This window comes from Stegostoma tigrinum, chromosome 15, assembly GCF_030684315.1.
Source record: "Stegostoma tigrinum isolate sSteTig4 chromosome 15, sSteTig4.hap1, whole genome shotgun sequence".
Lineage (NCBI taxonomy): Eukaryota > Metazoa > Chordata > Chondrichthyes > Orectolobiformes > Stegostomatidae > Stegostoma > Stegostoma tigrinum.
Window position 1 is genome coordinate 69,271,507 of NC_081368.1, and position 120,935 is coordinate 69,392,441.

Sequence of the window (120,935 nt, forward strand, 5' to 3'; positions counted from 1 at the left end):
CCCCACCTCTTTGACCTGTTTGTCTCCTCTCCACCTATCTCCTCCTCTATCCCTCTTCTATCCGCCTCCCCCTCTTTCCCTATTTATTTCAGAAGCCCCTTCCCCTCCCCCATTTCTGAAGAAGGGTCAAGGCCTGAAACGTCAGCCTTTCTGCTCCTCGGATGCTGCTTGGCCTGCTGTGTTCATCCAGCTCTACACCTTGTTATGTTCACCTCACAGATTTACTTAACTAGTACCAGTTAGACCTCCGTTTGGCATATTGTAGCCAATTCTGGGCTTCATACTTTAGGAAGGATGTTAAGGTCTCAAAAAGGGTGTAAATGAAGTTTATTTGATTTGAAGTTTATTTGTACTCAGAAAGGATTTTTTTGTTATGTGCAATAGAAATACAAAGAATAAAAAGTAGTAGATTAGTTTTGAAATAATTGAGGACCGTATTAATTGTTTATTCATTTATTTGTATGTTGGTAGATGCCACATATTATTGGAGTCTTTCTATAAAAGAGGAACAGACAGAAACTATATTTGTTGAGTCAGGAGACATAGGTTTGTAATCTGAATCTTTGTAAATAAATGCTTACAAGAATAACTAAGGATTGGTTTCAGTTGTATCCATCAGCACCTGGCTTTCTGAACGGGCAGGTGATAGCAGAATAGTTGCCTAAAAATGAAGGTTAGGAGCTTTAAAAATATCCAAAAGAAAAAATAAATCCAGGTGGCCATTGTGTATAAAAAAAGGATGGAAAGGAAGAATAAATTGGTAAGATATGACCACCATCTGATATATTTAGGTCTTGTGGAAGAATGAGCTTGTTCTGTGGACATGAGTTGTGTTCCTGCTAAAGTAAAATTATGTCATTGCTGTTATCACTCAGGATAGGAAGTAAAATCAGAAATTGAGTATTTTGTCAGATATATTTCTTGCAATGAGATATGATCAATGTTTTGATCATTTGACCTCATGAATGAAATCTACAAGAATGATGATTGATTAAATACAGATGAGACTTGATCAATCATAGAGTCATAGTGCTTTTAACAGTATGGAAAGAGGTCCATTGGCCCATCATGTCTGCATTGGCCATCAAACCTCAATTATTTTAATGCCATTTGTCAGCACTCTATTTAGATTAACATAGCATACAAGGCTATGGACCAAGGGGCCCATAGCCTTGAATGCTATGTTAATCTGAATAGTTCTTAAATGTCTTGAGTGTTCCTGCCTCTACCACCCTTTTAGGAAGATGGTGACAGATACCTACACTACTCAGGGAGAAAAGTATTTTCCTCAAAGCCCCTCCAAACTTCCTGCTTCTTACCTTAAAATTCTGACTCCTAGTTATTGACCTGCTTACTAAGGGGAAAGGTTTCCTCTTATGTACCTGCTCAGTTCAATCAGATTCCCCTTTTGTCTTCTGTGTCCTAAGGAGAACAACCTCAGCTAAACTGCTCTCGCCCAAGCAATACCCTGGCGAATTTAGTTTACACTCTCTCCAGTGCAATTATTCCTTCCTATAGAGCGGTGACCAGAACAGCATAGAGTCCTCCAACTTACCTAATGTTAAATGCAGCTTTATTATAACCTCCTTGCTCTTGTATTCAATGCATTGACTAATAAAGCAGGAATCTCAAATCGCCTATTTCATCTGTCATGCTGCCTTCAAAATCTATGTACATGTATAACAAGACCTCTCCAATCCTCTGAAGTTCCAAGGGTGCTACCATTCACAGTACTCCCCTGCCTTGCTACCCTTTCAAAATGCATCACCTCATATTTTTCAGGATTAAATTTCATTTGCTGCTGTGCCGTCCATCAGGCAAGACAGTATGGAATTTAGGGCTTGCCTCCTTGTTATTTACAACCTCACCAATTTTTGTGTCATCTGTATAATTACTTATTATACCTTATACATTCATAGAACTTAGAACAGCACAGCACAGGAACAGGCCCTTCAGCCCATGATAATGTGCTGATAATGACACCTAAATTAAACTAATCCCTTCTGCCTACCCTAGGTCTATATTCCTCCACTCCTTGCATGTTCATGTGATTATCCAAAAGCCCCTTAAATGCCCCTATCATATCTACGTCCACCACCACTCCTGGTAGCATGTTCCAGATACCTACTACTCTCTGTGTAAAAAACGTGCCCTTCACATCTCCTTTGAACTTTCCCCCTCTCATTAAATGCATGCCCCCTACTATTAGACTGGGAAAAGGATTCTGACTGTCAACCTGATCAATACATATCATAATTTTGTAGACTTCAATCATATCTCCTGTCGGTCTCTGCCGCTCCAGGGAAAACCACACGAGTTTTTCTCGTATCTCCTTATAGCTCCTACCCTCTAATCTAGGCTGTATCCTGATAAACCTCTTCTGCACCTTCCCCAAAGCTTCCACTTCCTTCTTGTCTTGTGGCAACACAATTGAACACGGTGTGGCCTAACCAAAGTCTTATAAAGCTGCAAGCATGCCATATTCCTTCTTTACCACCCCATTTACTTTCGTGGCCACTTTTAGGGAGCTGAGGAATTGAACCCCAAGACTTCTCTGTACATCAATGCTATTCAGGGTGCTGCCATTAACTGTATACTTTTCCTTAACATTTGATGTCTCAAAGCACAGCATCTCACACTTACCTGAATTAAACACAGTCTGACATTTCTCCGCCCATATCTGCAAGTGATATATATCCTGCCATATGCTTTGTCAACCTCCTATGCGATCAACAACTCCACCAGTCTTTACATTGTCTGCAAACTTACTAACCCACCCTTTTACATATGAATCCTTGTTGTGTCACCTGACATGTCTAGGTCATTAATGTACACAAACAACATCAAGGGATTCAGAAATGAACCCTTTAGTATGGCAGTGGATGCAGGTTTCAGTCACGAAAGCACTCTTTCACCAGCACTTTCTGCTTTCTGTCTCTAAGCCAATTTTGGATCCAATTTACCAAATTTCCCTGGATCCCATTAGTTCTTAGCTTCTTAACCAGTCTGCCATGTAAAAAATGTAAAGTCACCATCGTGCCAGAGAGCTAGTGGGCTGTCTTATGAGAGAGATGACCGGCGGTGAGTTTAACCTGAGGGTCACCACACCTCCAGTGAGATAGAAAATAAGAAGATAGGATGTTCACAGTAACCTAATTTTACTATCATGTAAGACCTTGCAAAAAACCTTACTAAAGTCCACATAGACTTCATCAATGACTGCTAAAACCAGTAGTACCTCGTCTCTCTCAATGCTAATTTGTCAAAGTATATCGCAATCTCCTCCCTGATTTCTATACCTGCACTTTCCTTCTCTATAGTCAATACGGATGTATTGTACTCATTTAAAGTACTCAAAATGCTCATTTAAAACCACAGCAATGTCTTCTGCTCCACATACAAACTGCCATTTTGATCCCAAATGTGCTCTACTTTTTCCCTGGTCATTCTCTTGCCTCTAGTACACTTATCAAACACTTTTGGATTTTCCTTAATTTTACTCAACTGTTTATTCTTCTGTGTGAAGCTGGATGAACACAGCAGGCCAAGCAGCATAGGAGGAGCAGGAAAGCTGATGTTTCTTTTTTTTCTGAAGAAAGGTCTTGACCCAAAACGTCAGCTTTCCTGCTCCTCTGATGCTGTGTGGCCTGCTGTGTTCATCCAGCTTCACACCGTTTTATCTCAGATTCTCCAGCATCAGCAGTTTCTACTATCTCTTTTATTCTTCTAATTTCTTTTTCAAACAATTCCCTACACGTTTGATACTCCTCTCAGGCATTTGCTGCTTTGAGCCTTTGGATTCACCTTAAGCTTCCTTTGTTTTCCTTCTCCAATTCTGAACAACCCTTGTCATCCAGATTTCACTGGATTTGTTGGTCCACCCTTCACCTTTACACAAACATATTGGCCCTGCACTCTCATTATTGCCTTTTAAATGTTTCCCATTGCTCTGATGTGGATCTCCCCAAAAGTAGCTTTTCCAAGTCCCTTTTGGCTGGATCCTGCCTTATCTTCTTGTCAACCTTTGCCAAATCAGAACCTTTAGTTCTGGTCCATCTTTGTATAGATCAATAATGTCCTTAAATCTTACTGAATTATAGTCACTACCACTGAAATGTTCCCCCACTGCCACATCTACCACTTGCCTGACTTTGTCTCTAAAATTAGGTGTAGCACCACCAGTACTCTTAAAGAATTTTCTATGTACCAGTTTAAAAAGTATTCCTGGACTCATTTGAATTCTGCACCACCCACAAGCCTTTCACACTTTGTCTATCACAATTTTTATTGGGAAAGTTGAAATTCCCTGCTATACTATTGTTTTTACACTTCTCTGAGATTTAACAACATGTCAATCTTTCTACCTCTCCATGACATTTTAGAATTCTGCAGTATACCTAATAGATGATTTATCAAACACTACCAGCTGATATACTTTTTCATTTTTTTTTACAATAACTGTGCCATCCTCTGGCATTGTTTCTCAGGGCCGAAGCATTCTTACTGTCAGTTCTTAAGGAAACCAGTTGCTAAAACTACTTGTGTAGCATTTGTCAACATGGCCTATTTACAGTTTGAGAATAACATTATGTTAATTTACAATTCTCGCAAATATAGTTTCATTAAAATGAGATTTCTTTTTAACTGATCCTTGACTTAGCACAAATTATCTATAATTCTTTCCACAGATGATGCCAGATCTGATGAGTTTCTCCAGCATTCTCTTTGTTTGTTTCAGATTTCCAGCTTCCATAGAATTTCACTGAATTCAATCTCTCGTGATTTCAGCAGTAACTATCCTTCCACAATCTATAACTTCTCTGAAAAAAGTCACTATGTTTAATTGGTAGAATTGTATTTTTGATATATGTGCTTAATTATTCCAATATAAGACTGATCATCAAAAATTACATCTAACTCATTGAAGTAGACAATGGAATCACTGGATTGTGTTCAACAAATATTCAACAAGCCATGAAATGTATAATGCCTGTGGACAACAAGTAATACCCAATACAGTTTCAAAGTTGCAAACAGCTATTGTCAGTTGGCTCGAGTGAATTTTTTCATATTGCCATTTGAAAGATATTGTTTGTTTCCAACAATCCTTTTTCAGTGCTTTAAGAAATTCAGTTCTTGTTAACTCGTAGGATTAAAATCAAACTTGGCCACAGCTCACAAATAATGAACCCCAGGGACAGATATTGATAAGTGTGAGTGGGGAGGTCCAGAAATACTTATTAAAGAAGTTTTGTTCCCTCCAAACAGATATTCGAAAGATCAAAGCTATTATCTCTGATTGCCACCACAAACTCCATTCCCAAACTATTAACTCCATCTCCCTTATTAGCTACAGGTTGGAACAAAGTATCTTGCATTCTCCACAAAATGACCCTCATCCATAATTCTGCAGTTTGGTTCCCATCTCTCCAAGGCTAGTCACATATCAATTCTGTACTCACGAGTCTATACTCTGGTAATGCCCTGATTTTAAAATTCTCATCTTTGCTTCCAAACCCTCTATAACTTGGTCCTTCCCCTCTCTGTAATATCCGCCAGGTCTAAGGGATCTCTGCTATCCTCCAATGTTAAGGTCTGAAACATCCCCAATTTTAATCAGTTCATCATTGATCAGCACACCTTCAGCTTCACAGCTCTAGAATTCCCTCGCTCAACCTCTCACCCTCTTTACCATACTCTCCTCCTCCATAACAATAATAAGGAAGATATTCCCAGCCTGAAGGCTGAATAGCATTGTGAATTACATCAAAAACTCATATTTCATTTAAATAATCAGCTTTTAAAATATGCAAACAAACAAAAAACAAACAAACCGGACAGCTAACAAGGAAGTGGTAGATGGAATGTGAAAGAAACTGTAATTTTGACTTAAAATCACATTAAAATTACAAAATGATTCCTAATTTCTTTGCTTCAGGCATTGACATGCATTAAAAAAACATAATTTAAGCACCTCATTGAGAATGCAAACCAATAAAAGAATGGAGCCACATCAGAACATTTTTCCCCTGCATCTTATTAGGCTGAATTAAATCCACCTGCTGAGTTGACCTAATTGTTCAGTTCATTGTGAGGCATATATCTGTTCTGAAATTGTGGAAACAGCCTAAGGATTTTTTCGAACTTAGTACCAACTCTAAAAAGTCTTTGTCATATTCTTTGTCCTAATATCTGTTACGTGGCTTCAAAGTTTTAACCTTTATTTGATAATGCTTCTGTTAAGTGCCTTGGGGTGTTCCACTTCATTAAGGCACTGCACAAATATTCTTAATGCTGAGAAGTGGTTGTCTATTTCATCAGTCCAGAATGTAAAATTTATTACTTAGGCAGGTCTGTTCTAGCTCAGCTAACCAAACGCAAAGATAGCTTGCCTTCCTATCTTGGGATCCAACAATGTGTAGATAATTCCAGGGTGCTCATCTCTATTATTCTTCCCAGAAATCCATCTCATGCACTGATCACACCAAGTCAGCACCTCATAGGATTTGGAACACATTGCCTGAGATTTTGGTCAAGGCAGATTCATTTGTTGCTTTCATAACGGAGTTAGAGAATTAATTGAAGATTCTGCGGGGCTACAGGGAAGAGTCGGGAGACTGGCATGAGCTGAATCACTCTTGCGGAAAAACAGTAGAGCAATGATGGGCCAACTGGTCATCTTTTATGCTGTAAACATTCAATGACATTGATCTCAAATTTCTCTTCCAGTTCGAACCCACATCTCCATTTTCTGCCCCCAGATTTTCATTTGAAGTAGTGTTCTAGACCTTTCATATGCAATTTTGACTTGTACAATGGTCTAAAACTGGCAATAGCGAACAGTATTATGAAACACATAACTGTAGACACTTGAAATTGGAAAACAAAAACAAAAAATGTTGGAGAAACTCAGCAGGTCTGGAGGCTTCAGTGGAGAGAAAACAGAGCCCAGTATGACCCTTCCTCAGATGTGTACCTTTCAACAGGTTTCTCATACACTGGAGAAGTGCCACTAGTGATTTCTTTGCAGGATCCTCCAAGTCTTCTCGTGGCAAGGAAAGCATTCTAACAGTGTCCTCTCAAATTCTACATTATCCAACAGTGAAATGTGATCACACAGTTCTACTGGATGGATGGTCTGTCTATATTTCCAACAGTAGACTCCCGAAGCAATTGCTCTTACTCGGAACACAATGGCAGCAGGAGATTCCCAGAAATACTTTGGACACATCCTCCAAGAATCCATGAAAGAGCCAAATCACAGGAGATCCTGACTTGGACTGACCAAAATGGAGAAGGCACATTCAGAAAGGCACCAAACAGAGAAAACCGAAAGAACTGCAGATGGTGTAAATCAGGAACAAAAACAAAATTACTGGAAAAGCTCAGCAGTCAGCAGTTCCTGCAACATCTGTGAAGGAAAAAACAGTGTAACGTTTCGGGTTCGGTGACCCTTCCTCAGAATGTGGGTCGTTGGGAAAGGTCACTGGACCTGAAACATTAACTCTGTTTTTGCCCTCAAATATGCTGCCAGACCAAACAGAGAAACGTTATTGGGAACGTGCAGTGGCAATGTTAAGGGATTAGAGGGAATCAGACAACCTCTAAACAATTCATCTGCCCAACCCGACATGGGATAACTGCCTCATATGTGGGACAGCCAGCAGATTGCTCACTGGATCTATCAGTCAATTTACAAACTATTGAACCAGACAGGAAGCAAGTCATCCTATAATCTGAGGGTCTGTCTAAGAGAAAGATATTGAATCAGCTGTCCAATTTATGTTCTTCTCCATTTTAATTTACAGTGTTGTCAAAATAGGACTTACTTTCAAACTGGTGGAGCACAGATTTCAGATCAATATCATCTTGTTCAAGACAGAAGAATTGGCATACGGTGGGGAGGGGGGATTCCTGGTAGAAAAGAGGACAGAAAATCCTGAAATAATTTGAAAATGGTAGTGTCCTGAGATGGGGAGGTAGTAGCTCTTGAAAACAATCTGGATACAGAGACTCAGATGGAGCAGGCAAAGCCAGGATGAATGTTTAAACTTTGTGCAGATGAACAGTTGTTTCTCATTTTAAGTGCCAGATCCGTATTGCTTTGGTTTATGTGTGTCCACGTTTTTCCCCATGTTTTTCTAAGCAATTTGCTATCTTAACTATCGCTGTGAGTTTCTCTCTCATTTGCACAATTTCAAGGGTCAGTAGGCTAGATTTCAATAGTTCTTTTCTGACTAGACAATCCTCATGCATCAGGGATATCCTCCTTCACTCTTCTCTGAGAAATCACGTAATTAATATTTCTTTCATGGATATTTAAGTGCAAAAAGGTTTGATTGATCAAAGCCCTCTTTTGATTTGTACTCTCTTTCACAGCTATGGAGATTCAACTGGCATTTTGATTTACTGATTGTTGTACCTGTACACTCAGAGTGAAACAACAATGTCAAATCAAAGACCTGCAAACTCCCATGTGCTGAAAGTTGTTTCAATTGACCCAACAAGGAGGAAATAAAATGTGCACGTGAGTTCAGTCCATATTTCAATGCCCAGGTCATATCTGAATCTAGTAATTGGGTTAAAGGTTACCTGCCTCTAACAGAAATAGATTTGAACTCATTTCCATTTGATTTCAATGATGAAAACAAATATTGAGTGCAAGATTCATGCCATGTGTTATTTCACTGACAAACCTTAGCAGAAAAATGAAATAAATTGCAAAAATAGAAATAAAATTATTTAAACTCGCCCCGATACCAATACCATCCTCCACTCTGAGTACTTGACATTTTAATCATTCACTTTTTTGCTTTCCCTATCTCTGCTATCAAAGATGTCTTTCAGTGTCATGTTGATAATATTGTGTGCCTGTTAGAACAAAACTCTGTGCATTTTTATAGAAGTTTAAATATCCACACCGTCAATCAACATGCTTTGCCAAGAAATGTTGATGTTTTGCAAAATATGTATAAATTTATTTTTTTAAATCTGAAGGATGTTTATAGGGAAAGACTTTTTTTTGGTCTAGCTAGTAATAAGGGACCATAATTTTATAGCTGCATATTGGAGTGAGGAGAGGGCTCCGGTGAAATTTCTTTTATAAAGTGGTTTATTGCATGTTTGGGGACTGGCTGAGGTACTGACCATTCCATCTGTCGGGGAGAAGCTGACTAAGTATTTAACACAATGGAAAAAATTCACTTGCGCTAAGTTGGCACAGATGGGACAGACTACACATAAAACCTTTCTAGTTCTGTATATAAATTTTCTGTATTTAATAAACACTTTTCATTTAACATGGCAGGCAATAACAATTTACAAACTCAACAGGCTGTAAGTTATGACCAGAGATGTCACTGTGTGAACGCTTAATGTGTTTGCTTCAAGTTTCTTTGCTCAGTATGTTAGGAGAGGTGCTAATTCATTAATTTCAAATAGATTTATGATTAATTAAGAATGGAGGGTGGCATTTGTTACAAACATATTATGCCACAATGTTGCAGTGCTTACACTAATTTTCACACTAATCTTTCAAACTCATTAGTAGAATTTCTAATAAATCATAGTTCCTCTTTTAGAATTCTGTTCTACCCACATGTTTTCAAATACATCATTGTTCTATTTAAATAGTTTACGTATTTAACAAGAAAAAAAGCACAAGAGTGTATTTCCCAATCTATATTATACTTCATGTAAATGTTTATTGATTAATTTCTGTCTGGATTACCTTTACACAGGAATTAACCATTATAATACTAACAACACATACAAGTCACACTTAAAAAACACATCTAATATAGAAATGCATACTGAGGTGTTTCGCAGAGCCATTAACAGGAACAAAACAGACACTAACTAAGAGGAAAAAAATGAGCTTGGGTGACCAGAAATTTGGTCAAGGAGTTAGGTTTTTAAAGAGACATTGCAACATCAGGCTGAGGAGGAGAAGATTACAGCAGCTGGAAATAAGACAAAGCAATCTGAATTAAAAATGCAGGAGAAACACAAGCAACATTTGGCAATGCAGGTAGAAAAACAGCTCAATTAATGATGAAATGTAAGATAAAAATGAGTTGACAGAGAGTGGAATAGCTGAACACAGCACTGACTCAATTGATAATAAAGTGTGAAGCTGGATGAACACAGAAGGCCAAGCAGCATCTCAGGAGCACAAAAGCTGACGTTTTGGGCCTAGACCCTTCATCAGAGAGGGGGATGGGGTGAGGGTTCTGGAAAAAATAGGGAGAGGGGGGAGGCGGAATTCCTCTGCCTCCGCCGCATCTGCTCCCATGATGAGGCATTCCACTCCCGCACATCCCAGATGTCCAAGTTCTTCAAGGACTGCAACTTGTCCCCCACAGTGGTCGAGAACGCCCTTGACCACGTCTCCTGCATTTCCCGCAACACATCCCTCACACCCTGCCCCCGCCACAACCGCCCAAAGAGGATCCCCCTCGTTCTCACACACCACACCACCAACCTCCGGATAAAACGCATCATCCTCCAACACTTCCGCCATCTACAATCCGATCCCACCACCCAAGACATTTTTCCATCCCCACCCTTGTCTGCTTTCCGGAGAGACCACTCTCTCCGCGACTCCCTTGTTCGTTCCACACTGCCCTCAAACCCCACCACACCCGGCACCTTCCCCTGCAACCGCAGGAAATGCTACACTTGCCCCCACACCTCCTCCCTCACCCCTATCCCAGGACCCAAGATGACTTTCCATATTAAGCAGAGGTTCACCTGCACATCTGCCAATGTGGTATACTGTATCCATTGTACCCGGTGTGGCTTCCTCTACATTGGGAAAACCAAGTGGAGGCTTGGGGACCGCTTTGCAGAACACGTCCGCTCGGTTCGCAATAAACAACTGCACCTCCCAGTCGTGAACCATTTCAACTTCCCCTCCCATTCTTTAGATGACATGTCCATCATGGGCCTCCTGCACTGCCACAATGATGCCACCCGAAGGTTGCAGGAACAGCTACTCATATTCCGCTTGGGAACCCTGCAGCCCAATGGAATCAATGTGGACTTCACCAGCTTCAAAATCTCCCCTTCCCCCACTGCATCCCAAAACCAGCCCAGTTCGTCCCCTCCTCCCACTGCACCACACAACCAGCCCAGCTCTTCCCCTCCCCCTACTGAATCTCAAAAGCAGCCCAGCCTGTCTCTGCCTCCCTAACCTGTTCTTCCTCTCACCCATCCCTTCCTCCAAGCCGCACGTCCATTTCCTACCTACTAACCTCATTCCACCTCCTTGACCTGTCCGTCTTCCCTGGACTGACCTATCCCCTCCCTACCTCCCCACCTATACTCTCCTCTCCACCTATCTTCTTTTCTCTCCATCTTCGGTCCGTCTCCCCCTGTCTCCCTATTTATTCCAGAACCCACACCCCTTCCCCCTCTCTGATGAAGGGTCTAGGCCCGAAACGTCAGCTTTTGTGCTCCTGAGATGCTGCTTGGCCTGCTGTGTTCATCCAGCTTCACACTTTATTATCTTGGATTCTCCAGCATCTGCAGTTCCCATTATCACTGACTCAATTGAGCTATGAGCAAGGATACCAGAACACAAAATTTCAAGTGACAAAGAATCCACTCTCGTTAGGAAGAAATGAGTCAAAGTTCAACTCAATGAGTAGAAGAAAAGCAAAAAGAAATGTTTTAAAAATTAAAAATTCATTAAAACTTTCTTGGCTGAACAATGAATTTACCTTAACACTGTTCTTAAAGCTGCTAAAGTGTAAAATTAACTGATTCCATTAAAAAAAGGCAACATTAAAGCAATATCTCCTGGAAAAGAATGACAGAGGATTACATCATAAAAGCTGAAAGATAACGGAAATCCTGCATTTAAACAGAATGAGATGCATAATCATAATCATAATTCAAATGTTCAACTCGTTGAAATTTTTTTCACAGATTTAAGCATGAAAAACATGCAAACCTGGAAGAAAATGGAGGAGTTAAAAACTGAACATTGCGTGTCAGAAATAAAAACAGAAAGCATTGCAGAAACTTGGCAAGTCTGGCTGCGTTTGTACGAAGAGAAATAAAGATAACATTTTGCATCTGATATCTGGAAAGGGGAGGAAAGTAAAGATATCGTTCAGCGAAAGGCAAACAGGCTGCAAATAGTAGTAAAAAGGAGATATAGATGATGAGTAGGTTTTGAAATAGAAACTTAGGTCAGCTCTAACCCATTTTTCCTCATCTTCTAAGAATAGCTCCCAACACAGGAAAGGCAATAGCCTCGTAGTATTGTCACTGGACTGTTAACCCAGAGACCCTGGGGATCCGAGTTTGAATCCTGCCATAGCAGATGGTGGAATTTGAATTCAATAAATATCTGGAATTAAGAGTCTAATGATGACTCACAGCAATGTGGATGACTCTTAATTGCCCTCTGGGTAATTAGTGATGGGCAATAAATGCTGCCTCATCCCATGAACGAATAAGGGAAAAAAATCTCTTCAACATTCCATGTGGCACTTTCTCATGTAATCACAGAAAGTGTAACATTTGTACCAGTACTTCCTTCCTTTTTAATTTCCAAGTACCCAAGCGTACATCCCAGGTGAAGCAGCAATTTACTTCCACTCCTTTCAATGTGGTCCACTATTCGCTGCTCACAATGTGGCCTCCTTTACATTTGTGGGAACAACCACAGACTGGTGGCCACTTTCTGGAACACCTCCACTCTGTACACAAGAATGACTCTGATTTTGCAGTTGCTTGCCATTTCAATACACCAGCTTATTTTCATATAAAACTTGCTGTCCACACATGGTGCAAGTATTCCAGTGAAGATTTTTGCAAGGTGACTGAAGAGAACCTCATTTTTTTGCTTACAGCCTTCAAAACTCAACATTGACTTCAACAGTTTCAGATTATGTACTCTGTCCTCCATTTTGATCACCCCTCATCCCCAATCCTCCCACAAGTGTCTTGTTTGCAAGTGTTTGCTCTCAGAAGACCTTTTTTCCGAAAACCATTAAGACTTACTGTTCTTCATGCTACTTCTCTACAACCGTTGGCACGACCATTGCCTTTTGCTGTGAGGCGCCTTTACCATCTATTCCACTTGCTCCTATTCCCCCCTTCTCTATAGCATAAAACTCAACAATTTTCCAGACCCCTTCCGTTCCAAAGTAGGGAGACGGAGGTACAAAGTTGGTTTTCTAAAGTGAAAAGCTGATGACAAATTACTGTCTGGCTCTCAAGGAGAATAAAGCAAACCACTGAACCCTGAGAAATGACATGAAATGGTATTCCTCTTTTGATTCCAATTCACAGCCATCAGTACCAGAAGCCAGAAAGTTTGGTAGCAATCAGCCATACTGTTCTTGACAAAGATAAATAGACCAAGCAAATTTGGAGACAAACACAAAAATTGCTCAAAAAACTCAGCAAGTTAGACTGCATCTGTGGAGAGAAAGCAGAGTTAATATTCTGGGTCCAGTGACCCTTCTTCAGAACTATAAAATTTTTGGGCCATCAAGAACACTATCTCAGGTTCCATCTGTATGAAAACCATACAGATTTTTAAAAAGGAATGTACAGTACAATCTTTTAACCAAGGACATGAAAGATCCATATAAATGATGCAACGAGAAAAAGAAAATCTTTTGCAATAATTGAAACAGTGCAAATCAGCCAGTAGCAAAAGAAACACTAATTTGCAAGATTACTACAAAAATTTTTTTCATTTGTTTTGGATGGATAATATGAATGGTAGACTGTAAAAGTCAGTTATGTTTAAAATAACTCTTTTCAATTTAAGGTGAAACAGAACATTCTGGACTGGGATAACAAGGTTTAGAGCTGGATGAACCCAGCAGGCCAAGCAACATCAGAGGAGCAGGAAGGGTGATGTTTCGGGCCTAGGCCCTTCTTCAGAAATGTCAGCCTTCCTGCTCTGCTGATGCTGCTTGGCCTGCTGTGTTCATCCAGCTCTACACTTGTTATCTCAGATTCTCCAGCATCTGCAGCTCCTGCTAATTCTGGACTTGGATATGAGATGACACTGAACACTGGCAATTAGAGACAGGCCAATGTGATCTGGTTGCTATGGGGAAAGAAACTCAAACAGAAATCTCTTGATATATCAAATGGTAGTCTTCATACTTGCGACTTCTGCTATTTTAGACTGACGGAAAGACATGGCAGAGCAGGAGAAGCAAAGCAGCTGAGTCCAAGGGAAGAGAGAATTGTCTGATGTTCACCAAGCAGGATCTTTGTGAGGGTTGGTGTTCTTTTTGAAATGATGGAGAGAGAATTGATAAGGTATTTGGAGATTGAGGGAGCAACGAGTTGCCAAGGTGGGTCTTGCTAATGAAAGTCAGTTCTGAATTCAGATGGGTGGAGTTGTCTTTGGAAGTTTCAATGTGGTGCGGAAGAGAGAAATGCACCTGCTGGAGAGCCAGGAGTTAAGTCTGCCAACTCTCAGAGGAGGTACCAGTAAGGCTTTCACCTGAACCCTCCATCAGGTAAGGGACATGTACTTTCCTGTCTGGATTAGTCCCAGGAGCACAATATGGTGAGCACATCATTGATGTACCTCCGCATCTGATCAAAGAAGCAATAGTTAGGCTTTCTGACACTGAAAAGACTACTGGAGACCAGGCACCTGCTCAGCCCCAGCCAGAAGATGGGCCCATGGACTTGGATATTAGTGACTTTATCAAACACAGAAAACAGGAGCAGAAGTAGACCAGAGATAATGGGAACTGCAGATGCTGGAGAATTCGAGATAACAAAGTGTGGAGCTGGATTAACACAGCAGGCCAAGCAGCATCTTAGGACCACAAAAGCTGATGGTTTGGGCCTGGACCTTCATCAGTGAGCAGGATGGGGAGAGGGTTCTGAAATAAATAGGGAGAGAGGGGGAGGCGGACCGAAGATGGATAGAGGAGATAGGTGGAGAGGTAGGGAGAGGATAGGTCAGTCTGGGGAGGACAGATAGGTCAAGGGGGTGGGATGAGGTTAGTAGGTAGGAAATGGAGGTGTGGCTTGAGGTGGGAGGAGGGGATAGGTGAGAGGAAGAACAGGTTAGGCAGGCAGGGATGAGCTGGGCTGGTTTTGGGATGCAGTGGTGGGAGGGAAGATTTTGAAGCTGGTGAAGTCCATATTGATACCATTGGGCTGCAGGGTTCCCAAGCAGAACCTGAGTTGCTGTTCCTGCAACCTACGGGTGGCATCATTGTGGCACTGCAGGAGGCCCATGATGGACATGTTGTCTAAGGAATGGGAGGGGGAGTTGAAATGGTTCACAACTGGGAGGTGCAGACTGGGAGCTGTAGACCATTTGGCTCTTACTGCCTGCTCCACCATTCAATACAATTATGGTTGATCATTCAGCTGAGTACCCTGTTCCTACTTTCTCCCTATATCCTTCGATGTCTTCTAGGAACTATATCCATGTCTTTCTTGAAGGTCTTCAATGTTGTGGCCTCAATGGTTTCTTGTGGTAGAGAAGCACTGCAACAGCTTGCAGGTTTGTAAGTTGCAGTCAGTAAAATGGATCATAGGATGAAGGAGTTTGCCAACATTGTAAGTGCTGTGATGGTTCTGTCCTGTTATTTGTAAATGTTGTGGTGCAGAAATGCAGTTGGGCTACACACTGCTTCATTTGATAACTCAGCTGAGATTTCTGGCCCATTCTCTCTGGAATCATGGGTGCAATCTTTTGTGAAGCATCAGATTATTTAGCTACTCGTTACCTGCTCAGTTAACAGGCAAATATTTATGTTACATAATGCTTCTGAATACAGAGGGAATCAGCAGCAGCCAACAATTTTATTCAATGGACTATCTTGTGCCATCACCCTTCATTAAGAAAGTGCCACAAATCCTGTGTCATCTCATTGTTGCTAGTGTTGCACCACAAAATAGCTCTGTGCCATCTTATGATCGTATATGTTTGCCCGTGCGAAAAGCATTCTTCATGTGATGAAATTTAATTTTAAAAGAGGCATTATTTTTCAGACAAAGTATATTGTTTGGAGTAGCAATAACAAAAAAACTGTGCTGAAATGGTAGAACACAGTCACTGCAACATTGAATGTAAATATTGACTTAAATCACTGTATGTTTAATTGCGCTCTATAGTTCTGGTACATGTTGAAGTTTGTTCCAGAATTAACACCATTATTAGGTGATAAAACAGCTTTTATGAGCTAAAACCAATATATAGCCCAATTGAACTTACAAAATCCAAAAAAGTTACAGAAAATCATTAACGTTACAATTACCTTATTGTTAACATAATACACTGCCTGAAAAGGTTTTGAAGGTAGATTCAATCATTGCTTACAAAAGGGAATTGGGTATCTGCTTCTAAGGGAAACATTTGCAGTGCTTTCGGGAAAGAGCAGGTGAGGGGGATTACTTGGTTACTCCCAAAAGCCAGCATGATGGTCGAAATAGCTATCTATGCTATGTGGTTCAACAAGTTCTCACAGGAATACACAACTTATGAAAACAAAACTTGTTAAGTGTTAGATACACAAAACAAAGGCAGAAAATATTCAGGGAGAGAGGGGGAGGCGGACCGAAGATGGAGAGTAAAGAAGATAGGTGGAGAGAGTATAGGTATAGGGAGGGGATAGGTCAGTCCAGGGAAGACAGTCAGGTCAAGGAGGTGGGATGAGGTTAATAGGTAGATGGGGGTGCGGCTTGGGGTGGGAGGAAGGGATGGGTGAGAGGAAGAACCGTTTAGGGAGGCAGAGACAGGTTGGACTGGTTTTGGGATGCAGTGGGTGGGGGGGAAGAGCTGGGCTGGTTGTGTGGTGCAGTGGGGGGAGGGGACGAACTGGGCTGGTTTAGGGATGCAGTAGGGGAAGGGGAGATTTTGAAACTGGTGAAGTCCACATTGATACCATTAGGCTGCAGGGTTCCCAGGCGGAATATGGGTTGCTGTTCCTGCAACCTTCGGGTGGCATCATTGTGGCAGTGCAGGAGGCCCATGATGGACATGTCATCTAGAGAATGGGAGGGGGAGTGGAAATGGTTCCCCACCTGTAGGGGTTCTATGATGATCCCTTCCTCAGGCATAGTGTGTGAAAGAGGGTATAAGACATGGAATTTATGAGCAGAAAGGAAACAAGCCTAAAAGTGGCTGCCTCTTGGTGAATCTTTAATCAGTTAGGAAGAAGACTACAGATTAAAATGTAAAATCCAGATTCCTTTCAAGTCATTGTCCTGAGATAACTAAAGGTTTTATTAATGTATACAAGTGGTGACATCTCAGGTCAGACATTACATTTTAGGTGTGAGGTTTTAAAAAATCCCATTTAAAAGACAGATTCAAACAAACCAAGATAATAAAATGAGGCTGGATGAACACAGCAGGCCCAGCAGCATCTCAGGAGCACAAAAGCTGACGTTTCGGGCCTAGACCCTTCATCAGACCGTCAGCTTTTGTGCTCCTGAGATGCTGCTGTGTTCATCCAGCCTCACATTTTATCATCTTGGATTCTCCAGCATCTGCAGTTCCCATTATCACAGATTCAAACAAACCTGTTGGACTATAACCTGGGGAGGTTTGATTTTTGACAACGTCCACCCCAGTCCAACAACAGCATCTTCACATTTTGATTGAAATAGGGAAGCGAGTGGAAACTAACCATTTGCGTGAAGGTGTAGAGCTGGAGGAACACAGCGTGCCACGCAACATCAGCGGAGCAGGAAAGCTGGGCCTACTGCGTTCCTCCAGCTCGACACCTTGTTATCTCAGACTCTCCAGCATCGGCAGGTCCTACTATCTCTAACTGTTTGAGTGCTTTTTTTTAAAGAAGCAAGGTCCATTCGTAGAGCCCAGCCGAGTCAAGAAGCCACCAGCCACAAAGCTCCCCTAACCCGGACAACAGCACCCTCTCACACAACCGGACTGAAGGCTGCTCAGCACCTCCGATCCAACTCACGGCTAGAGAGCAAAGCGCATGCCCGTCTCCGACAGCCGGTTCTGCGCGTGTTCTTCCTTGCCACGGCTGTGAGTGCTGCGTGTGCTGGGGACAGGGGAGAGTGGGCAGTGCGCATGCTCTGGGCCTCGCCTGTCTCCGACGCGGGTTTCCGTCCCACTGTCTTCAGTCAACGGCTAGCAGCTCCGGGCTGGACCGGGAGGGTAAAATTGCCCTGTCTCATGTCAATGGCGTCCGATACCAGTGACGCTGAAGAGTTTTACGATGCGGCTGAAGATGTCCACGCGGTCCCATCGCCGGCCGCGTAAGTAGCGATAATGAGAGACTTAAGGGAGGGGGGCCTGACCCGGGGACAGTTCGTAGTGCCGCAGGGAGTACAGCCCCGGCCTGAGTAACCGTCTCTCCCGCTGTGCACTCCACCCTTCCTCTACTCACCCCGCGCACCCCACCTCCCTTCCTCTACTCACCCCGCGCACCCCACCTCCCTTCCTCGACTCACCCGGCGCACCCCACCTCCCTTCTCTTCTCCCGCCCCGACTACCTTTCTCTTCTTCTTCCCCACACCCCCCCCCCCAAACAACCGCCTTGCCCTTCTCCCACCCCGGGACCGCCATTGCCCTTCTCCCACCCCGGGACCGCCATTGCCCTTCTCCCACCCCGGGACCGCCATTGCCCTTCTCCCACCCCGGGACCGCCTTGCCCTTCTCCCACCCCTCCACCCCGGGACCGGGACCGCCTTGCCCTTCTCCCAACCCCGCCTTGCCCATCTCCCACCCCGCCATCCCGGGACCGCCTTCCCCATCCCCTTCACCCACCCCGCCATCCCGGGACCGGGACCGCCTTGCCCATCTCCCACCCCGCCATGCCCATCTCCCACCCCGCCATCCCGGGACCGCCTTCCCCATCCCCTTCACCCACCCCGCCATCCCGGGACCGGGACCCGCCTTGCCCTTCTCCCACCCCGCCGTCCCGGGACCCGCCTTGCCCTTCTCCCACCCTGCCGTCCCGGGACCGCCTTGCCCTTCTCCCACCCCGCCGTCCCGGGACCGCCCTGCCCTTCTCCCACCCGGCCGTCCCGGGACCGCCTTGCCCTTCTCCCGCCCCGCCGTCCCGGGGCCGTGGCCGCCTTGCCCGTCTCCCGCCCCGCCGTCCCGGGACGGCCTTGCCCTTCTCCCACCCGGCCGTCCCGGGACGGCCTTGCCCTTCTCCCACCCGGCCGTCCCGGGACGGCCTTGCCCTTCACCCACCCGGCGGTCCCGGGACGGCCTTGCCCTTCACCCACCCGGCCGTCCCGGGACCGCCTTGCCCGTCTCCCGCCCCGCCGTCCCGGGGCCGTGGCCGCCTTGCCCGTCTCCCGCCCCGCCGTCCCGGGGCCGTGGCCGCCTTGCCCGTCTCCCGCCCCGCCGTCCCGGGGCCGTGGCCGCCTTGCCCGTCTCCCGCCCCGCCGTCCCGGGGCCGTGGCCGCCTTGCCGGTCTCCCGCCCCGCCGTCCCGGGGCCGTGGCCGCCTTGCCGGTCTCCCGCCCCGCCGTCCCGGGACCGTGGCCGCCTTGCCGTTCTCCCGCCCCGCCGTCCCGGGGCAGTGGCCGCCTTGCCGGTCTCCCGCCCCGCCGTCCCGGGGCCGTGGCCGCCTTGCCGGTCTCCCGCCCCGCCGTCCCGGGGCCGTGGCCGCCTTGCCGGTCTCCCGCCCCGCCGTCCCGGGGCCGGGGCCGTGGCCGCCTTGCCCTTCTCCCGCCCCGCCGTCCCGGGGCCGTGGCCGCCTTGCCCGTCTCCCGCCCCGCCGTCCCGGGGCCGTGGCCGCCTTGCCCGTCTCCCGCCCCGCCGTCCCGGGGCCGTGGCCGCCTTGCCCGTCTCCCGCCCCGCCGTCCCGGGGCCGTGGCCGCCTTGCCGGTCTCCCGCCCCGCCGTCCCGGGGCCGTGGCCGCCTTGCCGGTCTCCCGCCCCGCCGTCCCGGGGCCGCCTTGCCCTTCTCCCGCTCCGCCGTCCCGGGGCCGGGGCCGCCTTGCCGGTCTCCCGCCCCGCCGTCCCGGGGCCGGGGCCGCCTTGCCGGTCTCCCGCCCCGCCGTCCCGGGGCCGGGGCCGCCTTGCCCTTCTCCCGCCCCGCCGTCCCGGGGCCGGGGCCGTGGCCCCCTTGCCCTTCTCCCGCCCCGCCGTCCCGGGGCCGTGGCCGCCTTGCCCTTCTCCCGCCCCGCCGTCCCGGGGCCGTGGCCGCCTTGCCCGTCTCCCGCCCCGCCGTCCCGGGGCCGTGGCCGCCTTGCCCGTCTCCCGCCCCGCCGTCCCGGGGCCGTGGCCGCCTTGCCGGTCTCCCGCCCCGCCGTCCCGGGGCCGTGGCCGCCTTGCCCGTCTCCTGCCCCGCCGTCCCGGGGCCGGGGCCGTGGCCGCCTTGCCCATCTCCCGCCCCGCCGTCCCGGGGCCGGGGCCGTGGCCGCCTTGCCCTTCTCCCGCCCCGCCGTCCCGGGGCCGTGGCCGCCTTGCCCGTCTCCCGCCCCGCCGTCCCGGGGCCGTGGCCGCCTTGCCCGTCTCCCGCCCCGCCGTCCCGGGGCCGTGGCCGCCTTGCCGGTCTCCCGCCCCGCCGTCCCGGGGCCGTGGCCGCCTTGCCGGTCTCCCGCCCCGCCGTCCCGGGGCCGTGGCCGCCTTGCCGGTCTCCCGCCCCGCCGTCCCGGGGCCGTGGCCGCCTTGCCGGTCTCCCGCCCCGCCGTCCCGGGGCCGCCTTGCCCTTCTCCCGCTCCGCCGTCCCGGGGCCGGGGCCGCCTTGCCGGTCTCCCGCCCCGCCGTCCCGGGGCCGGGGCCGCCTTGCCGGTCTCCCGCCCCGCCGTCCCGGGGCCGGGGCCGCCTTGCCCTTCTCCCGCCCCGCCGTCCCGGGGCCGGGGCCGTGGCCCCCTTGCCCTTCTCCCGCCCCGCCGTCCCGGGGCCGTGGCCGCCTTGCCCTTCTCCCGCCCCGCCGTCCCGGGGCCGTGGCCGCCTTGCCCGTCTCCCGCCCCGCCGTCCCGGGGCCGTGGCCGCCTTGCCCTTCTCCCGCCCCGCCGTCCCGGGGCCGGGGCCGTGGCCGCCTTGCCGGTCTCCCGCCCCGCCGTCCCGGGGCCGTGGCCGCCTTGCCGGTCTCCCGCCCCGCCGTCCCGGGGCCGTGGCCGCCTTGCCGGTCTCCCGCCCCGCCGTCCCGGGGCCGTGGCCGCCTTGCCGGTCTCCAGCCCCGCCGTCCCGGGGCCGGGGCCGCCTTGCCGGTCTCCCGCCCCGCCGTCCCGGGGCCGGGGCCGCCTTGCCCTTCTCCCGCCCCGCCGTCCCGGGGCCGTGGCCGCCTTGCCGGTCTCCAGCCCCGCCGTCCCGGGGCCGGGGCCGGGGCCGCCTTGCCGGTCTCCCGCCCCGCCGTCCCGGGGCCGGGGCCGCCTTGCCGGTCTCCCGCCCCGCCGTCCCGGGGCCGCCTTGCCCGTCTCCCGTCCCGGGGCCGTGGCCGCCTTGCCCTTCTCCCGCCCCGCCGTCTCGGGGCCGTGGCCGCCTTGCCCTTCTCCCGCCCCGCCGTCCCGGGGCCGGGGCCGTGGCCGCCTTGCCCGTCTCCCGCCCCGCCGTCCCGGGGCCGTGGCCGCCTTGCCCTTCTCCCGCCCCGCCGTCCCGGGGCCGTGGCCGCCTTGCCCTTCTCCCGCCCCGCCGTCCCGGGGCCGTGGCCGCCTTGCCCGTCTCCCGCCCCGCCGTCCCGGGGCCGGGGCCGCCCTGCCCTTCTCCCACCCGGCCGTCCCGGGACCGCCCTGCCCTTCTCCCACCCGGCCGTCCCGGGACCGCCCTGCCCTTCTCCCACCCGGCCGTCCCGGGACCGCCCTGCCCTTCTCCCACCCGGCCGTCCCGGGACCGCCCTGCCCTTCTCCCACCCGGCCGTCCCGGGACCGCCCTGCCCTTCTCCCACCCGGCCGTCCCGGGACCGCCTTGCCCGTCTCCCGTCCCGGGGCCGTGGCCGCCTTGCCCTTCTCCCGCCCCGCCGTCCCGGGGCCGGGGCCATGGCCGCCTTGCCCTTCTCCCGCCCCGCCGTCCCGGGGCCGTGGCCGCCTTGCCCTTCTCCCGCCCCGCCGTCCCGGGGCCGTGGCCGCCTTGCCGGTCTCCCGCCCCGCCGTCCCGGGGCCGGGGCCGCCTTGCCCGTCTCCCGTCCCGGGGCCGTGGCCGCCTTGCCCTTCTCCCGCCCCGCCGTCCCGGGTCCGGGGCCGTGTCCCCCTTGCCCTTCTCCCGCCCCGCCGTCCCGGGGCCGTGGCCGCCTTGCCCTTCTCCCGCCCCGCCGTCCCGGGGCCGTGGCCGCCTTGCCCGTCTCCCGCCCCGCCGTCTCGGGGCCGTGGCCGCCTTGCCCTTCTCCCGCCCCGCCGTCCCGGGGCCGGGGCCGTGGCCGCCTTGCCCGTCTCCCGCCCCGCCGTCCCGGGGCCGTGGCCGCCTTGCCCGTCTCCCGCCCCGCCGTCCCGGGGCCGTGGCCGCCTTGCCCGTCTCCCGCCCCGCCGTCCCGGGGCCGTGGCCGCCTTGCCCTTCTCCCGTCCCGCCGTCCCGGGGCCGTGGCCGCCTTGCCCGTCTCCCGCCCCGCCGTCCCGGGGCCGTGGCCGCCTTGCCCTTCTCCCGCCCCGCCGTCCCGGGGCCGTGGCCGCCTTGCCCGTCTCCCGCCCCGCCGTCCCGGGGCCGTGGCCGCCCTGCCCTTCTCCCACCCGGCCGTCCCGGGACCGCCCTGCCCTTCTCCCACCCGGCCGTCCCGGGACCGCCCTGCCCTTCTCCCACCCGGCCGTCCCGGGACCGCCCTGCCCTTCTCCCACCCGGCCGTCCCGGGACCGCCCTGCCCTTCTCCCACCCGGCCGTCCCGGGACCGCCCTGCCCTTCTCCCACCCGGCCGTCCCGGGACCGCCCTGCCCTTCTCCCACCCGGCCGTCCCGGGACCGCCCTGCCCTTCTCCCTCCCGGCCGTCCCGGGACCGCCCTGCCCTTCTCCCACCCGGCCGTCCCGGGACCGCCCTGCCCTTCTCCCACCCGGCCGTCCAGGGACCGCCCTGCCCGTCTCCCGCCCCGCCGTCCCGGGGCCGTGGCCGCCTTGCCCTTCTCCCGCCCCGCCGTCCCGGGGCCGTGGCCGCCTTGCCCGTCTCCCGCCCCGCCGTCCCGGGGCCGTGGCCGCCTTGCCCGTCTCCCGCCCCGCCGTCCCGGGGCCGTGGCCGCCTCGCCGGTCTCCCGCCCCGCCGTCCCGGGGCCGTGGCCGCCTCGCCGGTCTCCCGCCCCGCCGTCCCGGGGCCGTGGCCGCCTCGCCGGTCTCCCGCCCCGCCGTCCCGGGGCCGTGGCCGCCTCGCCGGTCTCCCGCCCCGCCGTCCCGGGGCCGTGGCCGCCTCGCCGGTCTCCCGCCCCGCCGTCCCGGGGCCGTGGCCGCCTCGCCGGTCTCCCGCCCCGCCGTCCCGGGGCCGTGGCCGCCTCGCCGGTCTCCCGCCCCGCCGTCCCGGGGCCGTGGCCGCCTCGCCGGTCTCCCGCCCCGCCGTCCCGGGGCCGTGGCCGCCTCGCCGGTCTCCCGCCCCGCCGTCCCGGGGCCGTGGCCGCCTCGCCGGTCTCCCGCCCCGCCGTCCCGGGGCCGTGGCCGCCTCGCCGGTCTCCCGCCCCGCCGTCCCGGGGCCGTGGCCGCCTCGCCGGTCTCCCGCCCCGCCGTCCCGGGGCCGTGGCCGCCTCGCCGGTCTCCCGCCCCGCCGTCCCGGGGCCGTGGCCGCCTCGCCGGTCTCCCGCCCCGCCGTCCCGGGGCCGTGGCCGCCTCGCCGGTCTCCCGCCCCGCCGTCCCGGGGCCGTGGCCGCCTCGCCGGTCTCCCGCCCCGCCGTCCCGGGGCCGTGGCCGCCTCGCCGGTCTCCCGCCCCGCCGTCCCGGGGCCGTGGCCGCCTCGCCGGTCTCCCGCCCCGCCGTCCCGGGGCCGTGGCCGCCTCGCCGGTCTCCCGCCCCGCCGTCCCGGGGCCGTGGCCGCCTCGCCGGTCTCCCGCCCCGCCGTCCCGGGGCCGTGGCCGCCTCGCCGGTCTCCCGCCCCGCCGTCCCGGGGCCGTGGCCGCCTCGCCGGTCTCCCGCCCCGCCGTCCCGGGGCCGTGGCCGCCTCGCCGGTCTCCCGCCCCGCCGTCCCGGGGCCGTGGCCGCCTCGCCGGTCTCCCGCCCCGCCGTCCCGGGGCCGTGGCCGCCTCGCCGGTCTCCCGCCCCGCCGTCCCGGGGCCGTGGCCGCCTCGCCGGTCTCCCGCCCCGCCGTCCCGGGGCCGTGGCCGCCTCGCCGGTCTCCCGCCCCGCCGTCCCGGGGCCGTGGCCGCCTCGCCGGTCTCCCGCCCCGCCGTCCCGGGGCCGTGGCCGCCTCGCCGGTCTCCCGCCCCGCCGTCCCGGGGCCGTGGCCGCCTCGCCGGTCTCCCGCCCCGCCGTCCCGGGGCCGTGGCCGCCTCGCCGGTCTCCCGCCCCGCCGTCCCGGGGCCGTGGCCGCCTCGCCGGTCTCCCGCCCCGCCGTCCCGGGGCCGTGGCCGCCTCGCCGGTCTCCCGCCCCGCCGTCCCGGGGCCGTGGCCGCCTCGCCGGTCTCCCGCCCCGCCGTCCCGGGGCCGTGGCCGCCTCGCCGGTCTCCCGCCCCGCCGTCCCGGGGCCGTGGCCGCCTCGCCGGTCTCCCGCCCCGCCGTCCCGGGGCCGTGGCCGCCTCGCCGGTCTCCCGCCCCGCCGTCCCGGGGCCGTGGCCGCCTCGCCGGTCTCCCGCCCCGCCGTCCCGGGGCCGTGGCCGCCTCGCCGGTCTCCCGCCCCGCCGTCCCGGGGCCGTGGCCGCCTCGCCGGTCTCCCGCCCCGCCGTCCCGGGGCCGTGGCCGCCTCGCCGGTCTCCCGCCCCGCCGTCCCGGGGCCGTGGCCGCCTCGCCGGTCTCCCGCCCCGCCGTCCCGGGGCCGTGGCCGCCTCGCCCCGTCTCCCGCCCCGCCGTCCCGGGGCCGTGGCCGCCTCGCCGGTCTCCCGCCCCGCCGTCCCGGGGCCGTGGCCGCCTCGCCGGTCTCCCGCCCCGCCGTCCCGGGGCCGTGGCCGCCTCGCCGGTCTCCCGCCCCGCCGTCCCGGGGCCGTGGCCGCCTCGCCGGTCTCCCGCCCCGCCGTCCCGGGGCCGTGGCCGCCTCGCCCGTCTCCCGTCCCGGGGCCGTGGCCGCCTTGCCGGTCTCCCGCCCCGCCGTCCCGGGGCCGTGGCCGCCTTGCCGGTCTCCCGCCCCGCCGTCCCGGGGCCGTGGCCGCCTTGCCGGTCTCCCGCCCCGCCGTCCCGGGGCCGTGGCCGCCTTGCCGGTCTCCCGCCCCGCCGTCCCGGGGCCGTGGCCGCCTTGCCGGTCTCCCGCCCCGCCGTCCCGGGGCCGTGGCCGCCTTGCCGGTCTCCCGCCCCGCCGTCCCGGGGCCGTGGCCGCCTTGCCGGTCTCCCGCCCCGCCGTCCCGGGGCCGTGGCCGCCTTGCCGGTCTCCCGCCCCGCCGTCCCGGGGCCGTGGCCCGCCTTGCCGGTCTCCCGCCCCGCCGTCCCGGGGCCGTGGCCGCCTTGCCGGTCTCCCGCCCCGCCGTCCCGGGCCGTGGCCGCCTTGCCCTTCTCCCGCCCCGCCGTCCCGGGGCCGTGGCCGCCTTGCCCTTCTCCCGCCCCGCCGTCCCGGGGCCGTGCCGGCCTTGCCATTCTCCCGCCCCGGGGCCGTGGCCGCCTCGCCCGTCTCCCGCCCCGCCGTCCCGGGGCCGTGGCCCGCCTCGCCCGTCTCCCGTCCCGGGGCCGTGGCCGCCTTGCCGGTCTCCCGCCCCGCCGTCCGGGGCCGTGGCCGCCTTGCCGGTCTCCCGCCCCGCCGTCCCGGGGCCGTGGCCGCCTTGCCGGTCTCCCGCCCCGCCGTCCCGGGGCCGTGGCCGCCTTGCCGGTCTCCCGCCCCGCCGTCCCGGGGCCGTGGCCGCCTTGCCGGTCTCCCGCCCCGCCGTCCCGGGGCCGTGGCCGCCTTGCCGGTCTCCCGCCCCGCCGTCCCGGGGCCGTGGCCGCCTTGCCGGTCTCCCGCCCCGCCGTCCCGGGGCCGTGGCCGCCTTGCCGGTCTCCCGCCCCGCCGTCCCGGGGCCGTGGCCGCCTTGCCGGTCTCCCCGCCCCGCCGTCCCGGGGCCGTGGCCGCCTTGCCGGTCTCCTCCGCCCCGCCGTCCCGGGGCCGTGGCCGCCTTGCCGGTCTCCCGCCCCGCCGTCCCCGGGGCCGTGGCCGCCTTGCCCTTCTCCCGCCCCGCCGTCCCCGGGGCCGTGGCCGCCTTGCCCTTCTCCCGCCCCGCCGTCCCGGGGCCGTGGCCGCCTTGCCATTCTCCCGCCCCGGGGCCGTGGCCGCCTCGCCCGTCTCCCGCCCCGCCGTCCCGGGGCCGTGGCCGCCTTGCCCTTCTCCCGCCCCGCCGTCCCGGGGCCGTGGCCGCCTTGCCCGTCTCCCGCCCCGCCGTCCCGGGGCCGTGGCCGCCTTGCCGGTCCTCCCGCCCCGCCGTCCCGGGGCCGTGGGCCGCCTTGCCGGTCTCCCGCCCCGCCGTCCCGGGGCCGTGGCCGCCTTGCCGGTCTCCCGCCCCGCCGTCCCGGGGCCGTGGCCGCCTTGCCCTTCTCCCGCCCCGCCGTCCCGGGGCAGTGGCCGCCTTGCCCTTCTCCCGCCCCGCCCGTCCCGGGCCGTGGCCGCCTTGCCATTCTCCCCGCCCCGGGCCGTGGCCGCCTCGCCCGTCTCCCGCCCCGCCGTCCCGGGGCCGTGGCCGCCTTGCCCTTCTCCCGCCCCGCCGTCCCGGGGCCGTGGCCGCCTCGCCCGTCTCCCGCCCCGCCGTCCCGGGGCCGTGGCCGCCTCGCCCGTCTCCCGCCCCGCCGTCCCGGGGCCGTGGCCGCCTCGCCCGTCTCCCGCCCCGCCGTCCCGTGGCCGTGGCCGCCTCGCCGGTCTCCCGCCCCGCCGTCCCGGGGCCGTGGCCGCCTCGCCGGTCTCCCGCCCCGCCGTCCCGGGGCCGTGGCCGCCTCGCCGGTCTCCCCGCCCCGCCGTCCCGGGGCCGTGGCCGCCTTGCCCTTCTCCCGCCCCGCCGTCCCGGGGCCGTGGCCGCCTTGCCCTTCTCCCGCCCCGCCGTCCCGGGGCCGTGGCCCGCCTTGCCCTTCTCCCGCCCCGCCGTCCCGGGGCCGTGGCCGCCTTGCCATTCTCCCGCCCCGGGGCCGTGGCCGCCTCGCCCGTCTCCCGCCCCGCCGTCCCGGGGCCGTGGCCGCCTTGCCCTTCTCCCGCCCCGCCGTCCCGGGGCCGGGGCCGTGGCCGCCTTGCCCGTCTCCCGCCCCGCCGTCCCGGGGCCGTGGCCGCCTTGCCCGTCTCCCGCCCCGCCGTCCCGGGGCCGTGGCCGCCTTGCCCGTCTCCCGCCCCGCCGTCCCGGGGCCGTGGCCGCCTTGCCGGTCTCCCGCCCCGCCGTCCCGGGGCCGTGGCCGCCTTGCCCGTCTCCTGCCCCGCCGTCCCGGGGCCGGGGCCGTGGCCGCCTTGCCCATCTCCCGCCCCGCCGTCCCGGGGCCGGGGCCGTGGCCGCCTTGCCCTTCTCCCGCCCCGCCGTCCCGGGGCCGTGGCCGCCTTGCCATTCTCCCGCCCCGGGGCAGTGGCCGCCTTGCCCGTCTCCCGCCCCGCCGTCCCGGGGCCGTGGCCGCCTTGCCCTTCTCCCGCCACGCCGTCCCGGGGCCGGGGCCGTGGCCGCCTTGCCCGTCTCCCGCCCCGCCGTCCCGGGGCCGTGGCCGCCTTGCCCGTCTCCCGCCCCGCCGTCCCGGGGCCGTGGCCGCCTTGCCCGTCTCCCGCCCCGCCGTCCCGGGGCCGTAGCCGCCTTGCCCGAGTCCCGCCCCGCCGTCACGGGGCCGTGGCCGCCTTGCCCGTCTCCAGCCCCGCCGGGCCGTGGCCGCCTTGCCCGTCTCCCCGCCCCGCCGTCCCGGGTCCGTGGCCGCCTTGCCCGTCTCCCGCCCCGCCGTCCCGGGGCCGTGGCCGCCTTGCCCTTCTCCCGCCCCGCCGTCCCGGGGCCGTGGCCGCCTTGCCCTTCTCCCGCCCCGCCGTCCCGGGGCCGTGGCCGCCTTGCCCTTCTCCCGCACCGCCGTCCCGGGGCCGTGGCCGCCTTGCCCGTCTCCCGCCCCGCCGTCCCGGGGCCGTGGCCGCCTTGCCCTTCTCCCGCCCCGCCGTCCCGGGGCCGGGGCCGTGGCCGCCTTGCCCGTCTCCCGCCCCGCCGTCCCGGGGCCATGGCCGCCTTGCCCTTCTCCCGCCCCGCCGTCCCGGGGCCGGGGCCGTGGCCGCCTTGCCCTTCTCCCGCCCCGCCGTCCCGGGGCCGTGGCCGCCTTGCCCTTCTCCCGTCCCGGGGCCGGGGCCGTGGCCGCCTTGCCCGTCTCCCGCCCCGGGGCCGTGGCCGCCTTGCCCGTCTCCCGCCCCGCCGTCCCGGGGCCGTGGCCGCCTTGCCCTTCTCCCGCCCCGCCGTCCCGGGGCCGGGGCCGTGGCCGCCTTGCCCTTCTCCCGCCCCGCCGTCCCGGGGCCGTGGCCGCCTTGCCCTTCTCCCGTCCCGGGGCCGGGGCCGTGGCCGCCTTGCCCGTCTCCCGCCCCGGGGCCGTGGCCGCCTTGCCCGTCTCCCGCCCCGCCGTCCCGGGGCCGGGGCCGTGGCCGCCTTGCCCTTCTCCCGCCCCGCCGTCCCGGGGCCGGGGCCGTGGCCGCCTTGCCCTTCTCCCGCCCCGCCGTCCCGGCGCCGTGGCCGCCTTGCCCTTCTCCCGCCCTGCCGTACCGGGGCCGGGGCCGTGGCCGCCTTGCCCGTCTCCCGCCCCGCCGTCCCGGGGCCGTGGCCGCCTTGCCCTTCTCCCGTCCCGGGGCCGGGGCCGTGGCCGCCTTGCCCGTCTCCCGCCCCGCCGTCCCGGGGCCGTGGCCGCCTTGCCCTTCTCCCGCCCCGCCGTCCCGGGGCCGGGGCCGTGGCCGCCTTGCCCTTCTCCCGCCCCGCCGTCCCGGGGCCGTGGCCGCCTTGCCCTTCTCCCGCCCCGCCGTACCGGGGCCGGGGCCGTGGCCGCCTTGCCCGTCTCCCGCCCCGCCGTCCCGGGGCCGTGGCCGCCTTGTCCTTCTCCCTTCCCGGGGCCGGGGCCGTGGCCGCCTTGCCCGTCTCCCGCCCCGCCGTCCCGGGGCCGTGGCCGCCTTGCCCTTCTCCCTTCCCAGGGCCGGGGCCGTGGCCGCCTTGCCCGTCTCCCGCCCCGCCGTCCCGGGGCCGTGGCCGCCTTGCCCTTCTCCCGCCCCGCCGTCCCGAGGCCGGGGCCGTGGCCGCCTTGCCCTTCTCCCGCCCCGCCGTCCCGGGGCCGGGGCCGTGGCCGCCATGCCCTTCTCCCGCCCCGCCGTCCCGGGGCCGTGGCCGCCTTGCCCATCTCCCGCCCCGCCGTCCCGGGGCCGTGGCCGCCTTGCCCTTCTCCCGCCCCGCCGTCCCGGGGCCGTGGCCGCCTTGCCCTTCTCCCGCCCCGCCGTCCCGGGGCCGTGGCCGCCTTGCCCTTCTCCCGCCCCGCCGCCCCGGGGCCGTGGCCGCCTTGCCCTTCTCCCACCCCGCCGCCCCGGGACCGTGGCCGCCTTGCCCTTCTCCCACCCCGCCGTCCCGGGACCAGGACCCCCTTGCCCTTCTCCCACCCCGCCGTCCCGGGGCCGCCATCCCCTTCTCCCACCCCGCCGTCCCGGGACCGCCATCCCCTTCTACCACCCCGCCGTCCCGGGACCAGGACCGCCTTGCCCTTCTCCCACCCCGCCGTCCCGGGACGCCATCCCCTTCTCCCACCCCGCCGTCCCGGGGCCGCCATCCCCTTCTCCCACCCCGCCATCCCCTTCTCCCACCCCGCCGTCCCGGGACCAGGACCGCCTTCCCCTTCTCCCACCCCGCCTTCCCCTTCTCCCACCCCCCCATCCCCTTCTCCCACCCCGCCAGTCCGGGACCGGGACCCGCCTTGCCCTTCTCCCACCCCGCCGTCCCGGGGCCGTGGCCGCCTTGCCCTTCTCCCACCCCGCCGTCCCGGGGCCGTGGCCGCCATCCCCTTCTCCCACCCCGCCGTCCCGTGACCAGGACCACCTTGCCCTTCTCCCACCCCGCCGTCCCGTGCCGTGGCCGCCCTCCCCTTCTCCCACCCCGCCGTCCCGGGGCCGCCCTCCCCTTCTCCCACCCCGCCGTCCCGGGGCCGCCCTCCCCTTCTCCCACCCCGCCGTCCCGGGGCCGCCTTCCCTTCTCCCACCCCGCCTTCCCCTTCTCCCACCCCGCCTTCCCTTCTCCCACCCCGCCTTCCCCTTCTCCCACCCCGCCTTCCCCTTCTCCCACCCCCGCCTTCCCCTTCTCCCACCCCGCCTTCCCCTTCTCCCACCCCGCCTTCCCCTTCTCCCACCCCCCCATCCCCTTCTCCCACCCCCCATCCCCTTCTCCCACCCCCCCATCCCCTTCTCCCACCCCCCCATCCCCTTCTCCCACCCCCCCATCCCCTTCTCCCACCCCCCCATCCCCTTCTCCCACCCCCCCATCCCCTTTTCCCACCCCCCCCATCCCCTTCTCCCACCCCCCCATCCCCTTCTCCCACCCCGCCGTCCCGGGACCGCCATCCCCTTCTCCCACCCCGCCGTCCCGGGGCCGCCATCCCCTTCTCCCACCCGCCGTCCCGGGGCCCGCCATCCCCTTCTCCCACCCCGCCGTCCCGGGGCCGCCATCCCCTTCTCCCACCCCGCCTTCCCGGGGCCGCCATCCCCTTCTCCCACCCCGCCGTCCCGGGACCAGGACCGCCTTCCCCTTCTCCCACCCCGCCGTCCCGGGACCAGGACCGCCTTCCCCTTCTCCCACCCCGCCACTCCGGGACCGGGACCCGCCTTGCCCTTCTCCCACCCCGCCGTCCCGGGACCAGGACCGCCTTCCCCTTCTCCCACCCCGCCTTCCCCTTCTCCCACCCCCCCATCCCCTTCTCCCACCCCGCCAGTCCGGGACCGGGACCGCCATCCCCTTCTCCCACCCCGCCGTCCCGGGACCGCCGTCCCCCTTCTCCACCCCACCGTCCTGGGACCAGGACCCGCCTTGCCCTTCTCCCACCCCGCCGTCCCGGGGCCGTGGCCGCCTTGCCCTTCTCCCACCCCGCCGTCCCGGGGCCGCCATCCCCTTCTCCCACCCCGCCGTCCCGGGGCCGCCATCCCCTTCTCCCACCCCGCCGTCCCGGGACCGCCATCCCCTTCTACCACCCCGCCGTCCTGGGACCAGGACCGCCTTCCCCTTCTCCCACCCCGCCTTCCCCTTCTCCCACCCCGCCACTCCGGGACCGGGACCGCCTTGCCCTTCTCCCAACCCGCCATCCCGGGACCAGGACCGCCTTCCCCTTCTCCCACCCCGCCTTCCCCTTCTCCCACCCCGCCATCCCCTTCTCCCACCCCGCCAGTTCGGGACCGGGACCGGGACCGCCATCCCCTTCTCCCACCCCGCCGTCCCGGGACCGCCATCCCCTTCTCCCACCCCGCCGTCCCGGGACCAGAACCGCCTTGCCCTTCTCCCACCCCGCCGTCCCGGGGCCGCCATCCCCTTCTCCCACCCCGCCGTCCCGGGGCCGCCATCCCCTTCTCCCACCCCGCCGTCCCGGGGCCGCCATCCCCTTCTCCCACCCCGCCGTCCCGGGGCCGCCATCCCCTTCTCCCACCCCGCCGTCCCGGGGCCGCCATCCCCTTCTCCCACCCCGCCGTCCCGGGGCCGCCATCCCCTTCTCCCACCCCGCCGTCCCGGGGCCGCCATCCCCTTCTCCCACCCCGCCGTCCCGGGGCCGCCATCCCCTTCTCCCACCCCGCCGTCCCGGGGCCGCCATCCCCTTCTCCCACCCCGCCGTCCCGGGGCCGCCATCCCCTTCTCCCACCCCGCCGTCCCGGGACCGCCATCCCCTTCTACCACCCCGCCGTCTCGGGACCAGGATCGCCTTCCCCTTCTCCCACCCCGCCTTCCCTATCTCCCACCCCGCCACTCCGGGACCGGGACCCGCCTTCCCCTTCTCCCATCCCGCCGTCTCTGGACCCCCCCCCCCCCCCCCCCCCCCGGACCGCCCTCCCCTTCTCCTGCCCTGCCGTCCCTGGACCGGGACCGCCTTCCCCTTCTCCCGCCCCGCCGTCCCGGGACCGGGACCGCCTTCCCCTTCTCCCACCCCGCCGTCCCGGGACCGGGACCGCCTACCCCTTCTCCCACCCCGTCCTCCCGGGACCGCCCTCCCCTTCTTTCACCCCCCCCCCCCCCCCCCAACCACCTTCCCCTGCTGCCTGCCCCCCAGCTTCCTTCCACTTCCCATCCCTACCTGCACTCTTCTCCCTTGCCTGCCCGCATCCTCCACCCCCGGACTGCTTCGTATGCTGCACAAATACTTGATTTCCTTCCTGTTGTGATTTCAGTCTTCCAAGTGCCATAGTAAATGTGAAGAATTCCTGCTGTTTTGGGGTACTTGTTTCTCTGGAGGGCAGGAAGTCTGTCCTACATACAAGTCCAGACCCATGGCAATGTGGTTGATCTTCAAGCACTGAAGGATAGGCAAAAAGTACTATCTTTAAGAGATAGTAGGAACTGGAGAATCTGAAATAACAAGGTGTTGCGCTGGATGAACACAGCAGGCCAAGCAGCATCAGAGGAGCAGGAAGGCCGTTGTGTTGGGCCTAGGATGGACGAGGCCTGTAACATTAGCCTTCGTGCTCCTCTGCTGCTTGGCCTGCTGTGTTCATCCTTGTTATCTCACTGTCTCTCAGGGCTGTGTCCCTGCCTCTGGGCCAGAAGGCCTGAGCTTAAGCCCCACTTGCTCCAGAAGGGTTAGGGTTTCATAAAATTCCAAATAGGTTTGCTTTAAAATAAAGTTCTGTCTTAAATTGTTGCGCTTGCGACTGAATTTTAAAAGAAATTCATGTTGAATCATTAAGACCAAAGTTATTTGCACATAGATTTTAGATGGAAGTGGGGAGCAAACTGTGCAACTTACTTTGTATGCTTGGACTTGAGAATGGATTTAGTGTTCCCTATATTCCTCTTTTGGGAAGAATTTGAATTTCAAAACAGGATTGGCCTTGGCACTTTCTTTCCTTGGATTGTTTCTGTGCATTATCTGGTCTCTGATTGTAGGATTGTCAGTTCATCTGGAGAGAACTGTATAATGGCAACAATTGAATTTCTCTTCCTCCCTTTTTGAAAGTAACGTATTTTAGTAATCATAATAACTTGACCTTAATCAGGGAGCTTTTGTTCCCAGCTGATATGATGAAAGAACCTATTTTAATGATGCTGTCAGATTTCCATTTCAGTGACTTTGTTGTACGAATTATTCAAGTTTAAACCTCTTAGTCCTTCAAACAGACTTGTGCTGGTGAAGCAAGAAGTCTGCAGAAAATGGCCAGTGCTTAAAGTGGATAGTCGGGGTAATGAAATGGGAATTTGAGTTTTAAATCAGTACCTTCGGCCCTAGCTTTTGCAGTTGTACTTTGGGATTTCTATTTACATTGCAAGCTTGTATTATCAGGAGGTAGGAAGCTATTGGCATGACTTAGGTTTTGCTCTGCCTGACCACAATTTCAACTTAAGAGCTCCATTTTGAAATTCCACCTCAATGCTTTATTTATGCAGGACGTTGTAGAGACTACATCTCAAATATTGTGCAGTTCTAGTCTCAAGGAACAAAGGATGTAAATGTGTGGGAAGCTTTTCAGAAGATGCCAACTAAATTGAAATCTTAAATGAGCAGACTGTCTTATGAGGATAGGTTGGACAGGTTAAACTCGTTTTCATTGAATTTATAAGGAAGGAATTCTTGACTTTGATACAGTAGATGTGAAAAGGATAATTTCTCTTGTAAGTCAGTCCAAAACACACTCTTAAATGTAGGGGTCACCCTTTCTGCACAGAGACAGGAGAGTATTTTTCCAAGGCTTGAGAGACTTTGGAACTCTGTCTTTGAAGACAGTAGAGGTAGGGTCGTAGAATATTTGTAATACAGGTGCAAGCTTGTCTTTAGGGAATCCAGGGTTACTGGAGGGAGCTGAAAATGTGGACTTCAACACAAACAAACCGGCCATGATCTTAGCGAATGGTAGAGCAGGTTTCAACCAGTAGTTTTATGTCTGCAATTCTGTATGTTTGCATTTCCCATTGCACAAATGAGTTAATTTCCATGAAATTACAAGATAACTATATGTTAGACTATCAAATTTAGCTGCCAACTTTGAGATTGGCTAGATCTATATAAATAAATTTAGTTGCAAGTTCCTTTCAGATGAATGCGCAGGAAATTTTCTATTTGGTTTGTGATACCTAAGGTCGTATAAGGTACTGTTTAAAGCCATGTTTGTTGATCTTATATGATTGCATTATGCTGCAGAAAAAAAATTATTCTCGTTGTATAGAAAGTCTGACCAGTAAACATCAACAGGTATTTCATTGGGGTGGAGGAGATTAAAGTGGAGAGATTTACAGGGATATCCAAAGGCTTGGCCACAGATGTGATTTTGAAGTAGCATTGAGGATTTAGGCATTTCCATGGAGTTAGAACTGAAGGTATGACCACTAATGATGGGATAAAGAGAAGAGTTTGGAAATGAGAACCATAATGGGGTGGATGAGATTACACTTTTTGTGATGGGGGAACCACATTGATCATGGAATAGGCAGTGCCTGAGTAATAGTTGGGTGGAGTTGAAGATAATTTTTCCGCAGCTGGAAGAAGTTGTAGTTAATCCATTCCTGGAAGATTTGAGGAGGTAACAAGGAAGGTAGATAAAGGAGAGGCAGTGTACGTAATTTTTGGATTTTCAGAAGGCATTTGAAGAAGTATTACACTGGGTTACTTAATAAAATGAGCACTTGGTATTGGAGGTAGTGTTGGTAAACTTAAAAAAAAAAGACAGAATTAGGACAAGAGAGCATTTCCAGGATAGCGATCTGCAATGAGTAGAGTGCTACAGTCATAGTTATTGACAATATAACTCTTTGTTTTTATCTTTTTTAAAAACATATGCACAGGTTTTGCTAAAACTAGACAAGGCACTAGTCAGACCAAAGGTGGAATACTGTGACCAGTTATAAGCTCTTCGTATGCAGAGTGATGTCACTGGCATTGGACGTGACCCAGTGCAGGCTGACACCAAATATGGAAGGACTGTCTTATGAGGAGAGGTTGAGTCAGTAGGGCTGAGTTGAGGTTAGAATGAGAGGTGATCTTATTGAAACATATTCGATTCTTAGTGGACTTGACAGGGCAGGTATGGTAATGGTGCCCAGGACCAGAGGGTATAATCTCAGAATAAGGTGTTGCCCATTTAAGACAGATGAAAAATTTACTGAGGGTAGTGAATCTATGGGATTATTTGCTGTCGAGGTCTATGGAGGTTGGATCATTAAGTTTATTCAAGGCTGAGGTAGATTTTTATCAGTCACTGAATCAAGGAATAGGGAGGAAAAGGCAGGAAAGTAGATTTAGGATTTATCAGATTAGCCATGATCTAACTGAATGGTGGATCAGTTGTGATGTACTGAGCTATTTCTGCACCTAAACCTTGTGGTCAGTCTGCCAGGGGAGTTTTTTTTATAATTGGCCAGTCCTTTGGAATTGTCAAAATATTACTGTGGACATAGTGTTTTGTTTCTGTCATTGAAAATAAAACAAAGATGGGAGCATGTGATAAACAAGCAAACTACAGGCTAGTCAGCGTAACCTTGATGGTGGGTAAACAGATGGAAGGAATTCTGAGGTACAGAATTAATTTGTGTTTAGTGAGACAGGGATTAACCAAGAACAGCCAGCATGGTTTTGTTAAGGGAAGTCATGTCTCGCCAAGTTGATTGAATATTTTTTTTGGAAGAGATGACCAGATGTCTCGGTGAGGACAGTGGTTTTGATGTAGTCTGCTTGGACTTGAGCAGTGCTTTTGACAAGGTCCCATATTGGCAGACTGAGAGAAACGATTAGAGCCTAAAGGATCCATGGAAATTTGACAGTTGGTTGAGTAGTAGGAAGTAGAGGGTGATGGCTGAGAGGTTTTTTTTCTGATTGGATGTCTATGTTCATTGGCATACCATGGAGATCACTGGGGCCCTTGTTAGTGGTTCAAATGAAATGATTTAGACTTGAATGAAAAAAGTTGACCATTAAATTTGCAGATGATATTAAAATTGGTGAGTGGTAAATAGTGAGGAAGGTGCCCTTAGATTACATGAAGGCATTGACAAGTTGGTCAGATGAGCTAACCAATGGCAAATGGATTTTTAATAATCGGGATAAATGTGAGGTGAAGCACTTGGGAATGGTAAACAAGGCAAGGGATTACATGATAAACTGGGTCCTGGGGAGAGCTGTGGATAAGACGGACCTTGTTTTATATGCACACTGTTCCTTTCAGATATCGGGAGTGGTGGAGAACATGATTAAGGTGTATGGTATTCGTGCTTTTGTTAGCCAAGCGATAGAGCTTAAGAAAATGGAGGGTATGCGAGAACTGTTTAAGGCATTGGTTAGGCTGCAGCTAGAATATTGTATGCATTCTGAAATTCACGTTGCTGGAGAATGAGCGGGCAGAGGAGATTTACTAGGATGTTTCTTGGGCTGGTGCTTTTTGGTTATGAAGACATTGGTCAGAGTTGGGTTATTTTTCTTAGACCAGAAGAGTTTGAGAGGGGACATGAATGAGATATAGAAAATTAAGGGGCATAGTTAGGATAAACAGGAATAAACTTTTCCCTTGATGGCAGAATCAATGACAACTATTTGATACCATCATGGCTGATCTTGCCTCAGCCTCAGATCTAACTTCTTGCCTGCTGGGTTTGTGAATTCCACATGATTCACAATCCTTTGAGAGAAGTAATTTTGCTTCGTGCTACCCCTTATCTAAAAACTGACCTCTAGATTGTAGACATGCTTGCCAAGGTGGTGGGTTTAGTTGCAAACTTTTCGTCATCCTGTTGTGCCACATCAGTGTGCTTCAGATGAAGCAGTGGTGTTCTGTTCCGCCTGTTATTTACATGCCTCAGTTTGTTGGGATGTTTGGGATACCATTTCCATTTCTGTTTCTCAGTGATTTGGACAAGAGTCTAATTCAATGCGTTTGATGGAGTTCTGATTAGAATACCAGGCCTCCACAAATTCCTAGTTGTGTCTCAGTTTGGCTTGTGCGATATGGCTGTGTTATCCTAAATTTGTGTCCCCCTTTTGTCCATGTCTAGTGAGACAAGTGAGAATTGGTCATGTCTCGTGGTGGTGAGTTGGTGTTGGTGTATCTGTATTGTCAATTTTCTTTCGGTTTCACCTACATAGTGTTTTTCTCAGTCCTTGCATGGTATTTTACCATGTCCAAGAACAGCAAAACCCGTGCAATATACAAAATACCATGCAAGGACAGAGAGAAACACTACCGAAGCCAAACTGGAAGAAAATTGACAAACACCAACTAGCCACCAAGACTCACGACCAATTCTCACTTCTGTCACTACACACAAATAATGAGGGACACAAATTCAACTAGGACAACGTGGCCATAATTGCACCAGCCAAACAGACATGCCAGGGAATTCCTGGAGGCATGGTATTATAACTGGAACTTAGACTTTGTGTACAAACTACTGAGAAACAGAACTGGGAGTGGTACCAAACTCCCTAACAAACTGAGGCATATAAATAACAAGCAGGACAGAACACTGATGTTACCTAGCAGGGTGACAAGTCATTTGCACCCAAACTCACCGACAACTGTCTACAACCTCATCCGCAAGCTGAGCTACCAATCTTCTCCAACTTTAAGCTATGACCTCTCGTTCTAGATTGCCCCCCGAGAGGAGCCATCCTTTCTATATCAACTTTGTCATTCCCCTTTAGCACCTTTTATGTCTCAATTGTATTTTCTCATTCTTCTAAACTTGAGAATATAAGTCTAAACTGCTCAATCTTTCTTCAAAAGACAAACCCCTCATCTGTAAAATCAATCCAGTGAACTGCTTCCATCTCCATCCCTTTTCAAGGGGACCAACATTGCACAAGACTGCATGTGTGGACTCACTAATGCTTTATACAGTTGCAGCAACACTTCCTGACTTTTATACTCTATTTAATTAGCAATTAACGTTAGAGTTCCATTTGCCTTCCGTATTACCTGTGGCACCTGCATACTCGTTGTTTGCTGTGTCTCCTACAAGTTTGTGTAATATTTTCCTATCCCTGGATCCAAGTCATTGATATAGAATGTAAATACTTGACACCCAAGCACTGAATACTGGCACCCCATTAGTGACATCTTGGTAAGCAAGAAAGGACCTACTTATCCCAACGATGTTCCTTTGGCTAGTCAATGCTGTATCTAAGCCAGTGAATTAACCCTAACCGTGAATTATGCACAGTTTCCCTTTCATTGAGGCATGTTAATTTTCAGCCATATTTTGACATCCAATTGCTCTGAAGCCCCAGTAGAATTTAGTATCCACAAGATGGACAGAGAATTTAGGCCCACAAGATGCAACAACTCAAAAATATCCATAGCCCTCTGGAAGCTTCTTCTGCCCCCTTCCCTCTGACTCTATCCCCTCCCCCAATCCCCCCACCTCCTGTTGAGTTTTCACCATCCCTCCTAACCTTCTGCTTTCTGATGCTAAACGCTCCATACTCAGCAAAGGCCTCAGTTTTATCCCTCTGTGCTCCCACCTTAACGAATTTTGGGCACTATGTGATGCTGAGCTCTTATGCTGTCTTTGCCTCCGTGCTCATTTCTTCAGACAAGAGTCTTCTTCCTATCTCTCAAGCCCGTTTGTCCAGTTCCAATGCTCTCCCTCCGGCCTTTTACCTGCACTCGGTCTGTTCATTGAGATCTGTCAGTGTGACATTAGTCGCCTCAATTTTGCTGCTCCTCACCAAATCCAACCTATCTCACTCCAAACTGACTGCACTCTGTGCACTCACATCCAGCCCTGACTTTGTTATTAAGCCAGCTGATAAGGGTGGTGCTATTCTAGTCTGGCATACTGACCTCTACCAAGCTGAGGCTGAGCGCCAACTCTCAGATACCACATCCTACATTCCTCTGGACCATGGCATATCAGGCCATTGTATCCACTACAGTTACTGTTCTCATTTCATCCAGTGATTACCACCCCCCCCCCCGCAACTCCGCTTCAAAGCTAATCGTCCCCTAACACTGCTCAGCTCATTTCTACCTCCTGTCGAAAATCCATAAACAGGACTGCCCGGGCAGACCCATTGCTTGTGCCAGCTTGTACCCCACAGAACTCCTGTCTTCCTACCTTGACTCAGTCTTCTTCCCTGGCCCTATCCCTATCCTCATACATCCATGATTCGTCTGATGCCTTATGCTGATTTCAAAACTTCCAGTTTATTATTCCAGCCCCCTACCCATTACCATGGGCGTGCAATCCCTTTACACATCCATTCCCCACCAGGAAGGCCTTAGGGCTCTCTGCTTTTCCTGGAGCAAAGACCTGAACCTCCACCACCGTCCACTCCATGTCCAAGCTTATCTTCACCCTCAACAACTTCTCTTTCAACTCCTCATTTTCTTCAGATAAGAGGGGTTACCATGGGTACATTCTTGGGCCCTAGTTATGTCTGTCTCTTCATTGGGTGCGTGGAAAATTCCTTGTTCCAGTCCTATTCCGGCTCCCACCCGCAACAGTTTCTCCGATACAGCGATGATATCATCGGTACTGCTTCCCTCTTTTGTCTGGAATTGGAAAACTTCATCAGTTTCGCCTCCAGTTTCTATCCTGCCGTCACCTTCACCTGGTCTATCTCTGACTCCTCCCTTCCCTGCCTTGACATTTCTGTTTCCATTTCTGGGGATAGACTGGCCACTAATATCCAATACAAACCCACTGACTCCCACAGCTACCTGGACTGTACATCCTCTCATCCCACTTCCTGCAAAGACACTCGGTTTCTCTCAGTTACTCCATCTCCGTTGCATATGTTCAGATGTGGCCAACTTCGATTAGGGAGCCTCCGAAACATCCACCACCTCCTTTATCCGAGAATCTCCCAGCTCCGTTGTCAACAGGCCCCCCAAACTCCTCTTGTTTTCAGCGGCAGCAGTGCAAGCCAGAGTGCCGACAGGAAGGTAAGGTTGTTTTTTCCCTCCAGTATAAAAGTTTACCTCGTGAAGTAGAGGCCCTCTTGGTTTTCAGCGGTCGGTGTATGGAGAGAATGTGGGCCAGGAAGGAACTGATATATTCGGGCATTGGCTAAACCCGAAACACTGCGCATGTAGTGTCTCCCACCCATCCTCTTCCTTAACCAAAACAAAAGACTGTGCGGAGGGCCGGTAAGGTAAGGCTCTTTTTATTCTTCTGGAAATCTAGAGTGGAGGGATTGGAAGCTAGGGCAGTTGCATGCTGCTCTTGCAGGATGTGGGAGGTAAGGGTCACTGCTGGTGTCTCCTCTGACTTCACCTCTGAGAAGTGGACCCAACTCCAGGTCCTCAAAAACCGTGTTAGGGAACTGGAGCTGGATGCATTTTGGATCATTCAGGAGGCTGAGGGGGTTATAGGGAGGTGGTCACGCCCAAGGTACAGGGAAAAAGGTAGCTGGGTGACTGTCAGAAAGAGGATTGACAAACAGTGCAGGGATCCCATGGCCATTCCCCTCACTAATAAGTATACCGTTTTGGATACAGTTGTGAGAGACGACCTACCACGGGAAGGCCATAGCGGACAGGCCTCTGGCACTGAGCCTGGCCCTGTGGCACACGGAATTGGGGAGAATAGGAGAGTAATTATAATAGGGGATTCAACAGTAAAAGGCACAGACAAGGCGGTTCTGTGGATGTGAATGAGATGAATGGATGGTATGTCGCCTTCTGGGTGCCAGGGTCCATAATGTCTCAGGTTGTGTCTTCAAGATCCTTAAGGGGGAGGGTGAGTAACCAACAGTCATGGTACACATCAGTGCCAATGACATAGATAGAAAAAGGACAGAGAATGTGAAAAATGAGTACAAAGAGTTAGGTTGGAAGCTGAAGTCCAGGACAACAGGGTAATTATCTCTGGATTACCACCAGTGCCACGTGATGATGAGTTAAGAAATAGACAGAGAGTACAGCTAAACACCTGGCTATAGGGCTGGTGTAGGATGGAGGGTTTCCATTATGTGATTAATTGGAGCACATTCTGGGGTAGGTGAAACCTGTACAGTCAGGATGGGTTGTGCCTGAACCAGAAGGGGACAAATGTCCTGGGAGGAGGTTTGCTCAAGCTATACAGGATGGTTTAAACTAGATTGGCAGGGGGTGAGGAACTGGATTTATAATTTAGAGGATGAGGTATTCAGCTTTCCAATGGGCACAACAGGGAGTAAGGTTGTTTATAAAGAAATGCGGTCGATGGAGCGTAATTATGGACACAGATGGTTTGAGGTATGTATACTTCAATGCTAGAAGTATCAGAAATAAGGCAGATGAACTTAGAGCATGGATCGGTACTTGGAACTATGATTTTGTGGCCATTGCAGAAATTTGGGTAACTCAGGGAGAGGAATGGTTGTTGGAAGTTCCAGGGTTTAAGTGCTTTAAAAGAAATAGAGAAAGTGGAAAATGAGGTGGGGGAGTGGGAGTAGTCAGGACTATTATAGCATATAGTATACCGTTTTGGATACTGTTGTGAGAGATGACCTACCACGGGAAGGCCGTAGTGGACAGGCCTCTGGCACTGAGCCTGGCCCTGTGGCACAGGGAATTGGGGAGAATAGGAGAGTAATTGTAATAGGGGATTCAATAGTAAGAGGCTACTGAAAGGCAGATCGAGAATGATATGCCTACAGAGTTGGTTTGGGTTGAGGTCAAGAACAAGAAAAGAGCAGTCAATTTGGGGTTTTTTCACATACCCCCTAATAGTTGCAGAGAAACAGAGGAGTGGATTGGGAGGCAGATACTGGAAAGGTGCAGAAGTCACAGGGTTGCCATCATGGGTGACTTCAACTTTTGAAATATTGATTGGAAACATTTTAATTGTAATAGTTTAGAAGGAGTCGATTTTGTTCAGTGTGTTCAGGAAGGATTCCTGACACACAATGTAGATGGACCCACACGTGGAGGGGCCACTTTGGATTTGGTGCTTGGCAATGAACCAGGCCAAGTGTTAGGCCTGTTGGTAGGAGAGCATTTTGGCGGTAGCGATCATAACTCTGTTACTTTTACAATAGCAAAAGGACAAGTACCTACAGCAGGGTAAGGTTTATAATTGGGGGAAGGGTAATTACAATTCAAGGTAACGACGCAGGGGATAGGGGGAATGTGCCAGATGGGATTCCGAATTGGCTGACCCTTAGACAACGGGTGGTAGTGGACGGAAAATATTCAACACTGTGCTCAGTTACGAGTATTGTACCATGATGATCTGTCCTGGATTCCCTTCTGTGATTTTTGTAAATGATTTGGATAAGGGATTGGAAGGGTGGATTAGCAAGTTTGCGCATTAAAAGAAGGTAGGTCGCATTGTCAACAGAACAGGGGCCTGTTGTAGGTTGCAAAGGGACATTGATAAGATGCAGAGCTGGGCTGAGAAGTGGCAGATGGAGTTTAACCCTGAAAAGTGAGAGGTGATTCATTTTGGAAGGACAAACTTGAAAGCAGGATACGGGGTTAACGGAAAGATTCTTGGCAGTGTGGAGGAGCAGAGGGATCTTGGGTTTCGTGTTCACAGTTCCCTGAAAGCTGCCACCCAGGTGGATAGAGTTGTTAAGAACGCATATGGTGTGCCACCTTTCATTAATAGAGGGATCAAGTTGAGGAACTGTGAAGTTATGTGCCAGCTATACAAAAGCCTGCTTGGGCCACATCTGGAGTATTGTGACCAGTTCTCGTCACCTCATTAAAGGAAAGATATGGAGGCATTGGAAAAGTTGCAGAGGAGATTTACCAGGATGTTGCCTGAAATGGAGGGAAGGTCTTACGAGGAAAGGTTGAGAGAGCTAGGGGTTTTCTCTTTCGAATGACGAAGGATGAGAGGTGACTTGATAGAGGTGTACAAAATGATCAGAGGTAGAATAGACAGCCAGAGACGACTTCCAAGGTGGACGTAGCTATTATAAGGGGCATAGTTTTAAAGTGAGTGGAGGTAGATATAGGGGAGACATCAGAAGTAGGTTCTTTACTCAGAGTAGTAGCGGCGTGGAATACGTTGCCAGAGATGGTAGTGGCATCGGCCTCATTAGGGACATTCAAGCGGCAATTAGATAGGCATGTGGATGACAGTATAAGGGAGGGGTGGAGGTTAGATAGACCTTAGAAATAGGGTAAGAGTTTGGCACAGCCTCGTGGACCAAAGGGCCTGTACTGTGCCATACTGTTCTGTGTTCTAACAGTGATAGCATTGTCCTTATCCTCACCGATCATCCCACCAGCACCCACATCCTGAAGATCATCAGACGCCATTTCTGCCACCTCCAGTGTGATACCACCCTTCACTCCTCTGTCCGCCTTCCGCAGGGACTGTTCCCTCCGGGACACCCTGGTCCACACTTGCTTCATCGCCAGCACCTCCCCACAGCCCTACAGCAACTTCCTCTGTAACTAGCGAAAGTGCAGCACCTACCCATTTACCACCTCCCTTCCCAGTATCCAAGGGCCCAAATGTACCTTCCGAGTGAACCAACACATCACCTGCACTTCCCAGAATCCAGTCTACTGCATTTGCTGCTCACAATGTGGTCTCCTCTACGTTCGGGAAACGAAGCATAAACTTAGCAATCGCTTCTCAGAACATGTACATTCTGCTTGCAAAAAAACCCTGAACTATCTGTTGTCTGTCACTTTTATGCACCACCCTGCTCCCTGGCCAACATTTGTGTCTCTGGCTTGCTGCAGTAATCCAGCGCAAGTTGTAAGAACAGCACTTCGTTTTCCACTTGGGGACCCTACAGCCTTCCGGACTCAATATTGAATTCATGAATTTTAGGGCCTAAACTCTCCCATGTTCCAGCCCTTTACCCCACACACCAGGCCTAGTTATCACATGGCCTGCCATTACACTCCCCTGTTGTTCGTCACTAACAGTCCCCATTAATAACTATTCACCCTCCTCCTCTGAATGTTAGCAACTCCCTTGTCCAACTGTCATTTTCTCTCTCGTTGGGCTCTATGCTATTGTTTACACCCTACCCCACCCACCTCCCTGTTTTCTGCATATAAACTGACTTTTTCCCCAGCCACCATCAGTTCTGAGGAGTGGTCACCGGACCCAAAACGTTAACTCTGTTTTTCCCCTTCACAGATGCTGCCAGACCTGCTGAGCCTCTCCAGCAATTTTGTTTTTGTTTCTGATTTACGGCATCTGCAGTTCTTTCAGTTTTTGTTTAGAATTCAGTGTTTTCCCCTGTAATTTCAGAATCACTGGACGAAATTTGCCTGTTTTTGCTTTTCACCCTGCTTTCTTGAATACAAGGGTTACATTTACTACCTTCCAACCTAAATAAGCAAGTCTAGAATCTAAACTGTTCTAGAAGTTTGAAACCAATGCATCCACTACTTCTGAAGTTGCCTCTTGTAAAACCTGAGGATGCAAGTAATCAGGTTTCAGGGATTATTTTAATTAACTTGTTTCAACATAGTACATTTCCAGGGCATGGTGGGAGTTGAGCAAGATATTTGGGCTGATTGGTAGACATGCTAGCACTGTCACAGGAGCCCCTCAGTTCAGTGGATTTGTCTATTTTTAGGTCCAAAATAGTGTCTCTTTACTGATATCCTAAATTTCATTATTTCACATGACCGTTGGCTCACTATTGTCTTGGAAATGTTTTTCTTTCTTACATCCATCATGAAAATATAGAAACATAGAAAATAGGTGCAGGAATGCCCACCCCATTGTTCAGTATGATCATAGCTGATCATACTATTGCAGTATCTAGTTCCCGCTTTCTCTCCATATCCCTTGATCCCTTTTGCTGCAAGGGCCACATCCAGCTGCCTCTTGGATGCATCTAACAAACTGACCCTAACAGTTTTCTATGGTAAAAAATTCTACAGCTTCATAATTTTGAAGAAGTTATTCCTCATCTCTGTCCTGAATGGCTTACCCCTTATTCTTAGACTCAGAACCCCAGTCCTGGACTTGCCCAGTATCAGCAACATTCTTCCTGTATCTAGCCTGTCCAGCCCCATCAGGATTTTCCTGTTTCTGTAAGATTTCCCTTCATTCTTCTAAATTCCAGCGAGTACAAGTGTAGTCAATCAAGTCTCCCTTCATATGTCAGTTCTGCCGTCCTGGCAAACAAGTCCAAGTTATCCTGCAATAATGGGAACTGCAGATGTTGGAGAATACAAGATAACAAAGTGTGGAGCTGGATGAACACAGCAGGCCAAGCAGCATCTCAGGAGCACAAAAGCTGATGTTTCGAGCCTAGACCCTTCATCAGAGAGGGGGATGGGGAGAGAGAACTGGAATAAATAGGGAGAGAGGGTGGGGTGGACCGAAGATGGAGAGAAAACAAGACAGGTAGAGAGGAGAGTATAGGTGAGGAGGTAGGGAGGGGATAGGTCAGTCCGAGGAAGATGCACAGGTCAGGGAGGTGGGATGAGGTGGTAGGTAGGAAATGGAGGTCCAAGGAAAGGATGGGTGAGAGGAAGAACAGGTTAGGGAAGCGGAGACAGGCTGGGCTGGCTTTGGGATGCAGTGGGAGAAGGGGACGAGCTGGGCTGATTTTGTGCTGCAGTGGGGGGAGGGGAACAACTGGGCTGGTTTTGGGATGCAGTGGGGGAAGGGGAGATTTTGAAGCTTGTGAAGTCCACATTGATACCATTGGGCTGCAGGGTTCCCAAGCGGAATATGAGTTGCTGTTCGTGCAACCTTCGGGTGGCATCATTGTGGCACTGCAGGAGGCCCATGATGGACGTGTCGTCTGAGGAATGGGAGGGGGAGTTGAAATGGTTCGCGACTGGGAGGTGCAGTTGTTTGTTGCGAACCAAGCAGAGGTGTTCCGCAAAGCGGTCCCCAAGCCTCCGCTTGGTTTCCCCAATGTAGAGGAAGCCACACCAGGTGCAATGGATACAATATACCACATTGGCAGATGTGGAGGTGAACATCTGCTTGATATGGAAGGTCATCTTGGGGCCTGTGATGGGGGTGAGGGGGGAGGTGTGGGGGCAAGTGTAGCACTTCCTGCGGTTGCAGGGGAAGGTGCCGGGAGTGGTGGGGTTGGAGGGGAGTGTGGAGCGGACAAGGGAGTGCCGGAGGATGATACGTTGTATCCGGAGGTTGGTGGGGTGGTATGTGAGAACGAGGGGGATCCTCTGGGGGCGTCCTTTGCAGGTCTGGGAGAGGGAGGCTCTGAGCTGGGGCAGGCTGGATTGCAGTGCCTGTTGGTGCCGGTGCATGGCTGCGAGTGTGTATTTCAGAACGCCCTTGACCGCGTCTCCCGCATTTCCCACAGTCGAGAACGCCCTTGACCACGTCTCCTGCATTTCCCACAGTCGAGAGCGCCCTTGACCACATTTCCCGCATTTCCTGCAACACATCCCTCACACCCTCGCCCCCGCCACAAACGCCCCCAGAGGATCCCCCTCGTTCTCTCATACCACCCCACCAACCTCCGGATACAACGTATCATCCTTCGGCACTTCTGCCATCTACAATCCGACCCCACCACCCAAGCTATTTTTCCATCCCCACCCTTGTCTGCCTTCCGGAGAGACCACTCTCTCCGCGACTCCCTTGTTCGTAATGTACACTAAACTCTCCTCATCCACAAAATCTCATCGTGAATTTACTTATCTGCACCAAAAAGTAAGTAACAAAAATCAACATCCATATCAGCGATTTTTAGCCGTTTTGAATGAGCTCAGCACTTGTGAATTTCTTCATTTTCACGTGTTCTCAGGAATTGAGCCTTTGTGGATCCAAAGGAATGACTTGTAAACTAATTTGAACAACACGTCTTGCAGGAACAGACAGATCCATGTCTATTTAAATCCTTCTCTTACTGTAGCTTGTGTTGAAAAGTATTTCACAGTTGAAAGTTTCACTCAAACAATTTAATAAATGATGCTGCAAGATACTTTTTATTTTTAATATAATCTACCTGCCTTGTTTTCAACACAATGTTAGTTGAAGCTGAAAAAGAAGTCCTGCAGTCAATACTGAAGGTACGTTTGTGAACTGTTGTGCTGCTGGCTTGTGGAAATGGCACGTATTATCAATGATAAAATCTATTGTAAAACTGAAAGAACTGCGCAGCTGTAAATCAGAAACAAAAATAGGAATTCCTGTAAAAGCTCAGCAGGTCTGGCAGCATTTGGAGAGAAATCAGATTGAACATTTTGGGTTCAGTGACCTTTCCTCAGAACTGATGGTAGCTCGGAAAATGTCCATTTATATGCAGAGAAATAGGGTGGGGGAGGGTTAAGGAGTGAACGATAGGTGGAGATAGAACCCAAAGAGAGAGAAGAGTAGTTCATTATCCACTTCTTTGGATGTCTATCAGGCATGGAGGGTGAATAGCTGTTAATAGGGGCTGTTAGTAGCTAACAATGGGTGCTGTATTGTAGGCAGACTGTGATAACAAGGCCTGGTTGTAGGGTTGGGGTAAGGACATGTTAGAGCTCAAACCCTGACATTGTTGAATAATATTGAGACTCGATATTGAGATTGGAAAGCTGTAGGGTCCTGGGGCTGACAATGAGGTGCTATTCTTCCAGCTTGCGCTGAACTTCACTAGAACACTGCAGCAAACCTGAGGCAGAGATGTTGGCTGGGTAACAGGGTGGTTTGTTGAGGTAGCAGGCAACTGAACGTTCAGGGTCTTCTTGCAAACAGAGAGCAAGTGTTACGAGAAGCGGTCATCCAGTCTATGTTTCATTTCCCCAAAGTAGAGGAGACGACATTGTGAGCAGTGAATGCAGACCTGGAAGGTGTGTTTTTTGGCTCTTGGATACTAAAGGGGGAGGAGGTAAATTAACGGGTGTTACACCTTCTGCGGTTGCAGTGGAAAGTACCGTGAGGCTGTTGGGCGGGGTGCTGGGAGTGAAGGGAGAGTGGACAGGGTGCCCTGGAGGGAATGGTTCATGTAGAAGGCTGACAAGGGAGGGGAGGGGAAACGCATGTCTGGTGGTGACATCTTTCTGAAGGTAGCAAAAATGGCAGCTAATGATCCTCTGAATGTGGATGCTCATGGAATGGTGGGAATGAAGGATAACTGGGACCCTATCACTATTACGAGAAGGAAGAGAAGGGGTGACCGCTAAAGTCTGAGCGATGGGTCCGACTTGGCTGAGGGCCCTGTCAACAACAATGCTGAGGAATCCTTGGCTGAGGAAGAAGGTGGACATTTCAGAGGGTCCCTTGTTGAAATTGGCATCGTCGGATCAAATGTGATTGTGATGGAGAAACTGGGAGACTGGAATAGAGTCTTTGTAGGTGCCAGAGGGCGAAGATGTAGATGTGGGAGTCATGATCAATGGGTTTATAGTGGATATTGGTGGCCAGTCTATCCCCAGAAAGGGAAACACATGTCAAGGAAGGGAAGGGAGGATTCAGACATTGGACCATATGAAGGTGAGAGCAAGATGGAAATTGGAAGCAACATCAATAAACTTCTCCAAATCCGGATAAGAGACGGAGGCAGCACTGATATCAATATACTGGACAAAGAATTGTGCCCGAGGCCTGAACTAGAACAAGAACAAGAACAAGGAATGTTCAATGTACCCCTTAAAGAGACAAGCAGAACTGGGGCCCATGTATGTACCCATGGCCACCCTTCTGACTTGAAGAAAATGAGATGAGTTCAAAGAAAAGCTGCTTATGCTGAGGATAAGTTCGGCCAGGTGAGGAGGCTTATGATGGACCGAGAGGGTTCAGGCCTTTGTCATAGGAAGAGGCGGAAAGCCCTGAGGCTATCCTCGTGGAGGATGGACATGTGAAGGGATTGCACATCCATGGTAAAGAGGTGGTGGCTGAAGCCTGCAAACTTAAATTTGTGAAACTGCTGTAAAGCATCTGTGGAATCACGGGCATAAGTGGGCAGGGACTGGACCAGGTGAGAAAAGTCAGAGTCCAGGTAGAATCTATTGTATTACTGAGCTCATTAAAAAGGGTTAAAAATCGCTGATATGGATGTTGATTTTTGTTGCTTATCTTTTGGTGCAGATGAGTAAATTCACGATGAGGTTTTGATACAAAAGGGTGAAATTTGGAAGAAAGGAGTTGGAAACTATGATGAGAATTGCCATGGTGAAATACAGACCTTTTGGTCCAACTCATTCATGCTAACCAGATACCTGCATAAATCTAGTCCCATTTACTATCATTTGGCCCATACCCTTAAAACCCTTCCTATTCATACTCCCAACCAGATGACTTTTAAATGTTGTAATTGTACCAGCCTCCACCGTTTTCTTTGGTAGCGCATTCCATATTCGCACCACCTTCTGTGAGAAAACATTGCCCCTTTTATGTCTTTCCCTCTGAAAACTATGCTTTTAACCTCTAGTTCTGGATGCCCTCCTGAAGAAAAGACCTTGCCTATTTGCCATATCCATGCACCTCATAATTTTACAAACCTCAACAAGGTTGGCCCTCAGCCTTCAACACTCTGGGGAAACTAGCCCAGCCTATTCAGCCTGTCCCTATAGCTCAGATCCTCCAACTCTGGCAATATTCTTGTAAATCTTTTCTGACCCCTTTGAAGTTTCACAACATCCTTCCTATAGGAGGGAGATGAGAATTGCACATTACTCGAAATGTGACCAAACCAATGTCCCGTACACCCCAACTCCTATACTCAGAGCACTGACCAATAAAGGCAAACTTACCAAACACCTTCACTATCCTATCTACCTGTGACTTCACTTTCAAGCAACCCCAAAGTCTCTTTGTTGAGCAACACTCCCCTGGACCTTGCCATTAAGTATTTTGGTCCTGCCCTGAATTGCCTTTTAAAAATGTAACACCTAACGTTTCTGTAAATTAAACTCCATCTGCCACTCCTTGGCCTGTTGGCCCATCTAATAAAGTCCCTGTTTTTCCTCTGAGGTAACCTCCTTCACTGTCCACTGCACTTCCAATTTTGGTGTCACCTCCATACTTAGTAACCACACCTCCTCTGTTCACATCCAAATCATGTATGTGAATGAGGAAGGGCAGTGGACCCAGCACTCATCCTTGTGGCACATTGCCGATCACAGGTCACCAGTTTGAAAAGCAGCCCTCTACCACCATGCTCTGTCTTCTGTTTTTGAGCCAATTCTGTATCCAAATACTGGTTCTCCCTCTATTCTGTGTCATTTAACCTTGCTAACCAGTCTTAGGAATCTTGTTGAGCGCTTTACTGAAGTCCATTTAGATCATATCCACTGCTCTGCCCAGTTCAACCCTCTATTACTTCTTCAAAAAATCTCCAAGTTAGTGAGACATGATTTCCCATGCACGAAGCCATGTTGACTATGGCTTTCCAAGTACATGGGAATCCTGAGGGACAGGATTTACTCAAACAAGTTACCCACTGCTGATGTCAGGGTCAGTGGTCAATAATTCCTTTGCTTTTCCTTCCCACCTTTCTTAAATAGTGGTACAATGTTAGTTAACCTGCAGTCTTCTGGCTCTAAGCGGTGGCTATTGATAAATCAGATATCTCAACAAGCGGCCCAGCAATCTCTTCCCACTCTTTTCTGCTGTTCTAAGGTAGGGTATGCTTGATCCAGTCCCAGGGATTTGTCACATTCATGCATTTTAAAACATTCAGCACCTCATCCTCTAATTTGGACATTTTTGTCGCTATTTATTTTCCCATATTTTCTGTCTTCCATATCCTTATCCATGGTGAACACTGCAGAATACTCGTGTAATATCTCCTCCATCTCCTTTGATTCCACACAGGTGGCCTCGCTGATCATTAAGAGGTCCTATTCTCACCCTATGTACTCTTTTGTCCTTAATGTATTTATTTGTGGAGTCCCTTTGGATTCTCCTTAACCCTATTTGTCAAAGCTAACGCATGTCCCCTTTCTGCCCTCCTGATTTCCTGCATAAATATTCTACTACTGCTTTTATACTTGGCTCAGTTCCGGCTGTCGATGTCTGACACGTGCTCCCTCCTTCTTCTTGACCAAAACCTTAATTTCTCAAGCCATCCAGTATTTCCTGCACCTACCAGTTTTACCCATCACCCTAACAGGAACATACTGTCTCTGATCTCTCATTGTCTCATTTTTGAATGCTTCCCATTGTCCATCTGCTCCCAATCAACATTTGAAAGTTATTAAACTTGTAGATCTGGTGTACCCTTTTCCATCACTATTTTAAAACTACTAGAATTGAGGTCACTGGCCCAAAGTGCTTTTCGGCTGACGTTTAAGTCACCTGCCCTGCCTTTTTTCCTGAGAGTCGGTCAGGTTTTGCACTCCTGTAGCAGGTACATTCACATTTTGAATCAGAAAATTTTCTTGTGCACAATTCACAAATTCCTCACCATCCAAGACCTTAACACTATGGCAGTTCCAGTCTATGTTTGGAAAGTTAAAATCCCCCACCATAGCTGCCACCATTATTCTCTCAGATAACTGAGACCTCTTTACAAATTTGTTTCTCCATTTCTCGCTAACTATTGGGGGTGTCTGGTGGTGGTACAATTCCATTAAGGTGATCATCCCTTTATTATTTCTCAGTTCCACTCAAATAACTTGCCTGGATGTATTCCCGGAAATATCCTCCTTAAGTACGGCAGTAATGTTATCCTTAATCAAAAATGCTGCTGTCCTTTGTATTGTTTGTGTGATATTTTTACCGTCTAACGTAAAGCTGCCAGTCCTGTTCATCCCTGAGCCACGTCTCTAATTGCTGTGATATCCCTGTCCCACGTATGTCTGCTTTACCTTTTAAATTCAATGTAGGAGGCCTAAATGTGGTTTAATTTCAGTCCTACCTTGTTCACTGCTTTATAGTGCATTTCCCAACTGTCCGTCTCAGACTGCTGTCTTTCCTCAGTGTCCTTAGGAGCCCCCCACTCCAGCAACCCCCCTCCCCAACTAGTTTAACTGCCCTCGAGCAAATGTAGCGACCAGTATATGCGCCCCCTTCCAATTCAGGCACAATTAGTCCTTCTTAAGCAAGCGACTTCTACCTGGAAGAGATTCCAATGATGCACAAAATGTGAATCCTTCTTCCCTGCACAGCTCCTCAGACACACAATCATCTGCTGTATCCTCCTATTCCTATCCTCACTAACTTGTGACACGGGCAGTATTTCAGATATTACTACCCTCAAGGACCTTTTTAGGTTCCTGTCTAACTTCCTATATTCTATCCTCAATCTTTTTCTTTTCTCGAATGCAAGAGGAAGTTTTTTTTCAATTGAAAGGAAGATGGGTTCATGTGGCCCCTTTCACATGCAAAGCTTTTAAGTTTTGTGTTTGAAATGTACTGTCAGAAGATGTGACATTTAATTTACGGAGAACACAATCGAAGAGATGGCGAAGACACAAATGACCGGTTAATGTTTTTTGAGTTTGATTTCTAGGTCTGCATGGTGGCTCAGTGGGGTAGCACTGTTGTCTCACAGCGTCAGGGACCCAGGTTCAATTCCAACCTCGGGTGATTGTGTGGAGTTTGCATGCTCTCCCAGTGCCTAAGTGGGTTTCCTCCCACAATAGAAAGACATACAGGTTAGGTGGTTGACGAGGCTAAATTGCCCATAGTTTTCAGGCATGTGTAGATTAGGTCCATTAACCATGACAAATGTACGGTTACAGGGATAGGGTAGGAGGATGGGTCTGGGTGGGATGCGCTTCTGATGGTTGTTGTGGACTTGCTGGCTTGTTTCCATGCTGTGGGATTCTGTATTAATGAGGAGAAACCCCAGGAGTTAAGAAACTAGAAGAACTCACCTGTTCTAGTTTGGATAATTGGACAACGCAGGTTGGGTTGAACATCTCATTTGAAAGCCTGCACTTCCAGTATATGGTATCACATTGCCCAGTGCTACACTGAAGTGTCAACAGAGAACATGGACTTGAAACCACAGCTTTCCTAACTTGTTTTAGTTGTGCTCTCACAGCCGAAGCTTAACGCATTGAGCTTTAGAAGTAAAAATATTTCCTCTGGTGCAGACTTCTGTTCTTTGTTCACTTGACATTGTAACTGTTAAGGTTTTTGTCTATTTCTCACTTGAAAATAGATCCAAACCATCAATTATCATGTTAGGATCCCTCTAATCATTCCTTGCATGTTGCATTCAGCATTAAATTACAGCAGCATTCTCCCATGTCTGTGCTGTCATTTCCATTTCCTTACTTGGTTTCACTCTTAACCACGTGATTGGCTGAATTTGTGAAAACTTGGCCATGTTTGATTAATTTAATTTAAACTTTGAGGAAGTCACTAACGTGACAAGTGAGGGAATCTGTTGATTTTATTTACATGGATTTCTAGGAAATACTTGATTAGGTTCTGCACCAACAATTATAAAAGCATTAACGGTTGTGGGTAAAGTGTTGGAGAGGATTTTAAGAGCTAGGATTTATCATCATCTAGAAAGGTATAATTGATTTGGGATAGTCAACACGGTTTTGTGCCTCAGAAACCTTAGAATTCTTTGAGAAGGTGACCAAACAGGTGGATGAGGGTAAACTGGTTGATGTGAATATACATGGATTTCAGTAAAGCATTTGATAAGGTTCCCCATGGGAGGCTATTGCAGAAAATACGGAGGCACGGGATTGAGGGTGATTTGGTGTTTGGATCAGAAATTGGCTAGCTGTAAGAAGACAGCGGGTGATGTTTGATGGGAAGTGTCCATCCTGGAGTTCACTTACCAGTGGTGTACTGCAAGGATCTGTTTTGGGGCCACTGTTGTTTGTCATTTTTATAAATGACCCGGATGAGGGCATAGAAGGGTGGGTTAGTAAATTTGTGGATGACACTAAAGCCGGTGGAGTTGTGGATAGTGCAGAAGGATGTTGCAGGTCACAGAAACATAGATAAGCTGCAGAGATGGGCTGAGAGGTGGCAAATGGAGTTTAATGCGGAAAAGTGTGAGATAATTCACTTTGGAAGGAGTAACAGGATTACAGAGTACTGGGCTAATGGTAAGATTCTTGTAGTGTGGAAGAGCAGAGAGATCTGTGTCCATGTGCATAGATCCCTCAAAGTTGCCACCAGTTTGATAGGGTTGTTCAGAAGGCGTACAGTATGTTTGGTTTTATTGTTAAAGGGATTGAGTTTCGGAGCCATGAGGTCATGTTGCAGCTATACAAAACTCTGGTACGGCCGCACTTGGAGCATTGCGGACAGTTCTGGTTGCCGCATTATAGGAAGGATGTGGAAGCATTGGAAAGGGTGCAGAGGAGATTTACCAGGATGTTGCCTGGTATAGAGGGAAGGTCTTCTGAGGATAGGCTGAGGGACTTGAGGCTGTTTTCGTTAGAAGAAGGTTAAGTGGTGACTTAATAGAGACATACAAGATGACCAGAGGATTAGATAAGGTGGACAGTGATAGCCTTTTTCCTCATGGTGATGGCTAGCATGAAGGGACATAGCTTTAAATTGAGGGGTGATAGATATAGGACAGATGTCAGAAGTAAGTTCTTTACTCAGTAATAAGGACATGGAATGCCCTGTCTGCGACAGTAGTTGACTCACCAGCTTTAAGGGCATTTAAATGGTCATTGGATAAACATATGGATGATAATGGAATAGTGTAGGTTAGATAGGCTTCAGATTGGTTTCACAGATCGGCGTGATATCGAGGGCCAAAGGCCCTGTACTGCGCTGTAATGTTCTAAGTTAGTTCCAATGTGTACAACAACCTCCTGTGGGTTCCTCCCACCTTTGAGAATATTTTGCACCCTGTCTGAGATGTACTTGATCCTGGCATCAGGTAGGTGACACACCAGTCTGAGGCCTTGCTGTTGGTTGCAGAATCATCTTGTCTGTGCCTCTGACTAGAGAGTCCTTTATCACAATCGGCACCATGGAACCTGGTGGATCCCTCGTTACATTAAAGCCAGTCCTAGTACCCGAAGCCTGGCTGCCAGTGCTACATTTTTGAATCCATCACCACCTACGTTTTCCAAAAGACCATATTTGTTTGAGTTGGGGATAGTTCTTAAACGGGGACCAGTAAAACTTGAGTTGGCACAAATGAGTTTCAATGTGATGTCCATGTCTAAACAGAGTACTTTTCAGGCTGGAAGACACATCTGAGTGTTTTGCGATGATAACATATTTTAATTCATTTACAGTCACTTCTGTGGCATTTTTGATTGCATATTTAATACTCCTAACACTGCTTTAGAGGATACTTGTGGTTGAGGGCATGTGAGGGAACATGAGAACTGATAGTCGCTATATATTTACAAACGTACTTTATTTATCTGCAGCTGAGTGCAATCTTGGACTTCGCCAATTAGCTGTTGCATCTGCTGTGAGAATGGCAATGATTGCTTTTCAGAAAAAACTGAATCACTTTGAAATGGCCTAATGAAGAAACTGCTGTTGTCCTCCAGATTGCTATCTCAACGGAGTCAAGTTAGGTAAAGGGGAAGCACAACGAGATCTAGGTATTCTAGTACATCAGTCAATGAAAGCAAGCATGCAGATACAGCAGGCAGTGAAGAAAGCTAATAGCATGTTGGCCTTCATAACAAGAGGAATTGAGTACAGGAGCAAAGAGGTCCTTCTGCAGCTGTGCAGGGCCCTGGTGAGACCGCATCTGGAGTATTGTGTGCAGTTTTGGTCTCCAAATTTGAGGAAGGACATTCTTGCTATTGAGGGAGTGCAGCGTAGGTTCACGAGGTCAATTCCTGGAATGGCGGGACTATCATATGTTGAAAGATTGGAGCGACTAGGCTTGTATACACTTGAGTTTAGAAGGATGAGAGGGGATCTGATTGAGGCATATAAGATTATTAAGGGATTGGACACTGTGGAGGCAGGAAGCATGTTTCCGCGGATGGGTGAGTCGAGAACCAGAGGACACAGTTTAAAAATAAGGGATAGGCCATTTAGAACAGAGTTGAGGAAAAACTTCTTTATCCAGAGAGTGGTGGATGTATGGAATGTTCTGCCCCAGAAGACAGTGGAGGCCAACTCTCTGGATACTTTCAAGAAAGAGACAGAGCTCTTTAAAGATAGAGGAATCAAGGGTTATGGGGATAAGGCAGGAACAGGATACTGATTGTGGATGATCAGCCATGATCATAATGAATGGTGGTGCTGGCTCGAAGGGCTGAATGGCCTACTCCAGCACCTATTGTCTATTGTCTCTCAGAATCTTGTCGTGGAAAAACAAAAGCATTCAGCAGATTAACTTAGAAGAATTTGGAAAATAACCAGTGTGTCCACAGTCATAGGGCATTAAATTTAAATGTTACCTCCTGAAAACAACTCAAATTAAGGAGAATTAAAATTGTTAGCAGAGAATCATGGCATTCTTTTGAGTGCTGTTTAGAAGTGAACAATATGCAGTATATCAAAAGTATGAGGGAGTTCTTGGGGCTAGTGAGGAGCAGAGCTGTGTATAATGTATGTAGCTGAAAACCATATTGTTAAGCTAATGGTGTTCGTTTAGTTTCTTTATTTGCATGGAACAACAACATTTTGAAATAAACCATAATTGCAAGAAAATGGACTTAGTACAAAGTGGGAAAATACACGTTCAAGCTGACTGTCTGGGTTGGTGAACACCGGCTTTCTCAGAAGGGCAATTGTGGCAAAATTGAAATCATTTTACTAAAGGCAGAGCTAAATGCTGTGGTGAGAGAAGCAATAGACTTTATCAAAACATGAGCTCTCTCTCTCAATGTTAGTTTTTTGTGAATTACATCATTTCCTTTGTGAAGACAGTTGACCAAGTATTTGTTGGTCTATTGCAAGAAATCACTGAAAACCCTGTCAACTGACAATGTGATTTGTACACCTTCTGATACCAAACTGGAACACAGTTTGAATCCATGCATTCATGTGTATCTGTGCTTAGCTAATCCTGAAAGCTTTTTGTAAGTTCTCATTGGTAAGCTTTCAATAATTCAGTTGCTTTGTAATTTCTGAAATTAGTACGTGCTATTTGCAAGCCATTCACAGCAATTTCACTGGCAGCTCCAGTTTCATTTGATGTGATTCCTACTTAACTAGCTTATCTAGCTCTTTGAATGCACCTGGCCATACAAAGAGAGAAATATTTTTGTACCAAAAGGATTCTTTGAGTTGTGGATTCAAAGTAATGTGATGGTGCTAGCTCTTGCTACCATTAAGTCTGTTGCTTGTATCGAAATGTCTTGACAGCTTAACAGAATAACATCTCTCTTCTTTTTCCTCCATCCTAGGTCACCCACAAAGTTTGTTATCACCTCTAAGGTAGGTATGGTACATCTGCAAAATATGGTGATTGTGGTGGACGGGTTACCTATCGGGTGCCTGCCTCTGTTAAATGAATTAATGGGTTTGGAAGTGAAGAAAAGAGCACATTTGTACTCATGATTGAGTTACTTGGTGGTTCTGCATTCCTGTCTAATTGACTGTGTTCTATTTTGTCTGTTACTGTACTATGGGGAGACTTGTGGTGTTTCAATGATAGTTATGACTCAGGCATGTCGACTTGGTAATGTAGATGGCGATCCTCAGGAAACCTGACCTGGGATTAATAGTGTGCTTTGATTGAAGAAGTGTCAGTTATAGCTTGTTGCGCATGTAGTTGTGGGTAGCAGTTCAGTCAGTACTGATGGACTGTTGCATTGCAGTTAGTACATCCCTTGCAGTAGCCTGCTTGATTGTTCTGCCTTCCTGTTCATGTTAAAGATCCAATTTTGTTATTAAAGTAAATGGTAGTTTAATAGGTGTCTTGACCATCTTTCAACTTCAACCACCACCAGAAACATTATTGGATCTTTATGTTGGTGCACAAATTAACTATCACATCTGCCAGCATAAATCCTACATTCTCTGAGTCACTTTAAGATTGCTTTAGTTTTGCCTGTAGTAATTTCAAAATTACTGTTTGTGCTGTGTGAAGGCTTTAATAAAACATATACCATGCGAGCTGCCTTGAGGTGATTGAATCTTGCAGTGCTTGGCGTGCATGAAGCTGTCGAGAACTTAAATTGTGCACTTGACATAAAAATAAAAGGGTCATCTATATAGATGACTGGCTCCTAATTATTTAAACTGGCCTTCAATTTACAAGATAACAGATCAGTGTGACATTAATTACTTGATTGCTTTATTCAAGGAATTTTGACAAACTTCTGGAAATGCTTATTTTAAATAGTTGCCTTTTTTAAAAAAAACACTGCCTATTTTAAAAGGAACACAAACTTAATGGTGATAATGGGAACTGCAGATGCTGGAGAATCCAAGATAATAAAATGTGAGGCTGGATGAACACAGGCCCAGCAGCATCTCAGGAGCACAAAAGCTGACGTTTCGGGCCTAGACCCTTCATCAGAGAGGGGGATGGGGTGAGGGTTCTGGAATAAATAGGGAGAGAGGGGGAGGCGGACCGAAGATGGAGCGAAAAGAAGATAAGTGGAGAGGAGAGTATAGGTGGGGAGGTAGGGAGGGGATAGGTCAGTCCAGGGAAGGCGGACAGGTCAAGGAGGTGGGATGAGGTTAGTAGGTAGGAAATGGAGGTGCGGCTTGGGGTGAGAGGAAGGGATGGGTGAGAGGAAGAACAAGTTAGGGAGGCAGAGACAGGCTGGGCTGGTTTTGGGATGCAGTGGGGGAGAGGGGAAAAGCTGGGCTGGTTGTGTGGTGCAGTGGGGGAGGGGACGAACTGGGCTGGTTTTGGGATGCGGTGCGATGCCACAATGATGCCACCCGAAGGTTGCAGGAGCAGCAACTCATTCCGCTTGGGAACCCTGCAGCCCAATGGTATTGATGTGGACTTCAGCTTTAAAATCTCCCCTTCCCCCTCCCCCCCCACCGCATCCCAAAACCAGCCCAGTTCGTTCCCTCCCCCCACTGCACCACACAACCAGCCCAGCCTGTCTCTGCCTCCCTAACCTGTTCTTCCTCTCACCCATCCCTTCCTCCCACCCCAAGCCGCACCTCCATTTCCTACCTACTAGCCTCATCCCACCTCCTTGACCTGTCCGTCTTCCCTGGACTGACCTATCCCCTCCCTACCTCCCCACCTATACTGTCCTCTCCACCTATCTTTTCTCTCCATCTTCGGTCCGCCTCTTCCCCCCCCCCCCCTCCCTGTTTATTCCAGAACCCTCACCCCATCCCCCTCTCTGAAGGGTCTAGGCCCGAAACGTCAGCTTTTGTGCTCCTGAGATGCTACTTGGCCTGCTGTGTTCATCCAGCTTCACACTTTATTACCTTGCTTCACACCATATTGTGTTTAACTACACTGTAATGCATTCAGTTTCACGCAGTTTAAGGCAGAGAAACTTTAGGTACTATGTGGGGGGGGGGGCGCGAGAAAGGAAGCTAGTAATTGTTTTTCTTTCAAAATGTATTACTGCTGAGCACCTGGGATTTGCTTGAATCTGTATTTAAACTGATGATATAAGTATTACCATTTACCTGATTTCAAAATGTTTTTGAAATAGTCCCCTAATGACTGGAAAATATCTTTAAAAATGTAATTAATGTATTGCCAAGTTTGTACATGGTGCAATAAACATCTTGCTAGATATGTATTTATTGACCATAAACTACTTATGACCTTCATATATAAAACCCTAAGGAAACAGAAGAAATAGATAGGATTCATGCTTTAGGGGGAAGACGGAAGGTATTCTAGTCTAAAAATGAAAAAAAATGAAATTAAAAATTGTAAAAGTGACATAAAGGTATACTATGCAATGGGGCATATTTAGGCAAGTTAGTACAACTAAAATACAAATTATTCTTGAGCTGATCAATCAGTACTAATCCATGTTGACAATGCTTGGAGGAAGCACTGAGTCGCAAGGGCACAATGTACTCTGGGTAGGGACTTTAATGGCCACCACCAAGATTGGTTTAGCAGCAGCACTATTTTATTGAGCTCATCACGTCCTAAAGGACAAAGCTGCTAGACTGGGTCTGCAACAGATGGTCAAGGGACCAGCAAGAGGGGAAAAATATAGCTAACCTCATCCTTGCCAGTGTGCTTGCTGCAGACTCATCTGTCCTTGACAGCATTGGTAGCATGACCACTGCACTGTCCTAATGGAGATAAAACCCCATCTTCATATTAAGAATACCCTCCCTTTTTTTTGTGTGTAGCACTATCACCATGCTAAGTTGGACAGACCTCAGATCCAGCAACTTGACGGAGCATCTGTGAGGCACTGTGTGCCATCAACAGCCGTAGATTTATACTCCACAAACTAACTTCATGGCCTAGCATATCCCCCACTCAACCATGAACGTCAAGCCAGGGATCGATCCTGATTCAGTGGAGTGTGAAAGAATGCCAGCCAGGAGCAGCACCAGGCATACCTAAATGTGAGGTGACTTTGAGTTGCATCGCATGGAAACAGACCCTTCGGTCCAACTCGTCCCATGCTGACCAGATATGGTAATCTGATCTAGTCCCGTTTGCCAGCATTTGGCACGTATCCCTCTAACCCCCTCCTATTTATGTACCCATCCAGCTGTCTTTTAATTGTTGTAATCATACCAGCCTCCTCCACTTCCACTGGCAGCTCATTCCATACATGCACTACCCACTGCGTTTTCAAAAAAAAATTAAGTTGCCTCTTGGGTCCCTTTTTAAATCTTTCCCCTCTCACCTGAAACCTATGCCCTCTAGTTTTGGACTGATGTACCATAGGAATAGACCTTGGCTATTTTTAATGGTCCGTGCTCCTCATGATTTCATAAACTTCTGTAAGATCACCCCTCAGCCTCTGCACCAGGAAAATAACTCCAGCCTATTCAGCCTCTCCCAATAGCTCAAACCCTCCCCAGTGCTGGCAACATCTTTTGTAAATCTTTTCATGAGCCCTTTCGAGTACCACAATATTTTTTCCTGTAGCAGTGAGACCATAATTGAAAGCAGCAGTCCAAAAGTGGCCTAACCAATGTCCTCTACAGCCACAACAAGATATTCCAAGTCCGATACTCAGCACATTGACCATTAAAGGGAAGCATACCAAAGCATACCCTGCATTCCTACGTATCCACTTTCATCACCTCGATGAAGCTACTAAACAGGCTACTTGCATGCCAAATGGCATAAACACCAACTGATAGGGCTAAGCAATGCCGCAATTATTGGATCAGATCTAGACTCTGTGGACCTGCCACATTGATCCTCCAGTGAATGGTTTCATTGCCCACCATCATTTATTATTCAATGTCCGTAAATGCCCTGCCAGTACAGAAAATTGCCCAGATATGTCCGATATACACAACAGGACAAACCTCACCCAGCCATTTACAGCCGTGTTAGTCTTCTATTAAGCATCAATAAAGTGTTGGAAGATATCCTTGAGTGCAAAAAGCAGCACCTACTTAGGAACATCCAAGATAATAAAACGTGAGGCTGGATGAACACAGCAGGCCGAGCAGCATCTCAGGAGCACAAAAGCTGACGTTTCGGGCCTAGACCCTTCATCAGAGAGATGAAGGGTCTCGGCCCAAAACGTCAGCTTTTGTGCTCCTGAGATGCTGCTTGGCCTGCTGTGTACATCCAGCTTCAAACTTTATTATCTTAGATTCTCCAGCATCTGCAGTTCCCATTATCACCTACTTAGGAACAAACTGCTCGCTGACATCCGGTTTGGCTTCTGCAAGGACCAATTAGCTGTTGATCCTACAATGTCCTTGGTTCAGGTGTGGTTAAAAGAGCTGAATTCTAGGGATGAGGTAAGAGTGATAGCCCATGATATCAAGGCTGCCTTTGATTGTGTGTGGCATCAAGGAGCCCCAGCAAAACTGGAATCCAAGGGAATCTGAAAAAGTACACCCCTGCACCCTTGGAGTTTAGGGGAGGCAGTGGCCTAGTGGTATTATCACTTGACTGTTAATCCAGAGAGCAGGTAATGTTCTGGAGACCTGGGTTTGAATCCCACCACTACAGATGATGGAAATTGAATTCAATAAATATCTGGAATTGAGAGTCTAATGATGACTGTGAATTCATTGTCGATTGTCAGGAAAAACCCATCTATGTCACCAGTATCGTTGAGGGAAGGAAACTGATCTGGCCAACTTGTGACTCTAGACCCATAGCAATGTGCTGTATCTTAACTGCCATCTGGGCCATTATGGGTGTGCAATCAGTGCTCGCCTACCTGGTGATGTCCTTATCCTGTGAATGAAGTTTTTTTAAAAAATCAGGCACACAGCATGGTGGTTGATTGTTGGAGGTCAGTCATTTCAGCTCCATCTTGGCGGGTGTTTGTCAGGTTAGTGTCCGAATCCTAACCATCTACAGCTGTTTCATCAATGAGCTCCCCTCCATCATAAGGTCAGAGGTGGGGATGTTCACTGATCGCACGATGTTCAGCACCGTTCACAATTTCTCAGGTTGAAGTGTCCATGTTTATATGCAACAAAATCTGGACAATATCCAGGTTTGAGCTGACAACTGGCAAGTAATATGTGCACCAGGTAATAGCCATTTTCAGTTACAAACAATTTGACCAGCAATCCTTGGCATTTAATGGAGTTACCATTACTGAAACCCCACTATCAATATTCTGTGGATTACTATTGGCCAGAAACCAGTGAACTGGACTTGCTACATAAATACTGTGGCTACAAGAGAACGTCAGAGGCTCGGGATACAGCAGCGAGTTACTCACTACCTGAATCCCCAAAGTCTGTCCACCATCTACAAGGTGCAAGTCGGGAATTTGATGGAATAATCCCCACTTGCCTGAAAGAGTGCAGCTGCAATAACACTTGAGGTTTTACACTATCCAGGAAAAAGCAGCCTGCATGATTGGTACCATATCCACAAGCATCCACCACCGACACTACATAGCAACAGTGTGCGCAATTTCCAAGCTGCATTGCAGAAATTAGCCCAAGATTTTAAATAACATATTCCAAATCCATGACCCCTTCCACCGAGGAAGCGAATCAGAGGGCAACAGAGAGACATCACAGCGGCATTCTTGGAGAGCGCCACAGTCATTACGACTGGACAAGAGACCTGCGCAGTGCACCCTCTGAGACGATGAGCAGGAGCAGTGAATTAGAGGGCAGCTGACAGTCATCACAGCTGAACTCTGGAAGTCATTGCCACAGGCGTCACAACTGTATAAAGCAGATCAAAGAGAACCTGGTGTCAAGGTAGATAAAGGGATGGGATCTTGTGAAATAAATATAGGGAGTTAGGTAAAAAGTTAAAAAGCAGATCCTCAAGAGTAGTGATCTCCAAATTACTTCCCGTGCCATGTGCCAGTGAGGATAGAAATAGCAAAATAAGCCAGATGAGTGTGTGGCTGAGGAGCTGGTGTAGGGGGGCTGGGCTTTCAGTTCTTGGACCACTGGGATCTTGCTGCACTTGAATTGTAGCGGGTCTAGTATCCTCGTGGGGTGATTTGCTACAGTTACTAGGAAGGTTTAAACTAGTTTGGTGGGGGAAGGTGAAATTCAGAATAAGAGGAGCCATCAAGAAGTCAAAGGAAAATACACAAGCCATCAAGAGCAAGTTTAACATTTAGGATAGCCAGGGCCACAATAAGGGAAGGGAAAAGACTTCCGGTTTAAAGCGCATGCATTTCAGTGCATGAGGCCTGCCTGGTAAGGTGGATGAGCTCGGAGCGTGGATTGGCTCTGAGGACTGGGAATATTATTGACATAACTGAAACATGGCTGAGAGAGGGGTAGGACTGGTAATGCAATATTCTGGGATACAGAAGCTACAGGCATTACAGAAATATAAGTAAGCAAGGAGGGGAAGTTGCCCTTTTAATAAGGGAGTATATGACAACAGTGCTTAGAGAGGGCATTCATAAGGGGTCATCAAATGAGTCCATCTGGTTAGAACTTAGAAAAAAAGAGGGTATTGTCATTCTTTTGGGGTTCTATTGCAGACCACCAAATAGCCAGCGGGTACAAGAGGAGCAGATATGTAGAGAGACCGCAGATTTCTGTAGGAATAAAAGAGTAGTATTAGTTGGGCATTTTAATTTCCCCTGTATTGACTGGGCTGCCCAGAAGGGATGGAATTTGTTAGATGTGTCCAAGAAAGTTTCCTAAATCAACATGTAGAGGGCCCAACACTGGACCTTCTCTTAGGAAACGAGGTCAGGCAAGTGACTGAACTGTAAGTTGGAGACCACTTTGGGTCAGGTGACCATAAATTGAGTTTTAACGGAACTCTGGCGCAAAATAGGACAAGTCCACAGGCTGAGGGCCTAGACTGGACCAAGGTGAATTTTGGGTCCGTTAGGCAGGATCTAGCAGAGGTATTTGGTTGGGACTGTTTGAATGGAAAGAAACGACTGGCAAACGGGAGGCTTTTAAAACTGTGATTTCAAGAGTCCAGGGATGGTATGTCTCTGTTAGGGTGAAGGGAATAGCTGGCAGGCTTAGGGATCCCTGGCTGAAGAGGGATATTGAGACTCTGGTCAGGAAAAAGAAAGTGGCATACATTAAGTTTAAATTGTTGGGCTCAAGTGAATACCTAGACACCTATAAAAAATGTTGGAGCACACTAAAGAGGGAAATCAGAAGAGGGCATCAGACAAGGCTAAAGATTAATCCCAAGACGTTCTATCGCTCTTCTATATACGAATAAGAGGGTGGCTAGGGAGAGAAAAAAAGTCCCCTTAAAGATCAGTATGGCTGTATTTGTGTGGAGCAACAGGAGATGGGGAGATTTTTTAATGAATATTTCTCCTCCGTGTTTACAGAGGAGAAAATCATGTAATCTAAGGAAATAAGGAAAACAGGTGGGGATGTTTTGGACCACATACACATTACCAAAGAAGAGGTGTTTGCAGCTTTCAAGTACATTCAGGTGGATAAATCCCCTGAGCCTGATCAAGCCCATCTTTGGATGTTGTGGGAGACGAAGGAAGAAATTACAGAGGCCCTTGAGACTTTTGTTTCATCTTTAGCCATTGGTGAGGCTGGCTAATGTTGTTCCATTGTTTAAGAAAAGCAAAGGCAGGCTATGGAACTATAGGCCAATGAGCCTGAAATCAGTGGTAGGCAAGCTTTTGGAGAAGATACTGAGGGTCAGGATCAACCACATTTGAATTGCCAAGGTCTGATAAGGGACACTAAGGTCATGTATGGCAGGCTCATCATGAAAGTTCGGTCGCATGAGATCCACAGAGAGCTAGCCAAGTAGCTCAATGGCAGGAACGTTAAAGGTTAATGATTGAAGGTTGTTTTTCAGATTGGAGGCCAGAGATTAGTGGTGTGCCACAGGTTGGTGCTGGGACCTTTGTTTATTATTTATATATATGATCTGGACGTGAATGTACAAGGCATGATTAATATGCTTGCGGATGATACAAAATTAGGTATCATTGATAATGAGGAAGGTTATCAAAAATTGCATAAGGATTTTGATCAGGTGAGGAAGTGGGTTGAGCATTATCAAACACAGTTTAGTACAGACAAGTATGAGCCGTTATACTTTGGATAGTCAACAAATGATAAGGTCTTAAGGAGTGTTGTGGAACAGCGGGGCCTCGGAGTACAAGTACACGGTTTGTTGAAAGCGATGTCAAGTAGATAGGGTGGGGAGGAAAGCATTTAGCATGCTGGCCGTCATTGGTTAAGGCATTGAGAATAAAATTGGGACATTATGTTACAGTTGTATAAGTTGGTGAGGCCGCACTGGGAATATTGCGTACCGGTTTCAATCACCGTGTTGTGGGAAAGACATGGCTAAACTGGAAGAATGCAAAGAAGATTTATGAGGATGTTGCCAGGCCGAGTAGGCCTGAGTTATTGGGAGAGGTTGGATAGGATAGAACTTTATTCCTTGGAACGTAGGAGAGTGAGGGGTGACCTTTATAGAGGTGTACAAAATCATGAGGGGCATAGATGGGATGAGCCCATATAGTCTTTTTCCCAGGGATGGGGAATTGAAAACTAGAGGTTATAGGCTTAAGGTGAGGGAGGAAAGATTTAAGGAGGACTTTGGGAGCAACTTCTCAGAGTGGTGTGTATTTGGAATGGGCTTCCAGAGAAAGTGGTTGAAGCAGGTACAGTAGCCATGTTTAAAAAAAAATAGGTTTATGTTACGTAGTATAGGTACGTGGATGAGAAGGGTTCAGAAGGATAAGGACCAAATGCTGGTAATTGGAACTAAACTGAATGGTCATGATCAGCATGTACCATTTTGGGCCAAGGGCCTGTTTCTATGCTGTTATTACATCTCTGACTGTGACTCTGTGACAACAACAGTAAATACATGGAAACCCCTCCCAGCACTCTACGTGCTGGCATGGAAGTATATCGCCATTTTTTCAATGTTGCTGTGTTAAAATCCTGGAACTCCCCTATCTAATGGAATTGTGTGTCTCCCTTTACCACATGGACTGCAGCAGTTCAAGGAAGTAGCTCATCACTACCTTCTCAAGGGCAACGATGGACAGGCAAGAAATGCTAGAAAACCAGTATCAGCCATATCTCATGAGAGAATAAAAAAGGAATGTTAAATCATTGGTGTTAGGAAAAACCCTAAAAAGCTTTCAGAAAAGACTGCACTGATAAAGGTAATAGGTGATGAAGCATTAGCAGTCGTACAATTGCAAATCATTTTCTCAGAACCTAGAATAGTGAATATAGCTCAGCACTGTCAAGCTGATTCGTTCGAGATTGAAATAAGTTAGGTTCTTGAGGTCCCGTCTCCAATGGAAACAAAATTACTTTCTGCTTGAACAGAATAAATTAATGAATATTTTGAGATACTGAGGTCACGGCTGATCACGTTCCTGATTTGATTTTTAAAAGGTAAATTGGAGACATTATTCCAGTGTTCCCTTGTATGAATTTAATCTACAAAGAAACTTGACAAATGGAGTAGTTTATGTGGGAATATTTTCTCATTTAAGTTTGCATTATGTATTTAGTTAATGATTTGACAGGTTTAAATGTTTTAGAATTTGAGTATCAAGGGAGGCAGTTGAAGTGTGAGGCACTGAGATTTTGCAGGAGTAGCAACCTAGATTGTTCCCAGATTACATGGTGACTTGAATCCATGATGACCATTATCAGTTTAGTCCAGTGGTGAAAAACTGGCAAGACCAAGGAAGGCCGAGTCCAGATCTAGAAGCTAGGATGATATTGGTGGGTGATCCCTTTTCAGTCAGATGTGAACAGCTTCTGCAGATGTGTACCAGGTAAGAAGACCATGCCTCTGAAGCTCTGGCAGATTCTGTGCTGTTACCAGCTAAGAAGTGGGCTACATTCTCCAAGAATCAAAGCTGAAATTTTTCATAAGGAGGATATCATTTGTATGACTTTGTGAATAACTGTGATCACTGAAATCTGAGTGTACTGCTGAGCTAGTTTGTAAGATCCATCTTTGTTCTATCTGCCATTTAGTGTTTTTCAACTACAGTTTGCCTGTCAGATCATTTTGAAGTCCTGTTAATCCTGAATTTATTTTCCATAGTATTTAGTGTTTGTTTTGTCTCGTCCTCCTCCCCTCCACCGCCCACGCCCACCACCACCACTGCTGCCTCCACCACAGCATCTACTAGCATTGTGTGCTTTAGTTTGTAAAAACCTTGTATCCAGGCAGAGTTTAAGTTTTAAATACAGTATTGCTTAATGTTGAAGGGATGCTTGTTCCCTTCTTTCTTCTCCCCCAGAGAATGTTATATTCAGAAGAATCCACGTTGAGCAAGCTTCTTTTACAGGCAGTTGAATTTATAATCGGAACTGTCACTGCTACGTGTTTTGAACAGACTGTCTTCCTACTTGGCCCTTTTACCACTCTCTCATTTTTTGTCTTATTTCATCCATTTTATCTGTATTCATCAGATGATAATATAATTAAACTCCATGCTGATCAAGGAAAGGATTTTTGAGAAAACATAAACCCTCTACTACAAATGCACCAGTATAAACAATGCAAAGACCTTATTTTCTTTTTGGGAAGTGTGGACTTTGTAGACAAAATTTCTGGGCAAAGATGTATGCATATCTGATTGATAAATTTGCCAAAGACGAACATAATGGGGATAGCTTTTTAAACGAGAAGTGACTTTAAAATATGGTATGCCCCTTGGCTAGTTTTTTAGGTTGAGGCTTCCTTCGAATACAATGCCTTTGAAGCCAAGACTGAAAATCGCAGTAAGCAAAGTTATCCTGAGCATACTTCATGATTAAAGTTGTACTCTCTTTGATGCCTATTAGGGCATGAGAGGGTAAATTGCACAGGAGAGAAAGGCACAATCAGCCTTTTTAATGGGCTGATGACTATTAAGGTAAACTGCAGCTGACACAACCAAGGTAATTACATGACACCAAGAAGAGACCAGGGTTATTGCATTGCACTGCTGAGGTATTATTAGTCTGGCTAAGAATCATGTTTTGAATCTGCCTGTTTTATTCGTTAGAATTATAGGCCAGTCAGTTTAACTTGTGTAGTGGGGAGAATGCTTGAATCGGTCATCAAGGCAAAAAAAGCAAGACATTGCCCCATGAGTCATGAAAAGCAGGCCATCCTTGACTAATGTGCTGGAATTCTATGAATATATTATTGGCATGGTAGACAACGGGGACGCAACAGATGTCGTGTATCTGGATTTCCAAAGATCATTTGACAAGGTGTCACACAAAAGCCTGCTGCATAAGGTGACCGCGTTATAGGCAATGTATTGGCATGGACTGAGGATTTTTAACTAAAAAGAAGCGAAGAGTGGGGAAAATTGAATGCTTTTCTAATTGGCAAACATCGATTAGTGGTGTGTCTCAGGGATCAGTGCTGTGCTCACAATTGTTTATTATTTACATAGATGATTTGGAGACCCCGTATAGTGTGTCAAAGTTTGCAGATGACACTAAGTTGAGTGGTAGAGCAAACTGCAGTGGACTGAAAGTTGGCAGGGAAATACAGGTTGAGAGCGGCGAAAGTCTGGCAGATGGAATTCAATGTTGGTAAATGTGAAGTCATCCATTTTGGTAGGAATAATAGTAAAAAGGGAATAGTACTTCAGTGGTTAAAAATAATGCAGCATACGGCTGTGCAGAGGGACCTGGGTGTCCTTGAGCATGAATTGCAGAATATTGTTTTGGAGGTACAACAAGTAATTAAGACAAATGGAATCTTGCTCTTTGTTGCTAGAGGTTTTGAGTTTAAAAGCAGGAAGGATATGTTGTAGCTATATAGGGTGCTGGTGAGGCCACACCTGGATACTGCAGTTTTGGTTTCCTTACTTGATAACAGATTTACTGGCACTGGAGAGGATGCAGAGGAGATTCACTACATTGATTCCAGAGTTAGGATGATTGGCTCATGAGGAGAGGCTGAGAAGACTGGGGTTATATTTATTGGAATTCGGAAGACCTGAGGGGAGGATCTTATAGAAGCATATAAAATTATGAAGGGAATAGATAAGATAGAAGCAGGGAAGATGGTTTCACTGGCAGGTGAAACTAGAGCAAGGAGACATAGCCTCAAAATTGGGGGAGAAGATTTTGGACTGAATTGAGGAGGAACTTCTTCACACAGAGGGTCGTGAACCTGTGGAATTTCCTGCCCAGCAAAGTGGTTGAGGCTACCTCATTGCTTTTAAAGTTTAAGATAAATAATTTTTTTGAATAATAAAGGTATTAAGGGTTATGGTGGAAGGGTGGGTAAGTGGAACTGAGGCAATGAAAAGGTCAGCCGTAGTCTTATTGAATGGTGGAGCAGACTCGAGGGACCAGATGGCATCCTACTGCTCCTGGTTCTTATGTTCTCGATATAGTTTTACTAGTCTCATTTGATTGCTTCAGTCTAGGTGTGAAACTAATTTCAAATGCTGCTTCTGCTATTTCCTGTAACTTCCTGCGGTCCCAAAGCACTTTCTCACAGGTGTTGTGTTATCAGTGACGTAAACCTGGATCTGGCACAATTTCCAGGACCCACAGTCAACTCCAAAAAGCCTTGTTATAAACCTTGTGGCAAATTTAAAGGTAAAAGCCCATTATCTCAGATTTTGATTGTTCTACACATTGCAAGCTAATGTACGTTAGTTAGATGTTTGTCAGATAATTAGCTGATTTGTGCAGTTGATCTTTACATGCCTGTCAAATGTTGGGCTGCTTCAATGTAAATAATTCAAGTGAAATGGAGGAAAACTGAAAGTTGCTCTGTTAGTTCAGAGAGGCTAAGTGATAAAACTTAAGGATTTGTTGGAGACCAAAAGATAGCCTGTGCATGGAAGTGAAGATTTGGGCCAAGGTTCCTAACTAACACTTCGCAATTCACTTCACAGTAAAAGCAAACCTTGCTGATGTTGCAGCCAGGTAGATGGAATGAAGTAAAATGAACATAATGAGAGGAAATATTGAGGAGCTTAGTACCTTTTAAAGTCAATACATTTTCAGTCCCAGATGAAACGTATCACACGTGACGTAGAAGGAAGAAAGGAAGTCAAAGAGACTCTGATCACTGTTTTCAAATCCTGTCCAGTTACAGGCCTCATATTAGAGGACTGCCAATGTTTTGTCATTTACCGTTTAAAAAGGGGAAGAGGCATTGATCAGGCAACTGGATTATACTTGGCAAACAATTGCCTAAAGATTAAGCAAAAATGCAAATCGTTATTTCAAAAGGTAACTTAAGTATTATTAAGTTTTCAGTTGGTTAATTTAGTATGATCATAAACCTGCAAATTAAAAAGTGATCCTTTAAAAATAAAAATCAGCCTAAGTTGATACAAGCATTTCTGAATGAAACATCGAACCCTTTAATTCTTTGCAATGTAAGAGTTGAAATCTTAAAACGCAATGTGCCATGATGTAATTAACAGGAAGTATTGGTGTCTAATTTTACGCTTAAATCTCAGAGACCATGGTAGAATGGTAGATTTATTTTTTGATCTATTTTCCCAACAGGATAAAATGGACAATGTGACACAGAAACCTCTTGTTCAAGATTTTCCATTTGATCACAGTAATGAAGATAAAGATGAGGTTTGTTTATTGTGCTTGTAAGCCACCACAATATCTTCCTGATTTTGTTTTATTCCTGAGAACAAGCTACCTGTTTTTAAGCTTGTCAGCTGTCCATTAATATTTTGTCACTGATGGGCACATGTATTAGCCATTTGACCTGTAAGACTCATGCTCAGGAATTTAGGCTTGTGTTACCAGCTGATTTTTTTGTCTGTTTATTTTTGCTTTTCCTAAGCTTTGTCATGATCTATAATGGACCATTCTGTGTCATACTGGTTGTACCCAAAATCAGCATTGGTTGGAAAAGGAGGATTTCCTCTGGATCTTATGTGGAACTGAAACTCTTAAAAAGATTAGAACTGACTTTGTGTTTTCACTTTGCTTTTAACTATCTAAAATACTTGAGAGAGGTCTTGCAACTCCTTTAACTGTACACTGCTCTTCTGGTAGACATGTAGCATTACAGGAATGAGTTGAATGGGCTGATTTGCTCCATGCCTGTTAACTGAAAACTTCAGATGTCCTTTGAAAGAAGTTCAACTAAGTCTCTGTCTTCTGTATCTGATTCCACCAGCAAAATTGACTTCAGTAACTCCTTAAATCTCCAAGGAGCTTGTTGGTTCTGTTCCGTTGTTTTCAGACAGAAAACAGCATTGCCAAGAGTCTTTCTCCAGGGAGTAGCTACTTATTCCACCAGAGCAGTATCAGGCTTCTTCTCTCTTCTCCCCCCCACCCTGAGAAGATGCTGAATCCTTTGTGTCTGACTGTAGACAGATTTGAAAACTATCACTTGATTTCTCTAGGTTTCTTTTTAAGTTTCACCCCATGGTAACCAGACTATGTTGGCCAAACTCTGAGCTGGGGTGCTTCTGAATTCCTGATTTTTACCTTAAGTTATTCAGTCGATGGTACTGATTTGGATTTGGGGGCTAAATGTATTTCCAAGTTTGCTGACAACATAAAACTAGAATGGTTGTGAGAGGCCTGCAAAGAGGTTTCAAGGGGCCCTAGACAAGAACACAGCAGATGGAATATAGTGTGGAGGAGGAAATTTTTTGCTGAGGATGGTGACTTGGGTTTCCTACTCTGGAGGACTTTGAAAGATTAGGCATTCAGTATGTTCAAGGCAGAAACCAATTTATTTCTTAATATTAAAGATATTGAGGGATATGGGGAATAGTGTGAGGAAAATGGTGTTGCGGTCGATCAACTGTGATCTCATTAAATAAGGTGACATCAAGTGAATGGCCCACTCCTGATCCTACTTATGTTCCTAAATGAAAGGTGACATTTTAAACATCGCTGGCGTGTCAAGTCCAGCATTTATAATGTTTAAATTGTTATTAATCAATAAAACACAAATAATTGACTATTTCAGGAATAGAAACCAATTTTGTGTATCAACTTTCTTCTGACCTGGCAGCTGATTATATCCTTTTTTTTGTTGTATGCTTCTCAGGCTCTGACGGAGCCAGAGGAAGAACAGTCATCGAAGAGGATTCAGCTATCAGCTGACTCTGACACTGCTGAAGAGGAAAGCATTAAAAAACAACAGGTTGCAGTTTATGCATCAGTTGAAGCTGATCTGCTCATGAACACCTCTGGACTATTAACTATTGATCAGCCTTTGTGTGAAAAGCCAAAGGACTTGACACAGCAGAGTAGCTCAAATGTAGACACTGAACAGACAACCCTGTCACGTACTCTGACAACTCTGCCATCTTCAGAAAGTTTCTCAGCAGTGTTACTGAGTGATGGGAATGAAACATCATCAGAGTTTGTGAGTAGTTTGTGTTTCGACAAGTGCAGCGATGACTCTTTTATATCTTCACAACAAGAAGTCGATAAAGCTGAGGAGGTCAAAGAGGTCAAGAAAGCAGACATTTTGGAACATGTTTCTGAAGATTGTTTCCCTCTCCATGACATGCTGTCCTCTGAAGAGCTGCAGTCTTCAAAACTACCACGGCAGGTGAATGTAGAACCCGACATAGTAGCTAGCACAAAGAAACCCACACCAATACGCCCTCCTCCACCAGGTTCAAGTGTCCCTCCTCCACGGCCGCCACCACCTGCACGGCCTGCTCCCCCTCCTCGAAAGAAGAAAAGTGAAACTGCCTTGGATGTGCACAGTTCTTTAGGTCTAGAAGGTAAGTGGAGCTGTTGTGCCTATAAGTTGCCAAGTGTGACAGTGTGAAAGAAGGCCTTAGATTATGGGAGAATATAGACAGGGTAGTCAAATGGGTGCATCAGTGGCAGATAGAATTTAACCCTAACAAATGTAAGGTAAAACTCTTTGGAAGAAGGAACAATGCAGGTAACGACTGAATCAGGGGCAGAATACTAGAAAGCTTAGGATCCTGGGCAACTTGACTCCAATCACTAAAGGTAGCAAGGCAAGTTCACAGTGTATTGAGGCTATAAAGCACTTGCTTTATCAGTTGTAGCATAGATTACAAGAGCCAGGGAGGTTATGTATGAGCAATACAGGATTTGGTTAGGCCATAGCTGGAGTGATATGTGCGGTTCTTGTCTCCTCACTATAAGGAGGACGTGATTGCATTGGATGGGTTGCAGAGGAAATTCACCAGGATGTTATCTGGGCTTGAGCAGTTCAGTGATGGAGAGAGGCTGGTTAAGCTTGGGTGGTTTTCTTTAGAGCAGAGATGGTTGAGGAATGATCTGATTATAGAGGTGCATGGGATTATACAGGATGAATAGAAAGCAGGAACAAATTGCTGCAGATCCTGAAATCTGTATTGAAAGCAACAAATGCTGGAGATGACTGAAAGCCAGGCAGCATCCATTGAGAGAGAGAGAAAGCTAATTTTTCAAGTCTTGAAAGACTAGAACTCTCACGTGAGTTTTCAGTCTGAACAGAAAGCAGCTGTTCCCCTTCATTTTAAAGATAAATAACAAGGAGGCATACTTTTAAGCTGAAAGCTTGGTGGTTTCGAGGGAAGAGAGGCAAGGTTTTTCACTGAGGTTGGTGGAAGTCTGGAATGCATTGTCTGGGAGGGTAGGTTAGATAGGTAGCCTCTGAATGTTTCAGAAGTACTTGAATAGCACTTGAAGTATCATAACATTCAAAACTACGGACAGAGTGATGGAAAGCGAGCTTCATGTAGCTTGACGGATCAAAGGGCCTTTTCCGTACTCTCTGAATCTGTTTAGTTGGGCCATCATGCACCACGAAGCCAATGATTGGCTCAACCAATCAGTACCTTTGCATAAATTTGTGTCATTATTTTCAAGGCTATTTCTTGCATCTTGGTCCTGATGAATGCAACTTGAAAAGCTTTGACTTCTACCTCCACGTAGTGGTTAAGAAACAGCTATACAGTTAAACCAGTTTTGTAGCCAAACTTCATATTGCTTTTTCTAAAAGCTTGAAGGTGATTAAGTGAAATTGAGCAGACATCTAATAAAGGCTGGTCAATGCTTGTACGTTAGGGATAGGCATGGTAATTTTACTTGCTATCTGATTCTTGCAATTTGTTGTCAGCTGAGTCAGAAGTCCGCTGTTTGCTTAGAAGGTGGAAGTAGAATCAACGGATTGGACAGAACATAACAAAAAGTGTTCTCAAAGAAAATCTGTTCCAAATTCTTTTGAAGGAGTATATTTCACAATGTTACTTGTCAAACATCACAGTGCACATCTCCATAGAAGTATGAAAGATTGGAGTCAGGAATCATTAACTCTTGTTTATTTCTGCCTTATTGTTACGGGTAGTGCATATTCACTGATGTCTTGACTGCAATAACAATTTTGAATACCTCAACCGTGTTCGAAATACTTGGGATGCATCTTATTCATATACTGTATATAGTTAGAACAATTGATTTGTCTCAGGTTAGACTCCATATTTGAGATTGCACAAAAATTTGGATGCCTGACAAGCCATTGGTCAAGTTAAAATGTGAAATGTTACTTTCTTTCGGTATTCTCAAATCTTCTGTCTTTAATTTGCATCACTCCATAAATTTGCTTTCAGGTTTGTACATGTTGCTGAATAGTTATCCTGGTAAAAAGTTATCCCTAATTGTAATATTTTGGATAAAAATTCAGAGGCATTGAGTTTATTTACAATTGCTCAATTTTTACACTGTGCTCCAAAGTTGCTTGGTATCAGTTTGTTAAAAATTCTAGTTCAGAAGTGTTTTGTTTTTTTCTCATGCAGTTTCCACAGATCCTGTTGCATCCAGTGGACTAGTGAGTCCCAACACTGCTGTAGAGAATTTAGCCAAAGAACTGCAGCATTCATTAGATCTTGCGAGTGCAACCAGTGGAGACAAAATTGTTACCGCACAGGTATATACAAAACAATTATATTAGCTTACTGAAACTATTTAATGAATGAAATCTGATTTTGAAGTGCCATTATTTTAGACTCCAATCACGGATTCTGGCTCTGAAGTAGCAGCCAGATCGGAAGTGAGGGAATCTGTGATTGGAGGAGCAGCTCCTTACACGTTGTCACACTTGCTGCTCCTCCAATCAAACCCGACATGTTTTCCATCTGTCAACAGCCCAACGTGCCTGCTATTTTTCAGGCCTGGTTCTTGAAAGAGCTATAATGTTGAATGATTTTGTTAGAGGGGTAAGCATCTTATAGATTTTTCCCATCATCTTTGATTTTTGTTTTTATTGGTTACTTGTGACATTTGTTGAGCAGATTTATCCAATATCCCTGTGTATTTGAGCCCTGCTTAGAAGTGAAGAAAGAAAAATACTGTGCAGCATCCTTTTTGAAGGGAACCGTGTAAGTTAGGTTCTCAGCACTAACGTTCTTCACAGTCTTAATCAGAACTGTATCTCTCACAGCAATGTTAATCTGTAGAAACCTGCTTTAATCCTTACCCCAACACAAACTCTATCGATGTATTTTCTTTTAGGCTAGTGCAGGAAGGTGATGATATTTGTAACTACTTTTTATCTGAACTAGAAAATTGTGATTATTTGCCATGTCCAGACTGCTTTCGAAGTGTTGCAGAAATCTGACTGTAGTTTTCTATCTCCAGAATGTAAAAGTCATCAAGTCCTGTCTTGTGAGTTTCACTGTTGTGTAAAATGAATGCTTTAGAGAATCTATATTAACTCCAGGTCATATACTCAAATCTTGGCTGCTTATTCTGAAATATTGTTTAGGAGTTGCAAGTTTTAATGACTTGCTAAAATGATTGCTAGCCAGTCAGAGATATGTTAATCAGAAATCCTGGAAAGAGATTGTTTGTTTGAAAAAGAGTTGCAACTGCACATACACTTTACACTATGGACTCCTAACAAAACTGAAGTCACTGGTGATCAGGAGGTAAGTTCTGCATTTGTTGGAGTTACACAAAGCACAGCAGAAGATGGCTGTAGTTACTAGGGGTCAATCATTTCCGTCACAGTAGTCACTGTTGGAGTTGCTCAAGATAGTGTCTATCTATCCCCAGCTACTTCATGAATACCATTCCATCATAAGGTCAGAAGTGGTGATGTGCCATTCATTATTTCCTCCCATATTAAAGCAGCCAGTATTGAGGTCTTTTTGCATTTGAAAAATGTGTAGGCTGAGGTTTACATGCAAAAATATTGTGCCACTCACATACCACCTCCAACAGCAGGGAATCTAATCACTGCCCCTTGACATTAAATGGCTGTACCATTGCTGAGTCTCCCACTATCAACATCCTGGAGTTACCGTTGACCAGAAAGTGAACTTGATCAGTCATGTCAGTGCTCTGATTGCAAAAATAAATTAAAGGTTGTGAATTCCCTGGCAAGCAACCCACTTTTTCTGTTCCCATTGACACTCTATGATTTCTGAAGACACCAGTCAGGTGTGTGATGGAATATTTTCTACTTGAATGATTGAAGCAGCATTCAAGAAGCTCAGCACCATCCAGGACACAGCATAGAACAATTGGAGTCAGGAATGGTTAACTCCAGTTTATTTCTGATTTGTCAATGAAATGTTAATTTTTGTAATCTGTTAAATAGTTGAAAGCCATTGGGAACTAACACGTTGAGGTTCTAATTTTTCTAATTTCAGGAAGATAGCTTGTCATATTGAATGCCCTTTATACTTCAGGCTAACATCAGTTGTGTTTGAAGTTTGAGAGTGGGATCAAGATAGCAGAACTTGAATGGGAAGAATATGTAAATTCCAAAGCTGCAACACGTCTGATCAGAGATAATGGGAACTGCAGATGCTGGAGAATCCGAGATAACAAAGTGTTGAGCTGGACACCCAAAATGTCAGCTTTTGTGCTCCTCAGATGCTGTGTTCATCCAGCTCCACATTTTGTTATCTTGAACACTTATGATCACTTTGTCAGAAGAGTCAGGCTGTAGTGGTAAAATGGAGCAGTTTCTGTTCTAGATTTAAGAAGTTAATTGTCAACTACACAGGATAAGAACAAACTTAGGTGTTGTAATTGACTGCGGACAATTGTTACCACCATTGTACAGGTTTCATATTTTGACACTGACGTTTTTCACAGCTTCCTTCTCGTGTCCACAGACTATGTCATCACTCTGACTGAAGATGTGATGGAAAAGAAATCAAAATAACCAGCTTTGAGTTTTGTACTGATTGAAAAGAGAAATAGGGTCACCAGGAATCATGGACTTGTTAGTCTAATAAGTCCAAGGGAGAAGTCATTAAAAGCTATAATAAAGGATAAAGAGATAGAGCTTTTAGAAAAACTTGAGCAGATTAGAGAAAACAAATGTAAGTTTGCAAAAAGCCTTGTGTGATGAATCCAGTTGGTTTCTTTAGGAAGTAACTAAAGTGGTGAATGATGAAATGTCTATAGACGTTGTTTCAGTCCACATACAAAGCCTTGGTTGGGCCACATCTGGAACCCTGAGTAGAATTGAGTACACTGCACTTTACGATATTTTGACTTTGGAAGAGGTGCACTGCAGATTCAGTAGACTGTTAGTAAACTTCAGTGGTTAGATCAGTGATCTCATGGTTGGTGGAACAAGCTTTCTTAAGAATTAATTTTATATTTTTAACAATGGTAGGACATCCAGTGCAGCCGTTTGATTTACGCTTGTAACATCTGAAATCTATTTTGGTAAATGTGCAACATCTTCCTTCCAAACATCCATGCTTTGGCAAAGTTCCATTTTATACTCAAACAAATTAGAAATTGGATCTTGTGCAGTGGAGAGCATTGGCACAATGATCTCTCAGGTCTTCCAAATTATTTAGTCTGCATTAAGTAATAGCAAAGCATAATAATCCAAACTGATAAAATAGCTTATATTTGTTTTAAGGTATAATTTACCTGGTTGTTTACTCCGTGTCTGACTCTGCTTTTAAAATCCAAATTACAGGAAAACGGGAAAGGGGCTGGAGAATCAACATCTGGTATTCCTGAAACTGAAATGCTAGGACCGCAAAGACCAAGATCAAACTCTGGAAGAGAACTCACTGATGAGGTGAAGAGGAATAATGTATTTAAAAATAAGTAGAAAGTGCTGAGTTTTCTACGTTTAAAGTGTGACTTGCTTTGTGGATGTTTACCTGGTTCTGAATAAAAAGGTTAATCTTAATGTAATTTCAGTCAATTTCAAAGCTGTTGCAATCCTCACTTCAAGATGAGAAGTTCCCTGATTATTTAATAGCTTTTCTGTTTCTCAAAATTGAGAAATGGATATGCAAAATATGTAGAGAGAATGTATTTATTCCTTTAAAAACCAAAAGAACTGCGGATGCTATAAATCAGGGACAAAACAAAGGTGCTGGAAAAGCTCAGGTCTGTCAGCATCTGTGAAGGAAAAAATGGTTCATGTTTCGGGTCCGGTCACCCTTTATCAGAAAGGTTCCTTTCTTTAACAATTGAAATCTGTGGCCATTGCTGTAGTTACAAGTTGTGGTGTCCAATGCCTCTTAATTACAATAGCCCTTCCAAGCAGGACAATAATATTGGAAATGCTTCAGTAGTCTCCTGATTTGACGCTTCTGTGCATTTCTCCTGTGGCTTCCGTCTTTTTGTCAGAGAAATGTGCAATGCAACATCCCTGAGGGAACTCTGTTAGAGTGGTGCAGAGATGGGTAAAGTCAGAACATGTACACCCATTCCCCACCATGACCTGCTGAATGGTAGTTTTGAAGTTTTGGCCCGAATGTTTGTTGCAGGGTGAGATCGCTGAGAAAACAAAGGTGGTCAGGTGGATGGTTAATTATTTGGGGTTACTCAGATGTTAATATGACTAATGTTTAGTTGGTAACTACTCAATTAAGTACTATGGAACTGTCCAAAATTTCTAACTCTGGCACACAGACGTTTTATGGAGAAGCTGGGAACAGGAGAAATGCCCATTGGAAATTATAAAGTTTCTGGAAATCCTCATGTCTGCCAGTAATGAAGACTTGCATAGAATGCCATTATGCTTTGGTCTCCAGTGATCGAGAGACCATAATATTTAGGCCAAGCAAGAAACAGTGTGCTGAAGATCAGCGATTAAAAGAATTTGATTGACAGCGTATTAGCTTTGCCTAATGTACTGATTTTTTTTATGTTTTTAAAAAAATATTTTTTAGGAAGTCTTATCTTAATAATGGTTACCTTTGTGGTGTTAAACCCTGAAAAGTGTTATGGCAGAGTCTAGTGCTTCTTAACTTGAGAACCTGAAATGTGCTGTCCAAGAGCATGTTTCAGGGGTTTGCAGATACTGAGGCTATTTGTAGCACACTGATTATGTAGAAATTGATTGTCATTTTCATCTTTGCCCCTACAAAGGACATACTGAACAATGTATTTTTTGAATGAGGTCATTGATTGAAATTAAAAATTTTCAGAAAGAATCCTAGAAGTTGTACAGTAAAAAGGCCTATTGGTGGCTCTTGTCTGCCCCAACCAAAAAAAAGAGCCACCCAGCTAAGTTCCATTTTCCAGGATTTGGTCCATAACTCTAAACGTAGCACTTGAAATGAACACATCCAGACATTTTATATTTGTAGTTTCTACCTCGAACACCCTTTCAGGTAGTGAGTTCCAGACCTGTAGTGCAGTCTGCATGAAATAGCTTTCTCTCCTCACCTTTTTAATCTTTCTACTGATCACTTGAAATCTGTGCCGGCTAATTGTTGACTATTTTGCTAAGGCCCCGCCTATTCAATTTTACCAAGCCCATCACATTTTCTTTTCACTGACAGATACCCAACCTATCGGATCTTTTCTCATCATGTCATTTTTTTCAGGCATGGCAACATCCTTGTAAATTGCCTCTCATCCCTCCAGTGCAACTGCATCCTTACTGTAACGAGGTGACTAGAACTGCACACTGCTCAAGTTGTGGTATAACTAATGATTTATACATTTTATAACCTCTCTGCTCTCTTATTCTATACCTTGGCTAATAAGTTAGAGTTCTATATGCCTTTACAACAGTCAAAAATACTTTAGTTCCACTACACCTCGACATACTTTTCATTGTGTATTCCTTTGCCTTGTTTGATTTCCCAAAATGAACATCCTCACACGTTCACTTTGAATTCCGTTGCCCACTTACCTGTCCGATCTGATCTGTCCATGTGTCCTAATTTGAAAATGTTTTTAACAGGGTTACAGTGAATTGACTAATGTTCCCAATTTGTTGGTGTACTTGTACACAATGATCTCAGCACCGTTGCACAACGAATGAAATAGATTTCACTATTGTTGGACAAACTAAGTCTAGTATATTGATAACAAAGTGTGGACCTGGATGAACACAGCAGGCCAAGCAGCATCTTAAAAGCTTTCTTGCTGCTAAGATCCTGCTTGGCCTGCTGTGTTCATCTAGCTCCGCACTTTGTTATCTCGGATTCTCCAGCATCTGCAGTTCCCATTATCTCTAGTCTTTGATTTCATGTTTGCTTTATAAACTATAGAAAATAGAACAGTAGAGCACAGGAACAGGCCCTTCAGCCAACCCTGCCCATTTGCCTGCAAATGGCCCATATTACTGTTTCCTACCTGTTTTATGCACCTGTTTAAATGCCTCTTAAATATTGCTATCGTACCTGTTCCTGCCGCCTCCCCTGGCAGCGCATTTTAGTTACCTCCCGTTCTCTGTATTACAAAAGCCTTGCTTCACACTTCTTTAAATTTTCCCCTTCTCATCTTAAGTCTTTGGGCCCTAGGATTTGACATTTCCACGCTGGGGAGAAGAAAAGACTGATGATCCACCCCATCCATGCCTCTTAATTTTATGTACTTCTATCAGGTCACCCCTCAGCCTCTGATGCTTTAGCAAAAGCAATCCAAGTTTGTCCAGTCTCTCAAGACTTGGCATGAATTGCCAACCTTGTATTCAATTCCCTGACTGATAAAGGCGAACATGCTGAACACCTTTTTATTCTCACCTTGTCCTTCTGTGTTGCCGCTTTGATAGAGTTCTGGGCTTGCACCCCAAGATCCCTTGTATCAATGCTCCTCTGGATCTTGCTTTTTACTATATACTTTGCTGTTGCATTTGACCTTCCAAAACACATCATGTCACACCTGTACGAATTAAACTCCAGCGGCCATTTCTCCAGCCACGTTTCCAACTGATCTGTATCCTGCTGTATCGTTTGATAACTTGCCTCGCTATCTACAACTTTTCCAGTTTTCATGTCTGCAAACTTAGTAATCAGGCCACCTAAGTTTTTGTCCAAATCACTGATGTAAATTACAACCATCTGAGGCCCTGACACTGATCCTGATACTTGTGGAGCACCACTTGTCTCAGATCTCCAGTTAGAAAAAGACCCTTCCACAACTACCTTCTGTCTTCTATGACTAAGTCAATTCCATATCCAACTGACCAACTCACTGTGGATCCTGTGTGACTTAATATTGACTAGTGTACCGTGACTACCCTTGTCAAATGCTTTAGTAAAGCCCATGTAGACAAATTCCACTGTCTTACCCTCATCAGTCATCGTCATCTTCACTTCTTCAAAAAGCTCAATCGGATTTGAGAGATAAGACCTCCCTAGCACAAGAGACATGCTGACTCTCCTTAATAAGTCAGTTTGTTTCCAAACATGAGTAAATCCAGTCCATAAGTGTCTTCTGCAATTATTTCTCCACTGCTGATGTAAGGTTCACCGGACTGTGATTATCTGGATTACCTCTGTTGCCCGTTTTAAACAAAGGGACAGCATACTCTTCTGGGACCTCAACTTTGACTAAAAAGCTACAAAGGTCTCTGACAAGTCTACAGCAGTCTCCATCCTTGCTCCAACAGCATTGTGGTGTTGCACTTTCATGTCAAATATCTGACCAGTGCACTTGAATGGTAGATTTATCTGGCTTGCATTAGGAGTGTTAAATAATTACTTTCTTGCTTTATAAAAGGAAATTCTAGCAAGTGTGATGGTCAAGAATCTAGATACTGGAGAAGAGATCCCTTTGAATATGGCTGAGGAAAAGCTTCCCAAAGGCCTGAACCCACTGACATTGCACATCATGCGCCGAACAAAGGAATATGTGAGGTATGTAGTCAATGCTATTACCTGGCTCTGCTGCTATACTGAGGATTGCAGCTTTTGCCCATTTCATCATGAATTTTTTTATATCAAATTTTTTTTCAATTTCTACTTGAAGTTCATTGTAACTTAAATGGGTGAACCAACTTTTGGTGAATTTGGGCATTAGTCGTTACTGCAGCTGCCATTTTTTTTCAGCTGTCCGATCATCAAAGATTTTATATGTCCAATAAAGTAACTGGCAGAAATGTGGAGTATCGCAAGCAACTTGATGCTGCTAGTGAGGTTTCCTCAATGCAAATTAGGAGTTAAATCTTAGTCAAATTAAAATGACAGGATTGATTCCTTATTAAATTTTACGAAGGAGCACACTTCTCAAGTCAGCAAGCCGACTAATTTAGTTTTACTTTGATATTTGAACAGTGTATTTTGTTATCATTAACAAAATGAGCAAAGATATTCATAATGGTATTGGAAGATGTTCAACATCTATTCAGATGTATTTGCCTGGGTTACTTGTTCAAACACATCAACAGACCAACTTTGGTTCATTACTAAACCAGTTGATGCTAAATATCAGTTATTGGATGAAGTGTTTATAGTACAATGAATAAACTTGTGCTCTAATTTTAAGTGGGGTTGATGTATTTGAGGTATTTAGACTGAGAACCCCACATAAACTATCTGTATGTTAACAAGGAGATGGCATGATTTAATCAGAAGATTTTTCCCATTGTAGTAATGATGCTGCACAGTCAGATGATGAAGAAAAGATTCATACAGCTCAATCTGAGCAAGACAGCCATAAAATCAAACAGAAAACGTAAGTTAATTTATCTATCTTTTGCTGTTCAAGAAAAATTGTAGCTTTGGTATGTTTAAAATAGACTTGTTTAAAAGGAAACACTTGACAATGCTTTGAGCAAGTTTATTCCTTACACTTAATTTGTGTTCTGCCATTGGAGCATGCTTTTAATGTTCTACAGGATTACATTGGATGTATAGCACAGAAATAAATTAGTCAACACAGTAGGTTCTTGGTGTTTGTACACAAAATTATCTTGCCCCACCCCACTTCTCCATCTTTCCTAATCACATTCTACCATTGTAACCCTCTGTTCACTTTCTCAAGTGTCTGTCCAGATTCCCCTTAAGTGCAGTTATACTATTGAGTTCAACCATTCTGTGCTTGAGAATCTCTCATTTCTTGACACTCTTTGGACGAAAAATGATTTTGCTCCATTAGATTTCTTAGTGACAATGCTGTTCTCTACAAGAGAAAACCTCTCTGCGTCCAATCGATCAAAATCTTTATAACTTTAAAGATACCCATTAGATCACTCCTCGGCTTTCCCTCTTGAGCGAAGAGACCCAACATGTCCAATCTTCTCCGGACAAGTATTTCTGTTACCAGCTTTGTAAATCATCTTCACATCTTCTGGAGTGCCTCTATATTTTTTATGTTATATCACACTTGGGAAAATTAGGAAGCACAATGCAAACGTTTGACTATGCTCTTCCAACCTGGGGAATGTTCCTTCCCAACACCAATCAAACAAAGTTACCCCAAGTACCCATCCTGTTCTTGAATGAATGCTAGCTAGATTGATGAATCTGATATGCAGCATACTCTAGGCATGGTGAATGCACCTCGGTGGGGGTGAGACAGAGGCTAGCTAACATCAAGAATGTTTTACTTCAGGGATGTTTATTTTCACCAGGTGACACACCCACACATGCACCCAAGGAGACACAGAAGCCGCAATAATTCAGTGAAGCTTTCTACCAAGCCTCTGAGCCAGATAACATTTCAGCTGAAAGCTAGACTCAGGAGTTGTCCTAACTATCATTGCTTTCTACACAAATTAACTGCATTCAAGTACTTTTAACGAGGAGCTTTATTTTCCACGTGAGATCAGAGCATCTGATGCCATGATGACAAGATAATTGCTGGTTTAGGTGATTCATGTGAATGCAGATACCGGCTCGGACTAAGGTCAAACACACTTTTTATTGTGTACAAAGTCTGTAATGCATTTAGAGAGCTGTTTTGAGCTCACTGTTAATCTGATGTGATACACGCTTGGTTCAAAATTTGATTCTGTTAGCACTTGAAACGTAGAGCTGTTACGCTACAGCGCAGAGCAGCTTTGTGACATGCTTGGAGAGAAAGCAGAGTTTTTGGGTCCCTTGTTCAGAACAGGTTGTAGCTAAGAAGACATTGAGATTTATCTTGAAGATGGGGTGGGGGAATAATAAATGACAGGTGGAGATGGAGCCCAGAGAGAGAGAACAACAGTTGGGTAGACAATGGAATGGATAAAGCACACTCCTCCTCAACTCCTAAGGCCTCCCCACATCTCCATGGCAGTTATAGGTGTAACACCTGCCCGTAGACTACACCCCTTCTCACTCTCCAAGGCCACAGACACATTTTCCAGGTGTAGCAGCAATTTACCTGCACTTCAAATCTAGTCGACTGTATTCACTGCTCACAATGTGGTCTGCTGTATATCAGGGTGACAAAACAGAGAACTGGGTGACCGCTTTGCAGAACATCTACACTCTGTCTACAAAAATGACTTTTAGCTTTTTGCCTGCTGTTTAAATGCACCACCTTGCTCCTTGGCCAACATCTAGGCCTCTGGCTTGCTGCAGTGCTCCAGCAAGCTCCGTGCAAGCTGGAGGAACAACTTCATTTTCTGTTTCAGGACTGTACAGCCTTCAAGACTCCATATAGAGTTTGATAATTTTAATGTAAAACATTCTCACCCATGTCTTCCCCACAACCCCCACAGAGCAGCAAGCCTCATACAGCCAGCCCATTAGCAAGTATTGATTTTCCCAGGCTGACCTTTACTCATTCCTTTGTCAGTCCAGCTGCTATTCTCTCCCCCTGTGCTCCATATCCAGCTGTTGTTTGCCCCATGACCCCACCCTATCTCCAGCATGTGTGCCAACCTTGTGCTAGCTAAAGTCAGTTCTGAAGGAGGGTCACTAGACCCAAGCGTTAACTCTGCTTTCTTTCTACAGATCCTACAGACATGCTGAGTTTCTCCAGCAGTTTGTTTTTGTTTCAGATTTCTGGCATTTGCAATACTTGTCCTCTTTTTTTGTAACATTCCTGGTTTGCTTGTTTTGTTGTACATTTGCTGTCAGACTACATCAAATTCATGCAGTTGTTTACAGGTCCTATGCTGTTTTAATCTTCTGTGCAGTGGTGTTAGAACTGCCTTTATTAAAAGTGGCTCATCTTGATTTGTTGTAGTTCCCGTGACAAAATGATATGTAATTTCCATGGCATTCATAGTTGTTTATCAAGCAGCAATGAGAATTCTGGAGAGAAAATGATTTGAAACTGACAAATCATCAAATGCTAAGAAAAACCATTTCTTGACTTTCCTCCTGTTTGTCTTCTCCTAAGCAGTCCTCCTCCACTTTGGGAAGCAGTCAGAATTTGAATGGTTTATCCTGTGACATTCTCTGCAAACTTGTCAGGTCTTTAAATTGTGTGTTCCTCCAAAGACGGATTAAGTCTGCTTCAAGGTTCTGTTAGTATGGATTATCTTGACCTTCATTTATATTTGAAAATCAACATCAGTAAAAGTTCTGTTGTTACTTTAACTATATTGCTACATTCTGGACTACTTACGCTTGACCCTATTGGGAGAACTGGAAAGCATATTTTCATCTTGATATTTTATTTTCCTAGCAATCAATTTAAGAAATTTTTGGGTAAATCGGTGAAGAAAGCCAAGCATCTTGCTGAAGAGTATGGTGAAAAGGCTGTAAATAAAGTTAAGAGTGTCCGAGATGAAGGTGAGTTTCACGTATTAATAGCTTAATTTTTTTAGAAAATTCTCAATCATTTTACTGCAATGCATAAGGGGCACAGGTTGCTTTGCAATCACAGTTTGAATTATTCACCATATAAAGGTATTGAAGGTATAAGCATACAAGAAGCCTGTAAGGGGCTATGGGACAGGCAAACAATCCCAACATGCAATTTAAACATGTCCAATGCACAGTTAGCTTCCAAGTTAAATGATGATGTTCTACCTTTGTGGTTTTGAGCTAGGTAATATCATTTCTGATAAATTTGTTTTTGCTATAATATTGTCAGTTGTTGCTTTCCTTAGTTTTCCATATGGATCAAGATGATGCTTCTTCCAGTGATGATGAGGGGATGCCTTACACAAGACCTGTCAAGTTTAAAGCAGCCCATGGCTTCAAAGGACCTTATGACTTTGATCAGATTAAAGTAGTTCAAGATCTAAGTGGAGAGCACATGGTAGGTTCTTCAATTATTGGGTGCATCCTAGTGCAGAGGACATCAGTACTTAGCTAGTTTCTGTTCCTGAGTGATTCTAGCTCTTCTGTTCTATTGCTTTTTGTTTCACTTTAGGTGTCATTCTGCAACTGATAGCCAGGAAGCTGCCAGGCTTGAGAGTTGTTTAGTATCCAAGACCTGGAATTAAATGAGCACAGGCCACAAAATTTATATACTTTTGCTTTCAGTACAGACACTGCTTAAAATCTAGGCCAAGTTAGAAATTGAATGTGAGAAAGGTTTGCCATTTTATTGTAAAAGTGCAATCAATTCTCACTTCTGTCACTACACACAGACAAACAGGGACATGAATTACACTGAGACACCACGTCCATAAGTGCACAAACCAAACAGAGACACGCCAGGGAATCCCTGGAGGCCTAGTATTCTAACTGGAACTCCATCAACAAACATATTGAATGAGCTCCCTGTCTACAAACCACTGAGAAACAGAACTGAAAATGGTACCAAACACCTCAACAAACTGAGGCGTATAAATAACAAGAAGGACAGAACACAACACTTCACCAAAGGCACATTGCCAATGTTACCTCGCAGAGTGATGAAGCATTTGCAACCAAACCTGCCGGCTCTACAACTGCACCCATTTCTAGTTTAACATTATTTTGCCTTTGCAAAATCTTTTTCCTCTGTCCACTTCGTGTTTGCTTTCCCTTCTCACAGCCTTCTGAAACTGGCATTCTGCTTCCCCCATAGCAACAGCAATAGTCCCTTGTGACCTTCTTGTTTTCTATTGACAAGTCAAAATAATGTTAACAGATTCTTCAGCTAAGGAGGTTTTCACAGCTGAGCTTGTCTCTTTCAGTCTCCAAGTGGCCACAGCATCCGGCAGGGCTTGCAGACAATACTTTGGATCAAAAGTTAATTGGTATAAGATGAATGAATATTTGTTTTATGTAGGGAGTTATAACAAATAAATTTCTTGATCAAATGAATGAAACAAATTCAAAAATGACTTGAAACACGTAGAACATTAGGGCGCAGTACAGGCCCTTCGGCCCTCAATGCTGCACCGACTGGTAAAACCAAACTGAAGCCCATCTAATCTACACTATTCCATTATCATCCATATGCTTATCCAATGATCATTTAAGCCCCTCAGTTTAAAGCTATGCCCCCTCGTGCTAGCCATCACCATCCGAGGAAAAAGGCTCTCACTGTCGACCCTATCTAATCCTCTGTTCAACTTGTAACTGAACTCCAGGATGAACATTTCGCATTAACCACCACCTTCTGTCATCTTACAGCTAGCCAATTTCTGATCTAAACCGCTAAATCACCCTCAATCCCATGCCTCCATATTTTCTACAATAGCTTACCGTGGGGAACCTTATCAAACCCTTTACTGAAATCCATATCCATATACACCATATCAACCGCTTTACCCTCATCCACCTGTTTGGTCACCTTCTCAAAGAATTCAGTCAGGTTTGTGAGGCACGATCTACCCTTCACAAAACCATGTTGACTATTCCTAATCAAATTATTCCTTTCTAGATGATTACAAATCCTATCTCTTATAATCCTTTCCAACAATTTACCCACAACCGAAGTAAAGCTCACTGGTCTGTAATTACCAGGGTTGTCTTTACTCCCCTTCTTGAACAAGGGGACAACATTTGCTATCCTCCTGTCTTCTGTCACTATTCCTGTAGACAATAATGACAAAGATCAATGCCAAAGGCTCTGCAATCTCCCCCCTAGCTTCCCAGAGAATCCTAGGATAAATCCCATCTGGCCCAGGGGACTTATCTTTTTTGACACCTTCCAGAATTGCTAACACCACCTCCTCAGGATCCTCAATCCTGTCTTGTCTAATAGCCTGCATCTCCATATTCTCCTCGACAACATTGTCTTTTTCCTGTGTGAATACTGAGGAAAAATATTCATTTAGCGCCTCCTATCTCTTCGGACTCCATGCACAACTTCCCACTACTGTCCTTGACTGGCCCTAATCTTACTCTCGTCATTCTTTTATTCCTGACATACCTATAGAAAGCTTTAGGGCTTTCCTAGATCCTACCTGCCAAAGATTTCTCATGTCCCCTCCTGGCCCCTCTTAGCTCTCTCTCTAAGTCCATCTTGGCTAACTTGTAACTCTCAAGCACCCTAACTGAGCCTTCACGCCTCACCTTTACATGAGCTTCCTTCTTCCTCTTGATAAGAGATTCAACTTCTTCAGTAAACCACAGCTCCCTCACTCAACCACTTCCTCCCTGTCTGACAGGTACATACTTATCAAGGACATGCTGTAGCTGTACCTTGAACAAGCTCCACATTTCAATTATGCCCAGCCCCTGCGGTTTCCTTCCCCATCCTGTGCATCCTAAATCTTGCCTAATCACCTCACAATTGCCTTTCCCCCAGCTATAACTCTTGCCCTGGAGGTATATACCTATTCCTTTCCATCGCTAAAGTAAACGTAACCGAATTGTGGTCACTATCACCGAAGTGTTCACCTACCTCCAAATCTAACTCCTGGCCTGGTTCATTACTCAGTGCCAAATACAATGTGACCTCACCTCTTGTTGGCCTAACTACATACTATGTCAGAAACCCTCCTGTGCACATTGGACAAAAACTGACCCATCTAAAATACTCGAACTATAGCGTTTCCAGTCAATATTTGGAAAGTTAAAGTCCCCCACGACAACTGTTACTTTCGCTCCTACCCAGAATCATCTTTGCAATCCTTTCCTCTACATCTCTGGAACTTTTCGGAGGCCTGTAGAAAACTCCCAACAGGGTGACCTCTCCTTTCCTGTTTCTAACCTCAGCCTACTTCATACTACCTACCTCATACTACTTCAGTAGACGAGTCCTCCCCCCTGCCCCAGGATATTGGTACCCCTCTAGTTTAGGTGTAGACCATCCTGTTTGTCGAGGTCCCACATGCCCCAGTTATCCAGGTATCTGAAACCCTGCCTCCTGCACCATTCCTGTAGCCATGTGTTCAACTGCTGTCCCTCCCTATTCCTTGCCTCGCAAGCATGTGGCACGGGTGACAAACCAGAATTGTTTGTTTTCGCTCTAGGTTTCCACCCTAGCTCCTTGAATTTCTGACTTGTGTCCCCATTACTTTTCTTACCTATGTCGTTGGTGCCTATGTGGACCATGACTTGGGGCAGCACCCTCTCTCCCTTAAGGGTCCCAAAAACACGATCCGAGACATCACGGACCCAGGCACTTTGGAGGCAACACACCAATCGCAAGTTTCTCATTCCCACAGAATCTCCTATCTGTCCCCCTAACTGTGGAGTCTCCAATGACTAATGCTGTCCTTCCCCACCCCACCACTTCCCTTCTGAGCAACAGGGACAGACTCTGTGCCAGAGACCTGTACTCCGTGGCTTACCCTTGATAAGTCGTCCCCTCAAGCAGTATCCAAAACGGTATACTTGTTATTGAGGGGAATGGCCACAAGGAATCCCTGCACTGTCTGCCTGTTACCTTTCTGTCCCCTGACTGTAACCCATCTACCTTTTTTTTCCTGTACGTGAGGTGTGACTACCTCCCTGTAACTCTTGTCAGTTACCCCCTCAGCCTCCCGAGTGATCCGAAGTTCATCCAGCTCCTGTTCCTGAACATGGTTTCCAAGGAGCTGGAGTTGGGTTCACTTCCTGCAGATGAAGTCAGTGGGGATGCTCGTGGTGACCCTTACCTCCCACATTCTACAGGAGGAGCATGCAACTGCTCTCACATCCATTCCCACTGTTCTGAATTCCCAAGCAGACTGTTGGGGGAAAAAAAAAGCACTAGTAACCTTACCAAATCGGCGCTCAGAACCTTTTTTTTGGTTAGAGAAGGAGGATGGACAGGATACACTTCCTAAGTCATGTTTTGGGAAAAGCAACCGCTCAGTGTCCGCTCCTTCTCAGCGTGCGTTCTGCCTATTCACGAGGTAAGTTTTTAAAGGATTAACTTACCTTGCCGGCAGACCCCTCGTCCTTGCTGTCACTGCTCCCACTGCTGCTGCAAAAATGTAAATTGTAAAATGTAAAAAAAAGTAATTGATTATGCACTTGAAAAATTAAAAAAAAAGCAGTGCTCTGCAGAGAAGCAGGATGTGGGACAAATTGGATTGCTGTTTCAAAGACTCAGTACTGGCCTAATGGGCTGATAAACATTGTGTTATGATTCTGTGGCTAAATTATCTAATCTTAGAGTGAGACCTGTGTTTCCAACACGATCATGATTATTGTTACAGCGCACAGGGCTGAACTAATCCAAACATCAACTGTTTGTCAAATGGAACCTTAAGCTTGCAGTGTGAGAGTATGTATGCTAGATACAGGCATTTCTCCTCTAACGCAATAGTTGTGCTCTTGTATGATCTCACGCTGTAGAAAATTCCTTGAAGTGTGTGATTTAGCAGAAATACCTGTACTAATAAGTGGACAAAAGAAAATGTACCTCAACTATATCATGAGGCTGTGTTTCATCTGTGGTTCATGAATTTTGAAGTGTTCTCGGCATACAAACTACCTGGTTGTGGAAAGTAATTTCCTCGCTTAACTTGTACGTATATAGAAATATACCTGTATGGTATTTGGCAGTGTTTATCAGTAAAAGTTTTTTTAAAAGGAACTAAACAGAACAAATAGAAATAATTCTTTGTGCATTTTGTTCATGGAATTAATAGCAAAGTGGAAGAGGATACAAACCCCATTTTGTCTTCCAAAACAATAAATCAGTGAAAACCAAAACACATTCATCTGAATAGGCTTCATCTATTTAGGACAACTGACGAGGTCACACTCCAAGAGCTGCTTGCTGATCAGCTAAACTGCAAGCATGTGTTTTCATCGGTGATATGCTTAATGATCTTTTAATTGGCTTTTTCGGGACTACTGAACATGTTAGGCACTTGCTGTTTCTCCATTGATCCACATCAGTCACACTTTAGATTTAAAAAAAACATAGCCATCGATTCAACACAGCCATGGTATTACATAGTGTTTAGCTAGAAGATATGCTGGTGGCCTGGTTGAAGTCTGTTTTTACTGCAGTATGAAGAAGTGAAATCCACACATTCCAAGTGGTTCAGAATTCAGGCAAAAAGCCAATAACATATTCACAAGTTACTCTTTTCTAATTTGATTTCAGTTTTGTGGTTGTTTCTGAATATGAAAATCTTGCTATAAAATTGCTATGCAAGTTACTTCCATTGAAACATTTCGGAGTATGCTCAGGCTTGTAATTTGTACGCTAATTTGAAAACTGTTTTGCTTGTCAACTTTTGCAAGTGTCTAACTAGTAATTGTGATGTAATGTTTTAAAGCTGTCTAAAGCTTTGTAGTGGTAGATTTTTGCTAACTTTAATTGCTAGCTGTAGTGCTGAGTATCGCAAAACAATTCTTTTCTTTAAACAAAGCAGGTGTTGTGCTATAGAAGGTAAGAACAAGATTTTTTTTTAAATTTAGGTATTCAAGGAAATAATGAATGTAATGGATTTTTGCTTTTAGGGTGCCGTATGGACAATGAAATTTTCACATTGTGGCCGTTTACTTGCAACAGCTGGTCAAGACAATGTTGTACGAATATGGGTTTTAAAAAATGCTTGGGACTATTTCAACAACATGAGAATGAAATACAACACTGAAGGTCAGTTTTCCTGAAATGTGGCAACTTGTATGATTCATATGCACTTCCACCCTTTCAACAAACTTGGCATTGAGGGAGGGGTTGCCCATGTGAAATGTACACTCATCTATATGATAATAACTTGGTAATCAGCAAAGAACTGCGAATGCTGGAGATCTGAAACAAAAACAGAAATTTCCAGTGAAAGTCAGCAGGCCTGGCAGTATCTCTGTGATGAAAGCAGATTTAACGTTTCTCGTCTGGTGACTCTTGATCAGAACTGGTAGCAGGTAGGAAGAGATGATATCTATGCTGAAGATGAAGTTGGGGATGGGGGGACAAAGGACAGGTGAGCAGGAAGTTAGAGATGGAGCCCAGAGAGATATATATGAAAGGGGCAGTTAATTGAGGCGATTATGAATGGCAGGCCAGGATTGAAGAGAAACTGAAGATGTGACGAGACCTGAGAGAAACAGAAGGGGTAGTTTGTTCTGAAATCAACCCCATGTGATAATAGGCCTGAATAGGCTAAAAGCCTCCTCTGTCATAAACAGGATAGGGTGTTGGGAATTGGTTATAAATAAAATGAAGAATGCATTCTTGCTGTCAAGTTATTGAACTTGATGTTGAGACCCAGAGGCTGCACAGTCCCCAGGTGGAAAATGAGTTGCTATCCTTTGATCTTGCAGTGACGCTTGCTGGAACACTAGCAGGCCTGTGACAGAAGTGTTGATGTGGGAACACTTGTTGTTGAGATGACAGGGAATTGGAAGCTTAGGTCATTTTTACAGACAGAATATAGGTGGTTGTGTAAAGCAATCGCCTAGACTGTATTTTGTCCCCCCAGTGCAGAGGCGACCAAGCTATGAGCAGCAAATACACTAGACCTGATTGAGTACAGTCCAGGTGAATCACTGCTTTGACTGGAAATTGTGTCTGGGGCCTTTGATAGTGAGGAGGGAAGAGGTAAATGGGCATCTGTTGCATCTCCTGCGATTACATTCCAAGGTACTGTGGGGAAGTTTTGGGAATCAAGGAAGAGTGAGACCAGGGTGTCCTGGCGAGAATGGTTGCTGCAGAATGCTGACAGAGGAGGGGAGAGTAATGTGTGCTTAGTTGTGGCAGACCGCTGGAGTGGATAGAAATGGTGGCTTGAACTCCTTTGGATGTGGAGTATGATAGGGTATTAAGTGAGGACTAGGGATCTGTATTGTGTGAGGCAAGAGAAGGGGTGTGGGCAGGAGTGAAGGAGATGGATCAAACATTGCTGTCTATAAGGCCCATAGCTATCGTGAGGAATCCTTGGCTGAGGATAAAGGTGAATGTTTCTGAGGCACGCATGTGGAAGGTGGCATCTTTAGAACAATTGCAACAAAAATTGAAGCTGAGAAAATGGGATGAATTCCTTACAGAAAGCGTGTGAGAGGATAATATAGTCAAGGTAATGGGAACTGCAGATGCTGGAGAATCCAGGATAACAAGGTGCGAAGCTGGATGAACACAGCAGGCCAAGCAGCACCTCAGGAGCACAAACGCTGACATTTCAGGCCTAGACCCTTCATCAGAGAGGGGGATGGGGAGAGGGTTCTGAAATAAATAGGGAGAGAGGGGGAGGCGGACCGAAGATGGATAGAGGAGAAGATAGGTGGAGAGAAGAGTATAACTGGGGAGGGGATAGGTCAGTCCGGGGAGGATGGACAGGTCGAGGAGACGGGATGAGGTTGGTAGGTGGGAAATGGAAGTGCAGCTTGAGGTGGGAGGAGGGGATAGGTGAGAGGAAGAACAGGTTAGGGAGGCGGGGACTTCGGGATGCAGTGGGGGAAGGGGAGATTTTGAAGCTTGTGAAGTCCACATCGATACCATTGGGCTGCAGGGTTCCCAAGCGGAATATGAGTTGCTGTTCCTGAAATGTTCGGGTGGCATCATTGTGGCACTGCAGGAGGCCCATGATGGACATGTCTAAGGAATGGGAGGGGAAGCTAAAATGGTTCGTGACTGGGAGGTGCAGTTGTTTGTTGCGAACCGAGTGGAGGTGTTCTGCAAAGCAGTCCCCAAGCCTCTGCTTGGTTTCCCCGATGCAGAACACCTCCTGTGTTCATCTAGCTTCGCACTTTGTTAACTGTGGGAATTGTTGGGTTTGTCGTGAATGTTGGTAGTCAACGTGTCCCGAGAAATGGAAACGAGATGTCGAGGAAGGGAAAGAAGGAGTCAGAGATGGACTAGGTGAAGGTGAGAGCAGGGTGGAAATTGGAAGCAAAATTAAAAATTTTTCCAAATTCAGAGGAGAGCGAGGAAAGCAGCACTGATTTGGTGAAATTTGGAGAAAGTGTTATGGGGAAGGGCTGAAATAAATGTGGAACAAGGAATGTTCCACGCACCTCACTAGGAAACAGGCATAACTGGGGCCCACATGGTTACCTGCAGCCACACCTTTGACCTGAGGGAAGTGAGAGGAGTGAAAAGGAAAGAAATGGGCCTTCAATCCCTCTACATGTCCACCCCCATCAGGATGGTCTCACGACTCTCCATTTCTTCCTGGAAAGAATATCTGAACCACCTCCTTCCACCACCACCTCTCTACACCTGGCTGAGCTTATCCTCACTTTGAATGACTTCTCATCAGGGTTTTGCGACAAAATTCCCTCATCTTAACTCTCCCCAGCCTTTAAAAACCCTGACATTAACAGTAAAATAAGGGTTGAATGAACAATCCAGGATTTAATGGTGAAATGTGGCAAACAGTTTCAATGTGGAAAATTGCACCACTCAACTTGCAATAAGAGTCCATAAACAGCAGAAATAAATGGTGTTTCAAGTTGACAAGGTCTATTTCAGTGCTAAACCTGTTAGCGAGGTCAGATATTCTTGTAGAGATGTTGCTTTACTACCATCTCAAAGACAGCATTTTGGTTTGGAAAGTAACATTAATTTCTTGTCCTTCAACTCTGTTTGGCTGCTGACTTTCAGGAAGATATCTTTTGAAAGCTCATAACACAGACTGTATATGGCCTTCATCTTTACAGTAGCCTCCACGCATCAAAGAAAGTGGAGGGAGCATTTTGTGCACATTGGCTAGGACATTCTATCAGATTGGAACCAAGCTTTTGCCTGTCAATTTAGAGTAAAATTTCAGTATGTTTTCAATCCCTACTCAGGCCAAGTCACTCTTTCTTTTTGGCGAGGATGGATGGATATTGGTCATTGTGGCAGTCCATGTGCATTAAGTAAATTAAAGCTGTTGTATGTTGAGAGTTGAAAATGTGCTTGGAGGCAGTGGTGGGGGGAGAGAAATTCATGACTTGGCCTGTTTTGTTAGTTTCATTTAATGTTGTAGGAGTGATAAACTGACGTTCCCAGCAGTAATTAAAGATCACTATTTTAACTTTATTAAGGTCGTGTGTCACCATCCCCTTCACAAGAAAGCTTGAATTCTTCAAAGTCTGACACCGATACGGTACGTGAACAGAGAAATCGTACATACTAAATGTGTAATAAACATGGGGATAAAATTGGGCTTTGGTGAAAGTAGAGAAAGGGCTAAGAGAAATGTGTGTATCCTGAATGATTTTCTTTTCAACTGACTTCTGTCAAAAAGAAATTAGGCTGAATGTTAAACTGGCTGCCAATTTCCTATCAGTCGTTTTACAGAACCACCGTTGATTATCACACCTCTTCGTGTTAAGAGCAAAGAAATGATATTTTTGGAATCACTTGCAATATTCTGGAAGTGAATGAGGTTAAAATAGTCAGCATATTAAACAAAATTCTGTTACAGCATTGGGGAGAGGCTGCAGCTGTGTGATTGCAGGCCATTCTTTATTTGCATCAGTGCTATCAACATTCCCCCCAGTCCTATTTTAACACCTGATCATTCCAGCTTGAGAGAATTAAGTTGCTCTGTAAAAAATCTGCACTAAGTCATCCACTCTGAATTGAATTATTCGGTAATTCTGACATAAAATTTTTAAATGATATTACAACATTATAGACATGTTTCTAAACTTTGACCATTTTTGATCATTCAGTCAACAGGATATGAATGAGTGGAATTTAGAAGAGCTTGTTTTCTAAGAATCCAAATAAGTTTTATTTTCTTGGCTGTGGTTCCTTAGGCATGCAGCGGAACCGAAGAGTCTGATCCTGAAGACAAAAATGCACCATTTCGGCAGCACCCATTCTGTAAATACAAGGGGCACACTGCAGATCTTCTAGACCTCTCGTGGTCAAAGGTAGAAGAATAGCTTGCATCTGCAGCATTCATGTACAAATGAAATTAATGCATGTAGCACGTCTTCATATGCCAGTAAAATGTGCATGTAGGATATTGGCTGAGTGCCATCATAAACATATTGCAGCAGCTTGAATCTAACCTAAGAAACAGCATCCCAGAGGACTTCAGAGAGGTATCAAGAAATCAATATTTTGCATTAGTGTTTACTGTGGATGACGATGTGGAATATAGAGAACATGGGGAATTAAGTAGCAAAATGCCCATATTACAGGGAGAAGATGCTGGACGTCTGAAAACACAAAGGTGGCTAAATCTCTGGGACCTGATCAGGTGCACCCTAGAATGCTGTGGGAAGCTAGGGAAGTGATTGCTGGGCCCTTTGCTGTGATATTTGTATCATTGATAGCCACAGGTGAGATGCTGGAAGACCTGAGGTTGGCTAATGTGGTGGCACAATTTTAGAAAGGTGGCAAGGAAGCACCAGGGAACTATAGACCAGGAAGCCTGACATCAATGGTGGGCAGGTTGTTGGAGGGATCCTGAGGGACAGGATTTACATGCATTTGGAAAGGCAAGGACTGATTAGGGATAGTCAACATGGCTTTGTGCACAGGACGTCGTGTCTCACCAACTTGATTAAGTCTTTTGAAGAAGTGATAAAGAGGATTTGAGGGCAGAGCAGTGGACATGACCTCTATGAACCTCACTAAGGCTTTTGACAAGGTTTCTTGTAGTATACTGGTTAGTGGGGTTAGATCACATTGGAATGCTGCAAGAACTAGCCATTTGGATGTAGAACTGACTTGAAGACACAAAATAGAGGGTGGTGGTGGAGGTTTGCTTTTAGGACTGGAAGCTTGTGACCAGTGGTGTGCTACAAGGATACGTGTTCGGTCATCTGCTTTTTGTCATTTATATAAATGATTAGGATGTGAACATAGGTATAGTGAGTAAGTTTGCAGATGACACCAAAATTGGAGGTGTAGTTGTCAGTGAATAAGGTTACCTCCGGAGTACAATGGGACCTTGATTAGATGGGCTAGTGGGATGAGAAGTGGTAGATGGAGTTTAATCTAGATAAATGTGAGGTGCTGCATTTGGAAAGGCAAACCAGGGCAGAACTTATCCACTTAATGGTAAGGTCCTGGGGAGTGTTGCTGAACAAAGAAGTCTTGGAGTGCTGGTTCATAGTTCCTTGAAAGTGGAATCGCAGGTAGACCAGGTAGTGAAGGTGGCCTTTCGTATGCTTGCCTTCATTGTTCAGTGCATTGAGCATAGGAGTTGCGAGGTCTTGTTGCAGCTGTATAGGACATTGGTTAGGTCACATTTGGAATACTGTGTTCAATTCTGGTCTCCCTGTTGTAGAAAGCATGCTGTAAAACTTGAAAGTGTTCAGGGGGTATTTTCCCTCGAGCTTTGGAGGCTGAGGATGACCTTGAATCATAGCGGGGCGGGGGGATGGGGGGCATAGATAGGATGAATAGGCAAGATCTTTTCTGCAGGCTGGGGGAGTCCAAAACTAGAGGATATAGTTTTAAGGTGAGAGGGGAAAGATTTAAAAGGAACCTCAGGGCAGCTTTTTCACGCAGAGAGGGTGGTGTGTGTGGGGAATGAGTGGCCAAAGGAAGTGATGATGGCTGGTACAATTACAACATTTGAAAAACATCTGGATGGGTCGATGAATAGGAAGGGTTGCGAAGGATATGGGCCAAATGCTGGCAAATGGGAATTGATTTATTTAGGACATTTGGTTGGCATGGACGAGTTGGACCGAAGGATCTGTTTTTGTGCTGTACAGCTCAATGACTCTAAAAATTTGGACGCAGGCATGAAGAATGTTAGTGGGATGATCTTGTTCGTGATTAAAGTTTTGGGTCTTAAGGAGGTCTTTGAGAGGGGGAGAGAGATGATATGAAAGATGTTTTAGGAAAGAAATTCCCAAGAATGGGGTTTGTGTCTGAAAGTATTGCTACTTACAATGAGGCTAGAGAGGAGCATTAGATGGACAAAGGCTGCAGTAAAAGAAATATTGTCCATGTAGGCCTAGGGAAAATTCTAAGAGATGGCATGAAGGAATTGGATGTGACTGAGAATTTTTGTTTGGAGGCTTTAGAGGAGACAGGAAACAAAGCAAAAGTGTAGGATAGCATCCAGGCAGCAAAGATTGGGTATTGGTCGGATAAAATGTGGAGGTAGACATTAGAACAGTTGAATCTGAAGACAAATAACACAAGGCTGGGAATTTCAGCAGCACATAGTTGGATACTGAGGAGGCAGTTGAAAATGTATTCTCCATCATGTTGTCAAAGTAGATAGTCACCTTGTGCCTGATTAAAAGTTAGGAAAGAGAGAGCTGGGCAAGGGAGCATGAGGAGGATTATGATGTAAAGATGTTTGCTTTCTTTCCTGATCTGAATAAAATCTGCAATCTGTTAAATTTGTTATGTTTATTTGTTAAATGTAGACAGGGAGCAATGGTCACCAGTGAAGGTCAGCAAGCTTTCTTTCCATGAAAATGATATACTATGCTAACTTGCATGGAGGATTGAAATATTTTCAAGGATGAAAAAGACCAAAGCAAAAACTATTTTTAAAAAAGAAAAGTTTTTGTAAAGTATTCTCAAAAAGACCAAGTGGCTCCACTTTAAGCGCTGCCGTTGCTCTTGTCTTCTCTTCTCATACTCTTGGCTTTATACTTGACAACATTTGATTTGTTTTTAAATCCAAAATAAAGCAAATCACTATTAATGCTGTCGATGATGGGTGGTAGTTTTGAGAATTTCAGTTTCATATCGGGTTACTCCTTGCATTAATTCACTGTTTTCCCTCTTGTTTTATCGTCAAAATGGAAATATTCTTAACATCATGCTTTAAACCCTACAGAACTACTTTTTGCTGTCATCTTCTATGGACAAAACTGTGCGATTGTGGCATATATCAAGGAGGGAATGCCTATGCTGCTTTCAACATATAGACTTTGTCACTGCAATAGCTTTTCACCCAAGAGTAAGTAACAAATGTAACGATTTGTTTCTATTATTAATGGATTTTCTAAAACAGGTCAGTCTGCAGAGTGTTGCTTTGGTTGTACAGAGTGTAAGATGGAAGTATGGGGAACGCAAGTGAGAAAGAGGCACACCTTTTATTATTCTACTGTTTCCAGACTCCAGCTTGCTGCTGCTTCAGTACAGGGAAGAAGCATATTTGTGGATAATAGTATGTTTTCAGGTATTAAAATAGTAATAATTAGTGTTTAAAGTTATGAGATGGCAGATCAGCTCAGCAATGTGCAGTACATTCTGCATGTGAAGACATGAATGCACTCTCTTTCCTAACTTGCAGATGAGTGCATTGCGGGAAATGTTACTTGAACTCTGTGTTTCAGAACTCGAGCAGTGGCCTCAGCCATTTATATATCTGTGAGGCAATGTACTACGCATATAGCATGTTTAGGGAGATGGTCACACCATCACATAATTAGTTGGAGCAACAGTCTTACAATCAGCAAAATGAGACAGAGAACCAGCTGCAAAGTTCCACATCAACTGAACTTAAAATACCTAAATCAAGCAATCCTGCGGGATAACATGATTAAACTTACTCCTTCCTCTTCACAAAACAGTAAGAACTACTTTGTGTGGTGAAGATCTCTTACAGGACATGATTGTAAAAGCTTTTCTATTTTAGTTAAATTATATAGACAGAGAGAGAATGGATAACCAGGCAAGCGGTGAAGAGGTCCTTAGAAACTGTTTTGTTTACAAATCAATTTTCATTTTGGATACTGGTGAGGGTGATGGCTTATTGGTTGAGTGTAGCCAGTGCCAAGTTGGTGGCACCACAGGTGTGTCTACTGTGCAAAGGGGAAGAAGAAGAATGGAAGTGCAATTGTGATAGCAGTCTCCATAGTCACTATCAATCAGGCACTTTGTTCAGCTCATTGACATGACTCTGGATGGTATGTTGCTGTTCTTGTGCCAGGCTAAAGGATGCTATGGAGTGGCTGCAGGAGAAGAGGATCAGCCAGAGGTTCTGGTCCACATTGATGCCAGTGACGACTGAGAATGAGGATGAGGTCCTGAAAGATTATTTTAAGAAATGAGGTAGGATGTCTAGAGCAGTATTCTCAAGATTACTCCTAGTTCCATGTGCTAATAAGTTTAGACTTCGAAGAATTGTTGAATGTGTTTGGAAAGCTGGTGTTGAAGGTAATATCAGATTTACCAGTAATGGGAGGATTTTGAAGAAACTAAGATCTGTACACACCCAAACATCCTACACTCAAAAAAAACAGAAATATCTTTGCAGAGAGATTTGCTGATGCTGTTGGGGAAGGTTTAAATTAGATTTACTGGGAGGTAGAACTATAAGGGCAGAATCAGGACACTGAAATTTAGTGACTGACCGTGAAAGAGGAAGGAGAGATGTTAAACTTGCACAGACTGAAAGTTGGCAGCATTAAAAGATATAAATGTACACAAAAGGTAATGTAGTGAAGAAAGTCAATGATGAGGGCACAGACAGAGACATGGAATATATTATAGTTGACAGAATGTATATAGTTAATAGAAACTTGTCTTTAACGATGGGCAGAAAGGATAGCTGAATATTGACCCATTAGGCAGGATAGGGAAGGTAATTTAAAAAGGGCAGCATTATTAGTGAAAGGATCAATCACAGCTGTGAGGAGGGATGGTATACTAACTGAACCATCAAATGGAGATGACTTTAGAAACAGAAAGGGGCAGCAATATTCCTCACTGGGTAGCACGTTAGTGGGCAGAATTTAGCGGAGCAGATTTGCCAATGGATTTCTGAGTGCAAAAACAGTAGGGCAATAGCAATTGCAGACTTATCTACCCAATTATCTATTAGGATACAAACCAGATGAAAGACACTGGATGCAAAATACTTGAATTGCTTCTAAGAGAACTCCTGTCAGCCGGCCTGTGGCAAGCTCAATGGAGAGTGCAATTCTATGTAAAGCCTGAGGAACTGAGGCTGAGATGTAGTAATATTGGGTGACTATTTTGATAGTGGTCGTAGTACAGTTAGATTAGCAACATTATGGAAAGGGACAAAGAGCAAAAGTAAAAGTTCTAATTTGGGAAAAGGCAGACTTTACAAAACTCAGACGTGAAAAGAAGTGGTTGCAGCTGCCTGAAGGAAAATCAAATCAGTGAGATATTGAAAAGGAGTTTCAACTGGCATAGAGTAGACATGCCCCCACAAAGAAAAGTCAATTTCAAATCTAGAGTCCTCCTGCTAATTCAGAAATATACAAGATAAGATAAAGCAGGATAATTATAGATCACCAGGGCCAGATGAATTGTCCTACACTGTTAAAGAAAACCAATGAAGAAAGAGTGATGCCTTGAGGATTATTTTTCAATCTTAACTAGATATAGGCAAGGAAGCACAAGATTGCAGGCCTGTGAATCTTGTACAATTATTCAAAACGGGTGCAAGAGCTCACCAAATGATATAGTTGAGTCAGTATGACCTCAATGAGCAATTACTGAATCAAGAATTAACTGTGACTTTGAAAGGCACAGATTAATCTGTTAATAAACATGATTTTGTTAAGGGATGGTCATGTCTGCCTTAATTGAGTTCCTAGGAATTAACAAGGAGGATTGATGAGGGTAGGACAGTTGCGTGCTGTCTTTTTGGATTTTGGCAGGGAATTGACAGGGCCCAGCTGTTATGAAAATCGAAGTCCATAGGATATAGGAGAATGTGACAAATGGGATCCCAAATTGACTGGGACGGAAAATAGTGTTGGTAGATGAATGTTTTACGGATGGAAAGTGGGTTCCAGTGATGTCCCATAGGGCTCAGTATCGGGTCAGTTTCTCAGTGGTTTAAATCGATGGTTTTATACTTAAATGTATAAGGCATGATTAGGGAAATGTGCAGGAACCACAAAAATTGGTGTGAAGAGGATAACTGACTGCAGGATTTTTTCAATAGTTCAATTGAGTGGGCAGAAAAATATCAAATCAGATTTATTCCAGAGAATTGTGGGCTTGTGCATGTATGTTTTGTGTAAAGTTCTGGTCATTATATCACAAGAAAGACAATGTCAGTCTCACTGTGTCTCCTGAGAGTGAACAGAGGAGATGTACAAGAACGTTGTCAGATTTAAATTTGCAGCTATGAGTAAAGATGAGACAGGCAATGGTTGTTTTCCTTAGAACAGAGGAGACTGAGATGTGTATGTAATTATGAAGGGATTGGATACTGTGCAGAGCAAAGACATGTTTTCCCTCATGAACAGAGGGAAATTTACAGGGGGCAAGGGTTTAAAATGACTGGTAAAAGAATTAGAGGGGATGTGAGGAAAAACTTTTTCACCCAGAGGGTGGTGGGTGTTTGGAATTCGCTGCCTAGTTCAGTGGTTGAGTAAACCTTCAACTCACTTAAAAGGAATCCAAATCTGCACCTGAAACATTGGAACCTACAAAACTACAGACCAGTACTAGTAAGTAGCATTCAAATGGAGTAGATGGCTGGTTTATTCAACAGCAATAGACATGTTTGAGCTAAATGACCTCTTTCTGTTCTGTAGCTTCTCTCTCTCTCTCTGCCTTTTTTGACAATGAGTAAAAGTTAGTTGAAGATGTTTCTACTTAGCAGTAGAAACATGAGTAGATCATGCAACCTGCTCGATCCTATAATTTGGTCATGGCTGATCTTCTTTAATTCCACTTTCTCACCTATTTGCCATGTTCCTTGACATTCCCAGACCAAAATTCTTATCCATTTTCTTCTTGGATAAATTCCATGTAGTGAAGCAACTGAACCCTCCAAGGATGGAAAATGCTGAAATTTCACAAGTTGACAGTGAAATGTTTGTCCTCATCTCAGTTTGAAATAATCACCCCGTCCCTCCACTTAGAACACTGCAGCTCAGGAACACGTCCTTTGGCTCACCATGTCTGTGCCAACCATTCTAAACTAATCCCATCTGCTTGTACTTAGTCTGTTTCCCTGTATTCCCTGCCTGTTCATGTGTCCTCAAAAAGCCTCTTAAACTTGGCTAACATATCTGCTCCTACAGCCTCACTTGGCAGTGTGTTCCAGACGCACATCATCTTCTGTTCAAAAACAACTTTGCTGACACATGTCACCCTTAAACTTTCCCTCTCACCTTAGACACATGAGTCATTTGTATTTGACATTTTCATACTGGGAAAGCCTTCAACTATCCACCCTATCCATGCCTGTCACTTTATTTACTCAGCTCACTCCTAGGCCACCGATGCTGTAGAGAAAATAATCTAAGTTTGCCCAATCTCTCCTGATAGCTAATACACTCCAATCCAGACACTATCCTGGTAAACCTCTTATGTAACTTCTATAAAGTCTGCTCATGCTTCCTATTGTGTGGCAACCAGATACATCAAACATGGCCTAACTAAAGTCTTGTACAGCCTGAGACTCTTTCCCCAGCCAAGAGAAACAATCTGCCTGCATCTACCCCGTCCAAGACACCTTCAGAATCTTTTAATGTTTCAAGTAGCTCATGTCTTATTATTCTAAACTCCAGACAGCAGGCTGAATATATTCATTCTTTTTTACCTTGGAGTAAGCGCTCTCAGTCCATGGACCATTTTGTGAATCTTTGCTGTACCACCTCTAAAGTAAGCACATATTTCCTTATCTGAAGACCAGAATTTCACATGGTATTCCAGATGTGATCTCACCAGAGCTTTGTATAATTGTAACAAGATCTTCTTATTCTGTGCACCAATCTTAGATTGTATGTTCAGGGTAAGTATAACCTTGTTCCCCTGACCATTCCCTTTTAAAACTTCATGACATTTTAAAAATAAATATTGGTTTTATTTGAGATAATAGGAACTGCAGATGCTGGACAAGCTGTAGAGCTCGATGAACACAGCAGGCCAAGCAGTGTCTTAGGAGCAGGAAAGCTGACGTTTCAGGCCTAGACCCTTCATCCAAAGGGTCTAGGCCCGAAACGTCAGCTTTCCTGCTCTAAGATTCTGCTTGGCCCACTGTGTTCATCCAGCTCTACACCTTGTTATCATTGTTTATTTTTAATGCTGATTAAATAAAACCAAACTCTTGCACCCTGCATTTTACTCCAGTCTACCTTGTTACTGACTCTTTCAGTTTATATCTCTTTGCAGTCTGCCTTTTACTTCCCAATTGCATTCCCACCTAGGCCTGTGTTAGCTTAACATTACCTACACCTGTTGATTATGTTACCGCTAATAGATATGCCAAAGAATATTATTTGACAAGGTGAGTGGCATCTTGTACTGAGAAAGGACGAAGTAATTTCATCAGTGCTTAAAGTTTCACTTTTTCTTTAAGAATGCATTCTACCACTGCGAATTGGGGTAAGCATTCTATCTTTGCTCTCCATGCCACACCATATAACAGATCAAAACATATGTAACTTATGGGAGTTTTAAAAACTTTTGAAGAAAGCATGTTATGAAATCCCAAACCTCTGGAAGCACCACTAAAGAAAACATGTTTTTAAAAGTGGTTGTTGCTGCATGTGCCAATTTGACAGAGACTTTGCAGAGGGCAAGATCTTCCTTAAATCAATTGAAAGAATGTCAAGTTAGTTTATTACAGAGAGTTCTAATTGTGGCATGGTTTAGGAATGGAAAATTCCAGCATCTGTTCAGATAGCAATGTTGGGGTGAGCAGGAATGTTTTAAAATTAATATAATTCTGTAGGTTAACATTCCCTCAACTACATTGGCATTTTATTCTGTGTTATGTACTCTGTCCTGCAGTTAGTGCAAAATGTGTAAATATTGCTCAAACCAGAAAAGCAGATCACCTTCCTGGAAGAAGTTATTTCCAAATTTGCTGTTGTCCAAATCAGAATGATAATTACTCTGAAGTTTGTTCTTTTGTCTTGCTTGATTCAGTCTAAAAGCAGGCCAGCATGATATACGTGAGTTGTTTTCTCGAACTTGTTTTTTTTCTGACTTGCTAAGTTTACTTCACATTGACATTTCCATAGACACGGGGTGCAGAACCTGAACCCAAGCAAGGGCATACCAATAAGATTACTACTTTGCAGCTTTTTGATTTTTTTTTTCTGCAGGATGATAGGTACTTCTTAAGTGGATCACTTGATGGTAAACTTCGGTTGTGGAATATTCCTGACAAGAAGGTAGCATTGTGGAATGAAATTGATGGGCAAACAAAACTTATAACAGCAGCAAACTTCTGCCAAAATGGCAAATATGCAGTGATTGGAACCTATGATGGCAGATGCATCTTCTATGACACAGAGGTAATGCTAGCTCAATGGACAAGATGGATTTCGTTTCAGTCTTTGAATTGGCTTCCATCTACATTTTACGATTTTACTGTGGTGTGATTCTTGAGGGAAAACTTGCTGTGTCTTTGTTTAGTATGGACTACAGTTTTGAAAGGCTATTCTCGCTGAAAAATTCACAATCAATTTCTGTTTTAATAACATTCCTTAAAAACTGAATGTGTTCTTTCCCTCCCTAGCATTTGAAGTACCACACGCAGATACATGTGCGCTCAACCAGAGGGAGAAACCGAGTTGGAAGAAAAATCACAGGCATTGAACCATTACCTGGTGAAAATAAGGTGGGTATATCTGTTGGACAATAGGGTGCAACAACTTGTGTTTCAATACAGTATACATCTTAACATTTTGAACTCTTGAATTCAGATCCTTGTGACCTCCAATGATTCAAGAATTCGCCTGTATGACCTGAGAGATTTGTCAATTTCGATGAAATATAAAGGCTATGTTAATAGCAGTAGCCAAATCAAAGCAAGTTTTAGGTAAGTATGTGAATTTCTTTATGATTTAGTAACACAGTTATAGTTTCTGCTGCATCTCCTAGTCAAGACAGTCCATTTGTCGCATGGATAACCAATGCTGCTTTCTCAAAATTGGTGTAATTGTAACGTTAATTATTAGTAAACCAAATTCCTAATTTGCTCCTTGAGTTTCTTTTTATTTAATGCTTGTTCATATTTGCATAACACAATCGAAATGCAGGCAGTATTCTGTGGGACAGTTGTGCAGATTTGAGGCCCGTTTTCTTACTGGCTTTAGAAAACTTTAGCCTGAAAACAAAAAGAATAACACTTGTGTCTGAGTATGCACCTCTCCCAAAGTGAATGCTTTTTCCAATTATATTTCATTGTGTAGCTCGGTAATGAGTTGTATGAAATATGACACTGCTAGGAGTAATGGCGGCCATGCATTTTTACAAGTGGCATTCTGCAGTAAAAATGTACCCATATTTAACATGCAGGACTCTCAAATTGCTCAGTAATACAGTAAAGTAGCTAGTTCCACCAACTATTTCCACTACTTTGAATTAGTCTGCTTCTGCTGATGCCTCAGCTACCTACTGAAACTTTCCTTTGTGCGCTAGTTTCCTCTGATCTCAATTGCTACAGTGATCTGCTTATCAACCTGATACCTTCACTGTCCAGAAATTCAAGCTTGTTCAAAATCCAAAGCCTAAGCTGCTTCAGATGTCAAAGTAGATTATTGCCTATTCCAGACATCAGAAATAGAAATAGCAAATGCTGGAAATTTTCAGCAAGTTAAGCAACATCTGTGGAGAAAATAACCGGTGCTGTTTAAATCTACAGTTTCTTACTCAGAACACGAAATGTTTGCGCATCATGCTTAGTCTTGGTGATAGAGGCTCCTGGTTTTTTTTTTAGCGTCTCCAATTTTAAATTTCTGTTCCCCTCAAATTTCTTCACTGCCTTAATCTCACGTCATACCACTTGCAATTATATATTACCCATCAAATATAGTTTCTCCATTCCTCTACTCATAAAGTCATACAGCACAGAAACTCTGGCCCAACTCATCAATGCCGACCAGACATCCCAATCTCACCTGGTCCCATTTGTCAGCATTTGGTCCGTATATCTCTAAACCCTTGCTATTTGGATACCCATCCAGATATCTTGTGCCTTCCTGTGCCTTTAGTTGCCTTTGTCTCCCTTTCTGAATTTTGCTGTTGAGACCACTCAAATATTGTCCTTGAAGACCCAGTTATTGTGACCAAGATTTCAGTAACTGCTTCCTAACTTCCCTTCATCTTGACATCAGTTTTCTTCATGCCTCCCTGAAGTGCTTTGGGTTGCCTTTGTTTAAGGGCTTTAGTGTAATTAAAACTTAGTTATTTTCTGACTTGAGTCCTAGTTTGGACCTCTAAGGTACATTTCCACTGAAACTGTTGACAATTTAGCCATTCTTTCATTCTGGATATTATTACATTAATGGGGAGGCGAGAGAGAGGGATAAAAATTCGTGAAAACTGTTAATTATTAATTCAGCTTTTCCAATTTACTCGGTGCCATTGATAGCTTGTATTTAGACAGTATTCTTGTTCAGAAGCTTGCTTTGGACTTGACCAACCAATTGTTCCTTTTGTGTCCCATATTATCTGGTGAATAAAGCAACATTGCAGTTTGATTTCCTCCTAAATTTCGTTCATAGATGCAGTTTTCAAAGGATGCCAAAGAATATTTCCACGGATCTGTTCTCTGCCCACTTCATTCCATTTTAGGCTGTAAAGTGCAGCCAACTTGTTGTGCGAGTATTTTCCTGGCACCTCTAGTTGACAGTAGGCCTTGTACACTCAATTTTACTAAGTGGAGTTGACTTTCACTTGGGAGAGTCATGATAGCACTGATTGCATTTGGGTTATAATGAGGGAAGGAAGGATTTCTTTGTACATTTGCTGCACCACTGATCCTTCTGATTCTAGCCCATTTATTTTCCAGTGGGCTGATGCTCCCAGGAAACTGGGAGGAACCCAGCTGATAAATGGGGATGGTGGAGTTGAGTAGCACATCTGTAAGTGAGATTGTGCTTCAGATTAGTATTCTTTGAACTTCCTGTAATAGTTTACCCTTGTTTGAACTGTGCTAATTAAACTAAGGTTAATTAAAGTTATCTTTGCTAACAGGAAATCATTCAACCTGATTCTTGAGCATTGTAGTTGTATTTAATGCTGCATTGTTAATATGATTTTTAAATGATTCTTCCAGTTGCTCCTCTCGTCATGTGTATTCAAGACTTTTTACATGCTTTGTGATTATATTTCTTTTAGTCATGATTACACTTATATAATAAGTGGATCTGAAGATCGATACTTATACATTTGGAGCACTTACCATGATGTCAGCAAGTTTACTTCAGTGAGAAGAGATCGCAATGATTTTTGGGAAGGGATTAAAGGTAACTCATCCATTAAGCTGGTAATCCCGTAATGATGCATCATACAAAACAGTTTTGAATTTCTCTATTTAAGCCTTTTAAATGAGCATGACTCATTGATTAAAGAAATCAATGTTTTTTTTAAAATCACTCAAAAAAGGGACATTAATGAAAAACCATTTAAAAAATTATCTTGGAGCCAATAATGAAAACCTCTGCTTTAAATAATCAGCTCCAGCTTTCAAAACTGAAATTTACAAAGGGTAATGGTTATCTTTTGGATCATGTTGTAAAATCTTTCCTTTTAAACAATTGGCACTGAAGTTAAGCTACTCCCTTAAATTATCATTAATAGCAAAGTTATTAATTCAATTCTGATGAGTCATCAGCCTCAAAACGTTAAATCTGCTTTCTCCCCACAGATGCTGCCAGACCTACTGAGTTTCTCCAATTTTTGTTTTTGTTTCCAGTGTCCAGCATCCGCAGTTCTTTGTTTGACATGAATTCAGGGCTGCTGTTCTGCTTAGAATATTAGAGATAATGGGAACTGCAGATGCTGGAGCATCCAAGGTAACAAAGTGTGTAGCTGGATGAACACAGCAGGCCAAGCAGCATCTGCTCTGCTTAGAATATTACTAAGTTTTTTTTGTTCTGCGAGTTTCAGCACAACTTTCAAATCACTGTTTTGATAGAAGCACCCCTTCAAACATTAAAATAAGGCAGTAAAACAAGCCAGAGAATTAGATACTGATCACTTATTGGATTTGGTGTGAAGAAGAAAGATACAAATTCGTTAGAAATAGTGCATATAATTTTGTTTGTTTAAAACAATGTTTGAGTATGTTTTGTTCATGGTTTCAGCAACATATATTTCTGAAAATGTTTGCCTGTTGTTGACTTCTAGATGTATACTGAATTTAGCCCACAACACTGTTTCCTTTGAAGCAATGTTTGTGATAAAACTGGGTTTCCTTGCTACTGACACTGCACAAGTTATTGAGACGAACAGGTCAATGGAGATTCTTCCTTAACAACAGTGTGGGAGCTGTACTCTTAACCTTGACCAAGAAACCACAGATGATGAACTGAGCTTTAGTGGCTGTGGACCAGTCTGATTCTATTAAAAATATTCCAGAAAATTCTGTCCTGTGGCTATTTCTGTCATTCCCTTGTGGATGTCATTAGTGGATTATGCCTACCTATTGGATATCAGTCAGAAGTCTTGTTCATCAGATGATCTGATTATATGCTTTAATTTGTAAGAGTAGATCCCAGCAATAACGGTTTGACCTTCATCTATTCAATCTGGATAGATCAACCATATGAATAAAATTGTCTCAGTGCAGCTACTGGTGTTCCAGGCATTAACTAACTTTCTGGCTGGAGGTCTGTTACTAGGAATGTTCCACAGGGATCCGTACTGGGATCTCAAATGTAGAAGGGTGGATTAGTAAGTTTGCAGGTGATATAACAATCAGTGGAGTTGTGAATAGTGTAGAACTTTGCCAAAGCATACAGATTGGTTGCAAATATGTGCAAAGAAATGGCAGAAGGATTTTAATCTGGCTAAATGTGAGGTGCTGCTCCATGGGTAATCAAATATTGAGGAAAAGTATACAGTTAATGGCATGACCCTGAACAGCATTGATATATAGGTAGATCTTGAGGTTCAAATCCAGGGTTAGTGGAGGGTTTAAGGGATTTCTAGATAACCGCCTGAATATGCAAGGGATGAAAGGATATGGACCAAGATCAGGCAGAAGGGATTAGTTTAATTTGGCATCATGTTCAGCACAACATCATGGGCCGAAGGGCTCATTCCTGTGCTGCACAGTTGTGTTTTAACTGCTTTCTCATTGGCTCGATGTATATTTGTGATAATGTTTGTATATTATGCTTCATAGTTATACTCCGAGAAAGCAATTCTCATTTCAGGAAGTGGGAATTGGTTTAAACATTGAATTGCTGACTTGCGGAATGAAATTATTTACTTATATTTAAACACACCTTTGCTGCCTCTGCTCACTATTCAAACTTCTTCAATTCCATACTTACTTAATATCCAAATCATTACAGGACACAAGAAGGCCGTTCATGTGCCATCTGTCTGAGCAATAAAATCTGTCTCTACTCAACCTTACCTTGTTGAGCTATCTCTATATCACTTATTCTATTTAGTCTCACCTTTGTGCTCTGAAGCTGAAGTACTTCTTCACTGAGTGTGCTTTGAAAACAACATGAATCCAATAATAATTCCTTTTAATCTCCATTGATCTCAAGTTGCTATAGTTGCTTAATGATACTTTAAGCATTGCCAAGTATGAAGCCTTGATGAAATAGGTTAGTGCCATTAATTCTACTGTTAATTATAACCTCCCTTTTCTCTTGTGTAGCACATAATGCAGTTGTCACTTCAGCAATATTTGCACCAAATCCAAGTCTGATGCTGTCTGATGCCCCACCATCAGAAAAAGCAGAGGGTGATGGTGTGAGTATTGATACGGATCATATACCTTCTGGTAAGTTTTTCTACTTGTTCAGATATTGTAAACTGTAGCGAGTCATAGATTAGTAAATAGTGTACTGTTGTATAAGTATTATTGCCTAATTGGAGAGTTTTTGTAATGATGCCACATTATTTATGCTGGAGAAAATAGGAACAACTGATTACACCAGCGGGATTAATTCACAAGATTTGATTTCTCTTCAGGAATACAAGACTTGTTCTTGATTCTGAGCTGGATTCCTGACTGGATGAATTTTGTTGGCATTACTGCAGAGTTGTATGTTTTGGCCCATTCTTAAAAATAGGTGTGTGTTATGTGTCTTTGCCCAATAGGAGGACGACATGCCAATGAGTTCAGCTCCACAGAAATCAAACTAATTTAACAGACTTAAAGGCATCTGCAAAAGACATGAATTCAAAGAGCTCATTTTAAATGGGAAATAAGGTAGAATATAGTCATAGAGAAAGGTGGAATTGGTGGTGGTAAGTGTGGAAGCTGTAAGGAAAACTTGTGTATATTTTAAGGAACAACTTTGCAGTTGTGTTATGGATGCGTAGCAGCTGATGCATTGTGAAGATTTGCGCATGTAAACTACTGTCTGTCACTACAGTCTCTCACTGATCTCTCTTTCATATCAGGTGCACTGAAATCCGATATTACTGAAGTACTCTTGTCTGCTGATTTCACTGGAGCGATCAAAGTTTTCATCTGTAAAAAGAAGAACTAATTGCTTTATGGTAGCATGTTGAAACCCAATTTGAATGTGGTACCTTATCTGTTTTTAATTACCATTGGATTGAAGCAGAAATCAAAGTATTCTAATGGCAGACAATGCTATTCACTTTTTGAGCCTCAGTATTTTAAGAGTTGGGTGTTGGAGAATCGATTTGATAGCAAGCCATGTGGTTGTTAATGGTGGTAGCTGCAGAAATAATTGTAAATATCCTTTAGGAGTTAAAGGCAGAAAACTAGTCCATTTAGTTCCTCTTTGTCCAAGTACACTATTGTAATGTTTATGTATTGAAGTTGTAGATATGTGTGGATTCTGATCTGGGACTCAGTTATTAGGTTTTCTGCTTCAAAGAATGTAAATTTATTCCGTAGCTCATTGTGTGCCTTGTAAGAGCTGAGTAAAAATGATTCTGACAGAACTGTGCAGCCATATTGATGGCAGACTGCACACACTAATACTGAATGCTGTATGAGGCCATCATTGAGGCTGAACCAGTTGAAAAATAATACTATATGCATTCACATAAGTAGAACTAGGAAGTTCCATTTTAGAAACTGTTGCCAAGTCAAACTCTTCACTTGGAAGAACAACTTTGTTCCATTTGCAGCACTTGATTTGAGGGTGGTTGGGGAAGAGTTTGTCCAATGTTGTAAAATTTAAATTGCATTCTTTTCAGAGTGCAAAGAGACTGATAATCTGACGACATTCTTTCCTTTATTTGTACATTCAATTATCACAGTTTTTGTTTTTACTGTGTGTACCCTTTACAGATGTCAGAATTTACTTTTGTTTTTGCCAATTGTTATTTTACTAGAACTGGGCAGAATGAATCTTTGACTGACCTTTTACAATATTGTGTCATATTTTGATCACTTAATGTCAAACTACTGTGTATTTTGAAGTCTTGAATTGGAATTTTTGTGGTAAATATTGTCGAGAAAATGTGTACTATTGCAACACAAGGCTGTCAAATAAGAAAGTCTGTGTAAATAAGACAATTCTGTACCAATGAAATAACATTTCTGGATCTACGGTGCTAGAAAATGTTGTTGATGGTTTTAAAAGTCTGAAATAAGCAGAATTTATAATAAAGGTTGCTCCAAAAAGTTGTTCTCTTTAAACACTTAATAATCGCACAAGGCTTGATGAGGCCTAGAGTCACAATGCATTTGGATTACCTCCTGAAACTGCTGTGCCACATGTAAGTATATAAGAAACTAAATTATGATGCTGCAGAAATTGGACGAGGAAGACCATGTTATTAATTTGTTTCGGGTTTCTTGAGATATTTGCTGGGAAAGGATTGATGCAGGACTGAGGACAGAATAGACCATAAGAGCAGAATCAGGCCATTCAGCCCATCAAACCTGCTCAATCATTTGATCTTGCTGTAATGTTTGTCGTTCTGTTCTCCTGCCTTCTCCCTGTAACCCTTGAATCCCTGACTAATCAAGAAACTATCTCTGTCTTAAATACACTTAATGATTTGGCCTCCATTGCTGTCTATGGCAATGAGTCACCAGCTTCTGGCTAAAGAAATTCCTTCTCATCTCAGTTGTCCCTTCGCCCTGAGGCTGTGTCTTTGTGTCCTGATCTCCTCCTCGTGGGAAAAACTTCTCCACGTCCTCTCCGTCTGAGCTTTCAATATCCTCTAAGTTTTAATTGGATCCCACCTCATCCATCGCAACTCCGTTGGGTGCAGACTGAGTCCTCAACTGCTCCTTGTGACAAACCCTTCATCCCCAGGATCATTCTTTATAATACTCCTCTGGGCCAGCTCAAACACTAGCATATCTTTTCTTAGATGTGGGGCCCAAAGCTGCTCTGAACATTTCAATATCTCAAATGCAGTCTCACCAGCACCTTACACAGCTTCAGCAGTACATCTTTATTCTTGGCTTCCTCCCTTTAGAAATGAATGTTCACATTGCATTTGCCTTTCTAACTACTATCTGAACTTGCTTATTAACCTTCAGAGTCTCCTGAAGTAGGATTTCCAAATCCCTTTATGCTTCAAATTTCTGAAGCCTTTCTCCATTTAGAAAATAGTCTACGCCTGTATTCTTCCTCCTGAAATGCATAACTTCACACTGTCACATATTCAGTCTGCCACTTCTTTACCTGCTCACCAGCATGTTGAAGTCTTTTTGCAGCCTCTCTGCTTCGTTGACATTACTGTCCCTCCACCTATCTTTTTGTCATCTTCAAACTTAGCAACAGTGCCCTCCATCCAGATCGTTAATGTGTTACGTGAATAGCTGTGGTCCTAATACTGACCCCTGCCGAGCTCCGCTTGTCACAGACTGCCAGCCTGATGAAGACTCCATGACCCCTTTGCCTGTTAGCCAATGCTTTACCCATGGCAGTACCTTGCCTCTAATATCATGGGTTCATCTTATTTAGCAACTTCTATGCAGCACCTTGTCAAAGGCTTTCTGGAAATCCAAATAGATCACGTCCACTGGCAGTCCTTTGTCCAACTTATTAATTACCTCCTCAAAGTGGAGTGCAGGTTTATAGTTCCTTGAAAGTGAAGTCGTAGGTAGACTGGATAGCGAAGGTAGCATTTAGCATGCTTGCTTTTATTGTTCAGAACATTCAGCACAGGAGTTAGGATGTTATGTTGCAGCTGTATAGTACACTGGTTAGGCACTTTTGAAAAATAAATCTCTACAGGCTTGCCCGTCAGCTTCTGACACTCCAGTGAAAATAGCCCCAGTCTGTTCAGTCTCTCGATAGGTAAAACCTTCCAACTCTGGCAGCATCCTTCTAAATCATTTCTGACCCCTTTCTCATTTCACACATCTGTCCTATAGCAGGGAGACCCAGAATTGCTTGCAGTATTCCAAAAGTGCCTAACCAGTGTACTGTACAGCTACAGCATAACATCCTAACTCCTATGCTGAATGTTCTAAACAATAAAAGCAAGCATGCCAAATGCTGCCTTCACTATCCTGTCTACCTATGACTTCACTTTCAAGCAACTATAAACCTGCACTCCATGATCCCTTTGTTAAGTAACACTCCCCAGGACCTTACCATTAAGTGTATAAGTCCTGCCCTGATTTGCCCCTCCAAAATGCAGCACCTCGCACTTATAGAACATAGAACATTACAGCACAGTACAGGCCCTTCAGCCCTCTATGTTGTGCCGACCTGTCGTACCGATCTCAAGCCCATCTAACCTACACTGTTCCATGTACGTCCATATGCTTATCCAATGACAACTTAAATGTACTTAAAGTTGACAATCTACTACCGTTGCAGGCAAAGCGTTCCATTCCCTTACTACTGAGTAAAGAAACTACCTCTGACATCTGTCCTATATCGTTCACCCCTCAATTTAAAGCTATGCCCCCTCGTGCTCGCTGTCACCATCCTAGGAAAAATGCTCTCCCTATCCACCCTATCTAACCCTCTGATTATTTTATATGTTTCAATTAAGTCACCTCTCAACCTCCTTCTCTCTAATGAAAACAGCCTCCAGTCCCTCGACCTTCCCTCCAGACCAGGCAACATCCTAGTAAATCTCCTCTGCGCCCTTTCCAAAGCTTCCACATCCTCCTTATAATGCAGTGACCAGAACTGTACGCAGTACTCCAAGTGCGGCCGCACCAGAGTTTTGTACAGCTTCACCATAACCTCTCGGTTCTGGAACTCGATCCCTCTATTAATAAAAGCTAAAACACTGTATGCCTTCTTAACACACCGTGTCAACCTGGGTGGCAACTTTCAAGGAATTGTGTACGTGGACACCGAGATCTGTCTGCTCATCTACACTACTGAGAATCTTACCATTAGCCCAGTACTTTGCCTTCCGTTTACTCCTACCAAAGTGCATCACCTCACACTTGTCTGCATTAAACTCCATTTGCCACCTCTCAGCCCAGCTCTGCAGCTTATCTATACCTACAGCATCCTTCGTCACTATGCACGACTCCACTGACCTTAGTATCAGAGATAATGGGAACTGCAGATGCTGGAGAATCCAAGATAATAAAATGTGAGGCTGGATGAACACAGCAGGCCAAGCAGCATCTCAGGAGCACAAAAGCTGACGTTTCGGGCCTAGACCCTTCATCAGAGAGGGGGGCCCCTCTCTGATGAAGGGTCTAGGCCCGAAACGTCAGCTTTTGTGCTCCTGAGATGCTGCTTGGCCTGCTGTGTTCATCCAGCCTCACATTTTATTATCCACTGACCTTAGTGTCGTCTGCAAATTTCCTAACCCATCCTTCTACGCCCTCATCCAGGTCATTTATAAAAATGACAAACAGCAGTAGACCTTGCGGTACATCACCAGTAACTGGTCTCCAGGATGAACATTTCCCATCAACTACCGCCCTCTGTCTTCTTTCAGCAAGCCAATTTCTGATCCAAACTGCTATATCGCCCACAATTCCATTCCTCCGCATTTTGTACAATAAATTATCCAAATTAAATGCCATCTGCTGCTCCTTGGCCCATTGGCTCATCTAATCGAGGTTTTGTTGTACTCTGAGGTAACCTTCACTACCCGTTACACCTCCAATTTTGATGACATCTGCAACCACCCATGTTCACATCCAAATTATATATGTAATTGATGAAAAGCATTGAGGTGATGATGACCCAGCACTGATGGGCACACCACTGGTCATAGGCTTCGAGTCTGAAAACCAACCTTCCACCACCACTGTCTGTTTCCTACCTTTGAGCTAGTTCTGTATCCAAATGGCTCATCCTGCCTGTATTCCATGTGGTTTAACCTTGCTAAACAGTCTACCATGAGGAAACTTGCTGAATGCTTCACTGAAGTCCTTATGCTGGTCACTCCAACCCCAAAAGATTCCTACAGTCTAAAAGTGTGAATCCTTCTCCACTGCATCAGCTCTTGGGACACACATTTGTCGGCTCTATCCTCCTGTTCCTACTCTTACTAGCACCAGTAATATAGATGTCATTATCCTCGAGGACCTACTTTTTAACTTCCAGCCTAGCTCCCTATTTTCTCTCTTTGGAACCTCATCCTTTTCTGTTCTTATCTCATTGATACCAAAATCTACAACGACCTCCTGCTGGTAACTCTAGAGAATATTCTGTACCCTCACCGAGACATCCCTGACCCTAGCACAAGGGAGGCATCATGCCATTCTAATGTCTCACTGTCGGCCGCAGAAACGCCTGTGTCCCTGACTAGAAAATCCTCTCTCACCATATCACTACGGATCACTTGGAACCCGACATACCCTTTGTTACAGTAGAGCCTGTCTAAATGCCAGTAACCTGGCTGCCAGTTCAATACTCTCCTGAGAGTCTATCAGTCCCTACATTTTCCAAAACAGTATTCTTGTTTTGAGGTGGGGATATCTGCAAGAGATTTCTGTACTTCCTGCCTGCCTCTACCTTTCATAGAGGTAACCCATCTGCCTGACTCCTATTACTTGTTCTGGAAACTTCAACCTTTGTGAGCCTACCACAGCCCCTCCAACCTTCCTTCCCTTTAACTCTTTCCATAATTTTCCATGCAACCAAATCCTGCCCCCTCCACATACCTAGTCATGGTTCTTTTTTGTTACTGGACACATTTGTTTCATGCTGTTGTCAGACATTTACTACATACTAGTGCCCTTTTGATGGCTGTTGTTCATCCATATTGTAAGTGATGTCAATTGTCTGTTTGACCATGAAGAGTATAAGAGCTGCTCAATGCCCTGTCCTAGCTCCATGCTCTCATACACACTGCCTGAGGCGTTTTACTGATCCCTGTTTCCCCTTGCTTGTACACTGTACTCCCTAACACTGTCATTCTCTGTAAAACAAATGTAGACCATGAGATTGGTTGAGTTGTCTGTGGTTTGTGATACTATGGCTAAAACAGTCGTAGTGAACATCCTTTCAACAACAGCTTGAATGTATTAAAATGTACAAAGCTGTTTTAAAGGACCATTATCAAAAAACATTTGACACCAAATCATGTGAGATACTGGGATGACTGACCAAAAGCTTGATCAAAGTGGTAGCATTTCAAGAAACATGTTGAAAGAAGAAGTGAGGTGGAGAGGCTTTAGGGAGATAATTCCACAGCTGTAGATCAAGTTAAGCTGCCAATGTCAACAGTAAATTTTGGGGCTTCCAAGGAGGCCAGACTTTTGAGTGTTGAGATGGGTTTTAGAGGAAGTTTGAGATAGGGAGGAATGAGACATAACATAAATTTGAAACATGAATGACAACATCAAAGGTATTGCTGATCCAGAAATGAGTGTTGGCCAGTGAGTCTGCTTGATGAGCAAATGGAGTTGTTAGTTTGGAAATGGGCAATATTTTGGTTGAATTCAAGTTGACAGAGTTAAAGCCGGGACTACCTAGGAGAGCAGTGGAATGGCAAAACTAGAGCTAACATGGCTGAGTTTGAACTGAAGTTGGAATAGAAACATAAAAATAAAAATTTTAGAAAAAAAAAATTTTACAGAAATAGATGTAGTCAGTCTCAGTGATGTTAAATTATGATTGAAAACTTGTCATGATGAAGGTAAGATTCTGAGCTGTTCATTTCAAACCATGATGTAAAGGGGGCTATGTTTGATTACATAATTAAGTTTGTGGCAGGGGCTGAGAAAATAGCCAATCTTATCAATGCTTAGAGAAAACTTTCGAGGCTGGAACTGGAGAGTTGGCTATAGGTGTTATCATGTGGAACTTGATGCGTTTTGGTTAATTTTGCTGAGGAACATACTGTAGATGGACAGGGACAAAGATAGATCCTTAAGGATAAAGAAGTCATTAGGAACATAGATCATTCATAGTCTGTCGACCCACTCCACCATTCAATTAAATTGCAGATGATCAACCACAGCAATACTGCTTTCCCACACTCTCCATATTTGTTGATATCATTAGCTTCCAGAAATCAATTAATTTCTATCTTCAACATGTTTATTGATTGAGCTTCCACTCTGGAGTAGAGAATTCCAAAAATTCAACACCCCCTGAGTGAAGAACTTCTTCAGCCCTGTGTTACAGGGCCTTCCCCTCATCCTGAGATCATGTTCCCTGGTTTTAGACTCGCTCTCCAGGGGAAATATTGACATTCACTTGTCATTCTCTGTAAGAATTTTGTAAATTTCAATGAAAATTTGTTCTTCCAGTTTCAGTGGAGTATAGATCCAGTCTCCTTGAAAGGAATTCCAACATCCCAAGGGTTAATCTCATGCTGTACTCCTTCTCTGGAAAGTCTATCTGTCCTTGGATAAAGGGACCACAACTGTACACAACAATCCAGGTTAGGTCTTACTAAAGCTATCCACAGCTGCCGCAACTCATCTTACTCTTTTCCTCTATCCCCTTTCAATGGAGGTCAATATATTGTTTGCCTTCCGACTTGCTGCCTACCCCTGCATGCTGGTACTCATGGACAAAGACACCAAGCTCATCTCCCTCATTGAATCCCTCCAGTGTGGAACCAGGCCATTTGGCCCAATGAGACTACACTGCCTGTCTGAAGAACATTCCACCCTAGACCCACTCACCTATCCTATTCCTGTAACACTGCATTTACCAAAGCTAATCCACTTTGCCTGCACACTTTGCCTGGGCACTATGGACAATTTAACAGGGCCAATTCACCCAACATGCACGTCTTTAGACTGTGGGAGGAAACTACAGCACGCAGAGGAAACTCACCCAGACACAGGGAGAGTGTGCAAACTCCATAGCCATCCAAGACTGGAGTTGAACCCATGTCCCTGGCACTTTGAGGCAACAGTAGTAACCACTGAGCACTGTGCTGCCCCTTTTAAATGCCTTTGCTTCCAAGTTTATCATCGTTCAAGGAAAAATGTTTGGATTTCTGCTTTTTGTGCCAAAAGTGAATGACTTTGTGTTCTATCTGCTATGTCCTAGACTGTTCACTTGGCCTGTCCAATTCTTTTTGAAACTAGTTTGTGTCCTCCTCCCAATCTGGTTTGCTATCATCAGCAAATTAGAAATATTACAATTGGTTCCCACATCCAAATCATTTATACAAATGATGAAGAGCTGTGGCTCTAACATTGATCTTGGTGATACCCACTATAAACAGCCTGCCATTCTGAAAAGAAGTCATTTATTTCTGCTCTATACTTTCTGACTGTTAACCAATTCTAAATCCAGACCAGCATAGTTTGATGAAGAATATGATGTTGGTGAGTATATATGGTGAGTAAATGGAGTTTACATATAGCTAAGCCATTACTTAATTAATTCAAGATGTAGAGGTGAGGGATTGAACAGGATACTTGTTCTGTTACCCTCAGATTCCCCTGTGAAGTTCCCTAATTTGTTACAGTCCAGTCATGATAGTCTCGGTGTCCTGGCTGAGGAGGAGTGAACTGACTTCCCTTCTTTATTAATATAAATGCACCATCTTCGTTTGTTACAATAAGGTTAATTTAAAAATGGATCCCTTCCCTGTGGATACCTTTTCCAGACGCAAATGAAATTTTGTTTTAAAAGGAGACAATTTAACCAGACCTTCTTGAGTTAACAAAGCGTGAGTTCATTAGTTGCTTGGTGTGAGAATAATTCGTAACATAACACGTACATACAGATTAAAAATAAGAGGTAAATCCAGAAAAGATACAAGTTTACAAAAACATACTTGTGGACCAGAATTGTTCATGAATGTCATGGCTGTTGCGGCAGAGATTCCAGGTGGGGAAACAGTTGATTTCAAGGATCTTAGTTTTGCAGGTTGGTTGAGATTCTGATCTTTTGATTCCTCTTGACTATGAACAAATTCTGCATTCAGTTTTGGAGTGAGTTCTTTTGTTATCTGCTTCCCTTTTATCTGGCTTACTAGGTAGCTTACATCTAACACTCAGAGCTGGAAAGTTCCTTTATCCGAAATACCATAGTGACTAGGGGATAATTATTTTAATTTAGCCTTCACAGCATGCTAACACTTGAACTTGATTTGCTACACAAGGGTACCGTAGCCTGCCAGCACATAAGAAGTTGTTCACTCTCACTAAGTTGCTCTA

General features: G+C 46.4%; 1 protein-coding gene across 2 annotated transcripts; it reads left to right on the forward strand.

Moving 5' to 3' along the window:
• The first annotated feature begins 17,989 nt into the window (after nucleotides 1–17,989).
• On the forward strand, nucleotides 17,990–113,048 carry wdr44 (WD repeat domain 44). 2 transcript variants are annotated; one of them, XM_048544667.2, is made up of 20 exons: nucleotides 17,990–18,234; nucleotides 57,160–57,190; nucleotides 70,796–70,873; nucleotides 72,315–73,002; nucleotides 75,034–75,164; nucleotides 78,186–78,290; nucleotides 82,181–82,317; nucleotides 83,051–83,134; nucleotides 86,024–86,130; nucleotides 86,451–86,602; nucleotides 92,128–92,266; nucleotides 95,638–95,699; nucleotides 96,358–96,474; nucleotides 99,360–99,482; nucleotides 105,571–105,762; nucleotides 105,987–106,088; nucleotides 106,174–106,289; nucleotides 108,593–108,720; nucleotides 111,093–111,218; nucleotides 111,845–113,048. In XM_048544667.2, the coding sequence occupies exons 1-20, from the start codon at nucleotides 18,047–18,049 to the stop codon at nucleotides 111,931–111,933; spliced, it is 2,895 nt and encodes a 964-aa protein (XP_048400624.1). In that variant the 5' UTR covers nucleotides 17,990–18,046; the 3' UTR covers nucleotides 111,934–113,048. The 2 variants fall into 2 exon arrangements, with proteins under 2 accessions (XP_048400624.1, XP_048400625.1); XM_048544668.2 differs by lacking the exon at nucleotides 57,160–57,190 and having other exon boundaries at nucleotides 18,132–18,234.
• Nucleotides 113,049–120,935: the final 7,887 nt, after the last annotated feature.

Coding starts and splice junctions, on each gene's coding strand:
- wdr44 (XM_048544667.2), top strand. CDS start 18,047: ATGCTCTGGGCCTCGCCTGTCTCCGACGCGGGTTTCCGTCCCACTGTC. Junction 78,291..82,180: donor GAAGAGAACTCACTGATGAG/GTGAAGAGGAAT, acceptor GCTTTATAAAAG/GAAATTCTAGCAAGTGTGAT. Junction 111,219..111,844: donor TACGGATCATATACCTTCTG/GTAAGTTTTTCT, acceptor CTTTCATATCAG/GTGCACTGAAATCCGATATT.